Source organism: Cupressus sempervirens, chromosome 5 (assembly GCF_028749045.1).
Source record: "Cupressus sempervirens isolate cs-2001-9-10 chromosome 5, ASM2874904v1, whole genome shotgun sequence".
Classification (NCBI taxonomy): domain Eukaryota; kingdom Viridiplantae; phylum Streptophyta; class Pinopsida; order Cupressales; family Cupressaceae; genus Cupressus; species Cupressus sempervirens.
In genome coordinates, this window is record NC_143122.1 from 422,858,016 (window position 1) to 423,002,194 (window position 144,179).

Here is a 144,179-nt window from a genome sequence, read left to right on the forward strand (position 1 = left end):
TGTTTATATAACTGATGAAATAAAAGCTGATGTAGATTATAATACCTCATTTGATGAATAAATGAACAATCAAGATGATGTACAAATGAATGAATATGAACTACTATCTCAAATGAGACTTGCCATTATTGTTGACTTAAATGATATTGCAATGCTAGGTCAATGTAATTTTGACAACAACAATAATTGGGAAAACTACAACGTCCTGCTACTTTTGCATGAAATTGCACCCAACTTTTTAGGCATAAACAAGATATGTAGACAAAATACACAAACAACCATAGATGCACACATTTATAACATCACTTTATCTTTAGAACAAGGAAAAAAGGAATTGGGAAATACTATCTCATCAACTACATATGAACACACTATAAAGACAAGGACAACGAGAAGTAAACTCATTCCTTGTTCTTGCTCCAACAGGAATAACTGCATTTAATATACGAGCCTCAACAATATGTGCAACCCTAAAGATTCTAATCATAGACATGGAAGCACAACCATTAAAATCTCTCCAAGAAGAGATGAAAAATATAAGATATGTTCTCATCAAGGAGATGAGCTTCATTGGGCCAAAGATGCTTCTAAAAATTAATAGTAGGCTCTGTGAAGAAATACCCCAAAATCAACATCTTTTCTTCAGGGATATTAGTATCATATCTATAGGTGACTTTTCCCAACTACCACATTTGATGGACAAATCTATCTATGCATCTCATACAACTACAAAAAATCTATGATGTAAATTTAATATAGTTATGAATTGCAAAAAAATTACAGACAAGAGAGTGAAAATCAGATGCAAGTACAATTTCAAGAAACCTTACAAAATATGTGCAATGTAGAACCAAAAAAATTGGTTTGGGAATTTTAATGACACACAAACAAGAACCTAACAAAAATTGCATAAGAATTTTTGACCTATCCATACACTTATTCCTCATGCATAAATGAACTTGTGACAATACACAATAGAAAAAGGTTGCAACAACTATAATGGTCCAACATGGGATGAAAACAAAATTTAAAAATACCAATACAACCAATAACACGAGGGAACCGTAGGAAAATTCCTTTATCAATGACATAGGCTATTAGTATACACAAATCACAAGGTTTGACACTCAGAAAGACGACAATTGATATTGATAAAGTTGAACGTTAACACCTCACCTTTATTACAGTATCTTGGGTAAAAAAATATAAGGTCTTTGGATACGACCACTATTCTCTTTTGATTGCTATTCCAAAATGAAAAATATTCCATACAAAATTATAAGGAAAAAGAAGCTCATCTACAGTTTCTCTCAAAATAGCAAGGAAAGGTATGATCGGCAATGTCTACATTGCTCACACTAATACAATCGTAATTGATACTTAATTAATACTATTACTCACTACAATTTGACAAATACTACATTTTACTATCTATAGATCTACTATCAAATAAGAAGAATAGGGGGCAATGAAGTTTTACATTCCTCCTCCCCCATAAAAAAGGTTTGTTTCCTTTATAATTTTTTTTTGTTGTTTAACGCTTCTAAAAAATGAATTCCTCATTATTCAATTTCAAATCAATGCAGGAAATACTTTATAAAGTTTACTAAGTATTTAGAAATAAATACTTACTGACTTGTTACATTGATTTTTAGAATAGGAAAAAATGGAAATGACTTACATTACAAAGGAAATATGACAAAGTTAAAGAACCTTGATTGCTCGCCATTGTATGTCTTCTAGAATGACCATTATACCATCTCTGATACATTCTAAAGGTGAGTGGCTTATAACCAATATCAGTAAAGTCAAATGACAAGGAACCACCATGTCATCTATCTAAAAATAATGACATAAAAACTTCAAATATAACCATTGCACAAATATTCTCAATGAGAATTCAAACTCATAAATGGCTGAACAACATATGTATAGAGATAAAATCTCACATACAATTACCCTACCAAAAAAAAAGAGTCATTTATGCAAAATTAGTTCAACGATATTCATACTAACAAGATTGTATTGCATTATTTTTTATTACCTATAGTGACTACTGCAAATAAAATAATAAGTACAAGCTCTTCCAAATTAGGTTACTACACACTCTCACTTAGCTAAGCTATTATACAAAGCAAGAAAGGGAGAAATACAAGGTTTACTAGGCATTTAAAAAAGAAGAACTTATATTACCATACCACAATAATGCCTCCTCAAACTTTACAAATACAAAATTTTGAATTATTAGAATTTTTTTTTGAAGAAGTATTTTTGAGGCAATTGACAAAAGTAAGGCAATAACCAACAATACAAAAAGGCATACTTGAGAATGACAGGATACCAAATGAAATGGTCACATGTTTACAATAGTCTACTCGTTCTGAATACAACACATCGAGGGATACAAATGTAGCATAAAAAAGGTTGACTAGGCATGGAAAAATATTGTTCTAGTATTCATACAAACAAGCTTGTATATTTTTGGCTTACTTATTACCTTATAGTTATTATTGCTAATCAAACACTAATTTGAATCTCCCACATATCAAAAAAGGGGAAATATTGGATATCTACTTTGGGCCTTAGGAAAGAGAGGTCTGTATCATTTACACTTAAATGTCTACTACAAGTTTACAAAAAACACAAATCATAATAGAATTTATTTGTTTTCAATGTAGAGTTCTTCACAACTTACTAAAAATGAAACAACACAAATTGAAAGTAGTTAGTTCTCTCACAATTCAACATCAACTGACATGGTTTTAAAACCTTAAAAATATCCCAAAAAAGTGTGCAAGGTATAGTTTGCTTCTTAAACAAAAATTATTATATTTTGCAATCATATTAATGTCTATTTAATATTTATATATGTACAATTTCTAATATTTTATATTCTTTTTCAAATACAAGATAATTTAAACAAGATTGACAAAAGGAAGGCATTACCACACATGAGGAAAATCTCTTGCTTCTCAATGGTGGAACAAATGAATATGAGTTGGAAAAGTTGTTTCTATCACAAATAAACCATTAGTGATATTCACAAATAAGGTTGCAAAACTAGACATCGACTACTACAATTTTTCTACAATTATAGTTCACCAAGTCATCCGATATGCACAAATTCTTGTTTTGTTACAAATTAATTGATGGAGTAATCCTCATGCACTAGGGGAATGTACCCAAGGACATAATTCTCTTCCTTCATACCCAAATTAGGTATTAGATTATCTTTACAATCTACAAAATTAACCCTTCCTCCAAGAAATGCACACCAAATAAGTGCCCTTTCTCATATTATTTATGACATAGGCTTTTGTTTGACATTGTTAGCCTACAAATTCTTACATCATTTAGTAGATTTATTATTTGTTATATCTAATTAAATGGGAAACATTCATTACATCTTAAGAGAAATACATAATAAATCCTTATATGAGTTAGTCTATCGTTGATCTACATAATCATACTAAGTGAAAAATCAAAAGGTCATTCTTTGACAAAACAATGGTTTCCAACATTGGAATGACTTTAATGTCTGCATTTCTACAATACAACTAACTTAAAAAGGAAAGATTGAGAAAATTAGGTAATGTAGGTAACTCCAATAGAGATATGGATTCCCAACTAGTAGTAGAGAAATGCCATGTGAAAATTGAGATAATATCATCCTCGGGCCTATGGATGTCTTTTTGGCAACAAGGTGCTACCCAATTTGATATTAGGAATGATCAAACTATGTAGCTTACTCTGACAATGGATTTCAGACCATGCTCTCTCCAAAGAGGAATGCTTAATTCACATGCATACACTAGAATGGATGCTCTATTCAAATCCTCTGATGGAACGACATATGCAATCTACCACTTGATCTTTGAACTTATAGCTTGACAATGTCATTATTAATCTCACCCACTAGGCTAGTCAAATATTATGCATTGTAGTTACCACCACACTCTTCCTCTCATTTGTACAATTATTTATCTTTTCATTCTATGCCACAATTCTTGATTCTCTATTAATGTAGGTACTTCTTTCTTACCATGCTTGAACCACCATTTCACACCTCATATTTCGCCATCCAAGCCTTAGGATTGCACAAATATGTAAGAAAAAAGAGATTGTGTGAATCTAAAAGAGGCAGTCTTCATTGATACATTCTAGAAATATTGGGTACAACAACCCATTGTAGTATAGTTTATTCACAAACTTCTTATTGCATAATGACAAATATTGTGTGTATTCAATTAAAATTTATACACACTATTACTTTAAGCTTTAGAGTTATTGCATAATCTAGTAGATAACAATAAATATATTTGAAATTATATTTGATGATAACATACAATGTCATGTCCAAATATTATAATTTTAAAACGATGTTCTAATTACTATGACAAATGCATCGATATTAACTTAATATTTACTAATTGGACATGTGAACAAAATAAATATCGGAAACCCAAATGATACTTACTTTTCCAAAATATTGCCAAACATTATAATTGTAAAAAAAAAATCTCATTCTAATTATATAGTAATGTTTACACCATAAAGTAACAACATCAATTCTACTCAAATAGAATCAATATTTACATATTGATCACAACGATAAACATTTTATATTTGAAAGTTAATTCTAATTAGTTCAATCATTAAAATATTTTTAATGAGATTAAAAGTTTTAATAAATTAAAAATTATTAAAATGGTCAAATCTAAAGTTGCATATGGTATTTTAAAAGGATAATTTTTTTTAATAAGTTAACAATTATCAAAACCGTCACATCTAAAGTTGCCTACCAGTGGTTCCCTTGCACCATGACAAGATGAAAATTGGCATGGATTAAAACCATGACATCTTAATCATCATTTTGCAAATCAGTAATGTCCAATTTTCATTTCGTATGTATTAAATTAAATCACAATCTGCCAACTAAAAGTCTACTCAAATTCTCCGCCAATTTCTGCTAAATTAGATTTTATTATTATTATTTAATATTTAAATAATATTTATTATTATTATTTAATATTTGAAATACTGTAAATCAGAGAACCTCCTAAATACGACATTCAGCGTAAAGTTTTCTAAACAGCGAGCACGTTCAATCTGTCGTGTTTTTTCAACGTAAATTACTTTGTGAGCTCCCATGACATTTCTCGTGCAGGAACACCAGGTCCGGAGATCGAAATCCGCAGTAGGCTTCAAATTATAAGACGGAAAATAAAAATGCCTATTAGCTGAGATTTATCATAATTTTTGAGGTGGATCTTCAAACGCCACAAACGTGGGCCTAAAAATGTGTTGAGGATCGCTCAAGCAAGCTGTCGGATAATATGTCGCACTCAATATCTAGTATTTGTTGCTTTCATCTCAATTCACACCAAATAACCTCAGCTCGCTTTTCTGCAAATCCAGAGAAACAAAAGTGAAAATTGTAAGATAAACTTTTCTGCACAAATTCAATAGCTATTTAGTTTAAATTTTAGGTAATTCGCTGCTCATGTATCTGAATTTAAGTTTAATTTCATGAAGGAATAAAAACTTCAGAGCTTGATCTCTTTCTGTATTTAAATCGGAGAAGAAGTGAGTCAGCTGGGGGTTGTTTTAGATTCAATTTTTTATTTTTTATTTTAACAGAATTGTAAATTGGGGTTTGGGGTAATCTTAATTTGATCCTGGCTAATGGGACGGTACTTTGAATGCGTTAACTAGTTGTGGATTAATTACGATTGCTATTTTTGTAGTTCTGTTTTTCTTTTGGTGGATCACTCCTTGCCATTTCCTTACATTACTAAAATTTCCTTTGTACAGAAAATTCGCGTTATTTATCTAGCTGAAAACGTACCCTGCACTGATAATTTATTATCTCCTGCCAATGGTTTGAGACGCAACAGCCTATTTCGAGAGAATTCAGAGTCCTTTTCTTTGGAGTCTCCCATGATCTGGTGGTTTGGTGAAACAAGAATTTGTAGCATTTGTTGTTTCAACGTATGAGAAGGGTAATAAATGTCCTCACAAGGTCTATCGTGCCTTGTCTTCTGGGCTCTTAATTGCGCTTAGACTACGGGGAAGAATTCCGCATTTGAGACCGCCCTGCGCACTTGACTGGGATTAGTTTATTGGAAAGATGAAAGGGAGAGGATCACAAGCTCGGAGTATAATGCTTCGCACTCGCATATCAGCTGTTATGCTCTCAATGGCTGCCATTATGTCATCGATATATGTGGCAGGACGGTATGATTTTCTAACTCATCAGAGCTTCTGTTATATAAAAATAAAATCAGGAAATAATTCAGAATTTTTTAATGATTTTTAACATCAAAGGAACAGATCCGGAAAATTTAAGGGACATGCTTTTTTAACATGCCTATAATTGTTATGTATAATGTCAAAGGGACATATATATACGCTTAGGGTTCTGCACTGAAATCATGGAGGTGAGGTGAAGGGTCTTACATTTACAAATTCATATCTTCAACACCCTACAGGCTAACACCTCATTTACCCCTGTGGAGGTCAGCTTACTGTGATTGGTGGTTTTGACGCTGGGCCATTTCTTATAGAAATGCATCCCTTTACCTTCGTTCAATAACCCTTTAGATCAGATTGTGCCAGTTATTTTGAAACTTTATTTTTTGGATGTACAACCTTGTTCATATTTTTAGATGCACAACTTCATGTAAATACTTTCTGGATTTGATTTTGGAAAATTGTCTTAAAAGTTAGCTAATTTGCAAAGTATTCCCATAAATTTCCCCCAGAAAGCATTCAGTAAGGTCGCAATTTTTTTCTTTCTAAATATTGTTTTGGCATCGTGGATTTTTATTAGTGTTCATAATTTTGTTTCAACTTGGCTTCCCTCTGGTTGTTCAGCCCTCATATGTTCCATGCATTTTGACGAGAAATTGTGCTTACCAGTTTATGGCAGGATGCAGAGAATAGAATCTATCTTTCTAAAGAGCTTGACCGGAGAACTGGTCAGGTAAATTTGTCAACTTCTATGACTGGATACGTACATGTTTCGGACATTGCACTTTTCTTACAGTCATGTTGCATATCTGTGAACTGCAAGAAGCCACTGAAAACAAGATGATTCTGTTGAAAGTCCACTTGCTTCTGATTTAGCATTTATTTTTGTGCCATTAGTTACTCGTCAATCAATAATATTATTATAGCTGTCATTGTCATTGCCATTGCCTGTAGTTCAAACTTAGACAATATCTAATGAGAAATCTGTCTGTCACTTAAAAAATTGTTTAAAGATTTCTTATAAATTTAGTTTTTTCTTCAATAAGCATTCTTCTTTTACTTGTGAGCATGCTGAAATGCCCCTTTGGACAGACCTTTATTTCCTCAACCATTGTCCAGAAAATCAAAATATTTAAGTCACTACACAGTGACAAGCTCAGACCCATTCAAATACAGGTTGAAATACGTAGATAGGTGCAGAACACAATTATTTCATGTCCACGTTGATTTGTTTATTTTGGATTCGTGGATGAACAGCGTTGGGATTGTGCCTTATCTGTGCATTTCAGACCTCTATTTAAATAGGCACAAGTAAGTGATAAAGATTTTTTTATCAGGTCCTTGCACTCAGACACAAATGAGCTTTTGTAAGATGCTAAATTATTTACTGGGCTGCAATCCTGCACATTTACATTGCCACATATAGGTTATTTGTTAAAAAACAAAATGAAAAGAGCAGAATTTGTTTTGTTCTTGGTTGGAAACATTATGTGCAGATTGGCTCTTCTTTCATTGAAGGATTTTTAAATTTTGTCATCAACCATGCTTTTGGGTCTAGGCTGCAAGTCATTTTAACTGGCTGTAACATTATGATTTCAGGGACAACCGGCCATTTCAGTTGATGATACACTCAAACTTTTAGGTTGCAAGTAAGTCAGAAAATATATGTCGTTAGTCTATTAGGCCTTAGATTGAGCAGTTTGTGTCTCATGAGGCATTTTCCTACCTAATACTTCTTGCAATGCTGTAATTCTTTTGATTTTGTTTGGCTTAACAATTTTGCTGGGTCCTCTGACAGAGAACAAAAAAGAAGGTTAGCAGAACTGGCGATGGATTTAGCTGCAGCCAAGCAACAAGGCTTTGTTCCTAAGCATTCAGTGGCCGACAATGCAACAATGGCAGGCAAGAGGTTAATGGCTGTAATTGGTATCATGACAGAGTTTGGTCATAAATCTCATAGGGACTCTATACGGAAGTCATGGATGCCAACAGGTATTTTTCATTCATATTTTCCTATGTTCCTGTCTTCTATTTTCTTAAAATTGTTTGTTATCTTGATTATATGAAATCAACTCACCAATGTTTTGACTTGTGACAAAAGAAACTTCTGTTGCAACTCATTTTTTTGTCTAAATTTATGTTTGTTTTTGGGAGGATATAATAAACTTATATCACTTTCTTGATTCTTTTCATAGAGGCATTTTGTGAAGTGCAGTGCATTATCTTTCCTTATATGGATTGATGTTTTGAACTGAATTTGTTGGCTATTATTCCAGTCTTTGTCCAAGTCTATAAATATATTGGCAAGAAAAAATTACCAAATCTTTGTCTTAATCAGTAATTCAGGTCTGAACAACATTGAATGGAAAGATTGTGTTTGGAAGTTGGAGACAAACCTGTAATCAAAGACTATGCATCTAAGATTATATTACAATTGAAGAGAGAAACTGTACCTATGAAAGATTTGAGTTTGAAGAGGACAGATTCACTTTCTTTTTTCATATTCGGTTAAAATTTTAGTAATGAATGATGAAACATGAAGCTGTGCCAATTAACAGATTAAACTGTTGGAGAATGAAAAAAAATGTTAAATATGGAATTTCTTTTTTCATATTTGGTTAAACATTTTAGTAATGAATGATGAAACATGAAGCAGTGCCAATTTGAGATTAAACTGTTGGAGAGTGAAAATAGAAAATGCTAAATATGGAAGTTATTGTATCTCATGAACAGGTAGAGTAGTGACTATTCTCAATCAGGGTGTAAGAGCTTCACTGGTAATGGCTCAAGAAATCCATTACTAAGGTGAATTCCATTATGGAAGATTTGGGATTGCTAGACATAGCGTCACATTCTTCTTCCTATAGTTGGCTGTGTTTAGTTATTTTATCAGGTGCACTTGAGCAAAGAACTCAAAGAATATTAATGACAAAACTGTAATTAAGTACATTCGTGGAAAGAAGGCAGTTTATCCTTTTTGGGGAGTTTTGTTACGGTCCTAAAGGATCCATTCTTTTTGAATGGGTTTTCTGATGCACATTGTAATATGTGGTCCAAATGGAAACTCTTAATACAATTTTTATTGTTCTAGGTAGTTTCTGTATCACTGTGAGTTCAACCCACATCATGGGTACCTAGATGCAATATCAATGCTGAAGGCGAAAAGGATATTACACATCTTGTTTCAACTTGCAAGGAGCTTAATTTAGGAAAATGGATGGCTTCGAGGGTTTCATTTTATCATTTTGGTTTATTTCATAGAGAATTTGGATTAAAAGTATCTAGGAGATAACAGCATGTGTTGCTGGAACTTAGATGAGAAATTTAGTGATATTCCTGATGTCTTGGCAGCATCCTGATGGTGGTGGCAATTGGTTTGGGGAAGCTTCCACCAAGCCCCTGCAACCTGGAAATGTGGGGAGGTGGACCATCCCTGTGGTTCAGGGATATTTTCCCGAAGAGAGAAGGGTCAAGCTAGATAAGAAATCTGCAAAATGTATATATATGATATAATAGTATTGGTACTAAAGGGAACCCAGAAACACAAAATATAGATACAGTCATAATCTCATTTTTAGAGAAGTAAAGAGGGCTCTACAACATAAAAAACAACTGAAGAAAGAACCTGAAAGAGTGTATGTGCAAAAAAAAGAGGGTAGATCTGCACAAGATTGACCAGACATCAAGTTGGTTTAAGAGAATCTGGAAGTAAGCAATGCAAAATTAAAGGATATAGATTCAGAGGATGAGATTTGGAAATTCCAACTTTAAGGAGAACAGATTGGGTAAGAGAAGAGCTAGAAAGTTCTAGAGATTCCAATTTTCATTACGCATCTCTTTTGTCGACCTCGTCTATTAACAATGAAGATCCCAAGATTCTTAATGAAGTGTTAACTGTTAAGATTAAGTGAAAAAGAGTTTTGGGAGGAAGTGATGGAAAAAGAGATGGAGTCCTATCATAGTTCCATGGAGTTTCTTGATGGCGGGACAGGGATGTGGGGACCAAGGGCATAAATTTGGTTACGGTGAGGGAATGACAGGAGCATAATGGTGGCATGACAGTTGGGGGGAGGGGGGCACTGATATACTGGTTGAGGTGAATTGAAATCTTCAATGCAAAATCTGTAATATAACATCTCTGCAAGTATCCCATGAAAGGTAAACTAGTTTTCACAAAGCTAAAGGTTGTAATCAATATGCATGATATGTGCTATATAGCAAGCATTGCAATGATGTCCCCAGGGGAGGTGGCAGTGAGACGTTTCCCCCAAGTCCCCAAGTCTCAAAAATGTCTATGTACAGCGGACATGAGGCTTTTTCTTTTTTGGGGGTGTGTGCATGCCTTGGAACATTGGTCCTTGTATAAAAATTAAATGCAGGACTTGGTTAAAGTACCCCCTTGAAGAAAACTAATTGGTTGTAAATGGTAATTTTAAAAGAGTATACTACAAAAGGACAATGGAGAAATATAAAGCTCAATTTAGTAGCAAAGGGATTATCTTAGGTAGAGGGAATTGACTTTTTTTCTCTTTTGTTGCAAAACTAACTTCAGTTAGATTTGTGTTATGTATTATTGCTACTTTTGATCTTGAAAGTGAACAAAGGGATGTAGGTACAACATTTTTGCATGGTGAGCTTGTGGAAGAAATTTACATGGCACAACCAAAATGTTATAAAGTGAAAGGTAAGAGCTTAGGACGTAAGCTGAAAAGCCACTTACAGTTTCAAGCAATCACCAAGGACGTGGAATCAAAAATTTGATAGGTTGACTTGGTCTAGATTGTAGCAAAGCTGATTCATCTGTTTATTTTGAATAGCAAGTTTATTTGTTATCATAGTGTTGTATGTAGATGATGAGTTGTTGATCGGTAACAATATGACAATGATTAGTTCACTTATCTCTTAGTTATCTTCACAATTGGCATGAAAGATCTTGGCACTATAAAAGTTATTTTGGGCATGGAAATCAAGAGCAATTGTGCAAACAAAATATTATGGTTACACCAAAAGAAAAATGTGGAGGTGATTTTACAGAGATTTAGGATGTAGGGCAGGAAACCTATGAACATATTTCATGTTAATTAAAAAACGTAGAACTATCTATTATATTGTGTACTAAAATGGAAGAAGAATTTGAGGTAATCTGTTAGGCTTCTTATGCTAGCACTATTGGCAACCTCATATATCCAGTGGTCTGCACTGGTTTAACATTGCACATGTAGTGGGAGTTGAGTAGATAATGCTAAAACAGGAAGAAAACGTTTCACTGCTAGGAAAATGACATTTAGATATCTATGTGCTACATCTGAATCTCAGATTATATGAATTTTACCAAGGGAGAGCTGATGGAAATAAAACTTTCAATTTGCAAGGATTTAATTGTGATTGGTCTGGAGATGTTGATTTGTCAAAGATCTACCTAGGATGTGTATTGAATCTTTTTGGAGGAGTAAGTTGATGAACAAAAGATAGGAAATGGTTGCATTATCCACGAAGATTGTGCTTGATAGTTGGGTTGGTATCGAAGATGGTAAGGTTTTACAGTGATAGTCATATGCAGTATAGTTGGCTAATAATCTTGCTTATAATATTCAGTCAAAGCATACTGGATTATATTACCATTTTTTTGAGAGAAATGATTGAAAGTAATTGAGCTTTATTGAGAAAATTTCAAAATTGATATGAAAGTAATATTTCCAATTTCTTTCTACAAAAGTTGTGAGTGCTCATACATGTTCGTGGCACAAGAAATCAGCAAGCATGGTTGCTCTTAGCAATTGACACTTAAAGATTGCTGGCTTTATGGAAAAGATCCTGCTGGTGGGAGAATTTTGGATAATAGTTGTAATTTTTTTGTATGATTTTATGCAATGTGTAAACCACTTTTGATGTGCCTATTTATATTTGCACTTGATCAAGTGTGAAGGATGAGACATTCTTTGTTTTGTTGGAGAGTGGTTGAGTTTTGCAATAGTCAAATATGTTACCTTTTTTTTAATACCAAAAATGGTTCTCCGAGGTGAAAATACTGCATTTTGTTCTTTCTTTTTATCATTCTTTTCTTTTGTTTCTTATTGTATTTATAGCATGTCTATTGTACATGTTTTCCTCTATGTATAATTTTTGTCTATACCGTTGGTGGTGTGTTGGGTAAGGTCACTTTGATAACATTGTTGAGCCTATCAAGTTTATTTCTGTAAATCCGTTGTTCCCAAATGTCATGATTGTATCTCCATCAATATTATCATATTTCCCGTATCTTTAAAACTTTCATAACTTAATTCTTAGCTGTAGATTAGCATTTCTTTGCTCGAGTTGGTAATGACTTAGAATATCTCTTCATATATTAGATTTATCCATATTCTAGTAGCAACAATATTGCATTGTTCTATTCTTCGTTCCCATCTATAATTCCCTTTGTTTTGAAAGTTTCAACTTCTCTCTCATTATAGCATACTTCTTATAGATTTCAATTGGGGGATACTTGTAAATATTGTATTTCCTATTATGTCTACTTTTCTTTTTGACATATAATGGTTGGGTTAAGATATCATTTCATTATTTGACAAGGTTTAAGAGTTTAGATCTTAGGTTCCCCTCTTTCAGCAGGGTTCAAGGATTCTTGATATTGCCATCTTACACACCTATTGGAGGATTTTTGGACCCACATGGAGGACGGTAATGAAAATTAAAGTATAAAATAGAAAAAGAAAGAGCAAAAAATTCAAAAATCATAATCACACTAAGGCATGATCAACCCTCTCTCATTTGCATGCCCACCACTATATTGAAAGCTCATACTCCTTACTTTCACAAAGGACCTAAGGTCCATTTTGAGTGTGGTATGACGATAGGTAGTCCAGGGGAGGAATATAATAGCATTGCACTCCAAAATCTTGCAATTAACATCAAAATCATCATCAGCCTTGTTGAAGTTTAGCATTAGTCGAAATAATACTGAGCAGCTGAATCAAATTCATTGCTATGTGATAACAAAGCTGATGTACATACCTAAACATACATACATAGGCATACAACAATATGCATATATATGTATATTTATATATGCACATATATGTACCTTTATCTCTGTTACATGATTCAGATCGAACTCCTCTTGATTACTATCATCAATGTATTTCAGATGCTTTAACATTGATAATGTTTCTCCTGTATAATGCCGATCAAGGATCAGGCTCCATATCACATTGCTCTTGGTATATGGTAAATGTTACTCAAGATATTATCGAGTATATTATCAGTAGTGTGTTTAATTAAGTGTTGGTTGGTAATCTCTACCAACAGTCATGACCACGAAGGGTCACGACCCTATGTGGCCTTTGGACATGTAGAGTCATGCCCCTACGGGGTCATGACCTCTTGATTCGTATTTATATTGGCTCTCATTGGCGGACAAGGCAATATGAAATACATAACATACTTGCAGTCCCAGAATCGACAAAGTAACATTGCAGATTATTAATACATTCTTTTCAGCAATCAGCATTCCAGACACAGCACTTTAGGAGCATTCTGAAGGCACTCACCTGCTATATACAAGCAATACAAAGTAAGTAAAGTCTGATATAAATCTGATATTCTTTCTATCAGAGGTCCTATAAAAATAACAGGCCTCATTTGCCATGTTATTTCCACTTTTTTCCCAAGGATGTTTTTTTATTGTAGCTTTTGCTTATATGATTATCGACATGAGATAAGTACAAGCTCTTGCAAGCACAACCATGAAACTAATATCAGCTCCTTTGGAGCAACCATACTAGAGAACTCTGTGGAAGCCCAAATGTCACAACTTACAAATCCGCTTTATTTGGAAACCACTTTCACGTTAGAAGCCAACTATGGAAGATCAAAAGTCTTTTATGTTAGATGTCCCTATGAGGTTTAAACTTGGGTTTCTAGTGAGAACTCAATCTTTCAACCAATTAAGCTCAAATTTCAGTCGCTTGGAATTTCCTAAGGATTTCAAGAATTGGTTCTGATCTTACCTTTATTTGTTTTTGGCTCATTTTAATTCCTTAAAGAAGAAAACTAAATTCATGGTAAGATTGGAAATTTTTAGTTTAGGGTTAAGGCTAGTGCATTTTATGTTTCAACTTTTTAATAGATTAATTTCTAGTTAGAACTTTAAACACCACCAAGGGTTTTTCTTATAATTATATCCTGATTAGGGGTTGGTATAAAACATTGGGTCACTTATATAATACTAGTTTGTGTTTGATGATGGTAGCTTGCCTACCATTTTAGGACCATCTGTATATTTTTTACATCAACTTTCTTAAAAGTAAAAGAATACTTTTTTAAAAATATATTTGTTTTTAATAAGTTGAAATTTTATAGTTTGCAAACTCCGTGAGTACTCTCCGAGTTGCTGAGTACTCTCTGATTTTTGCTGTGCAAGTTTTTACAAGTTCAACTTGCTAGTTTTTACAAACACAAGAAAAGCATGGTAAAATTGCTGAGTGACAAGGTTGTTAAGATGTGTTTTTCACACATTATTTTCTTTTGAAACTACATATTTTCTGTTTTGAGATGTCAATTTTTAATTTAGTATGCTTTGTAACTGAATTCTGCAAAAAAAAGCCAATTAAAGAAAATTTTAATTTTTAGTAATTTTTAAGTTGCTAAAACTTTGTTGAGTAAAATTTTTTGGGGTTGCTGAGTATTCTCAGAGTTCAAGTTGGTGAACTATGGAAATATTTATCATGTATTTGATGGAAATATTATCATTGATGTCAAAAGCACTCAGTTGATATTGTTGACAAGATATTGTCATTGATTAATATAATGAAGATTTAATGGGTGGACGAAGATGATTGGGTTGAGTGTTGCTATGATGATTCAAATCATAAAGCTAAGAAACATAATTACATTAATCATATTCAAGACATCATATGGGATGGAGGTACTTGCAAGAGTTTATTATATAAATGAACTTGATATAGAAAACATAGGACAAAATCACACCCAAGTCAAGGAATATAAATATGATTTAAATCTTTCAATAAAAAATAATGTTTTAAATCCAATATTTAGTCACAATGTAATGTTCCAAAGGTGAACTTGGCCTGAGGGCGATCTTGACCCGAATGCAATATCGGCTCGAAGGGGGTCTTGATTCGAAAGGAATCTCGGTCTGAAGGGAAACTTGATTTGAAGGGATTCTTGACCTGTAGGGGAATTTGACCCAAAGGGGAACTTGGTCCGAAGGGAAATTCGGTCTGAAGGGAATCTTGACCCAAAGGGGAAATCGATTCGAAGGGAATCTCAACCCAAAGGGGAAATTGATCCGAAGGGGATCTAGTTCTGAGGGGAAAGTTGATTTGAAGGGAAACTCAGTCCAAAGGGAATCTCGACCCGAAGGGGAAATCAATTCGAAGGGGATCTCGACTCGAAGACAATTGCTTTGATACCACTGTAATGTTCTGTCCTCGTAGTAGGGCATCTGTACAACAAGCAACAGGGGATCCGTTCGATGCAATAGGCAGTCTGTATGGTACAGCAAGGGATCTTTGCGGTGCAGTTGGAGGTCCGTACAGTGTGGCAGGGGGCCGTATGATAAAGCCAAGAATAGGCCATATGGTGGAGGGAATCGGCCATGAGGCTAGGTTGAGATGGTCGTACGTTAGGCTCAGAAGGCCGTACGATGTAGCTAGGTGAGATCAAAGGGCCGTACGGTGCAACTGGGTGAGATCATAGGGCTGTACGGTATTGTTATGATGTCGTACGATAATATTTGATGCCGGCCAAGTCAATAGTCTGTACAGTGGTGGAGTTGTATGGAAGGAGTTGCACAGTGGTGGAAGAAGGGGGAATCAGTCAATGCAACCATAAACAATATCAGAGTTCCAAATTCACCTAATAAATTTCGATCAAGAATGGAGATTGAACACAGATAACCTTCAATTAATATTTGCAAACAAGATGGTGCTCTGATTTGCCAGATTCGAGTCAAGAAATACAAAGACGAAATAGGGTGAGGGTTGTGTTTACCGCATGGTGTAAATAGATTAATGCACACAAACAATAGACAAGAACAACAATACTCCTTTTATTATTCGCATATGCCAAAGACATTACATTATGCTTATGATGATTACAATGATCCTAGAGGGTGTCTATATACTTTTCGAAGAACCTTCCCAAAGGGGCCATCGGCTACACAATATTTACCAACGACATACGTCTTGTTGGCTACACAATATTTACCGATGACATACATCCTGTCGGCTACACAATATTTACCGACAACATCATCCTCCCAAATATCCGAGATAGATTAACAAAATGGACTACATTAACTGACTAACTACAACAAGATAAATCTGTTTCTGTTATACCACTTTCACATTTGTCCCGTGCTTATACCAAACTGGTCTTCAAACCACGTTGCATCTGTAGCCTTTGCTAACACAATATTGTCTCCTTAATCAAGCTGACCTTGATAGCCACCTATGCTGCTTTCTCTGCTTCCAACTCTTGGGTACACTGAGCCAAGTGTCGCTGTACTGCCTTCAACTGGATGATTAGCTCCTCCCGAGCTCTCTATGCATCCACCAAGACAGCTTCACGTCCGACACCTACTCCAAGTGCCTCAAAGCATATCACCCCTCTCGAAAGGCTTGCTCTGTTGATCTTTCCACCTTTGGCACACTATGCTTGCAGCAGCTCCAGATCTCATCAATTGGTCACACTTCCCACGACTGATAATTGCATTGACTGAGGGTCTAGGGGGCATTGCCCCCAGTGGGGTTGAGGGGCAGCACCCTCGGTGCGCTCCCTATTGCAATATAGGGCGAGGTCGAGGGGCAGTGCTTTCGCCACCAAGACCAAATTAGCACTCCCAAACCCACACAAAACTGCATGGAACACACTATTTTTGTGATTTTATTCCAATCTCACACTCTTCTTGACAACTGCTTGTGTTTTCCACCTGTTTATGTCTTTCCCTTCCCCTCGGCATCATACATTATTCATTCTTGACATCTTTGAGTTGTCTTTTTTTTTTGTTTTAGTTGCTCCTCTTTTGACTGCTTCCTTCTACTGATCTATATTCGCCACTTCAAATCCCTTGCCGTGCTCTGGAAACAAGCTCAACAAAACAAAAATGTAGGTACGAACCGCCTAGGGTTCGAATCCAACTGCCACAACATGCAACAAAATCCTCTGCAAAGCTTCACTCGGCCAATCTTCCTCTCCCAATTGGCGGTACGGTGGAATACTAAAATCAACCCCTAGATAGTGTATGATTACTCCATGAAATCGCCATATGGTGCCCCAAAAATAGTAAAAAATGATTCACATCTAGCTGTACGTAAGGGTACTTGAAACACACGAACTAAAAAAGAACGTCGTACGGTGCTAATGTCTAGTTATAATGTGCCGTACGGCCATGAAATACCTTCAGAAAGCTCTCTGTCGATCTTTCAATCCGTACGGTCACATCAGCAGAACTCCGAACGGTCATGAAAAACATACAGTGGAATTGAATCTGTACGGTGCCAAATAGAAGAATCAACCTCCAAAATCCGTATGTTGCCAAACAAAGAAGTCAACCTCCAATTCCGTACAGTGTTCAAGCAAAGAATTTAATCTTCAAAATTTGTACACACCCAAACAGAGAGTTTAATCTTCAAAATCCATACATGCCAAACAGAGAACTTAATCTTAAAAATCCGTACAAGTATGGGGGTCTTATACAAGACCATACGGCTATTGAAATTTTCGTACGGGGCCTCTCAGGTGCAGACTAGTGACCGTACGGTGTCTCTCTCTCTCTCTTTTCCTTTTTTTTTTGACAAAAATTCTATTGCTCCCTGATATTCGTCGATGACGAAACATGTTGCACTTGATATATTTTCAATTTTGAACCGTTCACTGTTTCCAAAATTTCCTGCCCGTCCAATATCCACAACTATATTGCTCCAGTATCACCTACTTCCCGGATTTGGTATGGCCCAACCCATTTGACTTTAAACTTTTTTGGTTTGATTTCGTTTCGTCTGTCATACTTCAACACCAGCTGCCCCGGTTGGAACTTGTTCAGTTTTGGGTGTCTATCATGTCATGCTTTGTGCCTATTCTGTGTCACCTCCGTGGCCCATTGTGCCTACGATCATCGCTCATCAAGTTTATTTAAGTTACACGATCTCTCCCTCTGATTTTCCATATCGCCCAGTTTGTTTCCGAAGCTTGGTACCATGGATTCTGTCGGCTATCGCTCTTTGCCATCAATAATTGTATTCTTGATTTTAGAACCATCACTCTGTATTGCTGAAGCTTTTATTAAACCTTTCCTCTTTGTTTTTTGTGCAGAGTGTATGATGTGTTTTCCTTGCTGCTGCCACCTTTCTACTATATCCGTGGTTCGACGTAACATTTTCTTTCCGCGTGGTCCGTTCACTGTGTTCTGTACGATGGGATCTTTCCTTTTTCTGGGTTTGTACTCTATGGTCTTCCCTTCAGCTTCAGCCGTAACCACCATCCTTCTTCCGCTTCTCTATATTCCTTCGGACATTCATTTTCCTCTTCTTTCTCACCTTTGTCGACCCTTAACATATTATAGCTCGGAAAGAGCTCGTAATCCTCCATTTGCCAGTGGAAAAGACCGTTACCGAATCCAAATCATCGTCCGTTGATCCACCTTCCAACCGTAGGACTCCTCATTGGGTTCCAATCGTTGCTTTCCGTCATCCTCTTCTTCAAAATCAGATGATACGGCTTCTTTGCCCACCATCTTTCCTTTTTCTGGGTTTGTACTCTATGGTCTTCCCTTCAGCTTCAGCCGTAACCACCATCCTTCTTCCGCTTCTCTATATTCCTTCGGACATTCATTTTCCTCTTCTTTCTCACCTTTGTCGACCCTTAACATATTACAGCTCGGAAAGAGCTCGTAATCCTCCATTTGCCAGTGGAAAAGACCGTTACCGAATCCAAATCATCGTCCGTTGATCCACCTTCCAACCGTAGGACTCCTCATTGGGTTCCAATCGCTGCTTTCCGTCATCCTCTTCTTCAAAATCAGATGATACGGCTTCTTTGCCCACCATTTGTGTGTGTAAATCAATAGTGAATCGTCATCCCCTGTTTTCCATTGATAGTCTATTCTTCTTCCAGTCATGCTTGACCTTCGCTTGCACGAGCCATCCACGGCCCAAAATGGTGTTGTATCCTCTCTTTTTCAACGAAATTACAACGAAGTCGAGTAGGAATGGTTGTGTTCCGACCATCACTAGTTGTGCCATCAAGACGCCAAGAGGTTTAATGTCGTGTTGGTCCGCTGTTAACAACTGGAATGTAGGTGGCCACAACATCGGCTGTCCCAACCTCTTCCAGCTATCCTCCGGTAACACATTCACACCGGACCCTCCATCCACAATTGTGTCTGTGAGAACAGTTCCCAAAATTTCCATTTCGATTATCGCCAGATGCCGTTTGGATGTGAGGGCTAGCAAAATCGGGTCCTCCGTACGTGTTCCACTTGCCTTCTCCCTTGTTCTCCTGATAATTTAGCAGCTGGAGTGATGTTTGTGAGTGCCGATTGGAGTTGAGGCATTGTGAGCAGCAGATCATTTATTTTGATTGGCACTTCGGTTTGTAATATCTGCCGTATGATGTTCTGTTCTGCGTAGTTTCTTGCTTAGGTATTAGTAGTGTCCTTCAAGTGTGCTTTCTCTGCCTGCGTCGCCTTCTCAATTTTCGCCTGTGCTTTCTTTAATCTCTTCTTTTCCTCTGTCGGGTCGGGATACAGTTTTGCTTGCTTCCGTGTGATTGCCAGAACCTCCTCTTCGTTTGTCTTGATGGTGATCAGATTCACTCTTGATTTCGGGCACTTGGCATTTTCATGATCTTTAGGACCACACCATTGGCATAACAACTTTGGTGCGTTTTCCGTTGTACAGTCTCGGGCAAAGTGGCCCCACAAATTGCATGCTCGGCATTGTACCATTGGGTGGCTGTTTGTATTGTATTGAATTCGGTTGCGGCTTCCATTATTATTGTTAGCATTGTTGTTGTTTTGCCCTCGCCTATTATTTCTGTACCCTCCCGATGTGGCACCCTCGTTACTGGTATTTTCGCTCCCTCTTGACACGAAAGCATCCTGGGTCAGGAGCACTTTTTGAGGTCCTCTTGTTTTCATATTGAAGGGGCATTCTTTTGTGGAATGTCCCATGATCTGACAGATCTCGCAGACTGGTTCTTTGGACAGGATCCCTTCGTGTGACCTTCCATCTTACATTCAGTGCACCATAGGTCGTTTCCCTTCGGCTTTTTCTGGATGTTCTTAAATTCTTTCATCATTCGGATCATATCCTTTTGGAGAGCTCGGACGTTCTTGCTGCCTTTTTCGTCATTGCTGCTCTTTTCTTCCGAAGACCAAACTTGCATGGATACGGATACGGATACAAATACAGATATGGTATTGGGTATGGATATAGTGATTTTTTAAGACCCCCAATATGGATACAGCTAGACACGACATTAATTAATAATACATATACATATATTTAACATAGTTTTCTAAGTTACTGTAGCAGATTTTCATTACTTCAAAAGCAATATTGACACATAAATGCTACATAAATACTTATAAGTGAATTTAACGCTTTACAATATGTAAACATAGTAGAGTTGCATTAGAAGATAACCCAAAAACGGGTTGATGAAATAGAAAAATATTTTATTTGTCTCTCATTCAGTGGAGGTTTTGTTTATACTTTTTTTTTATTGCTTTAATATAGTTTTTTTTTACATTAAAGGAAAGATCTACGTCAAATCTTTAAAAAAAACCAAATCCCACAGTATTTGGTACGGTTCATAAATCAAGTTTATTAGGCAGACATGGATGCAATATTCAACATGTATCCAGGCAGTTTTGGATACGTTTCCAAATTCGATACGGGGATACGCGTGCCCAAGGAGGGACAGAGGAGGTTCCGGCAACTCTGCCAGAGACGCTTCGTCATCTGACTTGGATGAGCTACTCATCTTCTTTTTTGTTTTTTGCTCACTTTCTAAATTCATCGCTCGATTATATGCTGCAGTGTATGATGATGGCAGCACGATCCTCATCTTCCTCCGTAACTTCGGGCGTAGTCCTTCAATAAACCATCTCTTTTGTTGCCCATCCGCCGGCTTACTTTCCATCTTGTTTATTAAGTCTTTTAATTTTCTGGCATATACTCAAACTGTTTCATTTTTGCCTTGCTTCGTGTTGTATATCGCTGCTACAATCTCATTGTTGTCGCGGAGCAGTTGAAATTCGGTGGTAAACTCCTTAACATTGTCCCAATTGGTTAATTTTTGGGTATCTGTATCAGCGAACCAATCAATTGCTACCCCCCTTAGGGTTGCCGGAAATTGTCGGACCCATTCATTTCTATTTGTTATGCCATTCGCCCTCCAAATTGTTTCGCATGTTTTACAATGTCGAATTGGATCGATTGTTCCATCACCATCAAAATTTGGCAACTTTTCCTTTGGTCCAGCCATTACTATTCGAGTTGGAGGTATTTGTTGTGTACCCACGCTGTTTTGCACACTTGCACTGTTGTTCTGAACTCCTGTGCTGTTCTGCACACCTGTACTGCTCTGCATGCCCGCACTATTTGCAATAGTTGTTTTATTTCCGACAGTTGTGCTACTTGGTGAAGGAGGGTTTTCGTCAAGCGAAGCTGTCCGTTCTGGAAGTGTATCTTGGACAAAGAGTTCACTCCACGCTCGTGCTCCCTCGGCATTTCGAGCCGTGCGAGTTAATCCCCTTCCGTCTAGATTCTCTTCCCTCGGCATATGGAGGTTAAGAAATTCCTTCCTTGCTTCTTCCACCAAATCCAACCACTGTCGAGTCTCTTCCAACAATTCCTCAGTGCTTCGGTGTCCGTCGGCAATCTACTGAAACCTTCGTCTGTGCTTGGCCTTTTGTGCCAAAATTAAATTCCCTTGTGTTGTGCGTATTTCATCTTTTTTCTTCAGCTTGTTCTTATTTTTGTTCAACTGATTCTACATTAATCTTCATTCCTTTGGCTTCTTTCTAGGTCCATCGGGCAATGGCGCCAAATGTTTTATCGCATGGGGTAAATAGATTAATGCACACAGACAATAGACAAGAACAACAATACTCCTGTTGTTATTCGCATATGCCAAAGACATTACATTATGCTTATGATGATTACAATGATCCTGGAGGGTGTTTATATATTTTTCAAAGAACCTTCCCGAAGGGGCCGTCGGCTACACAATATTTACCAATGACATACATCCTGTCGGCTACACAATATTTATTGACGACATACATCTTGTCGGCTACACAATATTTACCGACGACAGGTTGAATCCCACTGAAACTAGAGAGAGCCAAGTCGGGAAGATCTTTCACTTCTGAAATGGGGAACAATACTGAACTCCAACAGGAATTCACAGTACAAAGAAATAATCCAAATTTCATACCAACTACTACCTACATACTGTGCTTAAATACCTTTCGGAGGAACTTCCCAAGGGTTTACAAAGATAACCGATGGCCACACCTATGGAAATAATTAAATAAAAAAGGGTCCAAGATATACTAAATTTATTGGAACCACAAATACAAATATTATTAACTTGGGCCCCATATTAATTAATTAAAGTAATCAATTAAAGGTCCTTTTATTATATTATTTAAATTCTAGGACCAATTAATTAATTAATTAAATTAAATTATTACATTAAAATTTGGGGACATGACACACAATGATCTTTTTTCTATTAAATATAAGGAAGGCTTTACAAAAGTCAAATTTATAGATTCTCCATATGGTAGTAACACTACAACAGATCCCATAACCCATTACAAGTTTGTTCCCTTCACATTCATTCCCCCATTACATAGATATGCAAAATGATATATGAGAGTTTACATCTGTGCTAAGATACAATCACCGTTTTTATATACAGTCAGCAAGTAGAAACATTCACAGATATACAGCTGGAACATCTCCATAGAGAGAGATAATGTTGCTGACATGTTTTTTCCAAGCTACCCAGTCTGCTGCCTGCATGTACTCCAAGTACGGGTGCATGAAAACTTCAGTGATCGGAATAGATGTCATAATGATCTTATCAACGGAGAATAGGGAGTACCTTCTCTTATGAAGAGAAGGAATTTATAAAAAGTGACAAATTAAGGTTTGAATTATGGTGGTTAGTTACCAAATGGTCACTTATAAGGTTGCCTTGATTAAAAAGGATGCCTCCTTTCATGAAAAAGGCACAAGGAGGATATAGAGGTAAAGAGAAGTTGGAGTAATGAATATGGAAATGTAATAAGAGATCTGTGTATAGAAATGATATCATTCAAACAGAATTATCAATGAGGAGGTGTGTTCAGCACATGAAATGAAGAGTTACAATTTTAAAAGCTGAAAGGAAAAGTCTCCAAATGAAATCCACTCTTTTGGGAAGATATAAAGAGAGCTCTGAAAGAGCGATTAGAGTGTGAGTTGTGTGTGCGAAAAAAACATATATCAGATATAAAAATCAGATTGATTTGAAGATAAATAAAAGCATTTTAAATAGACAAGCATAATGAATTGTTAACAAAAGGTGATATCTTTTCAAAAGGTCACCTCTATTCATGAGATATTTTTTTTTTGTTAAATGGCATAAACATATGAAGTTGTAAAAGGTGAAAAGAATGTGAGTAGGGAATAATAAAGAATAAACTTATGAAAATGCATTATTCAAGCACGAGGAAATCAATAAGTAGTTAAGGCATATTTATTGAACAATTCAAATGGTTGTATTTGTTTCAAGGAGTTGCATCCATTCATAGGTTCATTAAAGATATAAAGGCAGATCATTCAAATGGAATAAGAGTGAATTGAGTGTGGAGTAAAAGGTCAGTAGAGTGAGTGAATTTTAAAAAAACATGTCGCTGATTTATAAATATGAAGAGTATTGCTCACCAACTAAGGGTTATCTCTTCTAGAGATAAGATAAATTTATCAATGTCCAACAAGAGTCCACAAAGGTCTAAGGGATTGAAAACGAACAAGGAGGCAACAAATAGCAGTGAAGCACCAAATGGTGTCCGTGAAAAGAACAAGCAGAAAAGCAAAGGAAAATAGGAAAGAGAAAGATAAGACACTAAATACTCCTCATAGGCAAGAAGTAGCCCAACACTGAAGGATGCAGTTTGGGGTGAGGGCATGCCTCGGACCGCCTCAATGAAATGTTGGGGTAAGGTGATGTTGGTGATGGTGATGCTGCTGAGTAGGTCCTCTAGATGTTGCTGAGAGACATTGAGTGACCGCTTTGTCCTCTGGGCAAGAAACATAGAAGTGAAGAAGGAAGCAATTAACTGGTTTGAAGTTTGTCTTAGCAAGAGCAAAAACTGCGAAGTGTAATCATGAAATTGCATGGCCTCCTAGAGATTAAGAGTGAGACACTGATGATCAGTATACCTGAAGAATGAGGAGATGGACGTGCACTCTTTGAATAAGAAGCAGAACACATTCTTGATCTCATAGTAAGTGGGGGAATGAAAAACAAAATGGGTCTCGGTTTCTGCCTCACCTAGGGGACAAAGCCGACAGATCCTATCTTTTTTGTCAATTTGGCGGTTAGTTTGTATATGCAGTCGATGGGAGCCCACTCTAAAAGATCCCGAAGAGATGCAAAAGGCATGAGTCTAGCATCAAGCGAGGTACCAAGGGTGCATAATAATCTTGTCTTGAATATCCAAGTAGTTCTCAACATAGAAAGCTATCCTTGGGCGAAGCCCCCTGAGAGGGTTACTCCATGTTGTGATAATATATTGTTTGTAGATGTCGAGTGTGACATTCTCATTCAGCTCCTGTTGAAGGGGAAGGAGGTGAGATAGGGCATCGAGAGAGAATTGAAAGGGGGGAGGTGATCCATCACAATCCCAACCGAACCAAGAAAAGCAGAAGCTTGGGAAAACCAACAACGAGCTCTGCCAATGGGATCAGAGCCCACCACTACCTCGAAAGAGCATTAAGTAGGTAAGAGTACTTGTGGCGTCCCTTAGTAGAGTTTGCAAAGCTTCGAAGCCAGTGGAGGAACCAAACCAAATTGAAGATGGTCCCAAAGTCTAAAAGGATGAGCCCAAAACTCGACCAAGATGATATTGTGGGGGATGGACCAATGTCATCTGATAATGCGTTGAAGGATGGTTTGAAATCTCTAAAACGAAGCCCAACTGGAATCTAGAAGAGAAGGCCCCCACACAATAGAGTAGTAGAGGATGATCAATCTGACCAAAGAGTCCATGAGGGACATTTTGGTCATGGTATCTTGGAAGTGATGTCTGAAGCACTATCTGTCAAGCATAGCCAGGGAGCCAAGTCTCTTATTAACCTAGGATTGTATGGTAGGTCTCAAATTGAAATGGGGTCCAGAGAACTTAACTCCTAGACAAGTGTAGGAGGATGTAATTTCAACCTCCACACCCTGAAGGTGGAAATGAAGATATGAGATCTACAGGCAATTGAAGACCATCACCTGAGTCTTGCCCAGCTTCACAACTAATTGTTGTCAGTGACAAAAGGAGGCCAACCCATCAAGAAGTTGTTGGAGCCCCTCCGGAATGAAGCCAAAAGAACCACATCATCGACAAACAATAGAATGAAGATCGAAACCTTAATGTAAATAGCAGCCATTAGCAGGGAGTGAGAAGTCATAGAGGAAAGTCTTGAGCTCGTCAATATAAATACCGACAAGAGTAGGAGAGAGAGGGCATCCTCGCTTCACCTTGACGGTGCTCTGGATAGGATCTGAAAAAACCTTGGGGAGTCCTGAACTTGCCCACCATGCTCTCGTATAATCTCGTATAATCTCATGATAGTCATCAAGAGAGTTTGAAATCCCAATGTCTCATAGCTACTAGAAGAGAGAGGTCTGAGGGACAAAATTAAAGGCCTTGTGGAAGTCTACAAAGTAGCAGTAGACTTTCGCCGAGCCTCCTCAATGATAGTTCGCAAAGTTAGAATGTGATTTGTGGTCTGACAATCCATATGAAAATCAACCTACCCCCTAGCTTGATAGAGCCATTGATCAAGCTCCCTGGATAAGATATTGTTCAACATAGTGGCATAAAGTTTGACAAAAGTATGCTCAACTGTGATGGTCCTATAGTTGCCAGGGTCCGAGGTTGACCCAGTCTTACATATCAGATAGATAATATGCCACAACCAAGAGTCGAAAAAGCCAGTGCAAACCTCTTTGCTAAAGGGCACCGTGAGATAGGAACCCAAAACAGTCTTACCGAGCTTGAAGAATTTCACTTGGAACCCTTCCTCACTCACAGTCTTGTTGTTGTTCATGCATCTGACAACCTCAATGATGTTGGAGAATGTGAAGAGTTGGCAATGAGGCGGGGGGTGGGGGGTGGGGGCGTGAGGTGGAGAGGAGGTTGGTCAGGGATATCATAGAGATTGGAGGTGTGGGAGACAAGGGAGCTATGATCTAGGGTGGAGGAAGGGGGGGTAGTGAGGAAACATGTTGCACCAGAAGAGCTTTGAAGACTATAGGAGAGAGGCACAAAGGGATCTAGACTGCAATAAGAAGAATTCCCACTTCTTGTGGCGGAGAAAGCGACGATAAGCAAGCCTTAACTGGATGAATGTGGGGGGGGGAGTGGAGAAGGTCAAGCAAATCAAGCGGTGAAAGGACTTGCAATCCTTGTTAAACCACTGATTCATGGGGCAGGTGGAACTGTGATGTTCCCTAACTTAGAGACTATAAAAAATACAGGATTGACATTTATTATTACGTAAATGGCCCAATTACAAGTAGTTACAAATATATCTCGTAATGCTTCCACTAATTAAAATGTTTTAATCTAAATTCTTATCCCCTGCTATACCTATTCTGAGGAGAGTGTGGATTTACTTGTTGTAGGGCGCTTGACATCAGTATACTCTCTTGTTTTACTCCGCCTCTCCCTACACAACACCAATTATCAACTCCCAAAAGTATTGTATGATAAATTTAGAATCGACTAAAACGTTTTAATCATAAATAATATAAATTTATAATATTTCCTTCATTTAACAGATTACATACTAATCAGATAGATTTCCTTACATATAGATCATATATTTTTCCTCTTTATTTGTTCATTCCTAAAATATTCCATGTCTCACATATACAATATGTCATAAGTGTCTGTTATTAATTCATTAGAGATTATCATCCCACTACTAATAACATAACATATTCGATGCAATATGTCACATCAAATTATATCTTAGATTTTATTGATATGTACAAGGCTTGTCGGGATAATTGGAGGTCATTGGTTGTACCTCCCACGTAGCACCTTATTCTCTTAGTTGACCCAACTCAGCAACTCGTCAGTAAGTATGATTGGCTTGATGTATTATCACCTTTCTTGATGGTGATATAAACTATGACAGTAATCTTCTTCGATCTATAGATAGATTATTTTCTTTTGTTCCGTGCTGATGATGTTCAATTGACTTGGGACCTGCCCCTATTTATAGGGTAGCAAAATATACGAAGGAAAGACAAGTCCTTTCACCTATCCCATGCACTTGTTTAATGTTTGGGATTTAATTTGTTTTTGATCCTTATTTTGATGCGTAGATAATTACCATTTTATCATTTGGATTTATTTATCAATATAAATTTAATCAATTATTATTAATAAAGAGAAGTAACAATTGATAATAATAATTTTAGTAGTAATAATGAACAATATCAAACAATTATATGTTAACATCAAATCGGATTAAAATTTGTGTATTCATCATTTGGGGTATGGGGCAGTATAGTCATTATCTCTTGTCTATTATTTGGGCTCATGACAAGTCCGCCCTTCTTCAATTTGCTTGCCCTTTAGCAATTTCTATGACATTTTATAACTTATAATATTATCCCACCTTAATAGCTTTGATTATTTTGCAATAAACATTATCTTATAATGCCTCTTCGATGTATTTGCTCTTTTCTTCATCATGTCTTGCTCTTTTGTTTGACTTCTCATCCTTCTCTATACTAAATATTGTTTTTATGTTTGGGGTTCATTCTCTCTTACTATGTTCTAGACTCCATTATCGTTACATTTGTAACTCCATTTTCTCTCCTCTAATTCTCTTTGTTGGCAAGTGTGCCCTTGTCCCCAAGGTTCTTGGCATTTGAAACATAAGTTCTTTCTTTTATGCTCTTCTTTTTCTTTTTCTAAGCGCGAGTCTTTGTGGATTCTTCTCTTTTGTGAAACTTATCTCTCTCAAAAGATCCATCTCTTTTGTAAAATGTTTTAGTATGGCTATTTGTTGATCCATTGTTTGATGAAGACTCTAATTACAATGCTGCTTCGAATGCATCCTCAAGATTTCCTGGTTTAAGTACATTGACCAATCCTTTAAGCGGTTCTTTGAATTCGTCTATAAATAGATAAGTGAGTCTATTTTTGCCCATTCTTGTCACCCAGACTGATATTTTGTCAAAGTCATTAATGTAGCTTTCAACTATCCCATGTTGTTTAATACGTGTAAATCTTTTGAAATCTTCTTGGGGATATTTTCTATCAAATCTCTTCATGAATTTTTGTGTGAATTCCTTATATGAGGTAATATTGTCATGACCACGTGTATTTTTCCCATGGTACCAACATTCTTGTGCTATGCTAGCTAGATGGAGAATGGCGAATTGGAGTGCATCTTCTTCAGTCATGTGGTTGAATGTTAGGTAAGTATTCAATGTTTGTAGCCAATCATATGCTGTGATCTTTTCTAATCCATCAAAGTTCGGAACATCCACCTTATTTTCTCTTGTCTTTGCAAAATTCCCTAAATGATACTACCGCCCTAGTATGAGGTTCTAGTTCAGCATATGCTCTTGCGATATCCTCAGTTCGATTCAAAGGTTGTTCTATCCCTTCTTCATCTCTTAATAACCCTCCCTGGGTAAGAATGCGGGTTGCAGGATCTCAACCCTAGAAGTCAAATTGTTATTCTCTAAGTGATTTGAGCTAGTGTCTCTTATAGGATTAGGTTGTCCTTTCAGATTATCACTGATTGAATTCCCCATACGAAGTGCTTGGTTAGATTTTTCCATTTGATTAATCAGAGTTTGGTTGTTGTTCCATATAAGATCTCATTTCATTTGCTATGTTGCCCATGGTGGTTCTTTTTGTTCCTCCATGATTTTCCATAGACTTCTATTCACAAAATGACAGGATTATGCTCTAATACCACTTGTGATGTTCCCTAACTCAGAGACTATAAAAAATATAGGATTGACATTTATTATTATGTAAATGGCTTAATTACAAGTAATGACAAATATATCTCGAAATGCTTCCGCTAATCAAAACGTTTTAATCTAAATTCTTATTTCGCCTGCTATACCTATTCTAAGAAGAGCGTGGATTTACTTCTTGTAGTGCGCTTGACACTAGTATACGCTTTGGTTTTACTCTGCCTCTCCCTACACAACACCAACTATCAACTCCCAGAAATATGGTATGATAAATTTAGAATCGACTAAAACATTTTAATCAAAAATTATATCAATTAATAATATTTCCTCCATAAAACTGATTACATACTAATCGCATACATTTCCTTATATATAGATCATATATATTTCCTCTTTATATGTTCGTTCCTAAAATATTCCATATCTCACACATACAATATAAGCGTCTATTATAGACATATTAGAGATTATCATCTCACAACTAATAACATAACATACATGATGCAATATGTCACATCAAATTATATCTTAGATTTTATTGATATGTACGAGGCTCGTTGGGATAATTGGAGGTCATTGGTCGTACCTCCCACGTAGCACCTTATTCTCTTAGTTGACCCAACTCAGCAACTCGTTAGTAACTATGATTGGCCCAATGTATTATCACCTTTCTCGATGGTAATATAAACTATGATGGTAATGTTCTTCGATCTGAATATAGGTTATTTTCTTTCATTCCGTCCTGATGATGTTCGGTTGACTTGGGACCTGCCCCTATTTATAGGGTAGGACAATATATGGAGGAAACGCAAGTCCTTTCACCTGTCCCATGCACTTGTTTAATCCTTGGGATTTAATTTGTTTTTGATCCTTATTTTGATGCATAGATAGTTACCATTTTATCATTTGGATTTATTTATCAATATAAATTTAATTGATTATTATTAATAAAGAGAAGTAACAATTGATAATAATTATATTTAATTGTTATAATCATTTTAGTAGTAATAATGAACAATATCAAAATAATTATATTTTAATATCAATTATATGTTAACATCAAATCGGATTAAAATTTGTGTATTCATCATTTGGGGTTTGTGACAATATAGTCATTATCTATCATCTATTATTTGGGCTCATGACCGGAACTGCGCTTGGGGCTGCAGGAAAGGGGGGAGGTGTAGTCAGGAATGGAGAGGAGGGTAGACCCCTACAACGCTGTCACAGGCAAGTCAAACATGGAGAGAACATCCTCACAATTAGTGAAGGATTCTTGGGATAGGAGTCACCTAAGGTGGACGACAAAGAGGTCATGTTCATTGTCAGTGAAGCAAAAAGAAGTGCAGGTGGGGGTGGTCAACCTGGGAGGGGGAGAGGGTGGAGGAGTGGGGGGAGGGGAGACCCTGAGGGTAAGGCTATGGAGGGCGTAATCGGCTAAAGGGAGGCGAGAGACGGTGAAGTGACTGACGGAGGGGATGAGGGAAGCACTAGAGAGAACATAGTCGACAACGCTTGCACTGCCACAGTGGGGCCAACAGGTGAAAAGACTAGAACTAGGAAAGTAGGAAAGCCTATTTAGGATCACCAAGTTTGAGGACGCACATAACTGTAGCAGATGGTGGCTGTACCTAGTGAGGGGTCCCTAGCTGTCCTCAGAGAGATGCTCCAAGCCTTGGGTTCTTGGAGCCGACTCACCTGTACAAACCGGATCAGGATCATGATCATGGAGAGGGGTCTGAAGGTCTCTAGTCCATGTATTAAAGTTCCTAAAAATGACGATGACACCCATGGACGAAAACCTAGTGATGTACTCATGTAGGTCCTCATAAGGGTCACCAAACTTCGTGTTGAGGATTGCATAGTACGCAGAAATCGGTGGAAATTATGTGGATTGAACGGGCTGTATAGTACGAGGAAACCGACGGAAAGACATGTTGGAGCAGTTTAAAAGGAGATGAGAGGCACGTGTGAAGTGGAAGTTCCTCAAATGTAATATCATATGAAAAAGGATATATGTTCTAGAGACATTAAAGAAATTTATAAAGGATAAGTAATAAATGCTTGAGGGGATTTATAAAGACGCTATAAAACAAATTATGAGGAACTAATAAGAAGATTTGATGACAATGATTTGAACACATCTGTGAAGAATTTTAGGAGTTTTGGAGCAGACCCAATAGCATATGCAGCAATGATAGAGTGAACAAATGAAGTGTATAAGAGGTTTATAGATGATTTTCATGAGAAGATTGTGATTGTGTTGTGGGAGTTATATGATCAGTTTATAGCAGATTTGAAAAGAGCAGATAAGAAGAGAGTTATAGCTCTTGTAATGAAAATTTGAATGAGGGATTGGTTCCTCTTGTAGGTTGCAGCCTACAAATTTGTAAAGAGATTTTTTTTGTACAAATAATTTGCCGTGGTTTTTTTCATAAGGGTTTTCACATAAATATTGTGTTATTCTTATGTGCATGATTATTAAAATTGAGTAAACAATGCTAGTGTGATCGATACAATTTAAATTGATAGAAGTTGTTGCTACATTGATCCACTCCCCTCTCTCTATATAATTGTGTGCTTATCGCTATTATGTTTGTTTCTAATCTCTATCCAGTATATTTGACATGAAATAAAAATGTCAATATTTTCTCAGTTTTCGCTAATATGTAATGCCCCCTTTTTAGCAATGACCGTAGTAGTGGATGGATTTAGCCTATTACTGGTCCTTGCAGGCTAATATTGGTGATTAGAGGACCTTGTTGGGGCTTATGGCTCCGTTTGATGGGACTTACTATTTATACTAAGTCAATGGAGGGTTCTGACGAGTTAGAGGAGTCGAATGACGCTCTCAAATTTTTTTATTTTTTTTTGCTTCTGGTTTGGACTCCGAGAATCTTAGAAGGAGTGTCTATTTTTAGTAAGTCACCCCATTAGGTTCATTTATTGTCTTTCTTCATTAGGATCCCTCATGTGCTATTAGATTTTGGCTCTGATGCTTCTTCAATCATTTTGGCAAGATGAGTGAATAATGATTATTATTTAATTAAATATATTATGGTATTGTATATTGGTCACCTTAGTGTCATAACTTGTTGGAACCGGTGTAACATACCAATTTTTCATAACCATTGTAAAACAAATATTTATCTAACAACAAAACCCTTTCACAAGACTATGATCTTAATTAACTAACTATAACCCAAATCTATTGCATCTTAACATCAACAATTGTAAGAAAATAAGAAAATGATTACTTTGCTATCATTTGAATCAATCTAACATGCTCAACTGAAAATAAAGTAACAACTACTACTTTTAAACATGCATATGTTTCTATGCTACCTAATTAAGCTTTCATAATATAAATGTGCAAAGAACATACAGATATGATAGAGAATTCTCTGTCTTGTTGTCCAAGCCTCGACATTGGTGAGAGGAGAAGCATTGACATAGGCTTAACCTCCCAACTGTGGACCATACTTATCCCCACACATCCTAACTTAATAGAACGACCCTCCCTACCTCGGGATCGGGCTTGGGATGTTCTTATGTCCAGCCATTTGAGTAATTAGGTGGTTTGAGTGTCCCAATAGTTATTCTCCAAAATAACTAAAGCATCTGGACAAACAAATAAAGATCTCATGTTCAACACATCTGCCTTTAACTACCTTGGCCAAGGATTTCAAAGTTGGGTGCGTAAACCCGATCTCCACCTCGTGACTTGACAACTAGTTTCATCATAAGGACATGTATGAGCTATCATATGCATTTTATTTCTTGTTATTTGATTTCATTTTTTGTTTTGACTTGCAGGTTAGATTTTGCACCCCTTCACCAATCTTTGGCCTTTCTGCCAGGTGAATTTTCCTTGGTGTCACTATAATCCAATTCCATGCAAGGTAGCTTGTTTAAGCTTGCAACATTTGGATACCTTCCAAATAATTTGGGTTCAATAAATAAAACTGAATCACTGATGTGAACTCAGGGTATTATTTTTATTTGACAAAACATGAATACTTCTTTATATATCAGATGGTTAGTGAATTATTTCTGCTATTATAGTCTTATCCGACTAAGGAGGTTAGATTGTTTAGACTGAGAAAGATGAATTATGGTAAGTGAATTATGCATGGAAAAAAAAAAAAACTACTCTTTCATATTCTTAGTCTTCCATAATAGATATAAGACAAGAAAACACTACTTGGACAGTCGACTAAACTATAAACTCGGCTCAACGGCATTTACAATATCAAAGACATATTTCTTTGACTTCATTAAACCTCTGAAGGTTATCGGACTGATTGATAAGGATATACGACAGAATAAATTAAAATCATGAAACAAAACTTGATTCCTGACTCTGGTTTCTCTCTTCGCCCAACTGAGAACCTTGACTCCCGCCGTGTATAGCCTTGTTGCGATTCTTTTACTATGGTCTCAATGAAAAGAATCAGAGGAATGGTTCGGGTTTGCAAGGATAGAAATAGTTTAATATGAGGCAGAAAAAATCAGAAAAATGTAGCAGATTTCTTGGAGAATAGAGAGGAACGCAGAATGAAAAAGGGTATATCAAATATGATCAAGGAGACTCTTTTAATATGGTTGCTTGGCTCTTCGGCTACCTTCAGTTATAAAGATGGCCATTCGAATACCTCTCAAATCAAATTTTAAAAGAAGGAAATAAGAGGGAAAGAATAAGAAGTTGAAGAGTTTGAATTTATTATTTTATTATTATTGTTCATTCTTATAAACGTTCATGTGTATGTATTGATAAAGTGGCATCATTAGATTATAAACTTATAATTTATTGGTGTCACCTTATTTTTATATACATGTGTTCGTATTTGAGGGTGCATAATAATGATTAAATAATAAATTCAAATAATAAATCTTCAAAGGTATGAATTTCATATTTTTAATTTAGATTATTTAAGTTTTTATTATATTGTTTTTCTAATAGCTCATGTGGTCCTATAATGCAACATGTTGTCAAGTCTTAGTATCCTTGTCAGGGTAGTCTTAGGTCAAACCTGTCGATTCTGACGACTGAACCAATCGACCATCCCCTTTCGATGATCCCATTTAGCAATGCTTCCCTTCTCTTCAGTCTTCTTCTTGCAATCACTCAAACAAAACATTCTCGCCAAGACATTAATTCAAAGATATATTAATCGTTAATTCAAAACCATTGTCAATCATCTAGTGATAGTTATAGATTTCATCCATGTCTATAATAACTAACTCATTTCACATGATCATGAATGAGATAAGTCATTATCAGTTGATACAACGTATATAATTAACTAACTCACTTCACATGATTAGGAAAGAAATAAATTGATACAACGTCTATAATTAACTAACTCACTTCACATGATCAGGAAAGAAATAAATTGATACAACATCTATAATTCACTAAATCACATGATCAAGAAAGAAATAATTCGATAAACCAATGGCTATGATCAATTTAAAACTTAGGGCAAAATTTGGGATGTAACAACTGGGTTGAAAGGTTTTAAATCTTAGGCACATGAAACAATGACCTTGTGTGTCAGAATATCATGATATTGATGAAAAAGTCATTTTTGGAGCCAAAGGGAGTTAAATTATATATTTAAATGTGCATGAGTATAAAGAAAAGGGCATTTAAGTGAAAAGTGTATCAAAAAAGACTCATGGCATTGAGTGTGAAGGTGAAGCTTTTGGAGTTAAAACTTATAAATACAATTGCCTTGCAAGGATAGAACTATTCCATTATGCATTGTTTATTGATGAAGTATGAATTCCAAGGGTTTGGCGTTGAATTGGAGGAAACAATGAATTTTCTTCAATGTCTTTCAACACTTTGAGTTGGTTCTTATGCCAATGAATTGTGTTTGTCATTTGACCATTGCTACAAATTGATTCCGAGAATTACTACGACATCTTAATAAGGGTTTAAGATAATATTACCATTGGCGATTGGTGTTTAGGAGCAGCTACATAGAGTTGGATGATAATCTTCAGCATAGATTGAGAGAGAGCCAACAAAGCTCATTACATAATATAATATTCTATCTTTAGTGAGTAAGTTTTTGCTAAGTCTTCCCGCTTTAAACCTGGGTTAGTTAATTACATAGGTAAATGAATTCCAGCTATTATTTCCCCAAATTTAAATCATTAGTTATTGGATGTGTCATAGGGCCTTCCGCATTGGATGCGAATGCACGCACCTGTGCGCTTGTATTTGTATTGGTGGTTGATGAGAATTTTCCTATACAAGGTGGTGTATTTTTGAACTATCAATTGACATTTAATATTAATCTTTGGCATTTGGCATTGATCAATGATGAAGTATCATACTATCAAACTATCTAGTTTTACAATTCTGTATATTTCTTTTATTTTTTGTACATAAACATGTACCCAAATGCATCCATGCATCCATGTACCAGGTTTTTGTACCCGCACTCGAACGGGTAACTAAGTTTAAATTTAATGTGATTATGGGTAAAAGGATGCATGTATATTACAAAAACTATTTGCCTTTCCATGCAATTACTTGATTCACATGATATATTTTGATTTTAATGGTCGTTAAGGAATGAAAGAAAATTCATAAGGAGTCAGGCACCTTTTCTTTTCATGTTTACAATCTTCTATAACCATCATTGGACATGGTTACTATTATCATTAGCTAGGTCAAAGATAGTCCAATTCTCTATAAGGCTTATTTCTTAAATTTGATGAGTAGATTAGAATATCATTCGGTACTACTCTCATTTTACTTTATTTTTTACCTTGACAAACAATATTTTTTTCTATGCCCATTCTAGCTTTTATCTATCCTCACCTGCACCTTTCCCTAGGAATTTTGACAAAAACCTACATATTTTGGTTGCTTTGATACTGCATCTTTGGTTTGCCATGTGCTCCCTCCAGCATCTTCTTATCTTTTGCAGTTTCTTAGTGTTTGGCATCCTTAGTCTCTCCCCTATATAGGCTTTGTTCCAAGCTAGTAAGCCCATCCCAACCTTATCTGATTTCTTCCTATTGGCTCCTTGGAGCCATCTTAGCACATCTTACATCCCTAGGAATTCATACTTAGTTTAGTCTTTATCTTGTGGCTATCTATTTGAACATACTTATGGACAACTTCTGCTGTTTTCTTTGTTGGCTCTTTTAGGCCTAATCTGGCCTTTACCTCATGGCCACCCGGTCTTGTCTTGGGACCGTTTCTTCAATTAACTATTTATTTACATGTAGTTGCACATAGACTCATTTATGTATGGCAGAAATTGATATGTCCTTGTAAGTTTCTCATAATAGAGGTTACCATTTGTAATTTTTGATGATTAAGTGAGCACTAGTTATGCCCACTATGAGCAGACATATATTTATGCATCTTCAGTAGAAAGATAAGTCAAACCATGTATGTTTCATTTTACATTATTCAATTCAAACCGATTTACTAGTTTTCTACTTTTTCTCATTTCTAACTCTTTGACATTATTGTTTGGCAAGTCGTGAGCCTCCCCAGGGCATATGCATATGCTCTAAACATGCTCTATTAACAATTCTCTTGTGAAGGAATGCATCGGCTCTTTGCATTTCGCTTCATTGATATAATGTAATATTGAAGTGGGCTTGGCTAGAGCTACTGTGTTGCCATCATCATGATTTAGATGCTTTTAGCATGCTTTAGGTTTCTATATTCCTACACTTAAGACACACCTATTTCTATATTCCTACACTTAGACACACCTATTTCTATATTCCTACACTTAGACACACCTATTGGTGTCATGATAACATACCTTCATATCTTAAACTTAGCTCCCTTTCATTCCTCATTTCTTCTTGGACCGTTCATCCTTCTGGACCCTTTATTTCACCATCTCTGTCTGACATCACTTGCCACGAGCAGTGAATGGGCAATTAACTGTTTAGCACTTTATAAAGTTGACTTCACTGACCATGGCTAGCAATGTCAAACTTTTGAGTTTTGACTTGAGGCTTGCTATCCATATTTTTAGCTGAATTCTTAGGCCGAAATTCTAAGACCAACAATTAAATCATCCCTGCCTTGCCAGCTATAACAGACCTACTGATGGCTGTCAAGTTTCTGTCTTGGGAAGACAAAGAGGATTCTTCACCTGAGTAACCCAGTAGTTCAAAACTTGCAGACTAAAAGTTGAGGGTTTGTTGTAGATTGACATTAGAAGCATAGGAGCAAGTATCTACATGACTTGTGGGATACCTTTTTCCTACCAAACTTTGAACCAACGCCATTGAACCTTGTGATACAGAATCTCTAGTTAAAGAGAGATTGTTGCACTAACAGGTTCCCACATAGGAAGCATCTCATTACCCACTATCTCTTGTATTTTTGGATTTACATTGGTAGATATATTGCCTTATTTTTTATTTGACTTCATTAGTCCCTCGCCAAATGCCTTATTGTGATATATTGTCAAACTTATTGCCTTGCATGTCGTCTTTGATTTATTTAGGTGTATATATGTATTGTTTACCTGTATTGTATACATGTTGACCGTTTAGTTTCTTGCTTAATTCCATCGAGACTTTGGGTTTACAGTAAGAGAGACCTTCTTATCCTATAAAGAGACTGATTTACTAGTTTTTATATTAGTACATACATGCGGTCTAAGAGGGAACAAATCTTCTAGCCCATATGTAATGGGTGTCCATTTCAAGCCATCTGAGCATGTGCTCATCTTTTAATGGCTTCTGACTTGTTGTTTCTGTCTGTGTGGAGAATATCTGTCAATTAGGATCTTTAATCTGGTACCTGCATTTCAAATTGCTTAAAGCTTGTATAATTAAGAAAAAAAGCTCTTGAAGGTTGTCCATTCTACCCATATATAGTTTGGTCCAAATGAGTTTTATCTTCCATATTGAAAAAAGAATAACCACCATTTTCATGTTTCAAGGGCCTTTGTTGAAATAGTGATAGTAGTGGGCCATTAATGTGTCCATGCCAAAGAAAGCTTCATTTTTGGTAAGCTTGTCAACGTCAGACTAAAGCCTCAACATGTTTGAAGGCAACTCCATGAAATAATTCTACTAATCTTCTTCCTTGCGCGGGAAGTTTTATAAGTAGTAGAGTGGAGAAATTTGCCTCCAAGTCTTGACAGAAATGAGGATCTGCTTATCTCATACCCAGTAAGCATATTTATCATTTGTTTGTCACTGTCACTTGCCATTTCTAAATTAAATATCATTTCCTGGGCCTTTTTATTTTCCACTTCTCCCAAACCATTTATTATTATGAAGTTTTGTTGGGGGAGGCGGGAGAAATGAGGATATATTTTCATGTGAAGATTATATTTGGCGATGTATATGTTTTGCTTAAGAAAAGCTTTATCATCTATCTTACCAGCAGCTGTTCATGCAGGTCAAGCATTGAAAAAACTGGAAGAAGACAAAGGAATCATTATCCGTTTTGTTATTGGTCGAAGGTAGGGTCATTCATATTTTAAACGAATCAATTAATATCTATATTTGTGGGGTCGGCACTTTTCACAATTATCTTATTTTGATTCTGTGTTTGACATTGCCTGCAGTGCAAATAGGGGAGATAGTTCTGACAAGGCTATTGATGATGAAAACAGGAAAACAAAAGATTTTTTTTTTCTTGTAAGTCGCAAGCTTTTGCTAGATGTATAGTTAAACACTCGTAAACAATGCATTTGCTTTATTGGTATTAGCTATCAAGTTCAAAAAATGGGATACAATTAATTTTGTATTTTTGTAAGTTACCACTATTTGCTACATGTATTGTAAGTCTGTAACTCCATAATAAAATAATATATAATTTTACTATTGTTGTCTCTGAATGGTTGTATTTTTCTTATATGCTTATCATGCTTACAAACAATGATAAAAGAATCCGAGAGCTTGTTAATGATACAGTTTATGCAACTTTTTTCAATCACATTCTAAACACTTTTCAAAATTTTAACAAGATTTGACTGCAATGTGCCAATTTCTTCTTTGGTAATGGGAAGCTTGTCATTACAAGACTATTTGATGAAACTTTAAATGTTCCTTTATTTAGAACTTGGCAAGCAACAAATATAGGTGTATGGATTTGGTCCCAGTCAAGACTATGAATTCTACATTGGATGGTCCATTTTGACATTTTATTTTATGCCAGTTAATTTATTTCAACTTATCCTAATATGAATTTATTGTGTTATCTTTTGAATGTGCTGTTGTCTCATTTGTAAATGCTCTTTGGATTATCACTTAATTGCCATTTTATGGGAGGGATTTCCCATATACCAGTACTATGTCACAGACTTATTTAAGATTTTGATATATTTTTTTTCAGTCTAGGTAACTTGGAACATTAGTTGGCTTAGGCTTTCTTTAGGGAAAAAAATTCCTTACTCCTGCATGTGTTGTGCATGTACTTTTCCACTGGGTTGCGGGTTGCCTCATTGTGACATGGGGAGAAACTTTTGTCAGTCTTGTTACAATTGAAAAATTCAATTAGTTTTTAACTTTTCACTAATGGGTTTTTGTGTGTGCTAAATAATGTATGGAAATTGTCAAACTCCGAAAATAATGTAAGAATACATGAAAACCAGGCAGTTCAAGAGGACATCAAGACTGCAGCAGTCAGGGTACTACTAGGTGTTTTTGATCAAAGAAAGCAGATAAAGGACATGTGATAAGTAAAAGAACAGCGGAAGAAGAAACCAACAGCAAGAAAGAGGCCAATTCTGCCCTACATTATCATATTTTCTGTGCCCATCAGCATCGTAAGCCTCAACATTTCTCCTGATGGCTTAGAGTTGTAGAAAAATGCTATAACAACCCACAACATGCTTACAATCTCCCATGTGTGCAATAATACTGTTCATAATTATCAGATAAGTTAGGAACTTAGGATGATGTCTGTACTCTTTATCTTTTACAGCTTCCCAATTCTCTCAGATTGGAACTGAATTCATGTATGGAAGCCACCATGGTCTTGACATCTTTTTAGTTAAAATATCATTAAAAAGGATATAACAGAACATTGCAAATGAAAAATCCAGCTTACTTCTATGGTTTGAGTATGCATCTCCTTGTGGAAAGTTGTCATTTCAAGATGATTCGGATTCAAACATTCCTTGAGGTTATCAAGGATTGAGATATATGCTTGAAAGACTTGCATACTCTACACTGCCTCAGACTATGTCTTTAATACCATCATTAGATTCAAAATAATGTTGCATAGGCTTCTAGGCTCTGCAATTTGAACCTCATAGGCTTGATTCTCCTGTTGCTGCTCAAATTCATCAGTTCACTATTTATCCCTGGACGGAACCATTTCTTTCATGATTTTGGTTTATCATCTGTTAGACAACCACGGAACTTTCTTACCACTAGTAGCAATTCGGCCACAAGCACAAATCTATAAAGAGTTACCAGATTCGGACCCTGCTGCCTGGATTCGAGTCCAGGTTTGTGTGGATCTGGATTCATGCCTGGGTTCGTGTTGGGTCCGGATTTTGGACTGTGGGTCCGTCCGGGTCCGCACTGAAGAGTAAAACTGAGCAAAATCTCCGCATTATTTTTGTTTTTCAGTCCGAGGTACTTATAACAGAAGTAAGAAATGACAGTAGCAGCATTCTGAGTATGTCAGATTAATTTCTGAACATTATCAGATATGGGCTGATGCATATTTATGGTGATTCTATGTGAAGTGACAGTATACAGACAGCTGCAATAGTCATTATTCTAATTTCTGAGTGACCACGTATTTGCAAAATTATGAGATTGGAAATATTCAGTTTTTAACAGTTTTCCTGTAAACTTCCAATGCTATAAAATGTAATACTTCTGATTTAAAATCAGTGATGAGTTGTCCTATTTGTGACATCCTTATGGTTGGTGCCTTAAGGATACTAGGTTGCTTCTCAGGTTCTAGAAAATAGTTTGCAAGCTATGTTGGGTCATACTATGAAAATACTTAGTTTTGCAATTATGCACGTTTCTCTTTTTTTTTGTATATATACAGTCTATACACACATACACACATGAACCCAAATGGGAATTTTTCCTTTTTGCCTGAACCCATGAACCCGAACTTGAACCTGAATCCATCCCTGAACCCGAATCGGTAACTTAGGTTCAAATTATCAAACTTTTGAATGCCTCCTTACTAAACCACAACCTCCATCTATAGCCTCCTTGGAACTTTCCTAATTATAAAATCGCTTTTCAGGAGGATCTACTTTATTTTATTTTTGGGAAAAAATTCCTGTCCAAACAGATAGTGACTTTTTAATTCCTCTTTGTACCCCACTGCCTGGTGGCTAACTTAAGTCACTTTTAAACACTTTATGAATGATCAAAATAATTGTCTTAAAATCAAAGACATAATGTGAACTTTGATGACTTTATCTAATTATTTGTAAAGGTCAGGTGAAAAGGGGACATTACAGTTCTTCGCCAAAGGTTGTTTGTCCTTCAGAAATGGCAATACAAGTACTAGTACCACTGATCGATCCAGGTGATATTCAATGCGATTCCAGGATCCCGAATTATTCTGTAGAATATTTCTTCGCCATGATTCCGCTGCTCCATTCCAATACAATCATCTGCTGCAAATTTGTTACTTAGTGAAACAATTGTACCATTCATGTTTTTTCTTGGATCCCAAATTTTAATATCACCATACGAACTGGGGCTAGTAGGAAGATCAATTTTCGTCAAGTTACCAACAACAATCACACATACCCCTTTCAAGTGGCTGATACAAATGATGACAGCATAGTTAAAAATAAAACTGAAAATTAAATTTATGGTTATTTTGGGAACACTTTGATTGTCATTGATTGATAAGACCTCGTTAATACTCAAACTCCAAGTACCATAATGACAGTACTGTGAACACACATACATGTGAAGAAACACATTTGTTAACACAACATCTGGAAATATGAAATGATTGCAACAACCATTTATCATTACGGTGGAAGTTAGAAACAATTGTACCATGAATGAAAGATCTCCCACAATTCACTGCATACTGCTGATATTTTGTCAAGCTTGCGAAAGAAATAATTGTTCGTCTGCTAGTAGCAAATGGATAATAATGAATTGGGAATCGTAAAACCACAAACTTCTCTTTCAATATCATCCTCAAAGAAGTGATCCACATAAACGAAACATTATCATAATGAAGTATCTTCCCAAAAGGTAATTTTATGGTTTTGTTAATCATCTCTTTGATTTCTGCTACAGATTCCCTGCAAGTAACTCTGAGATATGTGCTAGTTTGTAGTGGTTGTTTATTTTCTCATATTTATTGCCGATTGAAAACTAATGTTATTTACGGAGTATTGTGAATAGAACTAGAAGAATAGCTGCATTAGCTTTCAAACTACTTTATTTCTATGGTTTATTGGTATTTGTGCAACTTCTAGAAGCCTTGCAGCATTAGTCAAGGCTTTAGGAAAACATTGTTTCTGCATCTATAGAGTTGCTTTATTTTTGTGATTGTGAGGAATCACATTTTATTTATATGTTATAGTAATGTGTGAATATCCTCCATGTGATATATTGTAGTTTTTATAAGTTACCTTCAAATGCAGTTGTGATTTCGGTTTCTTTTAACCTCTCTCATCAAATATGCTAACTTTGCAGGAAAATCATGTGGAGTCTTCTGAAGAAATACCTCTAAAGAGTAAATTATATTTCAGCAGTGCTGCGGATACTTGGGATGCTGACTTCTATGCAAAGGTTAATGATAATGTATATGTTAATATAGGTGAGAATGTTGCATTGTAATTGTAAAATTTCTTGTCTGTTATAGAACATATCTGTCTTTTACCACTGCAATAAATGATGACACCAATATAAAAAAAACTGTTTATGTGGGGCAGAAAGTGCTATCAACTTGATGTTGGATCAGATTATGTTAACTGACCAACACAGGGTTGTGTTGAGTGTTTTGTGACACTTGCCCACACAAATTATAATACCTAGTATTCTATCTTCTCCTGCACAAGGAAACCTTAAACTGACAATATGTGATCAAATAAGGCAACTCCAAAGTTTACACTGTGAACTAGCGACTTTCTGCTGGATATATCTGAGTGAATTGATGTGATATTGCTGGTAACACACAAGGGGACTTACACTATTATTCTTGGATTTTCATTTATCAATTCTTTTTCCTGAAAGGGGATGGAACTTGAATTCTAAATGAATTCAATCTTCATGTCACATAAACCAGGCATCTTTGTGCAGTTTTGTAAACATATCTTTAAATGCTAAGGCCTCTTTGATAGATTGATCTTCATACTTACCCAAGCTTTTCCCTAAACAAAATCTCCAATTGTAGCACCAATTCGAACAGTTCTGCATTCTTAGCTTGTACTGTGACAACTTGCTTGTCATTTAGCACACAGACTTTATTATTCTCTCCAAGGATGCTTGAAGTTTCATCATTCAGAATATGATTATCACTTGCCATTATTTTGCTTGCTTAATATCTTCTGTTCCAACACATTCCTCTTTTGATAAAGTGTGTGAAAATTTGTTTTCCACTACAATAGTCTGATCATTAGGCTTAATCATAATCTATTTCCTTCACCATCAAATGATTTTGATTCCAAACTATTTTTCTCTGTTTTGGTAAATTATTGAACGAATTTAATAAATGATTGTTATAATACATCATATGTCGGTATGACTCCTTTTAAATCTCTCCATGGCTACAATGCTACTTCCTTCTTGGATCTGTTTTTTTATGAATAGTAGAGTTCCTAGTGCGAAACATATGGTCCAACAAAGCAAGGGCATTATGGAAGCTCTCAAGGATGACTTGCGAAAAGCACAAAATCAACAAAATATGTTTCCTGATAGACTCCGAACTGAGAGATCACTTGCAAGTACTGTACATAGTATTTTCGAGGTTGTAGCCATATCAGTAGTCCTCAATCAAAGGAAATGGAGTAAAGAAAATGAAGCCATGTTTTTATGGTCATTATAAGGTTAAAGGAAGATTGGGTAGGTGGCCAATGAGCTAGAATTACCACCTAGTAGTAGAATTCACAATACTTTTCATGTTTCATGCCTTAAAATGGCCCTTGGACGGCAGATTATTCCTTCAATAGAATCACCACATTTTATTATGAGGGGAAATTAATATTGGAACCCGAGATATGTGGAATGTGAGAGAGAAGAGCCCGAGGAACAAAGTAATTCTAGAATACTTGGTGAAATAAAAGTGGACCACCAAAAGGTGCAACTTGGGAGCGGATTGAGATTTTTGAGTATCCCAATTTAAAATTGCTTGAGCTCAAGCAACTAGAGGATGGGATAATCGTAATGATCCCAATTTGAGGCAAGACCCTTTAGGCCCAAGAGAAGTTCTACAACACTGATTTTCCCTTTTTGCCTTAATTAATTTTTAATAATTTGGAAATGTTAAGCAAATAAAAAATTGTTTAATTTCCTATGTCGGATCTGGGCCAGCTTAGCATCATGTTTTGTTAGCTTATAAAGCTTGTTTTTTATTTTTTTTCTTAGCTGGCATAAGGTCGACCACCTTAGTACAACACACGCATAACACAACACAACACTGATATAAAGGTGTGATCAAAAGTGAATAAGGGGGCTTAGATCATTGGAACTACCTTTGCATGTGAAGACTGAAGGGACAGCTATTTCACTGTCTGGAGAAGGTAGGACAAATCCCCCTACACAAGTCAACCATTTTCTGAGCTCTTTCATTTTGCCCATAAGTGAAAATATTTGACAGACTGCATTGTAAAAACCAAGAGAAAAATTGTACAAGGAAGAAGAAAATGATTACATATGGGAGTTGCGATTACAGGATCGAGGAACCAAGGCGTGTATCTGCTTGCCTCTGTTTTTGATATGCCAAGTCAATCCGTCAGAACTTGCAGATCAGAAACATAGGGGGCATTGGCACACATTCACTGATAACATGAGATACTACATAACAGGCTGGAAGGAGGTAGAGAGACAACCGCTGGACCATTGACATCTGCAGTGGAAGACATTGAGAGCATCTGAATCATTCAGTTCTCAAAAGTGCACTTAGCCTAAATTATACAACAAGTTCTCAATCTTCATTCAGTCTAGGTGCGACAGATCAGACCTTTGATCTTCCTTGGCTTGTAGGCGCCCATCACAAGGCACACAATTGATGTTCATGTTCATACGATGGTCAGGACAACCAACAACAAGGAGATGATTTTCCAGTTTTACCCCAGCACGAGGGTGCAGTGGTGCAGGGGGACGTCGGGATGAGTTTCGGGTGTGGGAAAAAGAGGACCTCAATTTGGGGATGGTGGGGGGACGGCGGGGGGAGGAGGGGGAGGTGGTTGAATAGTATATATATAATATATATGACTAAAAATGCTAATTATGAAACGATACTTCAATATATTATATAACATACCAAATATAGTTGAGTAGAGAAAATTGAAATGCAATTCACAAACCACAAGTCCAAACTTGAAACTTGAAACTTCATAACCATTACCAATGACCATTTAACAAATTAACTTAGTTCAAGATGCAAGACTCAAAATTCATTGTTCAAATATGAATATCATATATGATATATCATAAAGATGCTCATGATGACAATGAGTCGAGTAGCATGAAACAATGAAATGAAAGAATGTATCGTAGCCATATCAAAGTGAGTACAATCAATAAAATGACAAAATGTCAATAATGAGAATAGAATCATCCCAAATGCTCTCTAAGCATGCATAAAAAACAAATTAAAAAAAGAAAAGAAAAAAATATTTTTTAAAAAACTTTTTGGGCCATTCAGCTTGCCGCACCCTGTGAGCACCCTAGGAGTACCCTAGAAGCACCCCATAAGCACCTTGGGAGCACCCCCACACCCAAGCACCCACAATGCACCCAAGCACCCGCGAACCACTTGGGTGCTGAATCGGTGTGTCGAGGTGCAGCGGCGCATTTTCGGCCAAGGGGGGTACTTGGGTGCGTGACACACCCGCACCGGGTGAGTACGTGTACCGAGTGCTTTGGATTTTTGACACTGTGATTTTCATGGTATATGTGAATTTCTGGGATTTAATAATTTAGGTCTGGGATTTGAGAACTGGAACATATTCTATTTTATGTTATTTTCTATTTGTATGGTTTGGACTAAAATTCAGAAATATAACTATTTGATCTTGTAATCTCATATTTTTCTAGTGATGCTAATTGATTAAGGTTCAAGCCCTAGTTACTGGATTCGCGCATCCAGGCCCCGAACCAGATTCGGGTCCATACTGGGTCCGGATTTGCAAATTGCAAGGTCTCGATTTGACCTTGTGGATTCACGGACCACGAATCCAGATGAATCCACAGCGTCAAATCCAGACCCTGCACGAATCCATGGACCACGAATCCAGACGAATCCACAGTGTCAAATCCAGACCCTGCACGAATCCATGCGAATCCATAGAAATCCCCAAGGACCCATGTGCCAAACTTGGAATAAATATACATAATGCATATATATTTCTATATATAATGCATATACGCACAGACACACACACACACTCATGAATCAGATTCTCAAACCTGAGTTCGACTCTGAACCCGAATCAACAACTGAGCTTTAAACTGCTTTGTAATCTGTAAAAGTTTTGTTTTTGTGTATACTCCATCTTTGGATCAGAGTTGGTATTGCTCAACAGTTGTATACAAGAGCAGCTGGCTACAAAGATCCTCTGAGTGTTAAACTTCTAGGAAGTATGGTTGGTTGGTTATAGATTCCCTTGAATTGAAAACAGGATATGTTCTCATATGCAGGCGATCATGTGCAGCAAGATCCAAATAGCAATACATAAACCTAAGAATATGTGTAGACATATGATTTTGTTTCCAGTTCATGTGATGTAGTCACCCTTTGATTTACTAAGAGAGGATGTTAGGAATTACTAATTAGTCCTCACATGGGTTTGTTGTGAATATTATGTTATTCCTATAGTTAGTATATTGTATAGTAATTGGATATGTTAAATTATCATGTATACAATGTAGGTTAATGTATTGGTTGTATGAGTATTTGTTTATATTGACTTGCTAAAACAACTCAATATATTTAGAGGAGTGGTTAATAGAGGTATCACATCCTCCTATGATATAGGATGTGAATAATATTTAGGAGAATGGATATAATGAGACAATAGAAGCATATTATTGTGTGCATAAATTTTTATGCAGCTTCTTAAAACTCTTAACTATTTTTCTCACATATGGTTGAGTTATTAGTGGCTTCTAAAGTAAATTATGTAGCATGACTGTCATCCAACCTTTTGGGGTTCAAGCTCACTTATATGTAGCTTCTCATGCCTGTAATATTGGTCAATCTATTGAAGGATATTATGGGAAAATTGATTCCTACTAGGAAGTTCCTTGTGGCTAAAAGGAAGGTTCTTTAATAATATCTGTATTAAAAAGGAAAAGTGGTAAGAACAAATCTATTTTTTCACTTGTTCGTGTATATAATGTCAAACTGGACAATAAACAAGCAAAGTTGTTTGATGAAGCCTCCTCTTTGGCTTAGAAACTATTGTTGCATAGTTTGAATTGGTCATGATTTACTCAAACTGCCTAGTATACTTATAAATCTAAATTGAAATGTTACACTGTAGATTCAATTTATGCAAGTCAAAATATAAATGAGTTACAAATGTGAACGTAGTGAAGTTGTTTGATGAAGTCTCCTCTCTGGCTTAGAAACTATTGTTGCATAGTTATGAAATGGGTCATGACTTACTCAATTTGCCTAGTATACTTATAAATTTAAATTGAAATATTACATTGTAGTTTGAGATTCAATTTATGCGAGTCAAAATATAAATGAGTTACATATGTGAATGTAATGAAAAATATTGCATAATTTTTTTCATAGTTTGGGGACTCCGCGAGTCCAAGGTAGAGGCGGCCTTTCTGAGGCAAATGGCCTCTGGACTCAGACTCGGCTGAGTCTTGGCAGAGTCCACGTGGACTCGCCAAGTCCAAGGACTTGGCCTTGGACTCCGCGAGTCCCAAGCCCAGGACTCTCCTAATTTTTTTTTTTAAATTTTAATTTTTTTGAAAATTTTTAATTCTTTTTTCAAAAGATAGAGATATCTAGAAGGTGTTTTTTTTTTTAGTGTTATTAAAATTGTTATTAAAAGACTTTTACTGTTAAAGGTTGTGTTTCACCAAGCAAATTGATAGACATACTTGACTGAGAGCCTTGTTGTTGTCTACAATGTGCACATAAGCTGTAACAAACATATTCTCAATATCTGCATCTTTCATGCCTTATCTTAGGCATATTTGTAGGAGGGCATAGGCTACTATGAACCTTAGTCTTCTACACTCTAGCTGATATTTTGATATATGTTTTCAACTTTTGATTCCATAGATTTCATATATTATAGACATTTGACAGTGACACTATGTTTAACTTTATATTATGTTATTCAGCTTTTTTCTTTTAGAAATTTGCTATTATACTTATGTGATCTATGCAAAATTGTGTATGAGTGTTAAGTAGCTTCTATTTATCTCAATTATTGTGTATTTGATGTTAATTGACTAAATGATGCGTGAAAAAATCTTTAAATTCTTAAAAATCTTTGAATTTCATGGGTCTTTCGATTTTCCAAGTCCTGGCTAAGTCCAGTCGCCGAGTCCAAGTCTAAGTCGGATTTTGACTTTCCAAGTCAGAGGCAAGTCTGAGTCCTGTAACTATGATTTTTTTTCTCTTATTTGTTGAATGCTAGGGTGGCTTCTATATGTCACATGGGTTGTTGATCATGGGCATGCAGGTAAGTTGAGAAAAGTAAATAGCATAGTAACACAAGGACACACCCAAGACGGGGCACGACATTCTCGCATCCCCAACAGCGCCACCAACTTGTTGCCGAGAGGGGGATGTCCCCGTTTGGGGACTTGGGGACAGGGACGCGTCCCCCAACCCAACTAGGGATGGCTGACCGTCCCCCTTTTTGGCACATAAAAAATGCAAAAAATTAAAAGGTTTTGTTTTGTTGTTTATTATTGTTTTCTAACCCTAGGGTATGTGTGGCCCATTTAGAGGTTGAAATCCCATTAAATCTTTATGTTTTCTCATTTCTATTCATTTCATAGTTTTCTAATTTTTGCAACAGCAGCAAGAAGAATTTTCATAGTTTTCTAAGTTTCTAGTTTGTATTTGAGACTTGGATATTTGAAGTTTGAAACATTGAACATTGAACATTGTGATCATATCATGGTTGTTGCTATTTGATGTAATTACATGTATGTGCCATTGAATGATTGATGAGATAATGACGCTCACACTTTTGCTAAATTGATTATATGATGTATCATAATAGATATCTATGACTTTTAAGTTTTGATTTTGAATCTTCAAGCTTTGATTGCTTAAGTTATTTGATAGAAGTTAGAAGTTAGAACTTAGATCTCTTTCATAGTTCATTGTTCAATGTTCAATGAAATGTAAAACAAAACTAGCAATAGTGGATTTGATGAACTTATACTTTATATTTATGTTTTATATTGCTATACGTCTTTTCATAATTAGCATTTTAAGTATCATATATATAGTATATACTATATACCCCCCGTCCCCCGCCGCGGTTCCCCTGCCGTCCCCCTGTCGTCTCCAAATTGAGGCCCCTTTGTCCCCCCGTCTCAGAAACTTGTCCCCTTGTCCCCCAAGCTGGTGTAACTATGGTAAATAGTGTATTGCATTGATATAGAGCAAAAATTATTGTGATAGCTGCTAGAGCATAAAGAGTGCTTTGAATATTCTTCATGAAAATATGTTCTTCGTTAGTAATACTAAAAAGATGCAAAGATGCTAGAGGATATTAGATAGCAGGCAGAACACCTTCGAGTGCAAAAGTTACGGAGGCCATAGTAATAGAAGTATTTTGGATATTGGGGTTAAGGCCTCTATGATTAAGTATTGTTTTTGTATATGCAGAGAGACACCTAAGCTTAATAACAAAATAATTTCTTAACCCTGCCTATGATTTCTAAATTAATACATCTCACGGTATTGAATTTCAAGACCATTGCACCGAGTATATAAATAGTTTCTTTCTTGATGTATTGGTTGGTCCTTTTTAGGGAACTCTAGCTATAAGACTAAAGGTGTTAGAATAGTTTAGCAATTAAGGAGATCAATGGGGAGCCTTAGTGACAACTTAGAAAGAACAAAATGGCTAGATGCTTGAGCCATTGAATGCATGTTTGGATGTGTTTGTTCAATTTATTTGGTTGTGTTATTATAAATCGATATATACAATAGAGATGAAAGGCTCTATTTATAAGAGATTACAAGATGATGGTTCTAAATGAAACAATCGTGAAGTGAAGCCAAAATCAGAAATTAAGATGACCATTATAGAATCAATATAATATTTTAATACCCTCTGTTAATGGACATCATTCTAACTACCCTACAATAGACATAATTTGTAGGTCTAAACCAAGATAACCAAAGTCCTTCCAACTTGATGTTGTGTAACAAAGCTTTCCCTCCCTGGAGGAAGAGACATTGAGTTTAGCTTCTCAAATAGAAACCATGAATTTAAAGAAAATCGCCAAACACATCAAAAAATTGTTATAAACTTTTGCGGATGAGCACTAGGACCCAAAAATTGACTGCAAGAAACTATGATTTTTGTGGAAAAATTGATGAACTCTTGATGTGATGTGACAATCATAGAAGGAGGGTTCCCAAAAGGAACAATCTAGACTATGCACCAAGAGTAAATACAACGGAAACAACATAGGGAAATTGAGAGTAATGCAGAACCAAAATGTTGTTATATCATCAAAATTTGTACAATTGACTAATAACACACTGGTTTGCAGATTCGACACACAGGCCTAATCACATAACATGACTAATAGCTCAAAGAGTAAGCTTTAGACCTACTTGCCTTTAATTCAGCCTTCTAGTCTAGTTCTTCAAAATCTTCCCCACTTCACAATTGATTGCTCCATTGAATTAAAATACCCCTTGAAAGACTAGAAGAACTATGTTTGGCCTAAATGGACATAATTATCGAAATATTGATCAAACGTGTACATGAACTATGTGGACTTCAACACAAGAAATCCTTTGGTGAATGCATAACATAATGTGCGGTCTAAAGGAAAGTTGACCAAGGGACTAAAAAACATAAATTATGTGCCGGTCGGGTCTACACTTCACTGAATTGCTTCAGATGTTCTGGTGAATCCATCTAGCCATTACAATTCAAACTACTCTAGAAGAATTAATGACTCTGGAAGCGACGACATGTTGAAAACAAAGTCAATATGTTGAAAACTTCAGAACAAGATTCAAGAACATGTCCACAGAAAAATAATCTAACCCTGCAATAGAAAAGGACAACAGAAATTGAAAATCCAATATTTTTGGTTGATGCAAGATTGCCAAGAACTAGGGATGTTCCTGCATCAAACATTTGGGGTTGATTGAAAGTGAGCCTCTTGCTCTGCTAGGGCTAAAGGAAAACCAAGTTGGTCTACCTCTGCCCGAGAAATCCAAGAAGAAATCTCCTCTGGTCTACCTTTCCATTTGACTAGGTATTCTCTGCACTGTTGGTGTCAGGTCTTGCATCCAATTCTGCTATCCAAAATCTCCGCGATACAGTCCGGTTCTATTCTCAATGATGTTTGCTTCTCAATCTCCGAAACACTTACTGCATTCAGTTTCATGATAGTTATGTAGATCTACAATATTGAATATAAGTGATATACCCAATACATCTGGGAACTCCATAAGCATTTCCTGAATCAAATTTCCTCAAGTTCCTACAAGGTCCGAACTTGCTCATCTTCAGCATATTGTATGTGCCTGTTGGGTATCTTTCCTTAATCAGATAAACCATCACTTCATCTCTTACTTCAAATTCTTTCTGCCTCCTCTTTTCATCTTCCTTTTCCTTATACTTACTATTCACGTCTTCCAAATGGTGTTTTGCTTGATCATGTAATGACTTCATGTGATTTGCAAATTCTTCACTTCTGCACTCTTGTTTTCATGACTGATAACAGTAACAATCTCAAATGGTGTTTTTCCTATACTCCCGCTCACCGAATTTTTACAAGCAAATTCTGCCTGTGCATGGACAAGATCGTAATTTCCAATTTTACCTTCAGCTAAGCATCTCAACAAATTTCCTAAACTTTTGTTCACAACCTCTTTTTGTCCATTAGTTTGTGGATGGAAATTAGAACTGAATTTCAAATTTGTCTTCACCTTTTTCCAAAGTGTCGTCCAGAAATAGCCAACAAACTTGGTGTTTCTATCTGAAACTATACTCATAAGTAATCCATGCAATCTCCCAACTTATTTGAAAAATAAATCTGCCACATGCATTGCGTCTGTTTTCTTCTTACAAGGTATGAAATGTGCCATCTTTAAAAGTCTGTCCTCTACCAAAAATATGGAATCACTACCTCTTTGTGTCTTGGGTAACCCAAGCACAAAATCCATACTTATGCCTTTCCATGGTCTTTCCAAAATTGTACAATCTGGTATTGACTACTTCTTTTAGCAACTTGACAAACTCTGCAATTCTGAAAAAAAATCCTAACACTTATGAATTTGAGGCCAAAAGTAATTCTCACTTACTAAAGCTATTGTCTTGTCAATGCTAAAGTGTCCTGCTAATCCTCCACTATGCTTTTCCTTGATCAGATTGTCCCTCATGGAACTCTGGGGTATACACAACTGATTTCCTTTGAACAACATTCCATCCCGAATGAAATAATCCATCCACTTGTTTTGGTCTGCAACAATAGGTTCTTTACAAGCTTTCCATGGATCAGCAAAATTAGGGTCTTCTTCTTACAATGCCTTAACTCATCAAATCTTAACACTTGAATCCTCATTTCTGTCATCAGACTTCCCCTCTTGCTCAAGGCATCAACAACCTTATTTGACTTTCCACTCCCATGCATTAGAAAAAATATAACTCTACAAGAATTAAACCCATCTCACATGTCTCTGATATAACTTACCTTAATTATTCATGTACTGCAAAGCTTGATGATCCATATACAATGCAAATTCCTTTGATATCAAGTAATGTCTCCACTTCTTCAAGGGTTGTACTATGGCATAGAACTCTTGGTCATACATTGAATAATTTTGCTTTGCATCATACAACTTCTCCAATTGCATTTCCACTAACATCACAGTCTACTTGAATACCTTATTGAAATCTGGTAAGGCTAACACAAGTTGTTCTATCACCTTTTGCTTCAACATCTCAAAACTCTTGTTTGCTCTTGATGTCCATCTGAAATTCTTCCCATCTCTTCTCATTGTCTCTATCATAGCACTGCATATTGAACTGATATTTCTAATGAACTTCGATAGAAACTAGCCAGTCCATGAAGTGATCTCAACTCTCCAATGCTTTTTGGTGTAGGCCATTCAACAATGGATTTCACCTTCTCAGGTTCCATCTTCAATCCCTCATCGAAAATCACAAAACCCAATTGCACAAGTTTTTCATTCATGAAACTACACTTCTTAATGTTTATCAATAACTTCTGTCTCGACCTTTGCAAAACTTGCTTCACATGCAAAAAATGCTCTTCCCTAGTCTTACTGAAATCAGAATATTGTCTAAATAAACAATGACAAACTTGCCAAAGAATTCCTTCAATACCTCATTTGTCAACCTCCTAAAAGTATTTAGTGCATTGGTCAAACCAAATGGCATTACCAACCACTCATAAATCCTTCGCTGGTCTTGAATGCAGTCTTCCATTCATCACCTCCTTGATTCTGATATGATGATATTTTTGTGAAATACTCAGCTATACTGAAGTTATATCATCCATCCGGGGAAAAGGAAACCTATACTTGATTGTGATCTTGCTTATAGCTCTAGGATCAGTACACATTCTCATTTGTCCATCCTTCTTAGGTACTAACATTGCTGGAACTGCACAAGGACTCAAGCTCTCTCGAATCAATCCTTTCTTCAACAGATCTCGTACTTGTCTATTCAACTCTTCATTCTCTGTTGGTGTCATTTGATATGCTTCTTTATATGGCAAATTTGCTCCTGGAATCAAGTCCATGCAGTGTAATCCATCATGTACAATATTTGAACAATGTCTTTATGCTCAATCAACAACTCTTTTATATCCTTCATATGTTTTCCTTCTGGTTCCTTATCTTTAGTCTTCTTAGGAATTATGGCAAAACATACTCTCATGTCTCATTCCATCCAAGAAATTCCTTTCATCTACCAAACAAATTCTAGCACTGGTACACATTTCACTATTAAGAGGTTCTTCCAGGGGTAACAAATTCTACTTCACATCATGATCTCCGCAACTTCAATTTTCTCTCCATCTCCTTAGAAGCTATCTAAACTACCACTATCTATGATAACTTCCCCACCTTGCATCTTGTTTGGAACAAATTCTTCCTCTGTAATGGTTCCCCTATCCAATTCATCTTGTCATAGGGTCCTTCTCATTATCAGGGATTCTCCAACTTCCACCTTATTGTTCTTCATAGATATTGATCTGGTAGATTCTTCTTCAACAAAGGTTGTTCTTCTGCTACTCTCTACCCTTATTTCGGAATTCCCTTCTTTGTATTCAAAGGCTCGGTGACCTCCACACTTGAAACAAGTGCCTTTAAATATTCACCTGTCATCTTTGACTTGCATTCCTGCAACCACTCAGTCCTCCATTCTGGTCAGAAAGCCCATCATTACTCCATTAGGAATTGTCCCCTTTATCCTCTGCCTTGCCTTTGTTTTGATTTGTGGAAGATTTGTTACCTCTTCCTCTATGAAATCTTCCACCTCTTTCTTTTTGCCTTTGTTCCTGTCTTCTATTCAACTTCTCATCTTTTAAGGCATAGTGATATGCTTCTTCAATACTACTCATCTTGATCAATTGAATCTCGTCTTGTATAGACATCCTCAAACCATTCAAACACCTTGCAGTTTGTTCACCAACATCCTCAATATGTCCGGATTTGATGTCCAATCAATAGAAATCTTCTGTATCCTCCTTCACACTTGAATCCTTCTATCTCACATTTTGCAACTTTAAAAACAAATTAACCTGATAATCTGTCGGTAAAAGCTTAACGTATTCACCATCTTATTCCAAGATCTGGTCTTCTCTTTATCCCTTCTCTGTAGATCTGTCTGCAGGTTTTCCCACTATAATGATGCATGTCCTTCGACTTTGTGTAAGCGTCCTTCAGCTTCTTATCTTCACCTATACTTTCAAAATCAAAGTATTTCTCCATATCAGTAATCCAATCAATTAAATCATCAATATCTAACTAACCACAGTAATCTGGTGGATCGAAATGGGGTCTCTTGTGAAGGATTTGAGCAATACAAATCCACAAACCCGAAGAACACCTGCATGCAAGAACCTATTATAGAGAAGAAAAGACAAAGAAGAGGCAAGGGTTTTGCTCTGAGAATATGCAAATTATATGATCAAACTGAAAGAATGAGATGAAATTTACAATTGATCAATCCCTATAGAAGGAGATCGAAAACTTAAAAGGGAAACTCTAAGAGGTAAATGACATTTAATAATTACTAATTAATTATTAAATGGAAATGCAAGTGCATAAAAGGAAATTTTAAGAAGGGAGTAAAGGTAATTTAATAAATGAAATTAAATTGACCTTTTACTCTAACACACCCCCCCCCCCCCTTAAGATGAGCAACAATGCACTTACAAACAATGAAAGAAAAAACAAGGAAACTATAGTGTTGAAAGCAAAACTTGGGTCCCGACAACAAGGCTTGATGAGGTACCCAATCATAACCAAATCTCTATGAAACAGAGAAATAGAGAAAAGCCAATGGAAAAAACCCTACTCCAAAAAGAGATAGAAAAGAATGCACAAATGAAATATCTTAAGAGACTCTCTCAAGACCATAAGTACAATGAAACCCCCCATGATAGAGGAATGAACCTCCATAGTCCCCCCAAAATGGCAGGACTCTTGTGTCAATGAACTTACCAACGTGGCTTCAATTTGAAAGAAACAAAGGCAGTGGACAAGGAGGGTGAAACCCTTGAATGTAAGGTGAAGCTAGAAGTCCTAGTTGATGCTCAAAGGAGAATGCATGAGAATCCTAAAATGGAATCTCCAATGGAGGTGGGATAACAGGTGGGTTGAATTTGTCAGCTGAGAGGAGATGTGTGTCCTCTGATATATCCTCAACAACTACAGTAGGTGGCTCGATAACTAGAGCTACAGTGGTAGGCAATGCTGAAGAGTAATCCTGTGCAATAGATGAAATCTGAACAAGAGGTGGAGGTGTAGAAGTCACAACACTAGTTTCGAGAACAACACATAAGTTCAAGTGACCTGACTTCACAACAATAATTCCTGTCTCACTATCTCTGATGTGCATTGAATCTTGTGCAAATTCAATTGTCTTCCTTGTCCCACTATGTAATCTGATAAATAGAGAGAAGGTTAGAGGACAAAGATGGAACACATAATACATCATGAAATGTACCATCGTCAATGTCAATAGAACCTTTCCCACATACAGTCATAACAGTGTTGTTCCCCAAAAAAATGTATGGAGTAGAAGCCTCAAAAGAGGAGAACAAATCCTGAGAAGATGCCATATGGTGTGAAGCACCTGAATCTAGTAACCATCTAGAAGAATGTGGAGTAGTAGTTGCACATAGTGCATGACCCTTTCTTGTATCTTTACCATCTGACTGAAATGATGATGATGAAGAAGATTTGTGAGAAGTATAATAAATATCAATGTTGCTCTTCTGAAGGAGAGCTGTCAAATCTGAAACCTGTTTGGCATAGCCATCTAACTTTTTCTCATAGCAACGTGACTCATCATGATTTGGCTTATTACAATAAGCACACTTTGGTCTTTTTGGCTTTGGTTTATCTCCCTTAGGAGGAGGTGGGCTTGATGTGATGTGAAGGCTAGAATCAATCTGAGACCCTGTAGGATGTGACTTCTCTTTCGTCTCCTTCGTCCTAGAAGATGGTTGAGCTACCAATGCATAAGTCTGTGAACTTGTGAGAGAATCCAACTGAGATAGCTTAGCTTGCTCTCGAGTCAAACAATCACAAAAAACCTCAAAAGATGACATGGTAAATCTAGTACTCAAAGCGTCCTTGGTGGACTAAAAGGTAGAAGCAAAAATCTGAAAGTTTCTACGAAGCTTACAAAGAATTAGGTAAATGCACTCAATGTTAGTCTTGGTTTTTCCACAACTTTGCAATAAAGATCTCTATTGCTTGAATTTCATCAAGAAGACCTCAATGGAAGGAAAAGAATCCGGTACAAGAGAGGTAAGCTTTGCCTCAATCTAAAGTGCCCTGAACTCATTCACTATACGAAACAAGCCTTCAAGCTTGGTCCACATAGCTAGAGGGGTATTGCACCCATCAAGATGAAACTGTAGATTGTCAAATACCTGTAAAGCGATCAATCCCATCGCCTCATCCATCTCATTCCTATGCTGCATGACCTCAAAAGGCTTCTGTAAAACTGGTTGCACTGTGTCTAAACAAGACCGCAACCCTTTTGTCCGGAGAAGCCGTGTCATCAGGGACTTCCATGTGTGATAGTTATGAGAGGTCAGAAGTTCTAGACAAGAAGAGGACTCAGTCATTGTTTTTCGAAGGTGTTGGATTGTTTTTGAAAAAGTTATGGTTTACTGATGTAAATAACAAAAACAATAATACAAAACACCCCCCACAATGCAAAAAACCCCAGTTGCTAGAAGGAATGCATAAACAAGAAGAGAGCAAAAAAGATTTAGTTTGAGAATCACATGTCTCTTTGAGAAATACTGATGAAGATAACAAAGAATCTGGATAAGGCTCGAGTATAGCTTTCCGACGCTTCTTTCGGATCGAAAAATGGAGCTAAAACGAACAAGTTACGTCCCTTGAAAGATAGAAGGCATGATCTGACTTCGATCGAAAAAATAGGTACTAAACTTGAAAAAAATTCAAAAAAACCTTCACCATCATCTCCGTCTCTGAATTAGCTTTCCAATGCTTCTTTTGGATCCAAAAAACACCTCCTTATGTTGAAGTTAGAGCAAAAAAACCAACAGGGTCTCTGTAGCAACGAAAAATTTGCAAACCCTTTTCAAAAATTGAAAAAAGGCTAAAAGTGAAGTCCTCAGCCCCCTATGTGACTGCAGGCTGGGCGGTGGACTGGTGGCTCAGCGTATGAAGGTGGTGGCATAGTTGCGGAACCCTATGGAGGTGGCATTTGAGTGGCGGAGGAGTCAGAGGTGGCGTCCGAGCGGCAGAGGTCGAGTTTCGGTGGTGTGGGGGCTGTGTGGCTAGGCGCGGGAGGCATAGCGGTGGCCGCTCCACCCACAGCGGTGGTGGGTGGGTGGTGTGGTGTTTTTAACATTGTTTATTTTATTTTATTCTTTTGTTTTCTTAAAAAAATTGCATTGAAATTCTTGCAGAGGGTTGTACGCCCCTAGTAGGCCTTAGGTTTGCCCAGTGGCCAAAATCGACAAATTTTATATGAAAATAAGGGTTTTGACGTCCTCTGAAGCCAATCATGAGGTCTGTTTGGCCTCAAATTGCTTCGAAAATCAGAGACCCCCCTATTTTCACAGAAAATACTTGAAAACAGCCAATTTGTTCTATCAAACCTTTGTTCTTCTTTTTCTACAAATAAGAACAAGCTACAGTAGGTCATGCTCTGATACCATGAAGGATTTGAGCAATACAAATTCACAAAACCCGAAGAACACCTACATGCAAGAACCTGTTACAAAGAAGAGAAGACAAAGAATAGGCAAGGATTTTGCTCTAAGAATATGCAAATTATATTATTAGACTTAAAGAATGAGATGAAATTTACAATTGATCAATCCTTATAGGAGATCGAAAACCTAAAAGGGAAACCCTAAGAGGTAAATGACATTTAATAATTACTAATTAATTATTAAATGGAAATGTAAGTGCATAAAGGGAAATCTTAAGAATGGAGTAAAGGTAATTTAATAAATGAAATGAAATGAATCTTTTACTCTAACATCTTGTTCACACTTGTCAAGGCTCTTAAGAGAAAAGTTCCCATACTCCAACTCAACAAGACCGACTCAATTCAAGGCTCAAATATGACTCAATAACTTGGCAAAATGAAAAAAAACCTTGAAATTTAGAGATTTTTAACAATTTATTTCTTGTTTCATGCACCCATTTTTGAATAAAGCTTAAAGACATTATAACATCATCAAATAGAAGATAATTTGATCACACATGTAAATATACATCCATCAAATACATACGCATGTAAATTGTAGTTGAGGGAAATAGAAAACATAGATATATAAAATCATAGATGTCAAATGTATATAAAATCCATGACATCAAATGTTCCCAAACATGTGTAATTGTAAACAAGAACAAGTCTATGGCTCAGGCTCTAGCTCAGCTTCAGCTTCAACCTCAAAGTAGTTTCTATGCCTCCTACAAAGGCATCCAAGTTAGGTCCTGGATGATTGAATAGCCATAGTCTCTACGTGTGAGGTGCCACAATGATCAACATTAGTAGTGCCTATGTCAGATCATGCACTATCCTCCTCTGCTGCCATAGCCACAACCTTAGCCTCTATGCATGCTTGGTCAACCCACTCATGGTCTTCCTCAGTGAAGACAAGATCAATAGACTCAGTAAGCCACTCATACTCTAGATCAATCTTTGCTAGAGTGATCGAAGAGGAGTCAGTGTCCAAAATCTATCTGGTCCTAAGACGAAGGTTGTAATGAAAAAAGAGAAGATCGGTCAACCGCTCCACTAACAACCTACCATGCTTCTTCGAGTAGATGTGCTTGGACATTGACCAATTGCGCTCACATCCAGAAGCACTACATGGCTAACTCAAAATACGGATGACAATTTTTTGAAGGTTTGGGATTGAGGGCCCAAGCATTTTGCCACTATCTATCTAAGATAATTAAAAGAAAAAACCCAGTCTCATTTCCAACTTTAAAGCTAGATTACAAAATCAAAAATTAAAATGCGTTAAGCCATAAACTTAAGAATCTTAACATATATTTCTACCTATCTGCAATTGTGTCTAAGCCTCTATGCACATGCTACTTGCAAAGATTGCCCCTTCTTGATTATTATGTTTATCTAGATGGAGCATTCTACTTGAGGTTTTGTCATCAGTACACAACTTTTGTACCATTATATGTAAGCCACTAAGAACCTCCTCGTCTGCCTTGAAGTCATCATGGAAACAAAATGTTGGATCAAGGTAATAAGTTGTTGCATGGATGGGCCTGTGAAGCTGGTTTTGCCATCTCCTATCAACAATCTCCCAGATGGGGCCATACTTATTCTCAACTCCTGCATATATGGATCTAATGGCATCCTTGGCCCTATCCATGCCCTCATATATATATAGCCCATAGAGGGCTTCTCCCCATCAACAACTCGTAGGAGAACTATGAGGGTCTTAGTGACCTACACAATGTTAAACAAAAACATTTAAATCACAATTTAAATAAAAATAAGTAAAACTGCAAAGTTGTAGACGAAACAAAAATATACATATAAATTAAAAGTAAATTTCTTAATAGTTAATACTAAATGTTAAATTGTAATAAATTTACCTACATAATTTGTCTACAAGGGGTCCAAAAACTTGGCTCATAAAAAATGCAATTTACCACATCCATCTTTGCAGTGCTCATAGCACAGGATGAGGAAGTCCTCTCCTCACCAACAATCATGGGCCTCAAAGTTGCCTTTGTTTTCATCAAGGAATTTAATGTGAGGAAATTTGAGGCAAACCTTGTGATACCAAGACAAGCTAACTCTTTTTGCTTTGTGTATTGCCTCACAATGCTAAGGACCAATGCATGATTGTAGATAAACTTGTAGATATTTTCGCCCCTTTAAACACATGATTTCACTTATTCAAGCTTATCAATATCCTCCAACATGAGGTCAAGGCAATGGACCGCAGATGGAAACCAAACTTCCTTTGGGTCTCTCTCCATCAAAAGTTCACCTGCAAGAATTTTAAATTAATTAGAAATTTAGATGTCTTAAGAAAGTTTTAATAAAATTCATAGATGCCTCTCCATCAAAAAGTAAAAAGTTATTTTGCAGCTACATAACTTGCTGCATTATTTGTCACCACCTGCATCACATTTTCTTCTCCCACCTCTTGTATGATTTTCTTAATAGCCTCACATAAGTATGTGTCATTTTTCACATGTGAGGAAACATCAATAGACATCAAGAACATAGTGGATCTTGATAATAAAAAAAACAAATTATCAATTATCATGGGTCAATCAACAAATCAAAATATAAATTATTCAATACATTTAGGGAAGTGTAATGTTCTGACATACAACTGCAATGTTCTGAAAACCCAATCAACTTCAGAGAAGCATGTACGGTTTACAATGGCGGTACGGTGATCCAAAACAGGGATGAAGACAGGTCGTATGGTTTGTACTAGGCAGCCGTACTATAGTGTGAAGGAAGGGAAGTACGGTAGATGCTAGACAGTCATACGGAAGAGTGAAAATGGGCCATACGGTATGTACCTGATGGCTGTACGGTAGTGTAAGGGTTAGTCCGTATAGAATGATTTGTTGGTCGTACGATGAATAGAGGCGAAACCGCACGATGTGTAGATTGATGGCCGTACAGGAATTGAAGGTAAGGTCATACAATGTGCAGGGAAACTGTTCAGTAGGGATATGTTGCAATACGAAAAGGTGTTCGAGAAAGGTGCACGGTATACGGATGGATGGAATACATCTCAGTTATGCAACCATAAACTTTAGAACCGTATTCACCAAATAAAACCAAACAAAAGTAGAGATTTGAACACAATTAAACTTCAATTAATACTTGCCAAAAGTTGGTGCTCTGATTTGCTAGATCCGAGCGAAATGTTATAGGCGATGGAATAGGGTGAGGGTTGAATCCCACCGAAACCGGAAACAAGCCAAATGGGGAAGATCTTTCACTTCCACAATGGTGAACAATCCAGAACTCCAACAGGAATTTGCAGTATAAAAAAAAAATCCAAAAATGCATACTCTATGACTACTTATAAGCCATGCTTAAATACCTATCAGGGAGAACTTTTTGAGGGTGTACAAAGGTAGCCGATGATGACACAAACTATGGAAACAAAAACAAAAATGGGTCCGAGATATAATAAATCAATCGGCCTATTAACAATAGTTTGATTAATGATTTATTTTATAACTGGAAGATTACAATCCTCTTGTCCCAAATTTTGTTTGTCCTCAAGCAAATGCAGTGCCGGTTGCTAAAGAATGTGCTCGCCCTCCCACGTCGCATCATCCAATGGCGAGTGTTTCCAACGCACCAAATATTCCTTCACTGTGCGGTTCCGTAGGGTCTTCTCACGTACTTCGACGATTTCAACCGGTTCCAATATGAGCTTTCCTTCTTCATTGAGCAGCAGAAGGTCTGTGGCTACCATGACGTTATGCTCCATGGCCTTCTTTAGGCATGAAATGTGAAAAACGTTATGAATACGGCTACCCTCTGGAAGTTCCAGCTCATAGGCGACTTCACCAACGCGACGAACTACACGATAGGGGCCATAAAATCGTGGCTTCAATTTTTCTTTTCCCTTTTCCTTCAATGAGGATTGTCGATATGGTTGGAGCCTGAGATAGACCAAGTCCCCTACTTCGAAACTTCTCTCCATTCGATGTCTGTCGGCGTACATCTTTTGTTGATTTTGTGCCCACTGTAAGTTTTCCTTCAAGCCTCTGAGGATGTCCTGTCTCTCCTGAAGCCAGTCCCTCACCCTCGGTGCGTGGCTGTCACCCAGAATTGTGTCAATGAAAGAAAGGGGTTCGTACCCGTATAGAGCTTTGAATGGTGCCATTCTGATGGACATGTGGTATGTGGTATTGTAACAATATCCCCTTAGGTGTATCCATTTGACTCACGCTCGTTGTTGTGCCGAAATGTAGTTCCGAAGGTAACCTTCGAGCCACTTGTTCACAATCTTTGTTTGTCCATCTGTCTGAGGGTGGTAACTAGTACTCAGTGACAATTCTGCCCTTGCCATCCAAAACAGTTTTGTCTAGAAAATACTGATGAATCACCCATCTCGATCATTGACAATGTTTTGGGGTAGCCCGTGTAGACGAAAGACTTCTCTAAAAAACAGATTGGCAACTTTTGCAGCCTGAAAATCTAAGGGGATGGCGAAGAAATGTGCATACTTTGATACAATCTTTTTCATTCACCTTGGGAAGTCCATCGAGATACTTTCCCACTTATGTTTAGGAATTGGCAAAGGTTGCATTAACCCGACAGGTAGAGTATGTTCGGATTTGTTCTGCTGGCAGACCGCACACTCTCTTACATATTGCAATATGTCTCCTTTAAGTCCTTTCCATGAAAACCTCTCCTTGAGACATCTATACGTTTTGAGGAAGCCTGGGTGTCCTGCCAAGGGTGAGTCGTGTACCTCCAAGATTTTCTACTTCAATATGGATTCTAGCACTAAAAAAATTCCAATTCTTATACTAAATGATGTCATCCACCACTTTGTACTGATCACCCTGGATGTTGCCATCCATTAGCTCACAAGGGAATGTGTTTTTGGAATATTCTACCAATGAATGTGCTTTCCAATCGGCTGGAATTTGGGTTAGTAAGAAGATGGTGGGTTTCTTGGACAAGGCATCTGCAACCACATTGTTTTTTCCTTTCACATTATCAATGTCAAAATCAAAAGCTTGAACCTTGCTTACCCATTTTTGTTGCCTCTCGTTCAAATCCTGTTGCTTCAGAAAATATCTCAAACTATTGTGATCCATACGAACGACAAACTTGGCACCTACCAGATATTGCCGGAACTTGGTTAGTGTATGTACGATAGCCAACATCTCTTTGTCGTAGATGGAATACAAGCGTTCTATTTGCATAAGCTTCATGCTCTCATAGGCTATGGGGTGTCTATTTTGCATCAGTACTGCACCAATGCCTTCTCCAGATGCGTTGCCCTTTATGATGAACGACTGAGTGAAATCAGGTAAAGCTAGCACGAGACAAGTGCTCATTGCTTTCTTTAGCTTATCAAAGGTGAGTTGCACCTTTTCATTTCACTGGAAGGACCCCTTGTCAGATCTATTAGTGGCACACTGAGCTGAGAGAACGCTTTTACAAACCTTCGGTAATAATTGCATAGTCCAAAAAATCCTCGCAACTTCATGAGTGATTTTGGGGGCGACCAATCAACGATAGCCTAAATCTTCTCTTGATGAACTTGAACTCCATATTTACTGACAACATGTCCTAGGTACAATATTTTTGTCATACCGAATTCACACTTGGATTGCTTGGCAAACAAAGATTGATCCTTCATGATCCTTAGGACTTCATCGAAATGTTTTAGGTGCTCTTCCCATGTCCTGCTATAAATAAGAATGTTATAAAAAGATACTAGCAAGTACTTACGCAGTTGTTTGTTAAAGATGCGATACATGCATGAGTGGAACGTAGCAGGTGCATTTGTTAATTTGAACGGTATGACCAGGAACTCATAATGCCCGTAGTGACAACGAAAGGCCATCTTTTCCACATCTTCATCCCTCATGCAGATCTGATGGTATCCAAAATGAAGATCTATTTTCGAAAATTAGACTGTGCCATGCAATTCATCCAACAACTCATCTAGCCTTGGAATGGGATATCTATTCTTTATTATTCTTTTGTTCAACACACGATAGTCCACACACATGCGCATCGTCTTGTCCTTTTTGACCAATACCACTGATGACGCGAAGGGGCTAGAATTGGGATGGATCCATCCTTTCTCTAGCAATTTCTGAATAGTCTTTTCAATCTCATCTTTGAATTTCTTGGGATGGCGGTAGGGTGTGGTTATGACCGGCTTGGCTCCAACTTCCAACTGGATAGTATGTTCAAACCCTTGATGAGGCGGTATGCTAGAAGGAATGTCAATGAAAACTTTATCATGTTTACTCAAAATATTTTGGAGATCATCATCTTGGGGAGGTGTCTGTTGCCCTTTTATAGGTTCCACTGAGACAAAATAATGTACAGCCCATGCAACGTCATCATGCCGAAAAATTGCCTTTATTCGATGTGAAAAAACTTCCTTCGGACCTTCATTTGCCATTCCGCAAAGAACAACCTTCTTTCCATCCACAACAAAAGTGAAATCCATCCGTTTGAAACTTTGAGTGTATTCATCAAGTGTCTCCATCCACTGCATGCTTGGAATACCCTCCATATCATCAAGGTCTACTATGAAGAAATCCTCGGTCACCGTGTGATTTTCCATTGTGATACTTAGCTGAGGAACAAGGTGTGTGCAGGGCAGGAGAGTCCCTCCGGCAACCTTGACCTGAAATCCTATGTTCGTCTTTGTAGGTAGACCTCTTCATTTCACCAGAGAGGAGTTTATGAAGTTTAGCATAACTTTGCTATCGAGCATCACCATAACCCTTTGTCCTTGAAGGGTTTCCTGTACACGAAACACTGTGCACCTCGGGCTATCGGCTAGGGCGATAGTCCCTCCGCGTCGTACCAACGCTACAATTCTTTCCATATGATTCAAACTAACCATGTTGGTGTTGTCGTAATGTTGGTTGTCTTTGGCAAGTGTCTCTTCCTGTTTGTCCTCATCATCAGACACGACCTCAATGTAGTGTATTTTTCCTTTTTCAAGGCATCTGTGGCCAGGTTCCCAAGGTCTCTTGCAGTTGAAACATAGTTTCTTCTTTCGGAGTTCCTATCTAGTAGCTTCGTCCAATGACGGCTTCTTGGGCAGAGGTTTATTATCTTTGTTGCTTGGAAACCCAGCGGTTTCGGATGTGAGTAACTTCGAGAGGATGGCATTGATGATAATGCCATGCTCTGTGCCTTCCTAATAGCTTCAGACAGGGTGATAGGATTGAACCCCTTTACCCAACCTTTCAGTAGTTCTGTCAGTTTGTCCATGAAGAGCACTATTTGTTTTCTTGCAGATGTTTTTGCATCTCTTCAAAGGTTGGTTGTTTCCCTCCGTGTGGTGCCTCCGTTCGTGGGAGAAAAGACAACATGGAAGTTCGAGAGCATGCTGGATGAGGGTTTGTTTTACTCAACACCAAGTCTGCGCGATGACCATTTTGTTCTTTGGATATTTTATTGTCTACCAACTTCTTGAGTCTCTTCCATGAGTCACTAAGTATCATTGATCTGTGCATGATTCCTAGCAAGTTCTCTTTGTAGTGCTACGAGTTCGGCAGTTGTGGGTTTTGGTTTGGCATCCATTCTATCAACGGAATGGGTTCTTCTCCTCTTCCAGCTATAAACTCTCATTCACTGTCCACAGACAGGCAAGATCGAAGCTCTGATATTGCTGTAATGTTCTGAAAACCCAATCAACTTCAGAGAAACATGTACAGTTTACAATGGTGGTACGGTGATCCAAAATAGGGATAAAGACAGAGGTCGTATGGTCTGTACTGGGTGGTCGTTTGACAGTGTGAAGGTAGGACAGTACGGTGGATGCTAGATAGCCGTACGAAAGAGTGAAACTAGGTCGTATGGTATGTACTCGATGGTCGTACAGTAGCGTAGAGGAAAGTCCGTACATTAAATAGAGGTGAAGCTGTACGGTGTGTAGATTGATGGCCGTATAGAAATTGGAGGTAAGGTCGTACAATATGCAGGGAAACCGTTCAATAGGGATATGTTGCAATACAAAAAAGGTGTTTGGAAAAGGTGTACGGTGTACAGATGGATGGAATACGTCTCAGTCATGCAACCATAAACTTTAGACCCGTATTCACTAGATAAAACCAAACAAAAGTAGAGATTTTAACACAATAAAACTTCGATTAATACCTGCCAAAAGATGGTGCTCTGATTTGCCAGATCCCAGCAAAGTGTTATAGGCGATGAAATAGGGTGAGGGTTGAATCCCACCAAAACCGGTAACAAGCCAAATAGGGAAGATCTTTCACTTTCGAAATGGTGAACAATCCAAAATTCCAACAGGAATTCACAATATAAAGAAATAATCCAAAAATGCATACCCTATGACTACATACAAGCCATGCTTAAATACTTGTTGGTACAAAGGTAGTTGACAGTGACACAAACTATGGAAACAAAAACAAAAATGGGTCCAAGATATAATAAATCAATCAGCCCATTAACAATAGTTTGATTAATGATTTATTTTATAATGGGAACATTACAGGAAGTAGAATGATCAATCACCTTTGCCGGAAACTAAAGTTTTTTGGAGTGTTTTATTTTTCCCATCCATCCAACCATCTATCATGATGTTGTAAACTTTTTGACTCCAAGACTGTAAGTGGTCTTCTAGCTGAAGTGTCATATCCCCAACCATTTCTAACAAGAGGGAGCCACTTAACTTAGCATCAATAAGGGCTTTAAACTCTGCACCAAAATTGGTTATGGCATCTACCATGTCTTGCCAATAAGGAGATCTGTCACATATAGATTATGATTAGACAAAGTAGAGTTCAACTTTACATAAATTAAAAAATTTACTTTTAATCTTAAAACAATCAAACAAAAAAGATTTCCTTAGCTGCAATAAATGGAATGTTGCAAAAGTACCAAAATTTGCAAATTTGTTTTCTTGCAGCATCATGAACATCCTTCCAACCCATGCTCTCAAGCGAGGGTTGTGTGCCAAGAGTATTGCGTGGCACAAAATTTTTTTCCAACCTAGATCTCCAAACTCTAGGGCCATACGTAATAGTGCCACTAGGAGGAGCAGAAGTACAAGCACTAGGACGAAAGGGAGGCATGCCAAAACCCTCTCCAACACGTAGCTTGTGGATGTGGGTGCATGGGAGCCAATAGCATTTAACTCTTCAAATTGCTTCTTCTAAGGCATTGTCCATGTGTTTCTAATTGGACATAACATAACGTTTTGCCTCGACAATTTTCTTTTTACATATGTCAATATCATGATCAAGTATGGCAGCAATATGGTATTTAATTTTTTTGATGCTACCAAGAAAACATTTTGTTTGATGTTTTTGTCTGCCAAGAAACTCTTCAGTATATTTCCAAGTTGGATCCCTTGGGGGCATTGTGAAAAATTAATGTTTTTAAAATGTGAAGGCTGCTGCAATAAGATAATTTATGAAGTTACAAACATATGGAAAAATTGGCAAACCCTACATTTTTGAAGGAAAAAATTTTAAATACATGTTTACAATTTTTTTTCCTAAAACAAATGTAGGGTTTGCACTTTGCTATTTGTCTACTTCTCCTTGGAGTATGCAATTTACATTTTAATATAAAACATTCAAGATTTGGAAAGTTACACTAAAAAATTTAACAAACAAATGAAAAATCCATAAACATAGCAAAAAAACCAAAAAAAAATCTAGAAAATTTAACACTTACCTCTTTCAAATGAGTTGAAAAGTCTTGGTATGGACTCTTTGATGTTCTCAATGCAAACCTTTGGCCTCTTGTATTCCTTCCTCTCTCACTTTTCTTTCCCTCTCATAACAAGAAAATACAATGCCTTTTAGGGCAAATTAGAAAGCATATATTTAAAAAAATGGAAAAAGCATGTCTTTTTTAAATTTTTAATTAGCAAAACGTGACTCCCACGGTGCGAGTTATCCAACTCACACCTGACAAGTTTTTCCATGCCTTGCTGAGTCATGCGAGTTATGTGCGAAAAACTCACCCAGGCTTTCTCAGCTTGCCAAACTGATGCAACTTGCGGTGAGTCTCTCTTTGATCAATCTACAGTTGATCAATGTGTCGGCCTCTTCTCTAAGTCGTTTCCGCAACTTCCAATTTGGTCGCATTTTGTCTTAATATATCCATTACAACTGGATCTACATATCTCCTAGCTCCACCTCTAGCATTTCTTCTGCCATCTTGCATAAGGTCCTCTGCATCTGCGGGTGGGATCCACACTTCTGCCACCCCACAACAAAGATCTGACAAGACTTCACAATTGCCGATCTGAAAACCTTTCTCTGATATCATTTGACACATTCACGAAAAGAGGGTTCCCACAGGAACAGTCTAGACTGTGCAAAAAGAATAAAGTTTAAACACAACGGAAACAACACAAGGACATTGAGAGCAATGTAGAACTATATCCTTATTACATCATCAAAATATAAACAATTCAGCAGCAACCGACTGGTTCGCAGATTCGGCACACAGGTCTAATCACAGAACATGTCTAATAGCTCAAAGAGTAAGCTTCAGACCTAAGACCTTAGATTCAGCCTTCCAGTCCAGTTCTTCGAAATTTTGCCTACTTCTCAATTGATTATTACATTGAATTAAAATACCCTTTGAAAGACGAGAAGACCCATGTTGGTTCAAATGGACTTAATTACCGAAATATGGATCGAACGTGTTATAGGAACCATGTTGGCTTCAACATGAGAAGTCCTTTGGTGAATGCATAACATAACATGTGGGCCTAAAGGAAAGTCAACCAAGGGACTAAGAGACATAAATGATGCTGCGGTCTGGTCCACACTTCACGGAATTGCTCTGAGATGTTTGAGTTAATTCATATAGCTGTTACAATTCAAAGTTCTCTAGAAGAACTAATGACTTCGGAAGTGATAACTTGCCAGAAACAAAGCCAATCTATCAAAAACTCCAAAAATCTAGCTCCACAACAGAAAAGTACAACAAAAACTGAAAATCCAATATTTTTGGTTGATTCAAGATTTGTCAAGAACCAGGGATGCTCTTGCATCATGATGCTAAAGATCAACCACGATTTTGCAAAGGAATCGAGAAAGCTTGCCAAGATTTTAGAACCATCCATGAATTTTTTTGAAAAAAATTAGAAAACCTAAACATGAAAAAAGTAATAACCCCTTCCAAGAAAGAAAGAACCCACAATTTTTGAATGAAAGAATTGCATAAAAAATGAGAAAAAAAAACCATTTTTTTTGAGAGAAAATCATACAAAACCTAGACAACTTTTTTTAGAAAATTATGAAATCCAAACATAATTTAATTAATAAAACCTAGAACTAAAAACTTCTTAATAGTTTTTAGAAAAAATAATTTAGCAACAAACCACAAATTTATTTAATAAATTCGCAAAGCCTTAAGAAACCCAATTGACCTTATCTACTACCATGTTATTATAAATCGATATTTACAATAGATACAAAAAACTCTATTTATAAGAGATTACAAAATGATGTTTCTAGAGGAAACAATCGTGAACTGAAGCCAGAATTAGAAACTAACTAAACTAAGATGACCATTATAGAAACATTACAATATTTTAATAGGTTGTTGGTTGCAACACGGGTATTTTGTATTTAGTTTCTCTTTACAATGCTATTCTATTTAATACTGGAAAATAAAAGGCAACTTGAATACATATTATGCAGAGGTGATATGACAGTCTTGATAACTTGAATGATAATAAACCATCTTGCTTATTGCACACAATTTATGCACATTCAGATGCAATATTCATTATTATTGAATTTACACAGATATTAACATAAGTTCATTTCTGTTCTCTAGTAGAGATGATGGGGACCACTTTAAACACAATTTGTTTGTCTGTTATGACTGCATAATCTTATATCTTGTTGTTCTGAAAGTCTGCATGTTTCATCTTTGGTTTACTTTGGTGTTGCGACTTCTTGAACCTTGTGTTGAAAATTGACATTAATTTCCTGGAGATCCTTATTAGTCATAATATGTTAGTTGCTGTGTTGCAATTTCAAATACAATGAGTCTACGTCAGATTGATCTCATTTTCCACACAAGTTTGATTAGACATAGGTGTCTCCCTTATAAATGTTGGTAAAAATTGATATAGCCAGCCCCTGTGATTAGGTCCTTAAACTGCCATATGTGAATGATGCTAGAATTTTATATGTTTTGTTCATTTTGCAGATAAGCTAGGGGCAATGCTTGCCACGCATTGGGATAAACCACGTGCTTACATTGGATGCATGAAATCAGGAGAGGTTTTCTCTAATTCGTAAGTCTTTTTTTAACATGAAGTTTGTACTCTTTAATATTGTATTATAAATTTTCTGAAGACACGAGATTAATATGTACATTCTCCAATCTAAGAGTCGCTTTCCTTATCACATATAGGTACTTTACCCAGACAAGTACAGTTTAAACTTTGCTTTGTTTCTGTGTTGGTTTTCATTCAAGACTTTTCCTTTTCAGGAACCATAAGTGGTATGAACCAGAATCATGGAAGTTTGGTGATGGTAAATCGTAAGTATTTTTAAATATTTGTAATAAAAATAAACTATTTCTGTGAAAGGAGAAACTGCAAGTTGTTATTTCATATTCTATAGTTGTGGTGATGCAAATTGTTCCCCATGTCATAATTGAAGGTGGAAACTTTTTAACTATAAAGTTCATTAGTTTATAACTTTTTCTAAAAGCGAATTTCGGGAATGGATTCTATTGGTAAAGATTAACAACCAAAGCTCATTTGTCCAGAAACAAGAAGTGTAACAATTTGAATCCTAAAATAAACAATTGATATCCTCAAACTAGTACAAAAACTAGAGGGTTGAACTCCTCTTTCAAGTTCCTCAAGCTATGATACTTATTTTCCAAACACAATAAACTATCAAGAGTCAATAGATATTCTTTTAATAAGATGTATGTACATATATTGCTGGAAAACTCAAAATAGAAAGCTGAGTGATTGAATTCTTGAGATATTACAAGATTCTTAATCCCAAAGTTTGGGCATTTCCTGCCCAACTTTTTTTAGCAGTTTGTATTTTACTAAAGTTTTCCTATGAAATATTGCCCTCATTATTTTTCTTCTGATGGGAAAGCAATGGTGACAATCTTTGCTTGTGAGATCATACTTGTTAAATTAAATTGTAGCTTATTTTCAGTCAATCCAGTAAACTTTTTCACTGACTGTAAAATAAATTCTAATTTATAAACTTCCATTTCCTTTAGTTTGATGAGAATTTATGCCATTTCTTGAATATATGATTCATTCAGATAATTTTTAAAGTATAAAATTTTGATTTCTTTAACGTATGGGTCAAATTGCTTACTAGGCTAGCTGTTTGATATCACATAAATTATCATATATTTTGTGTGAGTTATGTACCTTAGGATGTTGATTGGCACAATTTCTTCAAATGCACTACTCTGATTAGAATGCCTTACTTTTTACTTATCTGATATTGGTTATTGCTTGACTAGATATTTTCGTCATGCATCTGGAGAAATGTATGTGATATCACGAACTGTGGCACAGTTCATTTCGATAAACAAGTGAGTATTATTTTAAAATCTTTCTGAAACCACATTGCTTTTGGGCATGTTCAAGGAATCTTTTATCCTGCACATTTTGATCCAAAGCAGTCTAGATAGGGTTGTACACTTCCAAACAATAAAATATAAATGGAAAAAACAATTACCTTGCAGAATGTATGCATGAAGTGTTTCTCACCAAATTCATGTCTTGCTTGGTGATGATCTAAATAGCTACACTTTTACTTTATTGTTATACATTTCTAGATAGACTGTTGGATGTTGTCATTGCCCTCAAGCATTTTCCACCAGGTAGCAGGTGCATGTTTATTTGAAGTATTTAATTAAAGAAATGTTTTTTGTAAATGCTTCTGATAAGATTTAACAGCACGTGAGCTGACCTTTGAAATGCCTGCACTGTGTTTACATATGGGAATTTTCATTTTTCTAATGAAAGAACATCTTTACTTAATCAAGACTGATGTATGTCATCCCATTGATTCCTTTCTTCTCAGCAAAAAAAAAAATCTCAGTGTTAATATCTAAGTCATAGGATACGTCAAATTTCATCCATGAGATTCTACTCTCAGCAAACTTTTACCCTTTCTGAACTTCATCCAATTTTTATGATATTTAATATAATATTATTTGATTTTTAAAATGATATTGAGCTATTTAGTTAAATTATTTAGCAATGTTAAACTATCTTGACAATTTTGTGTATATATTACTAATATTTAAAAGCACATAAATATATATAACTTAAATTTAATGTTGACTTCTTTTTTTTTTTTCCAAATTTTTACCCTTGACAAATTTCATTCGAATTTTATGATCCATGAACTTGAATTCAATTTCGAACCTTGTAACGTAGGTTAATACTGAATTTTTGCTTCTGTCAGTGCTATACTTCATGTCTATGCACATGAGGATGTATCTGTTGGATCATGGATGCTTGGTTTATCAGTCAAGCATATTGATGAAGTTCAACTTTGCTGTTCAGGCTCAGGACAAGGTTCTCTGTAATTTTTTCCTTGTAATTCATTTATATTATTGAATCTGTTCCTTTGTTTAAGCATGTTAATGTTCTCTGCTGGAGAGATTTTGAAGTATTAAATATATACTGCATTATTTCCATTGATAATTTTGTAATGAAAATATCACTTAAGTTCTAATTGAAGCATGACTTGTTTAATAATTTCAGGTGGAATTTGTGCAACTGCGTAGAAATTTATTAAAGACACTGCCTATTCTTCGATGAAAGGTTCGACAGAACCCATTGGCTTATGTTTTTACAGCTGGTGGGCAAACCATCTTCAGGAATACTGTTTTATCATTGCTAATTTATCATCACGGGGATGCTGTCTGTTCTTTTCAATGTATAGAGATCTCAACTATTTTCTTCTCATGGTCATTCATCATCAGAAATATAAGTTACCTTGTGTGGATCCACCAAAATTACAGAAGAGTGTGAATATCCTCCTTGAAGTCCCAGACATCCTCATTGCTCCTTTCTTGGCAAAAGGATTTTTATTCTGAAGCAATTTGAGCATAGCATGATTTTTTAACAGGAGATCCAAGTCCAATTATTTGTTGTGATATATTCAGCATAATGCTCCCAGTTTTCAATGTAAGGGTTTTAAAGTTGTGTAACGTAAAGATAGGTTAATCTGCTACTTCGCTCCGAAATGGAACACTGAATTCAGCTCTTAATTCAAACAATCTTTTGTATCTCAATTTATTTGCTATTTAATTTTTTAATATTTGTTATGTTTTATTTTGTAAACATCTAGATGATGTTCTTTGAATCAAGGCTTTCTTCTTAAGTTGGATTTGTCTAAGGCTTATGACCGTGGGAATTTGAGGTTTTTGTCTGAGGTGTTAGATACTTTCGGTTTTGATCATAAGGCTTGTATGTTGATATCTCAATTGGTTTCTTCTGCATCCATGGCAGTTATCGTCAATGGCTCCCCTTCTACCTTCTCTAAACCCACACGGGGGTCTGAGGCAGGGCAATCTTTTATGTCCTGTCCTCTTTATTATTATCGCTGAATGCTTGGGGAGGCTGATATCTACTGGTATTGCCTCTAAGAGTTTGGTGGGGATTAAGCCGTCCTCTGCTAGCTTACCTTTTCTCACCGGAAATCTGTTGATAATACTATTCTTGCAGGGGCTTCTTCTACTGAGGAGGCTAAGATCATTAAAGAGGTGCTCAATTGCTATAGTAATGCTACAGGACAGTTGATTAATTGGGACGAGCTCTTTGTATTTTATTTACACTACCCTTGACATACAATGTGGTATTGTTGATATATTGGGATGTAATATAGTGGACCTTCCAGCAACTTATTTGGGGCTTCCACTTGGGTTGAAACCCCCTGACTCTTTCTGGAGCAGCTTGATTGATAAATTTAATAAGAGGTTGGTTGGGTGGAAAGGAGTGTTTTTAAGTCAAGCTGGTAAGCTCCAACTTCTTCAGTCCACCCTCCAGAATCTCCCTATTTATGCTCTCAGTCTTTTCTCTATTCCCTCTAAATATGTAGAGGCTATTGAAAGGATCCATAAGCAATTCTTATGGTCAGGAGCTGAAGATCATAAAAAATTCCCTCTTTTTTCATGGGATAATGTTTTTCTTCCTAAAAATATAGGTGGGCTTGGGTATAAGAAAGATAAAAGCCTTTAATCAAGCTTTGATGACCAAGCAGGTTTGGAGATTTTTTCATAACAAGGGAAAATGGAGAGACATCCTAGCCTCTAAGTATCTCTACAGTACTCTGACCTTTCAGGACTTCCTGTTTTCAAATAATATTTCGAACAGTTCTTCCATTTGGAATAGCATATTGAAGGCTAGAGTTACTGCTTCAATGGATATTAAATGGAAGGTCGGTAATAGATGATAATCAAATTCTAGGATGACAATTGGCTTCCTAATGGGAAGTTTGTTGATCACGAGGACTTTAAGTGGAGAGACATTTGCTTGGCCAGATTTGCTATCTTGGTTGCTAATTAGATGCTTGGTTGAACTTATGTGAGATTTCTCCCTGGCTTTCGCCCTTGATGACTATTCTTTCTTCTATTGTTATTGGTTACAAGCCAAACACCCTTGTTTGGGCTGCCTCAACATCAGGGTCCTTTGTTGTGGTCTCAGCTTACCATCTGTTTTTGTTGTCCCTAATCCTCCCTCTTGTTGGGCGAAGGTGTGGATGCCTGGTCTTATTCCAAAAGTGAACATATTTTTTTGGACCCTTCTTCAAAATTGAGTTCTTATTGTGGATAACCTATGCAAAAGGGGATTCTATCTTCCTAATGTGTACCCTTTGTTGTGCAAATGAAGAATCGACCAATCATCTTTTCATTCATTGCCCTTTCTCTAGAGAAAGCTGGTCTGTCTTCCTCAATAAGCTTAACCTTCCTTGGACCCTCCCCTCAAACCTAACTAAGTGCTTCATTCAGTGGTCCCATCCTTTCCACCCTCATGATTTTACTCGGTTTTGGACCTCATCTCTTCCTCATATATTCTAAGGTATTTGGAAAGAACACAACAATATGACTTGTAGAGACAGGTCCTCTTTTCCTAAGGTGATATTCTTCAAGACTGAAAATGTTGTCCTGGAAAATCTCAACTGTTTTGGTGGTAGATTCTCTAACCTAAATTTGGTGATGAGAGAGAGAGAGGGGGGGGGGGGGGGGGGGGGGGGGGGGGGGGGGCGGCGGGGTGGGGGCGGAATGATAGAGTTCACATTGCTCTATGGATAATTCCATAACACTTGTCACTTCACTATCTAAAATTTATGTTTTTGAGTGCATGTGCACTGAAGACCTTCTGTCATTACTTGAGCTACTAGTAGATGGTGAGTCGTCATCATCATCATCATCATATGACATAGGCTCACATGCATATCTTACTGCTTCCATTTGCTTCTTTCCCCTTTCTAGCTCTTCAGGTCATTATCTGTAGCTTATGTCATGGGTCCAAGAAGCTCTTCCCACTCTTTTCCATTAACCAGGTGGGCTTTGTCTCTTAATCTTGAGTAATTGGTTAATAGTTTCATTCTTAACAGAATTCATAACTAGATACTCCATACCTAGTTTTCTTCTTGATCGCTGCAATATTTTCTCAACTTAATATTTTGTAACCAGTTGATATACAGTCATAGTTTTCTCTTGACCAATCCTTTAGGCATATGATTGAGCCTATGGATCCACAAAAGAGTCGAGGTCTAGATCTGGTAGAAGAATAGTATTAGATCCCCAATTTTAAAACTTCATCATCTAGTAAATTTTCAAGTTTGAATGGGCACCATTTGACAGTTTTTGTTGGCACCAAGAACACCTAAAACAATGAGTATTTTAAGGTAGGCATCCCCCATCATCCTCATAAGATGAAGGCCTAAACCACTCTCTGGTTGTTCTTTATCCAATGATTTTGAAGGGATTAACATTCTTACCAGCTTAATCTTTAAAGAATTGAGTTAGCCTTCTTTCATGTTTTCAAATGCTTGCCTTAAACTTTGCAATCTATTGTCCCATCCATCCACAAAATCTAGTGAAAACTACCATTTTGATGTCCTAAAATTATGCAGTAACGTAGCTGGCCTAGCCGATTTCTTATAACTATGTGGTGCCCTAGCTTTCCCAATTGATGTACTAGACCTTTTCCCTTCTTCTTGGTCGATGTTACCCAAGGGACTCTTCAATTGGGAAAAATATTGAAAGGAAACTCTCATATTCTTTAAAAATTTGGAGGTTCATATGTTGGAGCATATCATTGATTGCATCGGTATCAAATCCTATGATGCACCCAACCTTTCACATGTTACATAAACCTACAAAAAGATCTTGATGTTCTAATAATAGACCTCCTTAAACTACCTTGGCAAATTCAGTTGCTAAGCACATCTTTTCCTTTTGGTTGTGGATTAGATTCCAATATCAAAATCCTCTTGATGTCTTTTCCCCAATGTACAACCACTGTAATGTGCTCCATCTTATCATCTTTAGTTATTATTGTTAGGGTGTACTGTTGCCCCACTTTTCACCATATACAAATTTTGCAAAGTGGAGAGTGAACTAATGTCATGTTCTGTCAAGTCGGGTCAATAGGTCTTTCTTTTTTAGGTGCTGAGTTTCTCCATCGGGTTTTCATCTTTTCCCTTCTCTCGTATCACATATAGCCCGAGTGGGTATTTCTTGGTTGTCATGAGTCTTAGGGGTAGTTTAGAGCCATCCTCGATGGAGATTCTTGATTTGTGCTACATCTTTTGATTTCCATGCAACGCATTTGATCTGGAGTTAAAGAAAATTGAATTGGCGGAAAATCAAGTTTCGGATTCTCCTCGGCGGGTTTTCGCACTCCAGAGGCAAATTTTCGCAAAGACTACAAATGCTATTTGTGAGCTTCATCGAAGTAAAGTGAATTGTCATGCCCAAAACCTGAAGGCATAAACACACACACACAAATTTTTTTGATAACAAACTAATAATTAAACATGCTCTAAGTTTGATATGATTGAGGTAGAAGTTTTAGTACAGGTTATCTACATTACGTCTGAAGATTATAAACAAAGGGATGGTTATTAAAATTTAAGATTTGAAACTTTAGTTATCAGATTTATATCAATAAACTTATGTTATTACATTAACTTTTAATAATAAGAAACAATTATTTAAAATGACACTATCTTCCACTATTTAAAACTTTCTAACCGAAAATTAAGTTTACTAATTACATTACGAAATTGGAAACTTTCCAAAATAAATATCCATTTTACTTAATTTAAAATGTTTTAAATAAAAAAAAACAAATTTAAACAATTGCTAACCAAGTCTCGATTAAACTAACATGATTACTTATAATTAGGTAGTGAAACCTTACTCATCGGAAATAACTGCTTACTGACTAGAACTACTAGATAATATTAACTAAATCCAATTTAATCTATATTTAATTATATAACAACTGACTAAACTAAATTAAAAGCTAAATTGAAATATATACATCTAAAAATTACAACTTTAAGCAAATTAGATTAACATCTCATAAACTAACACAAACCTAACCTAATCTAATTAGGACTATCCTAACCCCTTACATTCTAACAAAAGTTTACAATATTGAATAAAACTCAAACTAAAATAAATAAATAAATAAAAACCTACTAACCTACACCTAACAAGCTAACCCTAACCTACTAACCCCTAACACTTATTGCTAACTTTCTATACTACCCCTTTTTTTCCTTAAACCCTACTCTCCACCCTACACACTCCTCACCCAAGAAGGGCTTGGGCGAATCCCAAGCATACCCACGCAACCCGAGGGTCTGCAACACGCAGACCCAAGTGGACCTGACCCAAGTACATGGGACAGCAAGTCCACCAACCAAAAGCTCCCTAAGAAAGTGATTGGTGAGGAAGGTGGATGAAACACATAGTCTAATCTTTAACACACCTTCACGCAACCCAAAATTGGCGCCCAAAAAGGGGAAGCATGGCAGGTGACGTCATTACATAGGATGACACTACTCCAACAACGCCTAGTACATAGGTACTCCCACCAATCGACCCTAAGGATATCTTCAGCATAAATACTATGGTTGTTTTCAAATCTTTGCGCTTTCCAAGAAGGAAGTCGACCCCTGCACAAGTACAGGGTGACGTCACCTGAGATTGACATCCTCACCAATACAAAAGGGTCATCATGACCCTCCTACGAGCTGGCTTCAAGCGGGTGGAGGACTTAATGCATAAAGATTATATGGTGAGAAAAGACTTTAGTAGCTTAGATATATATATATATATATATATATATATATATATATATATATATATATATATATATATATATATATATATATATATATATATATATAAGCATTGTTATTATTATATATATATTTTTAAATTTATTATTTCATTGAGGAATCTATTATTTTATTAGCCTGTAATAGAATCAACTAAATATGTGTTTGCCATACAAATTCCAGAATCCTGTAGGTGGGTTATTTGATAATTTCTCTACTCTCTCTTGGAACTCAATGTATATTTTTCTTTTGTAATTATATTACCACAATAGGTGTATGCATTCTCCTATGAATTTCTAATTCATTATTTCCATGAACCTCAAATGGCCAAGCATTTCAATAATACCATATTACATGAAATAACCATCTACGTATTCATTTAACTGTCTAATAAGCTGATGGATCAACATAATGACTAAACTAGTCTTAAGGCATTTGAGACAATAAGAGAGGTCAAAATGATAATGTTCCATTCCTTTTGAAAGGAGTATCCAAATACACAAAGTTATTTCTCTATCATGTTTTCAGATTTAAGTTGGATATCTTGACATAATTCCTTCCTTCATGTTCTTGCAAATTCACTTTCCACACAACCTTACATAGACTAAATCATACCAAACTCAAGGAAATACCATACATTTACAATTTGAATCTTGCATAATTTGATATCATTGTTTCATCTTATCTTTGATACACATTCATATGACAACATAGAATACGAAAATTTTAAGAGAAGCAAAATTTTCTCAATCACTTATTTATTATCAACCTGATTCAAGGCTCAGCCGGGAAAGAATCAGGAAGAAAACCCGGCTTCGTTGCCATATATAACAAGGTTAAAAAACAAATACAATTTACAATAGGATCTCAATCCCAATTTTCAATAATTTCATCAAATTTCCTTCATGATCCAAATCAAGGAGTTTGTAATGTCTTCTAAATCTCATATCAAGAACCATGGAAGAAACCAATAACTGATCGGGTGACAACCAAGCAGAACCCAAAAGAACATCAAGCATGCATAATCATACATGGTTTACACAATAAGATTCACAGTGAATCAAGACTAGGGAGAGGTTGATTCTTCCAACTAGAGAAGTCAAGCACAACACCAATTCAGATGCCCAATCGGGGCCAATAACCAAGAACTTCCGTTCTTCCATTTAAACTTGCCATACTCATACCAGGCTTGTGCTGACGGGTAGGGGCCCATAACACCCTACCTTTTATCCCTCTTCTCATCTTGAGAAGAGACTCTACACAGGTTGGAGTCCAACTAAACAGACCTCTCCCAAAATCGGTCACTTCTGCCCTCTCCTAGGGTGAGTAATACCAACACACCCATGCAAGGAAACTCAAAATTTCAAACATAAACAAGAAAGGAAAACAACCAAAATAACAAGGTTTACAAAACTTCCCAACATACCCACAACCATACAACAGTAAAACAATAACAAGGTAACAAGAACATGAAACCAATCATAAACACTGAATAAGGGAAAATGGGAGTTTCCTACCTTCACAAAGAGGTAATGGCAATGAACCAATTTGAGTAGAGTATCCCTCCTTCCTTCAAGCTTCAAGAAATCCTCTCTAAAAGTAGAGATTGGGTAACCCCCCCACCACTAACAAAGGAAGGCCTCTAATAAGCCTCCAACTCAACCACCCAAAAAGAGCAATAACTATCTCCACCCACTTAGCCACTCTAGAAACTCCTAACACAACTTACATCATGGTTAAACCCTAAAAAGGAGGTGGGGTAAGACAACTCATGACAACCACTTGCAATTTTCGCACAAAGGCAAAAAGGGACTTTTTGAGTGCCCTCAAAAGTCAAAGCTAGGGGCTTAGGGGTTGGAAAAGACCCCTAACCCATACCCATACCCTTAGGTTAGAAAAAAAAACATGTTTTAAAGCCTTAGGGAAGAGGTTAGAGTCAAAATAAAAAATCTAGAAATAAAATAGGTCCATCTAACAACTCTAACTAACAAATTAAGTACATAAACATTTTACGAGTGTCAAGCGACACTGAAAGAACACAATTACGAACAATAGGGTTTCCAAATTTTAACACATGGAGATCAGTTTTTTTTTTGTTCCTCCGTAGGGTTCCTCGGCTAAATATCTGCACACTCATTGCACACATCAATAGTCCTAAAAGTCACATGTATATAAACGTATATGTATCAAAATTTTCATAAATTAAAACATGCATCAAATAAGAGTTTCTTCATCCTACATAATTCTTAACCATTGAAATATCTTGAATCAAATCTCAATTTTACTGATTTCGTCAACATACATATACAAGATCATTAAATGACAATCATCAAATATATCTGGAACTAACATCACACAACATGAAAAAAATAAAATATGTTCTAATCATCAGATAATGTCCCGACATCTCGAGTCGCGGATAACAAAAATAGTAGTAATGTATCACTATGCTACGATGGGTCGAGGCGAGGCCTCACATGAATCATGCTAAGAAAAGATCGTTCAAGTGATGTCATGATCTCACAGCGAGAACCATTTTAAAGCTTGGAAAATGATCGGGATAAGCATCGGCGAAAAACCAGAAAAGAGCTTCTTTGTGGCGGACTTCAAAGTCAGTAATCAATTTTCCAAAAAGGTATATGTAAGGGAATTGAGAAAGCCAATGGGCCTCACCCCTCACTTTCGAAGTCAGTTTTGTGTTTTCCGAAGGCTTAAAATAAAGTGAATAACGCAGAGGAAGTAAAACAATGAGTATTGGCGAAAAAACAAGTTTCTTCTTCTCCATTGCGGATTTTCACACCTAGAAGGTAAAACTCCGCAGAGATCCATAGCTGCTACTTGTAGGCTGAGACAAGGGTATGTAAGCCGCATAATGGTTAGATCATTCAAATATCATCGAGTTTCATAGCAGAAATTACTCAGAGCTCATTAGGATGAGCGGGATAAGCATCGACGGAAAATTCAGAAGTAGCTTCTCCTCTGGCAGATTTTGAACCAAGAGTTAAATTTTTCACAAAGGCTTGAATAGAGAAGTAAAGTTACTAAGTGGGCCCCATTTTTTGCTCACAAAGCCTCTTTTATATTTTTTGAAACTTTTTAGTAAAGTGCTTAGGGTTGAAAGGTAAAAGCGAAAGCTTAAGGGGAAAATCAAAAATTTGCTTCTCCGCTGCGGGTTTTCTACCCTCGAAGGCCCTTTTCCGCATTTCAAAGAAAGTCATTCTTGCAAGCATGGTAGGTATGTGATTTGATTGCAGATTATTTTGGGCAAGTAAATAGAAGCAAATCAGTGGATTGATTTGGTTTTTGCAAGCAGAATTGACCTAAGCAGATTTTGCCCAACGAAGTACTCTGTTCTTGTTTTCCCGAAAGATGGATGAAACGGGAAGTAAATCGGTAATTAATGAGAGTTACCGTTGAGCCAACGAAAAAAGTGAAAAGACAAAGATAAATCCGTTAGAACCTTTACATCCACCAATCCAACGGATTTAACCTTAATTTCGCTTGTGTGGCGCAATTTATGAAATTCAACGGGCAAATCTAAGGCTATTTTATAAAGAGGGAAGTAACAGATTTTCAAACTCCTGTTTTACTGTTATACTATTGTACTAAATAGTGCTTTCAAGTAATTTTCGAGTTACAGAGTTTGCTTCTTGTGTCAGTTGCAACTGTTTGGGTTTGTGCTATCATACATCAAATAAAATGGCAACAAGATTCGCGGGCTTCGATGGATTGGGTGGAATTAAGTCAGCGTGGTCGACTATCATAGATACTTCACTCCGTTTCTATGATATGCAAGATTTTCAAAGGAGATTGAGAGCAGAGCCAATCCATCCGATAATAGAGAAACTTTGTGGAAGTGGATTAGTGGAAGCAGCTGGGTAACCTATAGCAGTACAAGCCTCGGAGTTGATTTTGGAATGCATCAATCATTACAACCCAGATACAAAGCAAATTCTATTGCCTGATCAAATGGTGTTGATTTCAATTGATTGTCAAGCCGTAGTGAATTGCTTGCGGATTCCAGAACGGGAGGAGTTCTCTGATTTGACTATGAGTGGAGCCATGTCTGAGTTCTCTCTGAAGAAGATGGTTTGGAGGAGGGAGATCATGCAGTCTTGGTTTCAAAAGCCAAGGGGAGCTAAGAGTAAAGTCCCTAAAACTCTTTTCGGCACATACCTCAAACCATAAATTGTTGACATTTTGGTTTTGTTGCATCGACTCAAAGGTGAGGTAGAAGCTTTTAATTTTGTAGAGTAGTACTTCTTTTTGGTGCAAGTTATTTGCTCAGACACATAGTATATTGACTGGGTGTATGAGGTCAGTGAACAACTTTCTAGGGCTCTCAGTGCAGCTAAGTTTTATAATTCATTTTATATGTCCTCTTTCTTGATATACATGTTGGCTTCTCTTCAATTGTGGTTGGGACTCCCTAGAATTGAGAATTTTCCTAATAATGTAGAAAGTTATGAGTTTTACCCATGCTTGCAATTACAGAATAGTTATGCAGAATACATCCGAGTAAATGATGCATTCACCATGAGGATTTGCAGGGAGCTCCAAGGGTGTCCAGAGCGGAGATTCAGTCCAGAAGCGATGGTGACCATCGGTCAATTTGGCAGTTATTTTATTCAGTTTTCATCATTTTCTTATTTGCGTCTTGCAGCGTTCGATGGATTCCCACTGAAGCTGCCCAGGTATCCAGATGATATGATTGTGCTCATGGAGATCGTGAGGCAAGCAGTACAAGTGAACGTGTTGAGCGCCAACCTGAGGAAGAAAGAGTATGAATTTCCTATAAAAGTTGGAGCATACAGTTGTGAAACCAGATCAGATGCAAAGAATATACTCAAAGCATTTGAGAGTAAATACAAATTGGAAGAGTATGAGGCAGTAAGGTCCCTGTTTGATCCTAATGGATATGCCAGAGATGTGCTCCAAGTTGGAAGCGTAATCAAACATGTGACAACCATGGAAGATTATTGGGCAGATTGTAAGAATGAATTGGAGAGTCAAGATCGTGCCTTTGCCAGATTTACAATTGATCAGGTACAGACATATGGTATAAATTTAGATGTGGAGGGATTGGAAGATGATGGTCAAAATATGTACATCAATACATATTTGACTAAGTTGAGGAATACTCCCATTAGTTTCAAACCATATGTTGACATAGAAGAAGATTTCGATGTCATGATGGCAAGAATAATCAAAAGGACTAGGAAGTGGGTTGAATGAACAGCTAAGAAAGGCCGGAGTAGGAGTAAAACTACTCAAGCTTCCACACCCATAGCTACCACAACTTCCTCTCAGAGTTCCATTCCCGGTGCTACTGCCACAACAGCTCAAGGTCTAGCTCAATTTGCAGGCGGAGGTGATCAACCCCCAGAGAAGAATGTTCCAATAACCCCAACCTGTCAAGGGGGATCACTACCAGTCATTGGCGCTCAAGCTGAAGCTGAAAAAGAAACAAAGGAACAAAAAGATGGATCTCCCGCTCTAGTCTCACCTCCACATGCTACTCTTTCCCCATCTCCTAAAGCTTCTCCAACTCCATCTCTTCATGCTACCCCTGTCTTATCCCCCCGTTGTAGCCCTACTCCATCTATAAATGCTCTTGTTCTTAAGCCTGCTGGTTCTTCTATTTAGATAGTAGAGATTGGAGATGATAAAAGTAGTAGTAGCAAATCCATTGAGTCTGATGAAGTTGCCAAGAAAGCTCAAGAAGAAGAGAAAGCTCCAGGTTCATCTTGACTCCTTTCTCGAGATCCAAAGACCCCCTTTTCTGCAGCTACAGCAACAACGACTCCAGTAAAGAAGAAAATGTTCAGCATTGAATCACTCAGAACAGCCTCCAAAGTGATTAATACAGAGTCTTGGCTTGAGGATACTTTGGAGAAGAAGAGGAAAAGAAAAGATGAAAAATTTCCTTTAAAGGATGTTGTATCTCAAGTGGTTCGCTCAGGATCTGCCTTAGTAAAAACTAAAAAGCAAAAGACCTTGTCAATATTGGGATGAGATCCAGAAACAGGGCACCTAACTATGGAGGTAGCAAAACCAAACAAGGAAGGGAGAATTGAAGATATGACGCCAGCGGACTTCACTCTGGACTCAATTGATATTGGAGAAGCTAGACATGATACAAAAGTAGGCCTATGGAAATTGAGTAATGAGGTAATAGAAGAGCAATTGGAGGATCTCAAGTCATCGAAGGTCAGAATGAAAGCAGAAATAGAGGAGTTAAGAAGGTTCATCCGGCAATTAGTTGTTCCGTTGGCAACTATCACTGGTGTGCCTACCACTGAAAATCCTTCAGCAGAAGAGGTACAAGCCTTCATATCACAGCTCTAGAAAGATAGGCATTTTGGTCAGATTGGAAAAGAATGGATTGAGAAGCTTAGTATAGATGGAGCTGTTTTGATTGATCAAATTGGGAATGTTATCCTTCGGTTAGAAATTGAGAAGGATAATATCACTTCTAATTACAACACTTTGGCCGCACAAAAGGTAAGGTGCGACGAATGCATTTCTCTCCTAAATATGATCATCCAAATGAAGGCAAAAGAGGCAGTTGAAGCAAAGATTTTGAAGAAGGGAACTAAGCCTCTGATCGAATGGCTTCAAAACATGCAATTCAAGCAGGAGATGATTCAAGAGGCAGAGGAAGGACTCAAAGAAACAAAGGAAAAGGTGAAGAAGATCCAAGACAGAGCATTTGAGCTCATGCGAGGATTACACACTGACCCACAAAGCAGTGGGCAAGGAAAGGCTCTCATTGACATAGAAGTAATGAAGAATAACTTCTCCACATACTTGAGTAACCTATCTGGGATGACTTCAAGCAGCCAAAACAGAGTGGTAGAGTTGCAGACACTGAGTGGATGCGTGCATGTGGCAGCTGGAGAGTTAACAAGTCAGCTGGGTGCAGTAAAGGAGTTGGCTCGGGAGCATTCAAAGTGGCTCTTAAGATTCACCAATGTACATGTGCCTAGTCACGAGGAGATGATCCCAATTATAGTGACTGCCAGAACATATAGGGCAAAAATTGAAAAGGGAAAGAAGTCTAAATGATTTATTTAACACTCCTTTTCTATTCTCTGATGTAAATGTTGCAAATATTTGTAAATTTTGAAATCCGACAAACTGGCATCTTGCCATTTGTCATATTCAGAAGATGAACCGATTGAAATTCCCATTGTAACGATCATCTCTCAAATCCTATATGTATGAAATTCAATGATTAATCAAAGGTCGGAAAATTTTGGTGTGAAGTACTATCTGCTACAGAGACAATTGAATGGCACTTCGTTTCAATCATTTTTCGTTCCAGTACGTACTGTAATTAGTTAGTATTTCCTTTCTGCATTACAGAGAACTAAGAATAACAGAGTTTCATTTCCCCTGTTTTCTGGAATACAAATGGATGTGATAAGTATTATTATATTTCATTTGACGAAAGGATTCTATTAGTTTTCTCGATTCGTTAGTTGTAATTTAGATTTAGATTTCAACTTATTTTAGTCTTGCGCAGATAGATTTATGAATTCATAAGAAGTGTGGATACATAAATCTGTTTCGATATTGAGAAATTTTTCTTGCCTGAATTAAGTTCTAGCTAGGCTTAATTTGGTTTGCCTCTCCTGCTCTCTGGTTAAGAGCATACCCCAAATTATGTAAGTGGGAACAAACATAATTCATTGAAGATTATTCATACAGGGAGCTGTACCTACTAATTCAGAGAAAAGCTAGTAACCATAAAATGGTTTTTCGACTGTTGGGAATAGATATTGTTCATAATCTAGGTATTAAGAGTCATATTCTCATAGAAAATAAGAAGAAAAAATCTGTTTACCAACATGTACATAACCACAAAAGGGTTTATCAGCTTCACAAGCTATAGACTCCAAAAGACCTCTAACAATTTGATGCCTTCTATTTGCTGATAATTTGAATGAAGGATATGCAAGATATCCAAGTATAATCATAAACATGTCTTTTTGAACATACCTTCCTACTGGAAGCTTGTGCAAATAGATGACAGTTGAAACATGCACCTTTTTCTCTACTGCTTGTGATAGTTTTCGAGCTCCAAGAGTCTCATACATTGATGGGCTTTGATGGTTCCTGAGATTGTTGAGACTGGGAAGACCTAGTTAGCATTCACCTTGGTTGCAATTAACACATGATATGCATGTGAGCTTGGATGCTAGATGATGACAATGAATACTCACCATCTCCTAGTAGCTCAAGTAGTGATAGAAGGTCTTCAGTGCACATGTACTTAGAAACAGTATTTTAAGGGATCTTATGATGATTCCTGAGATTGTTGAAATTGGGAAGACCTAGTTGACATTCACCTTGGTTGCACTTAACACATGATACCTGATACATGTGATAATATATGCAATATGGATTCCAAGGATCGTCTAGCTTAATAAAGCAAGAAAGAAAACATCCCACCATAGAAGTAGCATACAAGTCTGTCTAGTGATCATATTGTATTGAAGATGACTTCTGATGTTGCTACAACAACTAAAGACCATGATACAAAATTTACTTTATTAAGCACATTCTTCTTGAAAACACATTTAAGATTTGAGACATACATAGACCATAAACGTGTAGGAATTTGAGTTTAGACTCATGTAAGATCATTTCAAAGCTCTGAGACTCCTTATGGACCCTTTTGACACATTATAGCCATCAAGTGTGCCATAAGTGGATATAATATTATTCTTCTACCAAATCTAGATTTCAACCCTTTTGTAGATCTACCAACTGAATTACATGCCTAAAGGGTTGACGAAGAGAAAACTATGATTCTATATCAATTGACTACAAAATGTTAAGTTGAGGAGAAAATATTGCAACGATCAAGAAGAAAACTAGCTATGAAGAATCTAGTTATGAATTCTATTAAGAAAGGGCAAAGCAACAAAGGAAGAAGTAAGATATGCATGTGAGCTTGTGTCAAATGATGATGATGAATACTCGCCATCTACTTGTAGCTCAAGTAGTGACAGAAGGTCTTCAGTGTACATGTACTTAAAAACAATATTTTAAGGGATCTAATGATTCTCGAGATTTTTGAGATCGAGACGACCTAGTTAACATTCACCTTGGTTGCACGTAACACAAGATACATGATACCTATGGTAATATATGCAATATGGATTCCAAGGATCTCCTAGCTTCATAAAACAAGAAAGAAAACATCCCACCGTAGAAGTAGCATATACACATGTCTAGTGATCATATTGTGTTGAAGATGGCTTCTAAGATTGTTGCAACAACTAAAGATTGTGATGCAAAATTTACTTCAATAACGAAACTTGTGATGAAGATTACACCTGCAACTATTGGACTATCATGTATACAAGTGACAAAATGATTGCAACATATGAAATTAGTGTACTGCATAGGATAATGATGGATGTATTTCCATGCCCTCCAAATCTAGTGGTTTTGGCATATTGAATCGACATACCTCAGAGTTCACAAAAAGTCTCTATCATTTTTTTAGAAGATGATTTATCTTCTGGTTCAACCACAAGAATCTCTCTCCTATATCCTGACCTTACATTGTATTGTTGCATTGCAATTAGGTTTTCCTTAAGTAAGGGTCGTCATTTGGATGAACAACAAATTGTCATGGAAAACTTGTGATGAAGATGATGCATGCAACTACTAGATTGTCATGGAAAACTTGTGATGAAGATGACATCTCCAATTATTGAATGTCATAAAAAACTTGTGATGAAGATGACACCTCCAACTACTGGTCTTTCATGGAACACTTGTGATGAAGATGACACTTGCAACTATTGGATTGTTATGGAAAACTTGTGATGAAGATACACATCTGTAATTACTAGACTGTCATGGAAAACTTGTGATGAAGATGACACCTACAACTACTGGACTGCCATGGAAAATTTGTGATGAAGATGGCACCTCCAACTACTGGTCTTTCATGGAAAACTTGTGATGAAGATGATACCTGCAACTACTAGACTGTCATGGAAAACTTGTGATGAAGATGACACCTGCAACGATTGGACTGTCATGGAAAACTTGTGATGAAGATGACACCTTCAACTACTAGAAACTACAAGGGTTTCATTTTGGATGGACAACAAATTGAATGATTCCAAGATCCACGGTCTGAGTTCCAGAAGCTAAAATTTTCTTGATAGAATTAGCATTTGAATGGTTGTATAAAATCCACTTTGCATCATCCCTCCACCACACTTTTTCTGTGGTGGGATGTGGGAAGTCTATGGTAATACACATGTTTTCCTTACTATAATATGGATATTTATATTATGAAGAATGTCAGGTGACTTGATGTTCTTAAAACATATGATATCTTCTCACACGAGCCCCTGTCACAAGCAGATACTACGCTCATGTCGTGTGCACATAAAAACTTGTACCCCCTTGCCTTTACAGTTGTTGAAGCCGTGTTTATCTGCTAAGAGTCATTTTAATCTAGGTGATTGTATCCAAGCCAAGTGTCGTGGGCTGTAGTAGAGTTGTTGAACTACGGAGGTGTTGGTATGCCGGTTATTGGCACTTTCTTTGCGTGTATAGGTTGATGACCAAGTGTTTTGACAAAATACTTCTTCAAGCAGAGTATCCATGGTACCTAGACAACAAGACCAGATTGCATGTGAACTGTTTGACAGAATATTCGTTATCGTATCTGCTTTTGTTTATTCAAATACTGCTTAGTATTTTTTTTCTACAGAGACAATTTTGAATCATGGACCCCCCACCCAATCCAATAGCATTTTAGCAGATAGTTGACCGGTTGACATTATTAGAGAAGGATAATGCAGCTTTGAAAATCACAACTCTTTCTCTCTGTAGTTTCCCAAGGTCTCTTAGTATAGTTATAGAAGTTCGAATTAGTGAACCAAACTCTCTATGACACTATTCACTCCCTATCTCAATCATTAAATGACTTGAACCAACAAGTTGTGACTAATTCTTCACGCATCCAAGACCTCTGTGAAACTTTTACCACACAAACAAGAGGCATTACAAAAGATATCAACTCCATTATTGAAGACTTCAAAGATATTGGAAACCTCAAGGACAAGCAAATCGAGCTCGTTAATAAACAAACATCTCTCAACTGAAATAGAGCATCAAATTAAATCTTAGGCCTCCACTTGCAAAAACTCCAACACTACACCTTTGCCCTAGGTCAAAAAAATTGTCCAAGAGAAGCTGACAGAAGATAGGGTTAGGTGCTTTCAAGAACTCAACCTTCGGGTTAGAGGTCTTCCTCTTTCCTCCATTGACCCTTTCCCGCAAACTACTCATTTCTCAACGAGCAACTGGGTATTTCAGATATTACATTAGACAGAGCATGGTTTGGACACGATGGCACCTTTTTTCTTAGGTTTCTCTTACTGGCTGATCGATTACAAGTTCTTAGGGCAAAGAAGAAGCTCTTCCTTCTTCCCACAAAGATATTTCTTGACAAGGACCTCATAAAATCACAAGTAGCTAAACTAAAGCACTCTAGGAGTCTCGTGGTAGAGGCAAGGAGTAATAGGAAAAGGACAGTAATAAGGAATCTAAAAGCAGTTATTTGTGACTCACCTCCCAATGGTTGGGATCCGAGACATACCCAAGCTAAATAACGGTGAGCATCAACAATTGGGCAGGTCTAAGCCCCCCGTTGGCTCTCTGCTTGTCAACTGTTGGAATGGCAATGGCTTCCTATGGTCTTTGTTGGGCTTACTTCATGATGCAGTTGGATCTGCTGATTTGTTGGTTGTTACCGAGACTCATGATAGTCCTACTCTGCCCCTTCCAAGTTACATAGGATATTAGTGGCTTTCAGTTTGTAGAGAGGTTCGCGCTTCAGGTGGTGTGCGTGGTTTTGGTGGGGTTGCTTGTTTGATTAGAGATTATCTATTTAGTACTACCACATTGGTTCTTTATGACACTTATGCCAAATTTATGTGGATCCAGGTTGAAGGCACCGACTGCCATTAGAGAAATATCTTCATTGTCATATGTTACTTTTTTCTGATTTCCTCACCTTACGCTATGCATAGTGTGGAGGATGGGAACCCTTTTACAAACCTATACAAGAGCATCTCCAAGTTTGGGGCTATGGGTGACATCATCATTTTAGGAGATTTTAATGCACAGACTAAAGATCTCCAGACCCCCCAGTATGACCATGGGTCCAACTTGATTTGTATCATAGAGAAGGATCCTAATAGTATGGGGCTTCAACGATTGTCTGAGGATCACAGTGGGCCTCTCTCTTGCTATGGTTGCCACCTTCTCCAGCTTTGTGAGTCCTCCGTCCTAGTGATTCTGAATGGCCTCTCTTGCTTCCCAAGTTCTGAGCTTTTTACGTGTTGGCCTCATAGTTGGGGTGCGAGCATGGTTGATTATATCCTCATTGTTGCTTCTTTCCTCCCCTCCATCCACAACTTTACTATCTCTCATCTTCCCTTGGATAATCATGCCCTCCTTAGCCTTTCAGTTCATGTTTCTTCCCACCCATCTCTAGTCACCCTGCTTAGATCTGCCCCCATACCCGTTTTTGTTTTGAGGATAGTGGTCAAGACCTCTTCATTTTTCATTTGAGATGAATTCTCTGTCTCGCTAGCTTCACATATCATAGTCAAGTGTCCACCATGTTTCACTCACTAGCCACCACGATTTGGGAGTCAACTCTCCTCTCTATCCCCCATCGCTCCATTCCTAGCACCCCCATATCTGTTTGACAAAATACTTGCCCTATGAACCAGTGGTTTGATAATACTTGTAAAATTTTCCACTGCTCCTTGTACTTGGCTTTTGATACTCATTTCCCCTCTTTCACCAATTTATGACTCTCTTACAAATGCTTTCTTTGGTATAACAAGCAGTTATCTATTGCTTCACAGGGCAGATCCCTCAGTGACACGCTTTTTTAGTATCCCAAGATGTTTTGGTGCATCATGTTCCCTCGATGTAGCCAACCCCAGTCCACCCCTGACCTTCACCTCTTTGCCTCCCATGTCTCCACGTTGTATGACATCTTAGGTCGGCTTGCTCCCCTTCCCAGCCCCCCCACCCCCCACCTTATCACTTGTTCTCCACCTCCACCATTTATGAGGCCATCAGACATATGAGATGCAACAAGCTGATTGATGAGGAGGGTTTTCAGGTTGAGCTCTTTAAGCTTGATACCATGATCCTTAGCCCTTATCTCTCTACACTCTTTAATAGAGTGGTTTGTTTTGGTTTTTCGGACTCATAGTCGAGACACGTTATTCACCCGATCTATAAGTCTGGGTTGGCCTCCAATCCCGAAAACTATAAGACCATCATTATTGGGCATACATTTGCCAAACTTTATGCTACAATATTGAATACTATTTTATCCAGTGAGCTTGATAGAAGGAATTGCAGGGCTAAGGGTCAAGCAAGATTCAGGGCAGACTATCAGACCATGGATCATATCTTCACACTACAGGCTATTATTGAGGAGGCTCGACACGACTCAAAGAAAGTCTATTGTTTTTTTGTGGATTTTCATAACGCTTTTGATTCTATCCCCAAAGTGGCGCTTTTGATTCTATCCCCAAAGTGGCCCTTTTTCAGAGACTTAGAGATATTGGTATTTCTTAGATCTTACTGACAGTTATCATGAGGTTATATGAGATTGTGATTGGTAGACTCAAGACCATAGAGGGCCTCTTCAACCCTATCTAGATCACCATTGGGGTGAAGCAAGACTGCCCTCTCTTGCCCACCTTGTTCAGGATCTACATTGATGAGCTCGAGGCTTTTCTTAGTGACTCCTCACTTCCTGGTGATGGTTGCCATCTACACCAGGTATTGATCTCCATCCTTCTCTTTGCTAATGATGTGGTTCGTCTTGCTTCTTCTCTTGAGGGTCTTCAAAGGCTTCTGGATAGATTTGCATCTTTTTGCGCCATGAGATAGTTGGTCGTGAACCTTGAGAAGACTCATGTTATGGTCTTCAATAGTTTGAAGACCTCACATCTCCATTTTCACTTCCAAGGTCGGGAATTTGAGATTACATCATCTTACACATACCTTGGGGTTAAGTTTTCTAGATCTCGTTTCAACTTGAGATCAACCATTCAACCTCGAATCAGTAAAGGGTTGGGTTCCCTTGCCATGCTTGAGAGATAGTGCTTCAGACACCACTTTTAGGACACGTCGTCTAAGTTATCCCTCCTAGATTCCTTAGTAAGACCCATAATGCTATATGGTTCGGTGGTATGCAGTCCTTTCCTTTTAGACTCGGATTGGGCCATGATCGAGCGCACCCAGACTCTGCTCCTCTGTCAGATTATCAAATGTCATAGATCTACTCCCCACAATGTTATTTTGGTTGCGTTTGGAGCTCACCCATTTAGGCTTGCAACCATTTTTGACCTGATCTGCTTTCTCCACCATCTTCGTGGCTTTGTAGACTCAGCTGAAGGCCAACACAGATGCCCTTACTTAGCTTACTACTCTTCAGTTGCTATTGCAGACTTCGATCCAAGCACTAGAGCCTGTTGTTGGCATGCTCAAGCTACTATCCTGTTGAGTTCAGTTGGGATCGACATTGACCGTCTCCCTCCCTACTAGTTCTCATTGGACGCTCTCACTCATCTCCTCCCCTCTAGGCAAGAGTTGAATGGGCATGTCAGACTTGACATCTACAAGCAGTATATAATACGAACCTGGGTTGATCCTCTACTGGGACTACGTCTGAGGATGGCTTTCTATGTTGAGCACTTAGATATTTGGGATGAGATTATTGTACACCCTGAGTACTTACACAGATATTGGACACACACCTTGTGTATCTTCCTTGTTTCCTTTAGGGTGGGCTCCACTAACTCCAGATCCAAATCAATCTCCATATTGCTAGAGAGGATCAGGTGTGTAGATTTTGTACCTTAGTAGAGGCAGAATCTGAGATCCATTTCCTTTTCAGATGCCCCATAGACTATGAGATTAGAGGGAGGTTTTATTATCTATTTAGAGATTGTAGATCCCTCTCAGATTTTTTCAAGTACACAGATCAGCGTTGCATTGCGCTTTATCTCCATGAGTCCTTATAGCTTCACGACCATACTTTACAACTATCATTTCCCAGGAGCCAGACCCAAGCACAACTTATCACGACCTTCTTCTTTCCCTTAGCTCCAGCTCGAGATGTGAAGTGACTGTGCAGTTTCCCTAACACAAGTAATTCCAAATCTATGAGACCCTGCAGGGGACCTCTTCACCAGCGACACTCCTCTCATAGCACTCAACCTCACCATAGGGCCTCTGGTAGCTGCCCATATCAGTCGTTGTTGGATTTTTTTTCCTTTGAGGACGGACACCTAATCTTTTCTGTGATGTCTCCTACTTTCTTCTTCATTTATTGTACTTGTTCTTTTGTGGACATTGTTTGGTGCTCCATTTTTTTGCTATCTTCTTAATGTAAGCTTCCAGTCCCGTAGACCCAAGTTGTGGTCTTTTGTTGGACATTAATAAAATTATCTTATCTTATCTTATCTTATTTGACAATGCTTTATCTAATTACTCTCACAATATTCTGAATCAGACGATGAAACAATTGAAAAATGTGATGGTTCTAATGTGTCCCATGCATGGCTAATTCAAAGCGTGAAACTCAAGATTTAGAATTTTTTATAGTGCCCTAATTGATATAATAATTTATTTGTCAAAATTAATCCATTTTTAGGTAGTTGCTCAAGTGGGCCTAATTAGGCCTATTAGGCCTTTGAATAATTAGCTATGCTTTTACATAGACATAATGCAATCACGTTATGTCTAGTAAAGTCATACTAGACATAACATGACTGTGTTATGTCTAGTATAGTCATACTAGACATAACATGGCCGTGTTATGTCTAGTATAGTCATATTATACATAACGTGATCACGTTATGTCTAGTATGATAGTTTAGTCATATGAAGCATAATGCGGTCACATTTTGTTAACAAAAAGGTGTGATCACGTATAGGCTTGGTAATATTCTTGTTTAACTCCCAAAGGCTTGGGTTGATGTTTTCCCTCCATTTTTCGTTACTTTAGACATTTTTTCATCTTTTAAGATCAATTCTTGTCTTTGACTTCATCAGGTTTGCAAATGGTGAAGTGGGTATCTTGAAAATTACCATCATAATCTCACACATTTTCTTACCTTTCTAACCATATAATTATTTTAAAATTTTGGACAAGATTAGCATTGTGAATTTGATTTCTCTATATCAGTGTTTGGACAGTCCTCTTAGACATATGTCTACCATTTTCAATAACTTTTGATATACTTAACCAAATGGAAAATAAATTACATATTATTATTCTACACTTGATTCTATATATTTTGTTTAAAAGAAGTGTTGATTTTAGATTATTTTGATGCAAATTATGCCCGATGCACGAAGAGGTACTAGAAGGTACTAGAATTTCATGATGGACTCACTTCAAAAAATCATAGAAAAAAACCTACTCGTTAGAAAATTACAAGAAATACACAACTTCTAGATCTAACTCTTACCTATTATTCTACTAAAGGGATTTTCAAAATACTAATATAACTAGATGTTTTGTTGAGCACACAGAAAAAACTATGTTATATTTTTCAACAAAAAATAAGAACTTTTTTTTGAGCGCACGGGGTTTGACCCTATTAATCTTATCCATTAAAAAAAACCTTAGTAGTTTAGAAACTAGATTCAAAGTACTACATTTATTTGTGTTTTAAACATTTTCTCATTTTAAGTGCATGACCCTCAAATGGTTCTCCAAGATCAAGTTTACCTCATTTTGGAAAAAAAAGGTGTCCACTTGTACCCCTTTTTGTACACCATCTTGGTGCAGATACCCATCTATGGTTGGAGGGCAATTCAAAGAATATTATCAATTGCTTACCCTCATGGACTATTGATTATATAATCCAAGAGACTACAAGTATCCTTAACACCATCGAGAATTATTGTATCTCTTATGTTTACTGTGAGTCCAACAAGACTGATGTATCTATTGCCAATGTGGTGGTTAGACTCAATCAGAGGATGTGCTGGCAAGATAGTATGTTGCTCCCTACGGAGGTCATTTCAAGTATTAATTATGATATGATAAATGACAAAGAGGGCATTATTTTGAGTGATGTTAATGGTACCTTTAGGTGGTGGTTTATTGATTACAAGGCATTTGATGGTTCCAAGGATGGGTATTGTAATGATTTTCCTTTTTCCCCACACATTCTATGGGTGAATTTGATCATCATCTCTTCTTCTTTCATTCACAACCAGTTTAATTTGAGTAAGTGTTTTTTTAGTTGTAGGTCAGTTTTTTGGTGTGTGAATTGCAGAACAAGAGTATGGGTGGACAACGAAGATGCATGGAGTCAAAGAGTTGTGAGAAATGGAGAAATACCATGGCATGGGAGATTTTTCTTGATGGTGGTTTGACGTCCTGCATGGAGAGGTTGCATGGTGGAAACTGTGATGTTACAAATCTTTTCTTTAAGAGCTAGAATGAAGGGGCCCTGGAAATTTTTGGGAGAACTGTCACAGTTACATAAGAGCTCATATCCTAAATCACAAACATTCCTATTGTTGGGAAAAAGTTCTATAGAAATAGGAAGATACTTAAAGTGTTGTTGAGGAGTTTCTTAAGGATAAGGAGGAACGTGACACTCTGATTAAGGACGATAAGACTTATTATCCTCGTAACTCTATAAAGATGCTCTGAAGGTTTGTGTCAAGAGCCATTGTTTATTATGTCACTCTAGATGAAAGATTTTCCTATATTTGCACCCATCACTTTGTTTTGTTCAACCATTTTAGACATGATATCAAAATCTCCATTCTCTTTTATCTGTACACTTCTATAAATACCTATATTAATGGGATTAGGGAAAGGGTGGTTACAAACCTTCATCTGCATGACGACCTCGTGCTTCTTATTTATGAATATATTAAGGTTCATTATGTGGGGAAACCTATTGAGGACAAGGAGTCTAGGGGAGATTTTGAAGATTCTGATTCCCAACAGGAATTTTTGGAAATGGAGGACAGTGAAGGCATGCATTCTAAGGACCTTGAGGCCACTACCACCAAAGACAAAGGTAAGGGCTCCTCTTCCAAGTGCACCTTGAAGATTTCCAAGGAGAAGGAAAAAAAATGTAGAATCACTAAAGTGGTTATTTCCTCTAATTAGGAGTACAATGAAGAGGAAGAGGATATGGAGAGAGCTAGAAAACCATAAAAAGGAAAAGGGTTCCCTTGCCCCTTCGATGAAGAACAAAAAACATAAGAAGATTGTGTCAAAGACTACCAGCAAAGAGGCTAAAAAGATTACTAAAGAGATTCCCTAGGAGCCTTCTCAATAGTCTATTATGGATTATCCCTCCCCCTGCTATGGTGAATAAAATTGTGTGGAAAAATATAGACATGAGCATGGTGAAGCTAGGAATCACTAGAGAGAATATGAACCTGGATGTTAGGGGTGAGGAGATTGGTGATGTTGACTTTAGGAAACTTATTGACCCTTCTATGTTAGTTTGGAGTGACCCTAGCAAAGAGCTACAAATGGATGTCCTTACACAGCTCGGAACAACTTGCTGGACAATTTTAGGTTCATCAAGTGGTTGTTTCATTAGATCAATGGAAGGATGCATGCCCTTGAAACCAAGGTTAATAATCAAGAGGATGATGAGGTGTTGAGGGAGTTGGAGTTGATATAGGGTTTGTGATGAATATTGCTACCCTTTACAAGCTTGAGGCCAAAGTCTTAGATGTGGATTGTAGGATTTCACCACATTGAGACTAGCCTCAAAGGCATTGGTGACAAGAGATTTAAGATCTTGAAAGCCTCTAATGAGCATATTACAATCCTCATTAGCAAGTTGGAGGGAACCTTTGAGATAAGGCCATTGTCAAGGTCTTAGATGATAAAGAGGAGCATGCCAACAACTGGGCGGGTCTGGGAAAGAGAACTAGATCTAGCACTAGGAAGATGGCTTTTGTTGCCACTGCAGAGATCAAGCAAATCAAGGGGGTGAATGAGAGGATGGATAAGCTCAAGCTAGAGGTTGTCGAGCTTCTAAAAAATTTGGGCTAGCAGGTCAATGTTGTCTAGAGTTTGTGTTCTTTGTCATTTTTGGTTTGTTGGGTCCTGTCCTTTTGTTGTTGTCTTTTTCTAGCTTTTTATTTCCTGGTTGGCCTTGTTATGTTTTTTTTTGATTCTCCTTATGGGTTGTATTGTTCTAAATATTTAGTCATCTTTTTTATAGGCTTTTAGGGCCCCTTTAAAACATGTCTTCTCTTAATAAAAAACACCTAGATGATGTTGAGTTCAATTCATTTTCAATAAAAGTGATTAAATGACACATTTTTATTTAGTGTACACATTTGTTGTTTTTAGAATAATATATGATAATTTAATATCATAACAACCACTTTCATATATAGACCTTTTAATATAAATTATTCAATTACTTAGACATGACGTTTTTTGGGTTATTATTTAAGAGCTATGGAAAGCATGATGTCGGATTTGTCATTCAAAGATGTAGGGTTTGAAGAGGTTTTGTGGTTTTATAAATTTTTCTTGTTCCAAGGAAAAAAGTTTAGAGGACAAGGATCTTTTACTATGGTTAAATACAAATGATAGATTATTCTAATCTCATTACTAATTATTTTCTCTTGCATAAAGGTCTCCATCCTTTCAAAATCCCACTTTTACTAGTCAAAATTATCATTGTACTTCTAATAATCAATGACCAAAAACCTTTTTAAGCAAACTATTAACTTGGATGTGCTTGTGTTGTGATGGAGAAGCAACATATTAATGAGTTTTTAACTAAAGAGATGAATGGGAGATATTATTTGATTTAATTTAACAAGTCTAATTACTTTTCTTTATTGTATTACATATTTGTGCGATCTAAGTTTATTTGATTTATTTCAGATAAAAATAAATAATTAGAGAATTAACAATTATAGATTGAATTTTAAAATGATACATTCAAAAGATATGTCTTTACATAGTTAATATGGCTATAGGTTTATTTGAAAATGATTAATTAATTGTAGTATGATGTTAGCTAGATAAATAAGATAGTTAATTGATTGATAAATTACAAACTAACTAAATAATGATAACTACAATGACAAGGTGCAATTAATTAATTATAAAATTAATCAATCGACATGGCGGCGTTAGATTGAATTATGTAAGATGAATTAATGTGTATAATAAATAATTAAAGGTGGTGAAATTTAGGTATTTATATTTTCTCTTCTCCGAGAAAGTGTGTTGCAATTGAAAGAAACAACTATTCAAATATTGTAGCTAAGAAAACAAAGAACACATGTAATGGGGTGTTCTTGATGGTTTGATGGTTAGAGAGATACTTCCTCAAGAGGGCATGTAAGGATGGAAGCTATGGTTAAGCAATTGGGATGAGAAGAGCAATAACTAACGAGAAAAATGTGTAATGATTTATGTTGTAATTTTGTACAACATTTAAATGATTGAGCATCTTAATTTATTATAACACATAACAAGACATACCACAATATGAAAGACTATGACAACATCATTATCCTGTAGTACAAGGAATAAAATCAAGTAGCAAACGATAAGTTGCTCTATGATAATAATGTTGAAATTTGTAGTACAATTTAAAAACTTTAGCAAACAATTGATAGGATGCACTATTATGAGTAAGACCATGATAACAATGTTGTCACAAAATTCACCTAATGATTGGTGCACAAATGCAAACAAAGTAAAACAAGAAATCACTTAAATGATAAAAATAGACCAATTAAAAAGAAAAAGAAAAAGAAAAGAAAACTAAATGTTTGTTCTTAACTAGCTAAAATGAAAGATTCTTCTTTAGACTGATAGATATAATAATAATGAGTAGATTTCCACAATCCATGAGCATTATCTAAAATATTTCTTTTGGATTCAAATCTTTGTATTTTTCATCGACGTTTTGAATCACACTTTTTGATCCATCATCAGAATGAAGAGAGAAGTATATGGAGTAAATCTCTCCATCCCAATGATGGATCACAAAGGGTGATCTAAAATGTTGATAAAAAATTCTCATAGAATTGAATCCACAAGTAACATTTCAAATAATGATAGTTCCAGTTTCCCCAAGTAACAACATATGTTCAAAGGTTAGATGGAGAATAATATATCTCAATAGAACTGTAATGATATATTTAACATGAGTAGGAACTTAAGAAAACCAAGGACATTGTATGATTTTTCAGTTATGTGATTTTAAAAAAAAAAATTGTAATATTTTTGGCTTTTAAAATTTTCTTACGTCTTGGGATTTTAAAGTTTTTTTAATTTTAATTTTAATTTTGGGTAGTAGTGCATTCCAAAGAGGATTTTATACTTCAATAATTTTTTTAAACAAGTCTCAAGACGCAATCCATGTTTAAATAAAGGTCAAAAGTGGGAAGGAAAATTTGTAAAAAATAATTTAAAAATATTGAGGTTGTCAATGGGGTGGGATTTCCTTAAAGTGTAACTTGTACTTGTAGACAACAAAATACCCATGATCTAAGAAACTAGTTTTCATCATGATACTCACCCAGAGTATCATAAGAATGATTTTCACTTACAAACAATTCTTTTCTCTTTATTTTTTTCAATTTTTTTTGCAACATCAAATCTTTTAGACATGAACGAATTTAAGATGAAAGCTAAATATGATGACAATCTTGTATGGCCAACATTTATGCTCCTAACTTGAATTTCACAATGATATCATAGGGAACTAGCCATATAAGCTCAACCCTCCCTTTATTTTCATGATCTTCATTGGTATTTATTCAATTTTATTAAGGAATAAATCATTAAATTCAAGCTCTAGATTTGATACATCTTTTGTAGTTTTTATAACCTTATTTTATATACTTTCAAATGATCAAGTAGATTTAACCATTTTCCCTCATCTTTCAACTCATGAAGACATGTGCTTGTATTCTTGTCCATTATCTACATCATGCATAGAGATACCAAATTAAGATATAAAAAAGAGGAGAGTTCATTTGAAAGAGGAAAGAAGAGGAGAAGATAGGAGTTAAAGAAGGATTAACGGAAGAGGAAATGAGTGGGAAGAAAACAAGGAATTGACTTTTTCAAAGGGTTGCAATGATAAAAGGACACGACTCTTTGATAGGTTTCTAATAGGAATGGTCGCGAATCTTTGAAAATGTTCCAATTATGATGTCTTGTAACTTTTTGAAAGCATTGCAATTATGGAGGGTAGTGATTTTTCAGAAGGAAATAGGTGACAAATAAAACAAGATTTATAAATCAATATTAATAAAAAGAAAAGGAGAATCATATCAAAAGGAGAAGATAGAATAAAAGAGAGTTGTATCAATTCATAACAATATTTAGAATCAAATAAAACATGGAAGGATGAGTATTGAGGTGATCTCATTCAAGAGAAATGTACAAGATTTGATAGGAAAATCATGTAGACCTTAAGGGATACCTTTCAATGAATATGGCTAACTAATCAAGGATTTTTTTGTAGATCGCAAGGGGGTCCTTGCAAAGGGTTATGAAGCCTAACTTGAATAATAGTTTCAAGTAAGATGACATAAAAATTGAGGACTATTCTTAGGAACATAAAGGATCCTCCTAGAGGATTACAACCCTGATTTGAAGGAATCCTTAAGGATTGTGTAGAAACAAGTAAATATCTAAGTAGTAATTATTATAATTAAATTTGATAATCTTTACTAGAAAATCTTTGAGAAACAATTTAAGGAGGGAGGATATTACAAAGTTCAATATTTCCAACACTCTAATCATAGTGTTATTGTTCTTTCTTATTCTCTCAATATCGCCTAGATGATTATTTGATGGTGAAGGAAAAATATCTTGACATACTTGAGCTTTCCTCCCATGTTGAAGGTGATTTTTGTACCCACTCTTGATGTGGGTTACTAGCTATGTTTCTATTATGTTGTCAATGGTCTCCTTTGACCACATTGTAAATACATTTGTTTGTTTGTAGTTTTAGTGCATTCAGGCTATAGTGGTGTAAGTGGTAACACCCATTTTTTAAATATCAAATACATCTCCAACTTATTATCTTTATGATAAAAGAACTCAAAAGGTAATAAATTGAAAATAATCTATTAGACTATCAACCATTCTTTTATAAGTGGTAGATTTTTCATCTATAACTTGATACTTGTTGACTTGTATGATTATAATTTGTGATGCAAGGGCACCTTGTGTTGATGAGCAATCTTGCATCAACCAAAAATATTGATTTGTTTTATGTACCAATTTGTTGTTCGAGGAGTAGTCATCACTACTTGTGGTCTCAAGTTGTGCTCTATTGGCATCTTATTGTGGACTCATATTTTATCCTTAACCTAAGTATGTGGAATCTAAGGTTCCTTGTGCTTGGAGTTGTGTGCCTCTTTCTCCATTTTCTTGTTTCATCTAGCATACCATGGAGTTTCTTTTTGTACAATTTACTTTGATGGTGTGGCATCTTGCACAGTTGAAGGACATGTCTTGGATTACATGTGGACCTATTGGACCTATCCTTACGAGCACATATTCTCTTTCGATCATTTGCTTATTCTATTGTTTCCCCTCCAAGGCAAGGCTTATTTTGTATTTAAGTACTTGACATGTCAACTTGTGGTCTTGTTGGCTATAGAAGAACTTGGATTAGACTTAGGAAGGTAACAAATGGGAGTTTGGCAATTAGAGAAGTAGAAGAATGTATCAAGATTACGAGACTTGAGCTATGATGTTGTAATTCATTGTACTGGTCATAACCTAGAAGACATTACAACCAAGCATGTTGAAAGTATATTTCATCATGAAAGTTTTCTAATCAATCAGTATTTGATTCATGAATAAAGTTTTTCCTTGTTGTTGATATGTGTTTGCTTTCATTTGTACTCTTGGAAAGTTGTTAGGAGACTAAAACTAGTTCCTTTTTCGTACAGGTGGTATTAGAGAAAGGTATTCTTTCTTTGTGAGTTTGGGATTGTGGATAACCTTAAATTGGATTGTTGTAGGGTGGAAGATTTGGATTTTGACCTATAACTTGTAGAAGGTTACGATCTTACATGAACTATTGTCAAGATGGTTTGAGGTAGAGGAAATGCAAATAATAGAATTATGGATATGTTAAGGCAGATTGCAACAAGACTTGATATTGTTGAGACAACCGAGAGGAGAGGTGTACATCTTGAGAATGTTAGTGATGATGAAGTGGTACCTAATTCCAACCTTGAACAAAAGTGGAATATGATGAAGAGAGGCTTCTAAGAGTTTTTTTCAAGGAAAACTCCAAACTTGTGTTGAAGTTTCTTGCTATGATGGAAGACTTGAGACTAATGTTTTGTTGGATTGGATCTCTGAGATGGACAAATTCTTTAAGTGTAAAATTACCCCTAAGATTAGAAAGGTAAAGATAGCAGTCACAAAGTTGAAGGTTCATGTTTCACTTTGGTGGGATCATTTGCACAATGAAAGACATAAAAGAGGAAAAGAAAAAATCAAGACATAGAAAAAGATGATTAGAAAGATGAAGAAGAAGTTTCTTCGTGTAGATTACCAAGTTAATCTATTGAGAAGAATGTAAAATTTGACAAAAATGAATATGACTGTGAGGGAATACACCGAGGAATTCTATAAATTAGATATCATATTTGGACATGTGGAGGATGAAGTTGAGAAACTAGATATATACCTAAATTACTTGAGGAAATCAAAGACAAAGAGGAAGAGGTGGTAGATTTCCAAGAGGCAGAAACATAACTTATGGAGAAAGTAGCAGATCTAACAATGCAATGCAGGATAAGGGTAAAATAGAATGGAAAGAGAGTCTGCTAGTAAGTGAGGTAATTACACTAGAGGTAGCTATATTGGTTACTCTAGGAATAATGATGGTGGTAAGAGATAATAGAGATCTTGGTTTAAGGGAACCTTTTTCAAGTGTGGAGAAGAAGGACATAGAGCCTTTGAATGTACTAATTTTGGCAAGAAAATTAGAGGTAGCAGTAGAAACACATTGGCATGTAAAGAAGTTTTTGAATCACCTAATGAGTTTGAGCATGGTGAGAACTTCATGTTAGGAATAAGGAAACTAATGAACACCCTATTCTTAGAAAATGTTTATTCAAGACCAAATGTAAGGTTGCTGGAAAATGTTGCAAAGTAATCATTGATAGTGGAAGTTTAGATAATTTGGCATTAGAAAAGCTGGTTAACAAGTTGAAGTTGTAGAGATTGAGGCATCCTATGTGCTATCATGTTGCTTGGATTCAAAATGAGCATAAGTTACTAGTAAGTGAACAATGCCTTGCTAAATTCAAAATTAGAAGTTGTTATGTTGAAGTTTTGTGTGATATTATGCCTATGAATTGTTGTCATATTCTGTTGGATAGACCTTGGTAGTATGATAGACAAGCTTTGCGTGAAGGTAAATCGAATCAATAAACTATTTGGGTTGATGAAAGAAACACATATTGTTTCCTTTGTTAGAGAAATCTAATGAGAATCATTATACCACAGTAAGAGTATGTTTGGTTGAAGGAAATCAATTTGTTAAGAATGTGAAGGAGCATAATTTTTGTTTTGCCTTGATTCTATAGGAAGACTGAGAAACGAGATGAACTTGAGAATACACCTGAGATTGAATCTTTGTTGATTGAATTTCAAGATATTATTTCTGATAATGTACTTGATGGTTTTCCTCCTATAAGAAGTATTAGTCATTATATCGTTTTGATACCTGGAGCTAGTCTGCCTAATAAAGCACCACATAGGCTAACACTTTCTAAAAATGAAGAATTGAATAGACAAGTGCAAGAATTGTTTAATAGGGGCCTAATCGGAGAAATGTTAAGCCCTTATGCTGTACCCATTTTAATGGCACCTAAAAATAATGGAGACTAGAGAATGTACATTGATTTGAGAGCTATAAACAAGATAACAATGAAGTATAGTTTTCAATTGGTTGGGATGGATGGCATAATGGATTGTTTGAGTGGAGCAATATATTTGACAAAGATTTATTTGAAAAGTGGGTATCATCGTATCAAAATTAGGGAAGGAGATGACTGTAAAAATGCATTCAGAACAAATGAAGGTTTGTATGAATAGTTGGTTATGCCTTTTGGTTTAACTAATGCACCTAGTACTTCCATGAGGTTGATGAATGAGGTTTTGAAAAAATTCTTGGGTAAGCTTGTGATTGTATATCTTGATGAAATTATGATATTCGGTAAGACTAAGGAAGAACACCTTGAGCATATTAGACAAGTGTTATAGAGATTGAAAGAATAGAAGTCGATGATAAATTTGAAGAAATGTTCATTTGCAAAGGAAGAGATTGTGTACCTTAGTTTTGTAATTTTTGTTGATGGTTTGAAGATAGATCCTGAAAAGGTAAAAGTTATTCTTTATTGGCTTACACCTAAGAATTATGTGGAATTTAGATCATTTTATGGATTGACGAGTTTCTATAGGAAGTTAATCATAAATTTCAGTTCAGTATGTAATGCCATGATAGAGACAATGAGAGGGGATAAATGAGATTCCAAATGGACACATGGAGCACATAAGAGTTTTGAAACATTATAACAAAGGGTCGTAGAACTAACTACCCTTTCTTTTCCTAATTTCACTAAGGCTTTTCAAGTTGATTGTAATGCTAGTGGAAGTGTCATTGTAGTTGTTTTGAGTTAAGAAGGAAAACATGTAGCTTTCTTTAGTAAGAAGTTGAATGATTCTAAGAAAAGGTTTTTAGTTTATGATAAGGAATTCTATGTTATTGTTCAAAATTTGAAGAAATGGAGATATTATTTGATGCCTAAGGATTTTGTGTTGTACACTAACTGTAGATATTTATGGTATTTGGGAAGTCAAAATAAGTTGAATTAGAGACACATGAAGTGGGTAGAGTATTTTTAGATCTTTTCTTAGGTTGAAACATAAAATTTGACATTCTAACAAAGTAGTTGATGTTTTGAGTAAAAGAAGGGATTTTATAGAAATGAGAATTGAGGTACTTTATTTTGATGTTTTGAAACATTTATATGAAACTGATCTTGGTTTTTTAGAACCTTGGAAGGCTTACAAGAATCACATGATAAGTGAACAAGATAAGTGGCTTAATTATATCATTCAAGAAGACATTTTATATAAGGGAATTCAATTGTGCATACCTAGAGAATCTATGAGGGATGAAATCATGAAGGAGAAACATAGTGGTGGGCTTGCAAAACATTTTGGAATCAACAAAATAGTGAAGATAATCCTTGACATATATTACTAGCCTTAGATATACAAAGGTGTTCAGAAAATAGTTAAGTGTTGCAAAACTTGTTAAACAACAAAGGGAACTAGTCTAAATTTGAGTGTATATTCACCATTATTTGTTCCAAAAAAATCGTGGGAAGATATCAGTATGAACTTTGGGCTTGGCTTACCTAGAACTCAAAGAAGTAATGATTCTATGGTTGTGGTTGACATATTTTCAAAAATGTCTCATTTCACACCTTGTAAGAGGACATATGATGCACTACATATGGATGAATTATTCTTTAAGGAAACTTACTAAGGTTGCATGGGTTTACAAAGACTATTGTTTCTGATATAGGGATACTAAGTTTATCGGCTATTTTTGGAGAACACTTTGGAAGAAGTTGGACATTGAGCATAAGTTTAGTTCTACATTTCATCTGCAGACAAATAGACAAATTGAAGTTGTAAATAGGAGTTTGGGTAATTTACTGAGATATTTGGTTGGAGATAAGCCTATTAATTAGGACTAGATTTTAGCACAAGAAGAGTTTGCATATAATAATTCTATGAATAGGACTACTAAGAAGACACCTTTTGAGATAGTGCATGGAGTGCATCTTAAAGGAACTACTAAGTTGAGGGATTTGAGTACTAAAAAAAAGAGGAGTGCTAAAGCAAAATAATTTGTGGAATTCATGAAGACTTTGCATGAGGAAGTGAAGAAGAATCTATAAGTGAGTAATCAAGAGTATAAATATAGGGAAGATAAAGGAAGATGACATAAATATTTTGAAGTTGGAGATGAATTTATGGTTACCTAAAGAAGAACATATTTCTAGTTTGAACCTATAGTAAGTTGAAGACAAAGAAGTTTGGTCCTTGTAAAATCTTTTAGAAATTTGACAGTGGAAATATTTTTCAACTTGAATTATTAGAGGATATGGATATTTCACCAATATTCATTATTACAGACATCTTTGAGCATTTTGAATCAAATAAGGAACTAAAAGATAAGCTAGATTATCCCAAGAGGAAGGTTGAGGGCATTGAAAAGGTTTTGGATACCAGAGTAGGTAAGAGTACCAAAGGAAAAGACTACATGGAGTACCTTATTTAATGGAAGGATAAACTAGTTGAAGACAATTAATGGATAGCATGATTTGAGTTGGATCTTTATGATTCAAGTCAAAGCATTAGGGCTTCCTAATGTGGGCATCAATTCCTCATTTACCCCGAGTGTTTGATGGAGGAGTATCTTGGGTCCAAGAGCAATCTTGCATCAGCCAAAAATATTGTTTTGTTTTCCACACCAATTTTTTTTTCAAGGAATAACCCTTTCTGCTTGTGGTCTCAAGTTGTGCACAGGTTGCATCTTATTGTGGAGCCATTTTTAATCCTTACCCTAAGTGTGCAGAATCTAAGATTCTTTAGGCTTGGAGTTTCATGCCTCTTTCTTTGCTCGCTTGTTTCATTCAACATACCGTGGAGTTTCTTTCTATGAAGTTTCCTTTGATGACATGACATCTTTCATGGTTGAAGGAAATCTCCTGAGCCACGTGTGAACCTATCCTTAACAACACAGATTCTCTTTTGAACATTTTCTTGTTCTTTTGTTTCTCCTTCGAGGAAGGACCTATTTTGTATTTAAGTATCTAACATGTAGACTTGCACGGTCTTGCTAGCTATATAAGAACTTGGATTGGACTTAGGAAGGTAACAAGTAGGAGGTCGATAGATAGAGAAGTAGAAGAAAGTCTCAAGATTGCAAGCCTTGAGCTCTGATGTTGTAATTCATTGTAGCCATTTTTATTTTTTGTACATTACTTGATTTTGATATAAGATAGTTTAGAGGACCAATTTCTCTAAAAGATGTGTTTTTTTGTTCAACATATAGTATCATAACTTAGAGAAGCAAAAATATAGTTAGAATTGCCTTCTTAGCTTGGGTGCAATTCCATGTGATGCCAAAATTTGACTCAAATAGTATATAACTTTTTGTATTCCCTGATCATCATATAGAGCCATAGGATCTGCCATAATGTATTGTGTTAGCAAGATTTATACTAGCTTTGGAGGGTTTACAAGTTATTGCTTAAGTTTCTCAAAGTATTTTTAATATTATTTATTTCAATAAAAGACAATATTCTTCTTGAGTAGATGTTTGAATGGTTGACATTTATTCGTAAGTTGTCATATGAATTGTTTAATTTCTTGGAATTTTTACATGCTTGATGTAATCGAGAGGAGGCATTTCTACGATGGCTTAATTTATTTTGATTGCTTTCAATACATATTTAGGACACAATAGTTCCCAATTAATTAAATGTGGTGACACCAAAGATGTTTTTTTTTTTTTTTTTTAATGTACTTTTTATTCCTTAAGTTGATTAGAAAACATTCTTTTAAAAGATTCTTCTCTAGTTTTCTATTTACCCAATGTCATCGATAAGTTGAAAGTTCAATGTTTTTTTTTTGTAATGGTTGTAAAATATTTACCTTTTTTCAACAAATCTATAATATAGGGGCTCCCCATCCTTATAGAAATAGAAATTGTAGCCATCACTTTTAACCAAAAAATTATGGGATTTTTCTTCTCCAATATGACATCTTTATCTTGATTTTTTCCTCCACATTATAAATATCTTCTATTTCTCTTTAGAAAATCATTAAAAAAGTCGTACCTCTTTTTTCAAGATTAGGATATATTTCAAACCCTATTATACCAACCCCAAGGTTAAAATATCTCCCACTTTCCATCACTTATATTGATGGAAATTGGGAACTTTAGACCTCCTAAAATAGAATATAGATAAGATTTTACTCTTAAATTTCTACTTTAAGATCCACAAAAACAAAATTTATGTGATTTTTAATATTCACTAAGTTTGATCCTTGGATTCCTTTTCTTGATTATATTCACTAGTACCCTTCTCATTGATAGATTATTTCTTTAAGGTGTATTTTACTTCATATTTACTATGTGTTTTTTAATTAGACCTTACACAAAGGGTACTCATTGCTATGCTCGATCTACATATATATAAAACATGTAAAAGTGGATTTTTTAAACTCTAGTTTCTATTTCCATGAACTGATATTTTAAGCAATAAAAGTATATGATGGAAGAAAAGTTCTATTATTTACACAAATATAAATTATAGCATAGAGAACATTTTTTTGTGTTTAATCAGGGTCAATCGCCAAAAGCTGGTCAAAGGTAGCTACTACTAGCTATATACCTTTGAAGAGTTTGTCTTCCTATAACACTATAGGTAATCTGGGAAAACAAAATCACATCAAAGCCACATAGAAAGATTTATTTGATGGGTCAAACCTAGGATATTGCATTTTGAGAAAAACATTAGGCTTCCCCAAAAACCATAATCACCCAACTAAGATACTTTAGAGACCCATTTCGCATGCAAATGAAAGAGAAAATAATCATCCAGCCATTAAAACTTGGTCATTATTTTTCCTTTTTTTAGCTCTTTGAGTCCCATAATAACTAAATCAATATTATATTGGCCCACAAAAGTATATCAATAAACAAAGATTCCTTTTAATAAATTATTTTATCTACAATAATATATGTAGTCAACTTTACAATAAGAGTGATTAGGGGATTTGATATATCTCCCATTGAATAATTTTTGTTTTCTTTATATTTAGCTAAGAGGTCAACCTTATTTTAGGTCAAACTATCTATGAGAGAGACTTGAATGTTTTCTACTATTAGTCATACTGAAATCATGACTTTGGTTGCAACCTTACTAATTTCATTTAAGATCATTGCAACCCACATTAGTTGTCTAAATTTTGAGGAACCCTTCAATTCCCCTTAGTCTACCTATAATTAAAGGAGGTGTATATTCTATCATAATTCATATTATTGGAATGATTCATATATTCCATGTCCTTAGAATCCTAGTTCGAAAGTTTAATTGATGTAGCTCTACTTGCATTCTTACTACTTGTTTCCTACTCTACAACGCTATCAAATGAACATAACTAGTGGAAAGGAAAGTGTACTAGCTATAAGGGGTTTCTTAAAGATAAGTAGTTTGAGAGAAATGTGATTGATTGATAAAGTAAAGTTTTTTTTGGCAGAATGAGATACACAATATTAAGAATGGACCATTTTTCCACTTAGGCTTATTTGGTAGTTTTTTGAGTTAATATTAAGTCTATTTCACTTAGGCTTTACCTAGTTGCAATATTAAGAAAATAACATGAAAATAAACTTTGCAACACATAAGAATTCACACATTTGACACAAATATTTAATGTGGAAACCCTATAATGGGGAAAACCACCTAGGAACTAGCAACCCAAATATTTCACTCTTTTGAAGTGAGCTATAGTAGGAGCCAACCTTGTTAAAGGTTACAAGCACATTTTTAGTGTGACCTAGTTAGAGGATTTTAACCAAAGATCATCAACTCCTTGACATTTCTAAAGAGTAACATGCTTTAAAGGACTTACAAAAATTACTAATAGATGCTACCATATAGGATTTCAAAGACTTGTTAGGTTCACTCAATTAAGAGATTTTATCTGCTACATTGGTAAGAAAGTAATAGTGAAGTGACTTGTTAGGTTTAGCACTACCTTGCTTGTTTAGATCAATGCTTCACTTTGTATCTTCCTTTTGATCTCTTACTAGCTAATTCAAACACTTAAAATATCACTTAGCAACCAAAAACAACCTCATTCATATACTTAAATAGTTAACTTTTCCATTCCAGATTATTCTAGATTTTGTCGCTTAATCATGATTGTAGATCTCAAATTCAATGTATTTAGTCACTCAGAAAATAGTTACACCTTGAACATTGAGCTTATCTTTATTTTGTTAAATCTCTTTCATTAGATCTTCACTGAATTTCTCCAATCATAGATATCATAACTAAATTTTACTTTATCCTTTGAACTTCTCAAACATTCTTAATTTTCATGAAAATTCGGCCTTAGATTAATTTTTTCTTTTATTCTTCACTCGATGAACATTACAACTTTACTTGGAAAATACATCACTTGGTTAACATTGAAATTACTTGGTTAACACCAAATTTTAACGCAACTTTGCCAAGTGCTCAGTGACAACTATAGTAGCTCAATTAATATTGGGTTCCTTCTTTCACCTTGTAAATTGTCTTGCATATACATGATCTTCGCAACTTAATAAAATAATTACATGATTGTAAAACAATAAAACCAAAATTATATTGTGTTAGTCTAACTCATTCAATTACCCATTGAAAACCATACTTATCATCTCTTTCATCATCATACTTTCTTCATATCCTCTTCATCAAAATGATATGGTACTCTACTGAATTAGCATAAAGTCTAACCAACTAAGGCTTGACAGAAATGAAAACATAACAACTACTATGTCTGTTTTACATACAATAAGAACATTATCAGTTAGGGCTAACAATTCCTTCTTTGGCATTGGTGACAACACATAAATATAAGATTTTATATTACATTTAAGATAATCAAATGTAAGCATTGACAACAATACAAATTTTCAGCTCTCTAACTTTATTCAAGTTCTCTACAATATATTTCAGCACCAGGTTCACTTGGTCTGTATCTTCAACAACTTCATCTTCATAAATTCTCCCCCTTTGGGTATGCTTCTCATATCAAATTCTCTCCCCCAAAGTAGTTTAGTCCATCTTTATGCTCATTCTCTCCTATGCTCAGTTCTTCTCCTTCTTATCTCTCCTCCCCCTTTAACAATAATCTTCACTCTTCTCTTAGTCACTTTACTCCCCCTTAGTACATCTCCCCCCCTTTGACAACTGTAAGAATTTTCCAAAGGGAAAAATTCACCCAAGAACTAAGAACTCAAACACAAGAACATACTAGACCAAGAGAGAGTATGGTCAGAATGACAATATATTCAATATGCCATGATTAAGAGTACACTAGGAGTGCTTGTATCTAAAGGCCTCTCAGGAAGCACCTAGAATGTCTCTAGAAACAACCAAAAGATAAGACAACTAAGCACCTTATCCAACATTCTAGATGAATGGATAAGAATGATAAAATGTCATATGTGTGTAGAAGATTCTTGTGTTGTAGACAACATGTGCTAAAAAGAGGTGCGGACCACCTGTGATGTCAACATGACAACTCACAAGAGTGCACAAACTCTCAAGTGTCTCACAAATAAAATAATGCAAAATAATAAACTAATGCATTAACCTAAGTAAACTTAAGTAAGTGTAAATAGTGAATACTTATTTACACCAACAACAACAATGCAAAATGTATATATAAGTTCCAATGTGAAACTTATACAACTTTATAGTAATACCTTGTACCTTGCATGTATTATTTACATCAATTTCATTAAAATCACTTACACATCTTCAGGAAATAGTTCCTAAAGAGTAAACTCTTGCATCAACTCTACAAAACATATATCTGATCATCCATGAACTAACGTAACATGAATCTTTGCTTAGTTAATTCAAATAGGGGAAGGACCTCTAACTTACCTCTTAGATACTCAAAAGCATCCTTAGGCAATGAGTTGGTAAATATGTTTACAATTTTCTCTTTAAATCTTACATATTCAAGCCACACTTGCTTCTCTTGTAAATTCTCTCTCAAGTAGTGATACTTGATAGATATATGCTTAGTTTTTGCATGCATCATTGGATTCTTGGATATGTTTATTGCTCTATTATTATCAAAATAAATAGTAATAGCCTTGGTTACCTCTTCTTGCATTCCTTCTAACAATAACATAATCCAAAAAATATTTCAGCAATTAGTTGCAACAACAACATACTCAACTTTAGCAGTAGATTATGATATGAAAATTTGTTTCTTGCTCAACCATGTGATCAATCTTTCTCCTAAGAAGAAAGATCCACCACTTGTACTCTATCTGTCAGCAACATTTTTAGCCCAATCAACATCAATGTAGACTTTGAGTTCAAAATCAGCATCTTGTTGTTGAAATCAGATTGATACAAGTATGAGAACGTGTTTCAATCATTATTTTGTTACTAATGTCAAACCTGCTACTTGTTGGTAAGACAATTGCTTAAATGATTTGAGTACTATCATTTGTTTGATTGATGAAGAGGATTTGATCAAATGAGGTAACAAGAGCACCTAGAGGAAAGGTTGAGTTATGATATGAAAAATAAGTGCAAGGATTAGTTAAGATGGTGATATTATAGTGTATTGATTATCTACTTATGGCTGCAAAGGATGGATGCACTTATTAAGTTTAGAAGAATAAGTAAGAAGAATTAAGTCTGCCAAACTTAACAATTTGCACAGTAGGTGCCGATCAATATTAGTATAAGCCGAGTAGAAAATTAGTTGGAGCCAAGAAAAGTCAAATTCTAGTGTATGCCGAGTGATACAGTGTAAGCTAAGTAAAGTTCAATTGATGTCGAGCACCAATAAAAATTAGTTTGTGCTGAGTGATTTGATAGTGGATGCCAAGTAGCTCAATTTGTACCAAGCATTAGAAGCAAGTTAATGTTGATTGTCAACATTATGAGAAAGATCATGAATTTGATGAATTTGAGCTGACAAGTTTGATTTCTTGGATTTTGTAAACTATGTGGAAGATAATCTTGATGAGATGGTGGCACATAATTGAAGATAAACCATTTTGAGGTGAATTTTAAAAAAAATTGAAGGAGAAGTTTCTAGAAGAGAATGAAATGAAAAGATGGGTAAATTCATTGAATCTTACCTAATCCTACCTAACAATAAAATGGACGATAAAAGATGAACGATAAAAGATCTTAATTTTCTATTTATAGAGATGGTTGGTCAGAAGAAAAGGTTGTCATGTGTGAGAACCTAAGGAAGACAAGGATTCTAAGCTATTGCTTCATTTAATGACCAAAGAGAAGAGACTGCCATTGGCAAGCAAAGAAAGAAGGCTTAAGGGTATGGATACTTGAAGGGTGAACAAGCTATCAAAGCTAAAGTGTGTGAAAGCCAAGGAGAATGGAGGATTGAAACAAAGATTTGTTATCTACAAAGTGAGTTGTAAGTTGTTATCAGATCAAGGCTTACTGTTACTTTCTAATCATTGTACCAATCTAGGGTAAATCCTTTGGATTAAGGTTGGCCTAACAACCATTTGTAAATCCTTTAACTAGGTGACATTCCAAGTGAATGATCTAAAGTCCTCTAACAAGACTTACTCCTAATAGGGTGATTGAAACCCTCTAACTAGGTCACATTTAATAACATTGGCCTTTAATAGGGCATCACTTCATAAGAGTGAGAATGAGTAGCTTGTTATTGGTGATTTTTTCAAAATTAGGTTTCCACGTAAAATCGTTGTGCCAAATGTGTTATTGAATATGTTATTTTTAATGCTTACATTTCTACAAAGTCGATTTGACAGTAACCTACAAGTTCAAGTGATTGTATGATCTAATGGATGCATGCATGATGAATATGTTTTATGGATATGGGTTCACTAAGTTGTGAAAAGTTTTAGTTGTACATCTGGACCTTAGGTAACTGATTCACACCCCTCTCAGTTATTTGAAAAAATTCCAACAATGGGTACTAGAGTCATCTGCTTAAGAGGATTGGTTTGAAGGTACTAGAAGGAAAAGATCAATATGTCAACAAGAGAAGTACCTAAGCTTAATAGAGATAACTTTCTTGCATTGCAAAGTTTGATGAAGATACACCTAAGAGGTCTTAGATATTATGCACAATCTACCATCACCACACAACATGTTGAACTTGTTGGAGCCCTAACTAGTGAAGATCTGAAAAAGAAGAAAGAACACAACCAAGCAATGTTGGAGATTGCCTCTGCCCTAAGTTATGCCAAGTTTGATGACATTAAGGATTGTGATAGTGCAAAGAAAATGTGGGATGCTCTTAACAACATTTATGGAGGAGACACAAATGTCCTAAGAGCAAAATCTAAGAGTCTTAGAGGTAAGTTTGATGATATGAGAATGCAAGAAGGTGAGAATGTTGCTCAATATTGCTCTAGGATAAAAGATATTGTTTATGCAATATGAGGAGCTACTCATAAGATATATGATGAGACTATACTAAGTAAGGTTTTGAGAACACTACTGCCCATTTGTGCTAGTAGAGTTTTTGCAATTCAAGAACTGAGATGTATACCAAGTTCTAATTTGACTTTTGAAGGTCTGGTAGGTAGGCTTGCTACCTTTGAGCTATCTAATTTTGATAAGTTCAAATCTGATAATGTTGAATCTACTTTCAAAGCTAAGTTGTCATTAAAGGAACCTAATGAGAAGAAATATGTTTCTAGTGATAGTGATACAGATGATGAGGATGTAGTACAACTTGAAGCACTTCTGACAAGGAGATTTCATAGAGGTAAAGGAAAATTCAAATGTAAGTTACCTATCATATATTTTAATTGCAATGAGATTGGTCATATTGCTGCTAGATGTCCATAGAAGAAGAATTACATAGGTGGAGACAAGTACAAAAGTAGAAGAGATGAAGAGAGAAAAGATTAAAAAGACAAAGGCAAGCGGTCTTGCTACATTGCTAAAGAGGAAATTAAAGATGGATCTGATGATCATGATGATGAAGCGGTGTATGTTGCAATGAAGGATGATTTTGATGAGGATGAGGCAACTACACTAGTGTCATGTGTGAATAAGAATGACAGATGGATCGTTGACAATGAGTGTTCACATCACATGACTGGAGATAAAAGTAAGTTCATTACCTTGAATAATTTTGATAGAAATAGTGTAAGGTTTGGTAATGATGCACCATGTCTGTTAAAAGGAAAAGGTTCTATCAAACTCATAGAAAATATTTTATGTGAAAATACTTATTATGTTGAAGAACTTAACTATAATTTGTTGAGTGTGTTGCAACTAAATAGTTCAAGTTGTAAGGTCAAGTTTAAGAACAAGATTGCTAAGATATATGATACTAATGGAAAAATAATTGGAAAATATGATCAAACTAGAGGTAATATATTCTACCTTGATATGGATGATGCTACTTGTCTAGTTGTAGAATTTGGTGATGTGTGGTTATGGAATAAGAGGTTATCTCATGTTAATTTTGATAACTTGGTTATTATCAGTAACATGAGAAGAGTTTTACCTAAGTTGAAGAAACCTGACAATATAATTTGCAAATAATGTCAGTTAGGCAAAATGACAAAGTCTAGTTTTAATAGTAAGACCCATGCTTCTAAAGGAATATTGAAGATTATTCATACTAACTTGTGTGGACCAATTGATGTGCAAAGCTACAAAGGTGATAAATATATTATGCTATTTGTTGATGGCTATTCTAGGATTATGACAGTTATGTTTCTGAAATAGAAATCTAATGCTTTCCAAATATTCAATTGGTACTTAGTAAGAGTTGAGAAGGAAACAGGTAAAAGTCTAAAATGTATGAAATCTAATAGAGGAGGAGAATTTACATCGAATGAGTTTGAGATGTTTTGTAATGATAGAGGAATAAAAAATAGACATCTGCCCATAGGACCCCTCCACAAAATGGAATTGTTGAAAGGAGGAACATATCTATAATGGATTATGCTAAGACACTCATAATAGAGAAGAATGTTGCTTTGAAATACTGGAGAGAGGCTATAATTACAGATGTCTATACCTTGAACTATGTGCAAGTCAAGAAAGCTACTCACTCAATGCCTTTTGAACTATGGTATGGACACTCACCAAATGTAAAATACTTTAAGGTATTTAGAAGCAAGTGTTATATTCTCAAAGATTTTAGGAATGGTAAACTAGACACAAAAATTGAATAAGGTATATTCTTTGGTTATTCCACAAGAAGTAAAGCTTATAAGTGTTTAAATATTAGCACTAACAAAGTTGTGGAAAGTGCAAATGTGAAATTTGATGAATATACAAAAATGCATGAGGTTGAACCTATGAAGGAAATAGAGGAATAAAAATCATTTTTTATAATTTTATAAAGCTATGCCTACTAATGAAGATGATGTAAATTGAGTTGCAAATCAACAACAAGTTTCAATGACTGCTGAGTCACACACGATGAATGTTGAGTTGCATTTAGGAACCAAGCTACATTCAAGTGCCAAGTTATGGAATGAAGTTGAGGCACATTTTGATTCTAAGATTAGTGTACATGAAAGAGATGTTGAACTATCTAATAGAGACGTACATAGTGATTTAGAAGTTGAGAGACCAAATGAGGAAAATAGAGTAGAACCAAGATTGTCAAAGTATGTCAAGAGACATTACCTTGCAACACAAATCATTGGAGATACGATGTCTTAGAAGATGTGGAATGGATTAAAGCCATGAAAGAAGAGATTGAACAAATTGAGAAAAATAAGACATGGACTCTAGTTCCTAGATTAGAAGATAAAAATGTGATTGGCACCAAGTGGGTGTACAGAAAAAAGTTACATGAAAATGGTGAATTCGCAATGAACAAGGCAAGATTAGTTTGCAAATAATATGCACAAGAAAAAAGGATAGACTATGGAGAAACATTCACTCATGTTGCAAGATTGGAAGGAGTAAGAACTTTTCTTGCTTACTTTACATAGAAAGGTTTCAAAGTTTATCAAATTGATGTTAAATGTGCATTTCTGAATGACATATTGGAAGAAGAGGTTTATATGGAACAACCAGAAGGATTTGTTGATGCTAACAACAAAAACATGGTTTGTAGACTACACAAAGTTTTATATGGTTTGAAGCAAATACCAAGAGCATGGTATGAAAGGCTTAACAATTATCTTGTGAAGATTGGATTTGAGAGGATTGATAATAACAACAATCTATACATGGAGACAAAGAAAGAAAAAGGTATTTTACTATCTGAATTTTTTGTTGATGATATCATATTTGGAGGTCAAGATACTTTATGTAAATCTTTTGCAAATGAAATGAAGAAAAAATTTGAGATGCCTATGTTTGGAGAGATCAAGTTCTTTGTGGGTTTATAAGTACATTAGATGAAATATGGTATATGCATCAAGGTAAGTGCACCAAGTTCTGGTGCCAAAAGGGGGGTATAAGTGGACACCTTTTTTCTAAAATCAGCAATTTCTGAACTTCAACAAGAATTTGAAGATAGTTATGCTCAAAATTTTAAGATATGACAAAAAAAAAAGTAGTAGTCCTTTGAATCTAGTTTCTAAACTACTATTTTTTTTTCAATATGGTTTAATTTTAGGTTTTCAAAAAAGGGGGCCACAAAAAGTGGTACTATTTATTCCAAAAAAATATAACATAGTACAAAGTGTGGGCCCCCTAAAATTTTAACTTTTTTTTTTTGAAATTCTTTAATCGCTCTAGTCAAAAATTACTTAACACTATGTAGTTTATCCGATTTTTTTTGGATAATTTTATAATGTGTATTTTTTTGTAATGAATTTTTTAACTAGAAACATCCCAAACATGTGAAATATCTGTGTGCTCCCCCTAGAAATGATTGAAAACTAATCTAAAATCAAAACATCTTTTTTTCAAAGTGTGTAGAATGGAGTCCAGTTTCTAAAAAACTAAGTTCTTGCAAAATTTGATGATCGAGCTAAAATCTACAGCCCAATTAGTACATGGTGGTTTTTGACAAAAAATGGACATACATTCAAAAGAAATTATAGATGAAAGGCTTGAAATAGTTCAAATTAAAAATAAATTATATGGTTATATAGCTAACACAGAGACCTAAAATGTCATGTAACCTGATCTTATCGATGCTCAACCACAAGGAATCTTGAAGGAGAGCACACAAGAAAAATCAATCATTTTTTGTATGTTTACAGAAAAACACATCTCAGACCAGTTTATAGACCTCAAACCTTTGGGTTGGATCTCCAAGGAAAAACCAAGCCTTAGGCTTGGTTTAATGCAAAGCTTTGAATAGTGTGTATGCCTTAAAGTGTGTGCATACAATAGCACACACACGCTATTTAAAGCTTTTTGAATTTGGGTCTTAATAGTGTGTGTGCGCTATAATGTGCATGCACTATAGTGCGTACACACTATTGAGACCTAGATAATGCATAGAGAAGGAAGAAGAGACACAAAGAAAGATCAAGAGAGAGAGGGGGGATGACTGTGTGTGTGTGTGTGTGTGTGTGTGTGTGTGAGAGAGAGAGAGAGAGAGAGAGAGAGAGAGAGAGAGAGAGAGAGAGAGAGAGAGAGATTAGGGGATGGGAGAGGGGAGAGACATAGTAGGGGATGGGAGAGAGAGGAAGTGAGAGAGAGTAGGGGTGGTAGACAGAGTATAGGATCAAAGAGAGAGGAAGTGTGAGAGAGTATGGGTGGCAAAGAGAGAGTAAGAGATGGGAGAGAGAGAGATTGAGAGTAGGGCATGGGAGAGAGTGTGAGAGAGAGTAGGGGTGGCAGAGAGAGAAAGTAGGGGATGGGAGAGGGGAGAGAGAGAGTAGGAGATGGGGAGAGAGAGTAGAGAGGGAGAGAGTGAGAGAGAGAGAGTAGGCAGTGGAAGGGGGAGTAGGAGAGGGAGAGAGAGGGGGGGATGGGAGTGTGTGGTGTGTGAAAGACAGAGAGTAGGAGAGAGAGAGAGAGAGAGAGAGAGAGAGAGAGAGAGAGAGAGAGAGAGAGAGAGTAGGGGATGGGAGAGAGAGAGTAGGCAATGGGAGAGGGAGTGTGAGAGGGAGAGAGAGGGGGGAATGGGAATGTGTGTAAGAGAGAGAGAGAGAGTAGGGGATGGGAGAGAGAGTAGGGGTGGCAGAGAGAGTACAAGATGGGAGAGAGATTGAGAGTAGGGGATGGGGAGAGAGAGAGTACAGGATGGGAGCGAGAGATTGAGAGTAGGGGATGGGATGGGGGAGAAAGAGTATAGGCGATGGGAGACAGAGTGGGAGAGGGAGAGGGAGAGAGAGGAGGATGGGACTACATGTGTGTGAAAGAGAGAGAGTAGCTTGAGAGAGTAGGGGATGGGAGAGAGAGATTAGGGAGTGGAAAAGAGAGTAGAGAGGGAGAGAGTGAGAGTGAGAGACAGAGAGTGAGAGTGAGAGTGAGAGAGAGAGAGTAGGTGGTGGGAGAGGGAGTGGGAGAGGAGAGAGAGGGGGGATGGGTGTGTGTGTGTGAAAGAGAGAGAGTAGGGGATGGGAGAAAATAGAGTAGGCAGTGGGAGAGGGAGTGGGAGAGGGAGAGAGGTGGATGGGAGAGAGTGTGAGAGTGTGAGAGAGTAGGGGTGGCAGAGAGAGAGAGTGAGAGTAGGGGATGTGAGAGAGAGATTAGAGAGGGAGAGAGTGAGATAGTAGGCGATGGGAGAGGGAGTGGGAGGGAGAGAGAGGTGGGATGGGAGTGTGTGTGAGAGATTTAGAGAGTATGGGATGGGAAAGGAGAGAGAGGGGGGGATGGGAGTGTATATCTATAAAAGAGAGAGTTTAAGGGATGGGAGAGGGGAGAGAGAGAGAGAGAGAGTAGGGGATGGGGGAGAGAGAGTAGGAAATGGGAGAGGAAGTGGGAGAGGGAGAGAGAGGGGGGGAATGGGAATGTGTGTAAGAGAGGCAAAGTAGGGATGGGAGAGAGTGTGAGAGAGAGTAGGGGGTGGTAGAGAGAGCTCGTATGGGATGGGAGAGAGAGAGTGAGAGTAGGGAATGGGAGAGAGTGTGAGAGTGAGAGTAGGGGATGGGAGAGAGAGAGTAGAGAGGGAGAGAGAGTACTTGAGAGAGATATAGTAGGTGGTGGGAGAGGGAGAGAGAGGGGGGATGGGAGTGTGTGTGACAAATCTAGAGAGTAGGGGATGGGAGAGGAGATAGAGGGGGGGATGGGAGTGTGTGTGTTTGTAAAAGAGAGAGAGTAGGGGATGGGAGAGGGGAGAGAGAGAGTAGGGGATTGGGGAGAGAGAGTAGGCAGTGGGAGAGGGAGAGAGGGGGGAATGGGAATGTGTGTAAGAGAGAGAGAGAGAGAGTAGGGGATGGGAGAGAGTGAGAGAGAGAGTAGGGGGTGGCAAAGAGAGATCGTACGGGATGGGAGAGAGAGAGTGAGAGTAGGGGATGGGAGAGAGTGTGTGAGAGAGTAGGGGATAGGAGAGAGAGAGTGAGAGTAAGGGATGGGAGAGAGAGAGTAGAGAGGGAGATAGAGAGAAATCGGGAGAGAGAGATAGTAGGCGGTGGGGGAGGGAGTGGGAGAGAGAGAGAGAGGGGGGATGAGAGTGTGTGAGAGATCTAGAGAGTAGGGGATGGGAGATGAGAGAGAGAGAGGGGGATAGGAGTGTGTATCTGTAAAAGAGAGAGTTTAGGGGATGGGAGAGGGGAGAGAGAGAGAGAGTAGCGAATGGTAGAGAGAGAGACTAGGTGGTGAGAGAGGGAGTGGGAGAGGGAGGGAAAGAGGGGATGGGAGTGTGTGTAAGAGAGAAAGTAGGGGATGGGAGAGAGTGTGAGAGAGTGAGAGAGAGTAGGGAGTGGTAGAGAGAGAATAGGTTGGGAGAGAGAGATTGAGAGTACGAGATGGGAGAGAGTGTGAGAGAGAGTAAGAGTAGGGGATGGGAGAGAGAGAGAGTAGAGAGGGAGATAGAGTGAAAGAGATAGTAGGCAGTGGGAGAGGGAGTGGGAGAGGGAGAGAGAGAGGGGGATGGGAGAGAGTGTGAGAGTTGGAGAGAGTAGGGGGTGGCAGAGAGAGAGAACAGGATGGGAGAGAGAGAGTGAGAGTAGGAGATGGGAGAGAGTGTGAGAGAGAGTAGGGGGATGGGAGAGAGAGTGAGAGTAGAGGATGGGAGAGAGAGTAGGCAGTGGGAGAGGGAGTGGGAGAGGGGGGATGTGAGTGTGTGAGAGATCTAGAGAGTAGGGGATGGGAGAGGAGAGAGGGTGAAAGAGAGTAGGTAGTAGGAGAGGGAGAGAGAGAGTAGGTGGTGGGAGAGGGAGAGCAAGAGAGAGTAGGGGATGGGAGAGGAGAGAGAGAGAGAGAGAGAGAGAGAGAGAGAGAGTAGGGGATGGGAGAGAGAGTAGCCAGAGAGAGAGAGGGAGGGAGGATGGGAGTGTGTGAGATAGAGAGACTAGGGGATGGGAGAGGAGAGAGGGTGAGAGAGAGTATGCGTGGGAGAAGGAGAGAGAGAGTAGGGGATGGGAGAGGGGAGAGAGAGAGCAAGAGAGAGTAGGGGATGGGAGAGGATAGAGAGTGAGAGAGTAGGGGATGGGAGAGAGAGTGTGAGAGAGTAAGTGATGGGAGAGGGGGAGAGAGAGAGTAGGCGATGGGAGAGGGAGTAGGAGAGTGAGAGTGAGAGACAATAGGTCATGGGAGAGGAGAGAGAGACTGAGAGAGTAGAGGATGGGAGAGGAGAGAGAGTAGGGGATGGGGGATGGTGGGATAGGGAGAGATGTGTTTTGACATAGTGTGTATGCACTATAGTGCATACATGCTTTATAGTGTGTACACACTATGTCAAATCACCCAAAAATGGTCACAAAGCAAGTTTGGGTCCCATTTCATCCATTCTCTACTTTGTATCTATTGTGCATTATATTCTTCTAACAGAAAACACAGGTTTCAAGCTGTTGGAAGTTAGAAAACACTATTTGAAGACTTTTTGAAGCTAGCAAACACCAAATTCAATCATTAGATACATTATTTGAAGGCTTTTTGAATATTCTTTCCATAGCAAAGGTTAGTGCAATCCTTTTTAAATATCATTTTTTGATATATAGATACAAATTTGATTATAATTTGACATGTTGTTTAATATATAGTGAATTCATTGAAATTTGTATGTTTGATTAAAATGTTATTTCAAAATGGTTAGAAATTTGGCAAGTTGTTTGATATATATTGTGTATTCATTCAAATAATTGTAATTTTTATATGTATTTGAATGATTTGTAATTTACACATTGTAAGTAATTTAGATGTTTGAATAATTTGACATGTAGAAATCATCATCATGCCAAGGAAGAAACCAAAAACTCAAACAAATGAAGATAGGGAGAGAGATTTGGCAATTAAAAGAGATAAAATGAACAAAGAAAATTGCAAAGCAATAATGAAGAATTGAATTTCAAAGAGGATCAAGAACCACTGACACAAAGAAACAAAGAGGAAGAATTGGAAAGACAAAGAGAACGAATGAGACTATTATGCTCAAGAATATAATTGAATTGTGAAGCTACACCATCTTCCAATGTTGGAGTTATATCATCCTCTCATGTTGAACAGACACTAATTTTTCGATTCGATGATGTACACACTCCATCATGTCATGTTGAAGGCACAACATCAACATATCAAGTAGGTGATATTCCATCTTTTGCATCTTATTGCTAATGCACATCATCTTCAGTTCAAGGTACATAATACACTCAACCTTATGTTGATATTCAAAATGTTGAGGGAATGGAAGAGATTATAACACTTTCTAGAATTCATTTTAGAAGACCAAAGTATTTGATTGATATTGATACTAACATTTTAAAATCGATGCCTGACAAGATTAGCAAGTGTACTTGTCAAAGAAAAGTTAATCATATGTGGAGATTATTCTTTGAAGAATTAAATATTACAGGTCAATGCCAATTATTTATTTAAATGATGAGGAATTTTAAATTTAGGCCTATCATGAAGATTCTTGGGCTAAGAATGATGGATGATTCAAATGAAAAAAATATTGTAAAGAATCTAATTAGTGCTTATGAAAAAGTGGGTTCTAAATCACACAGCAAAAATAGTAATATCACAAGATGAGTACTTACATCGACAACAGTAAGTACCCAAATGAAAAAAGCTCAACTCATGACAAAGACAAGCAAAACATTGAAAATTGGTAGAGGTACTCTAAGGAGAGCAATGCTAAAGTATGAGAGATGCGAAGATCTAACAAAAAATGAGTTATGGACATTTAGTGGTAGACTACTGCAAAAGGATAAAAAAATTAGTGAAGCTTTGAAATCATTGATCGAATATTTTTGAAAAAATAACACACATTTTTTTCCTAATCAAAGAGATGTTGTAAGAAGGAGGATTGGTAGCCAAAATCACAACCCACATATGAAACATTTTTTGGACTCAACTCAGACACAATTTTTTGCAAAATTTATTAGTATGTATCCTCAAATTCAAATAAGTCAAAGATTTTTTGAGATGGGTAAACCTTTTTATGTCAAGATAAATCATACACGCACAACTTGTTATTGTAAGATACATATTGAATTTTCTAACCATTTTGATGCTTTTAGGCATATATGTGTGTTTTTGCATTCTGAATTTGTTTTGCAGGATTGTAACATGAATGAGCCACAAGATCTTCAAGGGAATTCATATCCAACATTTTATGTGAAATAGGGGATGACCAACAATTTTACAAGACATCATGCTTGGATGGTACATGCTTATTTTGTGATTCTTTGCAACTTTTATCAACTTGTGAACATATGGATAGTACACATGCAATTGGAAATGAAATAGTAGATTAGGAAAAATTTAAGACAGTGACATATGCTCTAAAAGATGGGAAACAAGGGAACATATGTGATTTAGTCATTAGAAAAGATTCGTGTATGAGTTCATGAAGATTTTTCATGAAAAAATTATTTACGAGTATGCAAGGCATACACATAGAGCTCAATAGTTGGATTTGCAATTCAAGTTGTAAAAGGATATGTTTCCACTGGATACCATTATTTTGGTTGTAGACTTTGCAGAGAACTACACACTACAACCATAAAATGAGGTGCAAGAAAAGTAGTATACTTCTCAATAGGTTTCCATATTTGTTCACATAACATTCATGCATTCACCTACAAGTACAAAGGATGATAGGAAGATTTTGAGAGAGTACCATTTTTACATCAGCGATGATTGATCGCATTTTAAGGAGTTTGTATAGGGTTGTTTTCAACTATTTTATGAAGATTTGGCTAACAGGGGCATAACATATTGTCAGCACATTATTTGGTCAGACAATTGTGCATCTCAATTCAAGAATGCATGAATGTTCTATTGGTTGAGCAGGTTGCACAGGTTGTGTAGAATTCAATATATGTGAAATTTCATAGAGGTTGGTCATGGAAAGGGAGAGCACGATGGTGCAAGCGCATGCATCAAAAGAGATTTAGCTTGTGAAGAACTTAAAGTACAAAGATGGAGCAATATTGACAGATGCAAAATCCATTGTCTAGTGGTGTAACGCTACAATGGGTCTAGGTAAGGAAGGTGAGTCTACAGTTCGTAGATTTTTTGGTTGATAGATAATACTAACATTGCACCATATAAGGATTGTTGCACACTAACAAGATCCAATGAGTTGCACTCTTTTAGAAGCTCTAATGTAGGTTCAGAGAGTATCCACATAGGAAAAATGGCATGCTATTGTCAATCATGTGCAGAAGAAAATTGGGATGAGTGTGAGTCGACTAAAAGTGTGGACAAATGGGATATACGAGTTTTGGACCCAATTGACACCTATCATCCCCCACAAGTACTGGAAATGGTAGAGATAGATTCATCTATTGAATTTGACCGCTTGTCTGATCTAGTGCAACTTGGTAATATATATATATTTATATATCTTTTTAATTTCAATATGTAACTTTATAACTTTTACCTAAGTATTTTCTGAATTAATGACCGCATTTTGTACATTTGTCACTATAGGCCATGTTTTTGCTATTATTGCACCTGGAGACAATGAAGAAGGGACAGATTATTATTTGTGTTTTTGTGTCCAAGCCAAACAAAAATTGGATCACTTGGTTATAGATGATGAAGGTTTAGAGTACCATGTCAGTGCGGTGGTTGTAACTGACACATGGCTTAGACAATATTATATGAAGAACCCTAACTTGTGGTTATTCAAAGATTGTCAAACAGAGAGGAAGATTCTTCATTATGTAAACCTTGTTGTCGCATCAAATGTCCACTTGATAAAATATGGTGGAAAATCACATAATAAGATTCTTCAGAAAGTTCACGAATCAGACCATGAGGCAATACTTGAGACATTAAAATGTAGAGTAGATCTAGTTGGCTCATTAGATTGAATAGGGAGAGAGAGAAAGAGTGATTAATTGGATCCAAATACAATGTTGCAACCTCTCCCCCAAGACTGTCCACATGACAATGTGGGTATTGTTATTATGTGTAAGTGATGAGATAAGTTTAAATCACATATTTTATGTTTTGATTTTTTTAGAATCTAGATACATTATTTGAATTTATATTAGATTCTTTAATAGGACCCATTTTCAGATTAGTCATTTGAATAAGTGAAAGTTTGGAATTTGTTGTTTAGATCAAAATGTAATGAAAGAACATGAAAATTGTTAGAATGTGAATGCTTTGTGATGTAAAGTCATGATTGTGTGCATGTAACCAGAAACTTCAAATTGGAAAAAGTAAGGATACAATGGGAGAAGTTTCCAAGACTCATCAAGCCATTCAGTAAGTCGCTTGATCATTGCTAGAAGCTCAAACAAATAATTCTTTGCATTTGGAACATTGTTACCAATAATTATGTTATGACAAACATGCTTTTATCTTTTATTTTTTTTGTCATCTATAATTATTTTAGATAAACTCCAAAACAAATTTATATCCAAATCATAAACTTATAAAACCCTTCTTATAAATTTTTCAGATGTTGTCTATTTGGAAGCGTTAAGACCAAAGTGTATGATCTTTGGTTCACTCCTAGTCACAAGAACTAGTAACTAAGTGTTCTTACACACATCATGCATAGGAATTATTAATAGTGATCATAGGGTCTTTACTTACAACTACAATTTCATCATTCATTTTTCTATTTCATTATTCCTATGAACTATTACTAAGGTGATACATCCAATATTTAAGCACAATGCAATGGACTTTAAATGACTATCAACACAACATAATTTCAACCATAGAGGATTTTTCAAGCTTATCTCAATCAGCAACCCCAAGGATGTGGAGTAGAAGAATTTGTAGCTACCATCACTTGGGAGTTGGAGTGGATGATGTCAACATGTAATCTACAGTCTACACTTTATACCCCCTCTATCCATGTCTTGGCTTACCCAAACCTCCACCTACATCCACAGGGTAATTCAACAACACTGGTACTCTTCTTAACATATACCATTATTATCATAAAGTTGGAATGTTGGAAAGGGTTAATACTTGATTATGTGTATTCATCCCATGTGTGTTCCATGAGGTTTGTACTATTGTAACATTTTAAGATTTAATTTTGTGGATTTGTCCCTCATGTTGTACATGATAGGTTTGTTCAAGTGACATATGATGAGGTTGTCTGAATATGTAATGATTGAGTTGAAGTTATTTATGAAGTAAAGGACTATTTAATGTAGCTATTTAAATCATGCATATTTGATGGTCATTTCCCTCTATTTTGAATTCCTTTTGCACAACACTATTTCTAACATGGTCTCAATTGTTCAAGTTCATGAATGATCACAATATCCATGACTATACAACAAGTGTGTCTATTGGCAAACAATTGGAACATTTGTGTTATTGATTGAGCTACTAGATCTTGTCATTTTCATTTTTTTCCTTAAGCAAATTCTTACACTTACCATAGCTACTATCTTTCAAAAGTTCTTCTATAAATATTGGGTTTGAGTGTAGTTTCAATATTTGGTACCTCATTACCAAGAGTGGTCATCTCATAGAAAAAAAGTCTTCCAGCCTAAGCTTCTCTTGAAACTTGTTTTATAGACTTTCATAATTTCTAAATAGATATGAATTTTTCATTGTAACTTGTAGGAAAAGATCTCATAATTTTACTCATGTTCATCATCATCGCTTAATGGTGCAGGGGCACCAAGGTCATTCTATGAAGATGCACAAACACACCATGAAGGTCAGAGGAGTGAGTACGACAAGGAGATATCTAGATAATTCAAATGGACAAGAATTAAAAGTTATAATGATTTTCATGACCAAAAAATGTAATCAAATGTATTTATTTTTTGATGTCCTCAAAGGACTAAAAGTCATACTTGTAATATCCTTAAAGGACCAAGAGTTTGTTTGTATTGGACTAATGTTCTCCAAAACCTAAGTTATGTTTACAAGAAGTTTAGAATGGGTAGGGGATAGGTCTAGGTATTATAATAAGGGTTGAATATCAAATTAAAGCCATTTTTTATTTTAAAAATTCAAATATTTAAAAACAAATGGCTATGAAGGTATTTGGAGGGAATTAGTGTTTGGGATGTCTTTAGGCTTAAACTAAGGCTCCAACCAATAAGAGTTGGTTGTGACAGTTAGGGGAAGTCTATTAAAGCATATATGCATCTATTTTATGGGAGATATCTGGCTGTGTATAGACTATACCCATTAAAGGAGCTGGTAAAATTCAAATTTTCATAATTTTGATTACATCTTAGGGGATCTTTTCGAATCTTCTAAGTTGAGAAGCATTTCAAATGGATTGAGTAAGACCTAGCAGCAATTTCCAATTCCTTTTGAATGTTTTAAAACTTAATCAAACTCACTGTTTTGCACATCCACATAATAGTCACAGTTTTCAATACTTTCACCTAACAATTATACTGATCTCTTTAATGTAGAGGATCCATTTCATGGGATCAAGGTCCTTGAGACCATGAAATGGAAATGATTAACCTTGTATTATATAAATCTAACATTTTACATGTAGAAATGGATGGGAATGTGATCACAGTCTAAAATAGTGAAGAAATCAACATGGAAATGGTGGTTAGGTAAAATAGTAGGAGTTCTAGCCACATGAAAGGATCAACCAATGTTTGGGATTTTGGGGTTCTAGTAGGTCTGGGATAGAGTTCTTATGGAATTAGGGGTTTTATCCCATGAATGATGATTTTTGAAAATTTCAAGGTCTGGGAGTCTATTATACTAGGAGTTGCTTTGTTAGATTAGCCATTTTCATACTCAAAAATAGGGCATCAGTCAGAAACAAGGGTGTTGGTCCAAAATGACCATATGAAAGATTTTGATATGTTTTAGTACTTTGAAAAGTGTGTCCATAAATGTAATTATCCTATCAAGTGCTTTGGATTAAGTTTCGGTTATGTAGACTTTTGTGCTGCTGGAGGGCTACTAATTTGTCAATTAGGTCTCTTAAGACACCTTGGAAGAATTAGGCATTGAGAGTTGGGTCTAGCCAAGTGGATGGTTAAATCCAATTGAATACACATTATATAACTCATAAAAGTCTTATTTAACCCTTGATTAAGGCCTTTGGATATTTGGAGTTATTTTGAGTCATATGGAGTTTGTAGGTGTTTTTGGCAACTTGGATAACTTGCTTGCTTGAAGAAGTTTGGAAGTGGAGTTAGTCTTGTGGATCCAAAGGCATGGAGTTCAGTGGGTTAAGCCTTTTGAATGATTATCCTCTGATAAAAGATTGAGTGGGTTGGGTCATTGTTTTAGTTACACTTGAGTAAGATATAAGGGCATTGTTTCAAAGCAAAGGGATAGTTAGTTGTTTCTACATCAAATCATTGGTTGATCACTGATCTCTGCATCACTTAAGGTGCCATCTCTACTTCTAATTGAACAAACTATATCATTCACTCTCTACATAAATAGTTATATAGTTCACTTTCACTCACCCTTATATCTTCATACTTCCCTTAAAGACCCTACAACTCAGATTGCTTAACATACCTGTCACCTTTACAAATAGTTTCTAGCTTTTTCCATGCCTCGTGGGTTATCATTGATCCATAGATGTGAGAATACTCTATATTAGACAAGCAACTAATCAAATATTAACTTTCTATCATGTTTTTTCTCGAGTTGCTTCATTTGATTTGTAGTAGCATTTGATAGATCATATAAGTAGTCATTCCATTCTTCCAAACCAAGTTTTTGATTCATTTGATATATCATATAAGTAGTCATTCTATTCTTCCAAACCAAGTTTTTGATTCCATCAAACTTAGGACCATCATTTTGTAAACTTTCCATGTCAAATATCACATTAAGTGATCAAACATCTTTAAAAGGACTTGGCTATAATACAATTTTTTAGGCCCAAGAAGAGACAAGTGCATCTTAGGGAGGGGGTGATTCAGTTGTATGCCAAATATAATAATTCCAAACACTTAAATAAATAGAATATCTAAAAGATGAATAATAATACAAGATTTGTAACACATAATACATAATACATAACACATAACATCATATATTGCTGCAAGGGCACCAAGTGGACACACGAAACTATAAGGTACACCAGGACCTATGAAGGAGACCATGAAGGTACCAAGGGAAATCAATTCCCAATGAAGATATGTAAAGTAATCTGATGATGAACCATGGCTATTGAAGCCATCAAAATGTAAGGGAAGCATGAAATTTTCAAATTTGTAATACATTGCCAAGAATGGGCAAACTTAGGCCAAAATGGCACAAGTGAGGTTTAAGGAGTTAAAAGTCATTTAACGTTAATGTCATAGTCAAATGTAATGTACTCGGTTCATCAAAGTCATAGTATGGAGGAGTCATAGGTCATTCATGGTTAAGATACAAGATATGCATAAATAGATGTAAATTGCAAAATTGACAAAATGTTGTCAAGAATGCCAAAAATGGCTAAGAGAAAGGACTAATGGATATGTTTAGAGTTGTATAGTGTAAATAAGTTAAAGAGTCTTTAGATTAGTATAGAAATGTTGAGTTGTTGAGTTGAATATCTCAAAATTTCATATCTCAATCTACTGCTAAAGCTAAATATGTTGTTGTTGCACTAAATTGTACAAACATTGTATATATCAAACAACTAATCAAAGGTATGGAGGAAATTACTAAACTTGTGATACTTTATTGTGATAATAAAAGTACTATAAATATATCAAAGAATCCCATGATGCATACAAGGACTAAGCACATTGAAATCACATACCATTACTTGAGAGAGTTAGTTTAAGATAAAGAGGTGAAGATGGAATATGTTAACACAAAAGAAAAAATAGTTTATATCTTCACAAAAGAATTACCTACCCCTATCTAAAGCTATTAAGAAGCATGAGAATTGCCCTGCATCAACTGAGATGATTGACATATATTATACATTGATGTACTGGATCTTACTTTAAGAACTACCTAAAGTAATCAAAGAGCTGGAGCTACAAATTAGTCGCAAGCTAGGTGACAAAGGGAGAAACTGAAAATGTTCATATCTGCATATTAAGATGATAATTTTAGGATTAACATCAAACAAAAATAATAATTACATGAAAATATAAACAATATCAGAAAATAATAGATCGCACAGAAGAGAACACAAGACACCAATATTTAACATGATTCACCCAAACCCTAAGTTACGTCCACCAAACAACAAGTCCAATATTATTATGATCTAGTAATTACAACCTGATTACAATCCACAATCCCTTACAACTCAATACTACCACAAGAAACAATTTTCACATCACACATAATGAAAACTCCTAACCCTAAGCTCTTTTATACAATTTTTTTACCATTTTAAGGTTATAATTAATAATTACAGTTGGCCCAAAATCTTGATAAAATAGGGCCCAATTTTTTTTTCACAGTACTCCCCTAATCAGTCACCACAAACTAATAGATAAGATTTTGGCATTGTTGTCAAAGAAGGAGAAAGATAAAGTAAGGAAAAAATAAAGGGATAAATTCAACAATCCAGAGAGGGAGATTATAGAAGATACGGATAGAAGAAACATGAAATATCTACTTAGAGGGAGATAGTGTACCTACTAATTACATCTACCTAGTAAGAGGGAGATAGTGTTGAGGGAGATATAAGAAGTGATTAAGAGGGATTCATAAGGATGAGTTGATTGTCTATTGATCTGAATAGACTTTTGTAACCTATTCAAAAGATGAAAGTTGTTGATAAAGGGAGAGATTTCAATACAAGGAATTTTATTATTATTATTATTGTTTTTGTTGGTTGTACTGATTAAGTTTGGTTTTCCATCAATGCCAAAGAGGGATATTAGTGAAACCAGATTGATACAAGTATGAGAATGTGTTTCAATCATTGTTTTCTCACTGATGTCAAACCTACTACTTGCTAGTAAGATGATTGCTTAGATGATTTGAGTACTATCATTTGTTTGTTTGATGAAGAGGATTTGATCAAATGAGGTAACAAGAGCACCTAGAGGAAAGGTTGAGTTACGATATGGAAAAGGAGTACAAGGATCAATTAAGATGGTAATATTACAGTGCATTGATTATCTACGTATGGTTACAAAGAATGGATACATTGATTAAGTTTAGAAAAACAAGTAAAAGAATTAAGTCTTACAAGATTAACAATCTACACAGTAGGTGCCGAGCAACATTAGTGTAGGCTAAGTAGAAAATTAGTTAGAGCCAAGAAAAGTCAAATTCCAATGTATGCCAATGATATAGTGTAAGTCGAGTAAAGTTTAGTTGATGTCAAGAACCAGTAAACTTTAGTTCATGCCGAGTGATTTGATAGTGGATGTCAAGCAACGTAGTTTGTTCTAGGCATCAGAAGCAAGTTAATGCTGAGTGTCAGCATTATGATAAAGATCGTGAATTTGATGAATCTGAGCCAACAAATTTGATTTTTTGGATTGTATGAACTATGTGGAAGATAACTTGATGAGCTAGTGGTACAAAATTCAAGATAAATTATTTTGAAGCAAATTCAAAGAAAATTGAAGGAGAAGTTTCTAGAAGGGAATGAATGAAAAGATGGGTAAATTCATTGAATCCTACCTAATCCTACCTAACACTAAAATGGATGATAAAAGATGAATGACAAAAGATCTTAATTTTCTATTTATAGAGATGGCTAGTGAGAAACAAAGTTTGTCATGTGTGAGAACCTAAGGAAGACAAGGAGCCTAAGGTGTTGCTTCATTTAGTGACCAAAGAGAAGAGACTATTATTGGAAAGCAAAGAAAGAAAGCTTAAGGGTATGGATGCTTGAAGGGTGAACAAGCTATTATAGCTGAAGTGTGTGAAAGCCAAGCATAATGGAGGATTGAAACAAATATTTGTTATCTACAAAGTGAGTTGTAAGTTATTATCAGGTTAAGCCTTGTTGTTACTTTCAAATCATTGCACTAGTCTAGGGTAAATCCTTTGGATTAACGTTGACCTAAGAGTCATTTGTAAATCCTTTAACTGGGTGACATTCCAAGTGAATGATCTAAAGTCCTCTAACAAGACTTACTCCTAACAAGGTGATTGAAATCCTCTAACTAGGTCACATTTAACATTGTGCATTGTAACATTTAACAGGGTTGGCCTTTAACATGGCATCACTTCATAAGAGTGAGAATGAGTAGCATGTTATTGGTGGTTTTTCCCAAATTGAGTTTCCATGTAAAATCATTGTGTCAAATGTGTTATTGAATATGTTATGTTTCATGCTTACATTTCTACAAAGTTGGTTTGATAGTAACCTACAAGTTTAATTGATTATATGATCTAATGGATGCATGCATGATGAATATGTTTTATGGATATGGGTTCACTAAATTGTGAAAAGTTTTATTTGTACATTTGGACCTTGGATAATTGATTCATCTCCACTCTCAGTTATTCTAAAGAATTCCAACACTTGTTTATACCATAATCCAAATTCTCCACTTCCTTTCACATATCTAAAAATCCTTTTTACATCATCCATGTGTTTTTCTTTAGGATTAGAGGAACACCTTACAATAATTCTCACTGCATGTGCAATATCAAGTTTACTATGCACAACATACTATAACTTTCCAATCATTGATCTATATTGTGTCTCATTTACCTCAGTTGTAGTATCCTCCTTAGATAATTTGCATCAAGTCACTATAGATGTACTGATTGGCATTGACTCATCCATCCCAAATATTTTCAAAATCCCCTTCGCATACTTAGATTGGGTCACATATACCATCTTCTATTTGATGAACTTGTAATCTATTGAAAAAATTGATCTCACCAAACATAGAAATTTTAAGTTCTTTTCTCATTTGATCACCAAATATGATATCAACCACAAATATTTTGGCAATAACTACTATGTGTTCAACTTCACTCTTCAAATACATATTACTATTTTTACTTGTTCTCACAAATCCAATCTTAATTAAGTATTAATGCAACCTTTCATACCATGCTCTCATTGCTTGTTTCATTCTATATAAAGATTTGTTCAATTTGCAAACTAGGTGCTTGTGATCTGGCGCAAAAAATCCTTTAGGTTTTTCTATGTGGAATTCCTCTTCAAGTATTTCATTTAGAAATGATGACAACATCCATTTGATATACTTTAAATTTCTTGTAACATATGCCAACAAAATTTTGACACCTTACAATCTAGCAATAGGGGAAGAAGTCTCAACATGGTCAATTCCTTCTCGAACATAACATTTGCAAGCTAATCTAGCCCTGTTCCTCACAACTTCACCATTCTCATTCAATTTTTTTATGAAAATCGACTTTGTTCCTATTACATTCTTATCAGCTAGTCTTGGTTCTACTGGCCATGTGTTATTTTTCTCAATATGATCTATCTCTTCATTCATAGAATCAATCCAATCTTCATTGTCAAGTGCAGTTTTCACATTTCTTGGTTCAAAATCAACAATCAAACATGTACTCATTCAACTTACTTCTTGTCATCACTCCAACACTTTTATCTGCAATGATTTGTTAAGGTGAGTTGTTCCTTCTCACATATTTTGCTAGCACAAGTTTAATTATTTGATTTCTAGCATTATCTTCACTCAGTTAGGATTTAGCATCCTACTTAGATCATTTTGTATGTGACTCAAGTATTGTAGGCTAATGCTTAGTAGCTCCTTGTTGTCCCTTGCACATTACACTAAAAACATCTTCATATACGTAGACAAAAATTTTGTAATCACCAAGTTGCTTTTTTCTTTCTTCATTGTTCTTGTCTGTAAACTCATCAATTCTTACATTTGCACTTTCAATCATAATTTTAATGGCCTTGTTCTAACATTTATAGGCTTTTCTCTTAGAAGAATAACTAAGGAAAATACCTTCATCACCTTTACAATCAAATTTTCCATTATTTTCATCTTTATGAATGTAACATCTACTTCTAAATATCTGGAAATAACTCACATCAGGTGTATGACCATACCAAAGTTCATAAGGTGTCTTGTTTGTTCTTTTCTTCAGTTAAACTTGGTTAAAAGTGTAAATTATAGTGCTAATAGATTCTCTCCAAAACATTTCAGAAATTCCCTTTTCAATTAGTAGTGTTCTTGCACAATCCACAATTGACTTATTCATTTGTTCAACAATCCCATTCTTTTTCAGTGTTCTCAATGCTGAAAACTATCTCTTAATTCCATTCTTAGCACAAAAGTTAGTGAGTTCAATAGACATAAACTCACCACCTTTATCAGATCTTGAACATTTCAATTATTTACTAGTTTCTTTTTCAAATATATCTTTATACCATTAAAACATATCAAAAGCATGTGACTTCAACTTCATAAACACAACAATCATCATCCTAGAATAACCATAAAAAAATCAAATATTTATCACCATAATAAATTTTTACTCTCATTTCTCTACACAAATATGTATGGACTAATTCCATTATGTCATTAGAAGTATGTGTCTTACTTGAAAATCTTGACTTGGTCATCTTACTAAGATGTCATTGTAACACCCCACTAAGGGATCCAAAAGAACCAACCTTTGCCAAACAATTTTTTTTATAAAGATAACATATAACAACAATCATAAAGTAGTGGAAGCAATAGCATACAATCATACATAAGAAAACATAATAGATTGCATTCCTTAAGGATCCCAAGACATTGAGTCACATTTAAATTTAATTAATACTAAGTCTAACAAATACCACATCCACATTAAAAAATAATTACAAGTCCAAGTCCATTCAAATAATATACGTTTATTTTGAATGCCACTTGGCAATAAAATTCGGAATGCACAATCATCCACGGTACATGCCATAGGGTATGGAAGGCTAAAAGAATATACATTTATAAAAATAGATTACATCATCCCTTTCGGATCCATGAAACAAAGCACAATACAATAAGTAAAATCATCCACCACAAAGATATAATCATCCATCATAATACACAAGATAGAATAAAAAGGAAAAGCAGACAAGGAACTCTAGCCATGACATCTACGGATGGATCTCAAAGGTAGGAGTAAAAAAGCACTACCACTCAACCGTATGGTAACCTAGAAAAGACCACTCCCACTGCACTAAGGATTTATTCTCAAGTCCCAAATAGAATATCAATCCCAAAATTAAAATTAATATCTAAGTCAAGGAAACCCTAAAAGTAATCTAACTCAAAGGTTCCAAGATAAATCGACTAGACCCAGAGGCAAACACAAACATGTAGGGAACCTACTATGCAAGTGGGAAAGTGTCATCACATGAATCAACACTAGAGTTACCCTAGCAATCTAACTTGACCTTGGCCCCCTAGTGACTCTATGCAGCACTAGTATCCTTTTGTACTGACAAGGCATACTAATGATGCATGGTCGCAACCAAGCATCTTCTCTACTCCCATCCTAGTTTGTACTAGCACTCAAAGCATGGGTGAGGAAATACAAAGACTCTTATTAGGTTCATTTTATTCTCATTTAGTGTAGTGCTTTTACTTATTAAACAACTTACAATGGGTTACTCTGGTAGCCACTTTGGGCCTTGACCTCCATTGCAAGCCATTTTCAGACATTACATATAGATAACCTACCCTAAGCTCATAAAATCACAAATCAAAGAATCATAGTATTTCCCTTAATCCTATACAAGTGACTAGAAGCATCAAAAGGTAATTCACAATAACCCCTTAGTTCTTTACAAACAACTGGAAAGCATCCCAAAAATAATTGATCGATGACTCAAAAAAGGTTAAGTGAAGTATGTCATATCATCTCATAATCACATGAAGATACTGAAAGCAATAATAAACAATATAACCAAACTCATGATAGAGCATACCAAACACATTACCATGGTTGAGTTTAAAATATCAAGATCAAATCATCATAATATCACAAACACAAAACTCCCAAGCCTCTAGTAGATGTCCTAAAACTGGTCAACACTCTACTCAACCCAAGCCCAAAACATAGACAACATACAAATAACAGTGTAGTTTCATAGTTTGGATTGATTTTGAAAATACATAGTTGAGTTAACAGTAACTTTTTAAGAATTTGTTTCAATGTATGTTTCAAGTAGGTGAGATTCAAATTTTACCCTTACCCATTTTTGATATTTGAATAAAATGCACAATTACCCTTATTCCATTATAAGTCAAATATTCTAAAATAATTTAAAGGTGATTATTTATTAAATTATTAAAATAATAATTTTTTATTTTCAAATAAGATCCTTATAATTTTATTAAAATTAATATTAATAATAATAATAAAATAAATCTAGAACTTCATTAAATAATTTTCATTATTAATTTTTTTAAATTGGTAAGAGGTCGAAGCCAAAACTAATTATTATGTATTATTATTAATTATTATTTCACTAAGCATGGGTAGATTCGAACCCAAGACCTCTTCGGTAAGAGGCTCACAATTTACCATTGTGTTGTAGGCTCTTGCCCATTTCCATTATTAATTAAACTTAATTAAACTAAATTTAATTGAATTAATTAATAATTATATATTAACATTCATTAATTATTTATTAAATTATTAATAAAGTTAATATTAAATGATAATTTAAATTAATAATTAATAAAAAATTTAATGATAAAATTTATTTTTAATAAACTTTTTTAAAAAGTTCCATGCGATAATGTATGGCTCGCAGGCTTACTGTTGCGGCAGCCCTACTAATGTGACAATAGGTGTACCTACTATTCACCGTAGCAGGTATGTCATGCGGACCATTAATGGTCATCGACAGTCCACGCTAGTCGTGGAGGGGAGATTGGTGGGAGGTGGGGGTTTGATGGCCTTGCTTCCCCACCCATATTTTATTATTATTTTGTTTTCATTTACTTGTAAAATAAATTTTAATAACATACCTCCCCAATTCCATTATATATATATATATATATATATATATATATATATATATATATATATATATATATATATATATATATATATATATATATATATATATATATATATATATCTGTGTGTGTGTGTGTGTAATAGAATTTCTATCAATACTCTTATAGTAAAAATAGAACGAACCAATCAAATTTTCAATTCTCAATTTCCATTTCAATTCAAAACCCTTCCTGATTTAATTTTCAATTTTTAAATCTAATGAATGAGGGTTCTATTGATATTTTTAATCCTAACATATATAGAAGAAATCCACATGCATACTAGTAATTTCAAATAAAATATTGAAATATGAAATTTGGGTAAACAATTCACAGTCGCAAAGAAGATAGGAATATCAAATAACATCATTAACTGGGTGAACAAAATACAAGAATCTACCTAGTTCTAATGCTAAATTCAAGAACACCCAAAGATTGTGAGAGAAATCTTTTCTCTCAAAACCTTCTCTCTAAAAATTCCCTTCTCCAAAATTCTCGGTCCCTAGAAAATGGACCCTCAAATGTTGATAAGGTGTTCTCTCTTAAATTTGGGGCATTGATTGTGTGATCACCCAAGGGAACTCCTTGATCGCAACTTTTTAACTCTTTATTATCTTTTTGAAAATTTCATGGATACTTAATGCAATTTTAAATATCTTTAGTAAATTAATTTCTTTTTCACTCTTTAATTTATTTTGGAAACATTAATTGATAAAATATTTATTAACTTAAGTAATAATAATATTTAGCATTTATTTAAAAATGATCACCTAAATATTTTATTATTAAATTAATTAAATATTATCACACTCTCAAATTAGACTATAATTTTCTCTTTAAAATTTAGTTCCTTTTATTTAATTAATTTACCAATTAATTAAATATAATTAAATATTGAAAGTATCATAATCATTTTCCATTAAATTAAATCATTAATTTAATCTTTTAATTTGACTTAATTAATAGGAAAATCACTAGTAAAATCACCAAAGACCTATAAGATGAAATATGAAAACCCATCATAAAATACCACATACAAGATAAAACTCTAGGGTTGTAATCATGAATTTACGCCATACAACACATTCAGAAAGGTAATCATCTTAGATACTTGTCCTAATTTCTAGGACAATTGGTTTAAAGGTTTAGGATTTGGACTCAAGAATTTATCTCCCCTCTCTTACCATTGAGATATTGCAATAGGGTACACTAATCCTAACAAATCAGGGAAGTCGATACCTAATACATGCAATTTGTATAAAATCTATGCATGTACAAACACATATATTCTAAGCTAAACAGGCAATGGTGGGAAGTGGTGCATTATGTAGATCCCAACTAGCAGGTGACTAAGACTCCCTTCCTTAAACACATTAGAAATGTCATACATAAAGAAAAAATACATGCACACCAGACACATGCAATATGGGGTAAGTATTCATAAGAAAACACATATAATAATCCATCTAACTAATCATCATCAAGTAACTGAAATCACTGTAATAATCATCAAGGCATAATCTTGCATAGATGAAGTAAATAGTACCAAGTTGTCTCATCATTAAATCAATCAAGTGTGAAACAATATCTGATAATATGAAAGATAATGCTACTAAATATCAAGCATAAACTGGCCTTAAAGAGTTTGGCAATAATAATAAAATGTAAACTAGGGGCATGCACTACATCCACCCCCTAGACTTAGGCTTACTCCTAGAAGCCTATAAACAAGTAGGGATATAAATCTTGTAAACCAAATGCATCCTCTCATGTAGCTAATGACTCATCAATAGGGTCCCATTGGACCCTTACTTGCTTTATGGTTCGACCCCTGAGGGTCAACTCTCGCTACTACAAAATGCGAACCGGTTCCAAAGCTAGCTGCCCATCCTCTACCTGTAACACATTCCAATCAAGAACATGTACAACATTAAGAATATACTGTCTAAGTACAAAAATATGAAAAACATCATGAACATGAGCTAGGTTGGGTGGTAATGCAAGATGGTAAGCAACTGGACCTATCCTCTAAAGAATCTAAAATGGTCCCACAAAGCAAGGTGCTAGCTTTGAAACCTTTCCATAATAGATCAAACTCTTCAGTGGATGCACTCTCAAGAAACTTTCTCTCCCATAACAAACTACTTATCCATCCTATGAGCATTGTCATACTTTTTTTTTCGTCTATCCTATGTTGTAGACACATTCTCATGGATATGCACTACTGGTTGCTCCATATCATCTTAGGACCCAAAAAGATGCAATCCTCAAGACTCTCCCAACTCAAAGGTGTATGGCAAGGATGACCATACAAAGTCTGAAAAGGTGTCATGCCAATATAACTGTGATATCCGTTGTAATAAGAAAACTCCACTAGGTAAAGATAATCTTCCCAAAGAGTCTATCTGCCCATCACATACATCCTCAACATATCCTCCAGAACTTGATTCACTCTCTCAGACTACCCATCTATCTCTAGGTGATAAGTTGAGCTGAAGTTCAACTGTGCTCCAAGATCATGCTATAGTGATTTCCAAAATGTGGTAGTGAATACAAGATCCCTATTCGAAATGATCTTTCAGGGAATTACATGTAGTCTCACGATATCATGCATGAAGACATTAGCTATAGAAGTTGTAGTAAATGATGACCTCATCAATGAAAAATGTGCCACCTTAGTCAATCGATCAATGGTGACCATGATAGCATCATGTCGATGAGCAGTCATAGGTAGTCCCATAATGAAATCTATAGATATGATATCCCACTTCCATGAAGGAATGAGATTAGGTTGTAGGATCCATGTTGGGTATTGGTGCTCTGCTTTAACTCTCTAACACTCAAGACACCTATCCACAAAATTAGTGATATCATGCTTCATCCCTGTCCAATAGAATAGATGTTACAAATATGTATGCATCTTCTTGACACCTAGATGTGTTGAGTAAGGTGCATGATGAACCTCTAATAGGATTAATGTATGAAGCTCATCTAGTAGCAATACATAGATCCTTCCTAAATGTCTCAAAAGGCCATCTAACTCCAAAACATAATTTGAAAACTTGCCTTACAATGGTCTCCCTGAATCTATCTCTGTGCTTACACTAATTAATAAAGTGAAGGAAAAGAGAATATAAAAGAATATTTTAATTTAAAAGTTCTTTAAATGTGCATGAAAGAATTAAATTGAAAAATTTTGATTAAAGTTCTATTTTTGACGTATTTATATTTATTTAATTTAATGATAAAATTTTAGGAGTTTTATTTTAATAATAAACTCTAACTGATATTATTAGTTAAGTAATGAATAACATTTGATTAAAAAGAATAATAGGTGTTTGTATGATTTTTTTTGGTGATGTCATGTTGTGACATGGAATTGGTTGATGTGTACTTGATTTTGGGATCAATCTTGTTAGGATGATCATATTGGTGGAATCTATGATTATGATCAATGATTTTTGGTATTTGTCAGTTGCTTTTTTAAGAACTAATGTATGGTATGTGGTCTTTTGTGATCTTTTGATGCTTTCTAGTCACTTGTATAGGACTGAGGGAAATACTATGATCCTTTGATTTGTGATTTTATGAGCTTAAGGTAGGTTATCTATATGTCATGTTGGGAAGTGGCTTGCAATGGAGGTCGAGGCCCTAAAGAGGCTGATAGGTAACCCATTGTATGTTATTTAATAAGTGATAACATGTCATTAAATGGGTTTAACATGAATTAACAAGATACTGGTACCATAGAAAGTCACTAAGGGGCTAGAGGATTAAAAGATTAGTCAGGTAACCTTAGATTTGACTCATTAGTATGCCTTGTCAGCACAAAAGGATATTAGTGCCACATAGAGTCACTAGGGGGGTGGAGGATTAAAAGACTAGCCAGGTAACCCTAGAGTTGGTTTGTGCAATGACACTTGCCCACTTGCATAGTAGATTTCCTACGTGTCTGTGTTGCCTCTAGGATTAGTTGATACTTGTGTCTTGGTACCCTTTGAGATAGTTTTCTTTCAAGTGATTCTTTGAACCTAGATGTTGGTTTTGACTTTTGAGTTCGTTATCCATTTTAGACTTGAGACTATCTCCTTAGTGCAGTGAGAGTGGACCATTTAGGTTCCACAAGGTTGAGTGGTAGTGCTTTTTCTTATACCATTGAGATTTGATAGTTGGATGATGCTACTGGATGTGTTTGTACAAATTTTCCTTTCTATCTATTCTTGTATTTCTATGATGGATGGTTGTACTATTGTATTGTATTTGATTTCATAAGATCTTAAGAAATGATGTAATTTATTTCATGATGTATTTCAACCTTTCATACCATGTGACCTGTACAATGGATGATTGTGCATTTTGTTTAATTCCAAGTGGCATCATATATAATTGTATATTATTTAAATGGATTCATGCTAGTATATTATTATTTGATGTGGATTTATTATATATTAGATTTATTTTTAATTAAACTTAAATGTGATTCAACGTCATGGGACCCTTAAGAATTGTAATCTATTTTATGGTATGTGTTTATGTGAATGTTAATTGCTTCCACTATGTTAAAACTATTGTTGCTAAGTTATTATCTTTAACTTTTTAAAAAAAAATGTTTGACAAACTTAGTAAAACTTTAGGTTAACTTCTTTTAGGTCACCTGGCGAGGTGTTACAGACATTGTTTTCAAATAGCATTCTCAAGGCTATGCAAATTCAATAAATCTCTAACTCTTCTCTTTATATTGACCTTGACAATATTCTCAAAATTGACATGGCATAGCCTCTTATGCCACAACCATGCATCTTTAACTTTTATATAAAAACATGTATCAACTGCAGGATTGAGATAAAATAGAGTACCTTTAGTTTTCTCACTAGTGCTAATTAGATTCTCATCATCATCATGGATCTTGACTTTTCTATTATGAAATTCTATCTTTAACCTGTATTATTCAACTAAGAAACACCCAACAAAGTATATTTTAGTCCTTGTACCCAATACACATCATCACATCTAATTTTTTCATTCAACATCAATGAACCTCTACCTTTCACTAGACATCAAACATCGTTCCCTAATTTAACAGTTCTACCATCACATTCCTCAAGTTTGTCAAACTTACTAATGTCTCTAGTCATGTGATGTGAGCATCCACTAGCAATGATCCATGTATCATTCTTAAACTAGCATGTGAAATAAGAGCTTTATCATCCTCATACCTTTCCTCATTAAGGTCTTCTTTAAAAACAACATACACCACT

At 35.9% G+C, this 144,179-nt stretch overlaps 1 protein-coding gene across 2 annotated transcripts; it reads left to right on the forward strand.

Annotated features, from left to right (window-relative positions):
* Positions 1-5,065: 5,065 nt before the first annotated feature.
* LOC149556587 (Galactosyltransferase family protein) lies at positions 5,066-74,552 on the forward strand. 2 transcript variants are annotated; one of them, XM_089830985.1, is made up of 13 exons: positions 5,066-5,437; positions 5,815-6,237; positions 6,922-6,985; positions 7,852-7,901; positions 8,051-8,244; positions 38,900-38,963; positions 39,069-39,141; positions 43,147-43,270; positions 71,469-71,556; positions 71,754-71,804; positions 72,765-72,836; positions 73,718-73,830; positions 74,020-74,552. In XM_089830985.1, the coding sequence occupies exons 2-13, from the start codon at positions 6,131-6,133 to the stop codon at positions 74,040-74,042; spliced, it is 1,023 nt and encodes a 340-aa protein (XP_089687111.1). In that variant the 5' UTR covers positions 5,066-5,437; positions 5,815-6,130; the 3' UTR covers positions 74,043-74,552. The 2 variants fall into 2 exon arrangements, with proteins under 2 accessions (XP_089687111.1, XP_089687112.1); XM_089830986.1 differs by lacking the exon at positions 5,066-5,437 and adding an exon at positions 5,440-5,489.
* Positions 74,553-144,179: the final 69,627 nt, after the last annotated feature.

Excerpts from the sequence above, each read along its gene's own strand:
- LOC149556587 (XM_089830985.1), top strand. The coding sequence starts at position 6,131 with ATGAAAGGGAGAGGATCACAAGCTCGGAGTATAATGCTTCGCACTCGC. Across the intron at positions 6,238-6,921 it reads TCGATATATGTGGCAGGACG|TTTATGGCAGGATGCAGAGA; the intron begins GTATGATTTTCT and ends TGTGCTTACCAG. Across the intron at positions 72,837-73,717 it reads CAGTTCATTTCGATAAACAA|TGCTATACTTCATGTCTATG; the intron begins GTGAGTATTATT and ends TGCTTCTGTCAG.